Consider the following 131,965-nt stretch of genomic DNA (forward strand, 5'->3'; position numbering starts at 1 on the left):
GCATCTGGCATCCCGGCTGAATTCCGGTTTCTTGGTCCGCGACAAAGTGTGTGTATCTGGCAACGCATGAGGGGATCGCTTATACTTAGACCTTACTCCAAACACACGATCGCCGAACTTAACCTCCTCAGGTGTCGCTCCAAAATCTCTCATTTGTTTTTGCACTCCTTCCAATGACTTCCCTATCTCTTCAATCTCCTCAATCGATCGGTCTCTCTGCAGGATTTGTTTTCGGAGTTCCTCCGATAAACATCCTTCTACGATGGTATCCGTCAGCATAATAGTAGTGAGCACTTTGCGCACCTCTGGTCCATATTTCTCTACGCCGCATTCACTTATCTGCTGTCTGATTCTAATTACAAATTCCGCAAATCGTTCCCCTTCCCGTTGTTTCATGCGTCGCAGATGATGGCGCTCTAAAACATCCTGGCGTCCTGGTCGGAAAAACTCATCGAACGCTTGAACTGCCACGTCGTAATATTGCCTCTCTATTGCCACGCTAGCAAACTTTTCACTATCTGGCAAGGACTGAAATAATGCTTGCAGTTGTGGCCCTCCAAGATGCAAGAGTTTTGCTCGTTTCTTCTTCTGATCGATTATGTCCTCCGCTTCGAAATAATACTCCAGTGACCTTTTCCATACCTCCCATTCTTTGTGCAGCTTTGTTTTCTCAACGTCGTTGCATCTAAATGGTGGTATTACGCGAGATAAATCCATCTGAAAACATTGCAAGCGTAATTATTTATTCTTTATGCTATTATCATATGTGCATTAGGAGAAAAAAAACACTTTCCTTTAGTATTGTTTTTCACCTTAGGTACTTGTCAGATGGTAATTATGTATAGCTTGGATCTTCTTAACAATAACTACAATCAACAACTGAAAACCGAGTGACGAAAAATTTTTCATCAGGACACTAACACTCTCTTCTTACTTCCGTATGCTTTCGAACATAATTTTTCTCATACAGCAGTTCGTCAGCCATTTTGAAAGAAAATCAAAATTAAAACATATTTCCAGCCTGAGGGCATCCGTATACTAGCACATAGGATTTGACAGCGTCAAACATGTCCGGGTCGCAAATGCAATTTGCGACCACTGTCACTCGCGAGAACTGCCAAACTCTCAAGCTGTTGTAAAACAAGGCACTTAACATACTACCAGGTGGGTCAAAACGTGAAGTGGTTTTCTGCAGCCATTTAAAAAATACACAAAAGTAAATTAAGACGATTGAGCACAATTTGTGGAATATACTGATACTTTATGAAATACTCATTGCTATATTCATTATATTCATTACGTTTTACGCTGCAAGCGTTTCATTTATTGTCTTTGCGTTGAAGGCACCATAATGATTTGCGCCATTTGGAAAACGAAATTAAGGACGAAATTAACACACTTCTAGAACAAAAAATAATGAATGAAAATTTACTTTTCTGTATTCAATATGTATTCTATGTAATCATGATCATTACATTTCACATAAATTTTTTTTTCAAAAAACAATTCTTTTTTTAGTTAGCGAATGGGCGCACCTTGTTCCATAGATTTGCCTTGAGTTCGCCGAGTAATTTGATAGGTTTGGCAATGACAGCTAAATTTGTAGCACATCTTGACTCGCGGATCATATCCCCTTGCCCGGGGCTTGCATATTTCCTTTTTCTTCGGATATATTACATACCTTCGCTATTTTCACCTCGTCGCCAACTGTAGAGGGTCACTCCGGTCTGCGATTAATAAAACACCGTTTTGTTACACGTAATATAACCTCTTTTTATTTAAACACTCCGCAGCTGCATCTAACCATCTCTGCGTACTTTCACCGACTCCCCGTTTCTTTTCTCTCGCTTCCTAACCGGTACCGTTCTCTGTAGGTAATGTATCTCAAGATGTCGTAATTGTATTGTATCGCGAACCCTACAGCACAGCAGTGGAACTCCATACAATTCACTAACTAAAAAAACCACCACCACACTACCACCTACACAACTACATTTCATTTGAAAAAACAGGAAGTGGGTTATATCTATGGTATAACCGCAAGGGTGACGTAGGACTATCGTTGATTAAGAGATCATTTGTTTGAAGTTGAATCTGAATCCATTCTGAATGAATGAATATTTGGGGGACTTTGAAAACGAGAGCGTTACGTTGGAGGCACAAGGTTTTATGCATCCAATATTGGATACGGAAATATCCTACTGATGGGGAAGAATAATCTGCTATCCTGTTAATTGCGATTGATTGAAAAATCACAAAACCAAATGTATTTGGTCACAGTGTTACATGGATAGAAAACATTAAAATAAACTCTTTCACATGAATGTATTTTTAAATTCCCAGAGAAACTGGCAGATTATTTTCAGTAACGATTAGATATTTCCACATTTTCCTCGATACTGGAAGCCCACCAGTGGTTAATGCTAACTCGATAACCATCTTTAATAGCACTTGATTGAAACATATTTGGTCACAGTGTTACATGGATAGAAAACATTCAAATAAACTCTTTCACATGAATGTATTTTTAAATTCCCAGAGGAACTGGCAGATTATTTTCCGGATCTTTCTCGATGCTGAATGACACCCAAACCGAAAGAATTCCACGCGTGTATGTGTGTGTGTGTGTGTGTAGCGGCTGCTTCGAGATCTTCCCGGGGAACCGTTTGTGGCATCACTCTCCTCCTGATGGATTCCCTTCTGGCCTAAGGTGCACAAACAGGCTCTTGGTGACACCGTTCATCCGCGCTTTCATGATAAACGAAGAGCTTTACCACAACAGCGACAACATGCTCCAATCGCTGTTCAATTAGAACTGAGTGGATTTCCGAGCGGCGCTCGCTTATATACCGATTGGTGATTTCAATAGCCTGTTTTGAAAGCAATTTTAAGACTATTGAAACAAGTTTTTGGATCAAAAAGTAACAAGTATAGAACGCGTAGACATTTTATCTTTCGAATGAAGTGTTTATCATACCATTTCGTTCAGTTGTTTAGGAGCTATTAACGCACAAAATCTCGGTCTCCGGCGTAACGCTTTCGTTTTCGAAACTTTGATTTTACACCCCGGTATAGAAATGAAAGACGTAGTCCTACGTCAAAAGTGTCCACATTTTTATCGCTTGTTTACGTGAAGAATATAATTTTTTCAGACACACTTGATTTGAGTGTGTATGGATTTCTAGCTGTCTTGACGCAAGGTCTTTAATGAAGAATGATAAGATGGGAAGGTTGATATAAACATGTTTATAATTAAATTAGTTTATTCAAATATTAATATTGCCCTTCTTTAATTATTCAGTGCAATTTTATCGAAATTTGATAGAGAAATTAAAAAAGGAATGTTTTTTTCAATATTTTTCTGAGATGATTATTAAAATTATTTATTAAATTAGTATTTAATTTCTGAGTTTGTTTGAATGACCGACTGAAGTTGATCCATAGAAGAATAAGATTTCATTTGATATGTCGATTTTTGAAATCGACTCAATGGTTGAAAAGTAATGACGTTTTGGAAGAAATCTTACTTACTTGATCATCAATAGGCCCCAGTGACACGTGCTGTACACAAAAGTCGTCTCCATTCACATGAATTTTATATTTTTTTCCAATTCTCAACTTTCAAACTTTTTTTAAGGATCAACATATCATATCTTTCTATTAATCCGCAAACATGCCTAGTAGTTACTTAAAAAAAACCAAACTCATAAACGACAAAAAGAGTCTTCGATTGTATATTTTTTATATATTTTTTACAGTTTTACAGTACACATTCACTTATTGGCGCTTTTTTAGTTGGAGTGCTTTTTAATTGGCGGTTCTTTGCTAGTATTTGAGTGTTGAACTCAAAAAATTAAGGCACAGTATAAAAGTTTTTAGTTTTGCAGTTTGTTTGACAAATATTTTAGTTTAAAAATATATAGAAATATATATACAAATATAAAGTGAATTATATCACATCCACTATTCAAGAAAGTTGATGATACTTTTATTTTCTAGCATCAATCCAAATGCAGTAATACTAATTTTTATCATGACCGCACTAAAAGACATGAAAAACAACAAGAAAAACGCCAACTTTGAAATTTGTGAACAATTGCAGTATTACTTCAGCCATTCCATGCCAAACTGATATAGAGGTTTTCGCATTTTCGTGAAAATTGGTAGCTTGTTTTCGTTATGGTAAAACATTGAACCTGTATTTTTTTTTTTGTGATTCGATTTTTTTCACTTTTCCCAAAAATGACTTTTATTAAAAAGTCATAACATTCGAACCACTAAGCCGATTCAGATGATCGACACATCAAATTGAAGTTAATTAGCTAGTCTTTTATCAAACTTGCAAGAAATTTAAATATTGGTTACGGCACCAGCGGCGCTATAATTTTCTTTTTTTTTTTTTGAAAACTGAGGATTTTTTACACATTTACATTTTTGTCTCAGAATCAGATGTGTTCTTTTTTTCTTTTTTGAGTTATAATTTTAACCGAGATAATCGATTTATCAAATTAAAGTTAGAATTTTTAGGAAAAATGATGCACTTGCGAAAAAAATTAATTATGTTTTCGTGATTAATAATTGTATCGGTTTTTTTATAGTTTACATGGTTTAGGGACCAAGGGCGCTATATTTTTTATATTTTTTTCGTGAAACCTTCACTTAACACAGTAAAAAATCAGAGGTGTGTTCTTTTTCGTTTTTGAGTTATGATTTTTCAAAGTTAACATGTTTTTAAGCTTCGTTCGATCATCCTATGCGATAAGACTATTTATATGCGCAGAGAATTCCCCTTTTTGCAAGTGTGAAATTATTGACTTCATTTAACTATGTCGATTATCTGAATCGGTTCAGTAGACCAGAAGTCATGAATTTTTGAAAAACGTAATTTTTGGAAAAAAGGAGAAAAATGATTTATGTCGGTTAAATTTGAAAAATCATAATTTAAAAACGAAGAAGAACATATTTTGGATGTTATATAAAAAATCCTCAGCTTTCGAGAAAAAATATAAAAAAATATTGCGCCCTTAGACAATGAAAAAACAATTATATAAAAAACAAATACGATCAATAATTAAGGAAACAAAATTATTTTTTCTTGCAAGTATAGTATTTTTTTTAAAGAATAGCTAACTGGCCAATTTGATATGTCGATCATCTGAATCGATTTAGTAGTTCAAACGATGAGTTTTTGAAAAAAGGGGAAAAATTAGATTTTTCGAACCACCCTAAAATGGTATGGGATCTAACATTTTGCGATAAGGAACAAAACTACTAATTTACACGAAAATCTGAGAATGGAATATATAAAACACTAAAAAAATATAGTTTGGTGTTAATTTCCCCGGCAACTAAAAAGCTGATTATTAGAAACTAATTGATGTTAACTTTTCATTACCTTGTAAATTCTAGATACAATACCAACAGAGGGTATTGAAAAAAAATAAATTATTCAGAAATCATATTTTTATGTTGTTTTTTAAGCGTACATACGTTACCTAGTCGTATAATTATTGTATCATTCAATTTATTTCGCTGAGAATATTTTAAAATATTTCAACTGATGCTCTTGCCACATTTTAATTTTTTTATTCAATGTCCAGTTTCTATGGCGAAGCTTCATTCGTAAATTACACATTTGTCATTATTGGTGGAATACGACCATAAAGGTTGTTATGAACAGCAGAGCAAGTTATTATTACAATACATATGGGTTTATTTTGATAATGCAAATATTAACGACATTATACATAAACCAATAAAAATGCATTATAATATTTGTCCACAGGACTTTCAGCGTCTATATATATAAGTTATGTAGCTTCCGTTAAGGAAAGCATAAAAAATAAATTTATTCACGATTTCACTTATCGCTATAACATCATACTTAGAACTAACTTATATTTTAGCATCGAACCCATTATAAAGACTACAGACTGCTGAGTCTGCGTTCATCCCGGTGGCTTGGTATTTATGCAAGGTGATACCTTGTTTTCCTTTCTGGCGAATTCTCGCGCGCATCATCGTTAATCTGGCGCGCCAGGCTCGGTTGCATGTTGTTACTATGGGCTCAAATGAATGTGTGGGAGGGACTTTTCATAACGTCTCCCCCCTAAGAGTCAAGCGTCCTCGGTTGATTTTCTGGATCCCTTGTTAAGGACAAATCTGGGTGCCGGAAGGAAGGATTTCGTTAGGCAAGTTGGCTCGTCCTTCAGGATATCGGTTACTGTTCCTTTCTGATTGTTTTCCGGGGAGCTGATGTCGAACTTCTTGTTGGTAATCTGTGAGGTGACGATGTCCTCTTTTTTATCCTGTTGGGGTTGACTTCTAGTTTGGGATTTGTATCTGCGAATGCATAAGATGATTACTATTGACAGGATGGTAGAGGTTATCGCTAGTCCTCCGGGCGTTTGAGAGCTGATCATGTGAAGCTTAAGTCTCTAAATTTCCTCCAAATTTTCGATATTCATCTGGTGTATTTCTTCGATGTCTGGTTTTTGCTTAATGGTTTCTATCTCTTTTCCAAATATGGGTGTGAGATATTCAGATTTATTTATAGTTTTAGAGTTGCTTCTGAAGGTTACATTCTGCACTGTAACAGTGCAGTTACCTGTTTCAATAATAGTTGGAGCGGAAATGATTTGTGATTCTCCACATGAGTCTAAAATGTAGACTGCTTTATTTGTGTCGATGAGAATTGTTCCGACACTGATTTCCTTGATTATTGGACGTTCTGGTTGTTTATGCATCGGACACTTGGCTTTTTGATTTGTCAGGATATTGGAGATGCAACCGTCGTTCACTGGCAAGTTATTGTCGCAAATGAAACACCTCTCACTCTGCTCGTATAATGACTGCTGATACTTGGCCACATAGCGGTCGATTCTGGTTCCATTCACGTTGACAGGTTCTAACTGCATCAATGAGTACTCGTTCGGTTCAATGATGGGGAGTTTGACTATAATGATTATGTGATTATTTTGTAGCGATACAACAGATCTTACGAATTTATAAATTTCATCTTCAAATTTAATGACAATATGTTGGCTTTCTAAAAATTTCAAAATATAATCTTTTTCAGCCATACTGAGAATGTTTTTGTTCAAGCTATTAGATTTTGAAAAGGCAATCTGTTCTTCGAGGTCTTCTAAGGTTTTTATCAGGATATCAGTATTCAAAATAAGATTTATGAGTTCCAAGTCTTTTCTAATTATCGTGTCTTGAGATTGTACATGTTCCTTAATTGATATTATGGTTTTTGAGACTTTATTAATAGTAGCTTGAAGTACATTGTTGATTTTTACTTGTTTTATTTGATTATCTATGATTTTGTTGCTATTAGTTTCAAGCATCTCTAAATTTTGATTGATTATGTCGAGGTTTTCCTGGTCGGGGTTGCCTGCTATAAATTTTATCACGTTTCCTAAAGCATTAATAAGTCCTCTTTTTGCACGTTTTGGGTAATACTGTCAACTTTTCATAAGCCTTTTTAATTTTAAACTGGATTGTTTGTTGTAAGTGATCCGTTACATTAAGGTTATTTGCAAATTTTTCGATATAGTTTATATTTTGTCCTATTTCATCTAGGTTAATTTTATGTATTATACGGTCGTATCCTAATTTTATCTTAACCGAGTCTAATTTTAAGGTCAAAAGTCCGTTATTTGTCGATACGTCGTGGTAAAATGTCGCTGAAGTCAGTGGAATGATCCTGAAACAGACCGAAAAGAAAAAGAAAAAAAATCATTTTTTGATCCTATTTTTATGAATTTTTACTCCGTAAGTATCTTTAAATGTCAATTCGTTATCGTCCACGACTTTTGAAACCTTGAATGGGTCTTTGTCCTTTGTTATTCTCTGATTAACTTTTACGTATACATTTTCTCCTGGTTCTAAAGTTTTTGGCAAGGTTTTTACCTTGTTTTCATTTTCTATCTGCTTTCTGCGTTTTTCCATTAGGACCTTAATGGTAGACTGAAATTTACTGAAATTTTGAAAAATTTCTTGCGCGCTTGTTTCATTGAGGTGGTTAAAGACTACTTGCTTTGGCTTAAAGCCGGTCGCTGAGTGAATTGTGTTATTATAAATATCCACAAGAATGTTAATTTTGTCGAAGAATTCCATATCTTTGTATTTCGAATTTAAAGTTCTATATAGTTCAATGAGTGTAGAGTGGAATCGTTCCACTATTCCGTTTGAGTTACTTGAACTCGCAAAATTAATTTCAATATCCAAATCCTGCATGAATCCAATGAAGGCAAGCGATGTCAAGCTTGGTTCTTGATCGCAAGTTATCGATTTTGGTTTGCCGAAAATTCGGTTGTGCTCTGTGATTGCCCTTTTAAGGTCTACGATAGTCCTCGTTTCAAGAGCGATCACGTTTGCAAATTTGGAAAAAGCGTCTACTATAGTTAGCATTTTTCTTCCGCTCATAAAAAATATATCCATATGAATCCTTTCAAATGTATTTTCTGCGGGGTTAGTTTTTTTAACCAATTTCGGAGGTTTTCTGTCGTACTTACATTTTTTGCAAGTAGGACAGTTATTTATATAAACTTTCAATTTTTTATCAATTTCGGGGAAGAAAATTTCTAACAGGATTTGAGCTTTATTCTTTTTGATCCCTCTATGGGCATAGTCGTGAGTTTTGCGCACGATTTCGTCCTGTTCCTCTGGTAGCCTTATGTCCTGGAGTAATACCTGTGAAATAAGGAGCTTGAAGATTTTGTTATGAGAAAAATGTTTGCGATATGTTTCCTGAATTAATTGTGTTAGCATTAAAGGGCAATAGATGCAATTTATACCGTTTGTATTAAGTTTTTCTTTAAAAATAGTTACTATGTTTTGCTCTGTGTAGTTTGGTTTTGAGATTATAAATCTGTGGTATTTTGTGAAGATTTGTTCATGAGCTTCTATGTCTGTAGGAGAAATTTTAAATATGATCTGGTTTTGGAATGAATTTGTTGGTCTTTCTGTTGTCCAAATATAATGATCGTCGCTGGTGTCTGCTGAATGTACTGTCATGCCGTCGGTGTCGGGTTCGTCTTGATTTTCCTGTATGTCATTGGAGTTTATTTCTGCTGGTTTTATTCTAGACAGGGCGTCGGCTACGACGTTTTCTCTGCCAGGTTTATAAATTATTTCAAAGTCAAATTCAGTTAAAACTAGTTTCCATCTAATATTTTTTTGGTTTGCACTTGTCATCGAATATATTAATGGTTGATGATCTGTGACAAGCTTAAATCTTCTTCCATACAAGTATGGTCTGAAGTGTTTAACAGCCCATATAATAGCTAATAATTCTTTTACCGTTGTGCAATAATTTTCTTCCGATTTGTTTAAAGTTCTTGAAGCGTAGGCAATCGGGTGATCTTTCCCTATTTGTCCTTGTGATAATACAGCTCCCACTGCAAAGTCACTAGCATCTGTGGTAAGGATGAATTCTTTTGTAAAATCTGTCTGAAAAAATAGCATTTATCTAGTTGTATCTTCTAACAAGCTTCCTTCAGCTTGCGAAGAATTTTACATATGTCTTTGACGTGCTCTTCAAACGAACTCGAAAAAATGATGATGTCGTCCATATAAACAAGACAACAAACACCAATGTGATCTCTAAGAACGGCATCCATAACCCTCTGAAAGGTCGCAGGGGCGTTCTTGAGTCCAAAAGGCATCCTTGTGAATTCGTATTTACCCGAGCTCACAGAGAACGCTGTTTTTTCGACGTATTTTGCGTCTAGCTGAATCTGGTGAAATCCAGAAACTAGATCTAGTGTCGAGAAGTATGTCGCTCTTCCTAATTTATCCAAAATTTCTGTTATATCCGGTATAGGATATTTATCAGAGATGGTTTTCTCGTTAAGTTTTCTGTAATCTATAACGAGTCGAAACTTTTTCACACCTGATAGATCTGCTTTCTTAGGCACTATCCATACAGGTGATGTGTAGGGCGATATGGATTCTTGAATAATCCCGTCCTTCAACATTTTTCTTATTTGAGTTTGTACCTCTGTTTCAAATATTTGTGGATAACGATATGACATGGAATGAATCGGTATATTGTCCACAGTTCTAATTCGGTGTTTGATTTGATGTGTAAAGGTTAATTTCTGGTCATCGGAATATAGAATTTCAGAATATTCGCCGATAATGTCATCCAAAGCTTTTCTTTCTTGTTGATTCAACGAATCGTCTAAGATGCTGAATTTATTTCTAGGGCTTTCTATGGGTTTCTCGGCTGTGAAAAATTCATCGTTATCAGATTCAAATTCATTCATGTTTATTCCGATTTGCGATTCCTCATGATTTTTTACTGCAACAAAAGCGGTATTATTACTACTGTGGTAGATCCCTGGTAGAATTGAAAAATTTCCCATATTTCTTTCGCTGCTTATGATGAAATCTACGTCATTGGTGGTTCTGATTTTGATAAATTGTTCTTTTTTTTCAGTTAAATTTATTATTTGTTTTTCGGGAAATCATTTTTTCATTTGAAAAGTTTTCTTTCCTATTCTCAAGATATTTTTGCTTACATCAATTTTGGCATTTAGATCTCTCAACGACTCGTAACCGATGAGACCGTCAAAATAGCTATGAAATTTAAAAATGAAAAATTTTACTTTTTTGTTAATTCGAAACGGATCGAAGGATGCTGATTTGTCGATTGTGTGTGTTCCTTTTATGTTGGTTACCTTCGATAAGGGCTCTGATTTACAGTTTTCAACGTTTACGTGGGCTGGCGAAATGTAATTTTTGTTCGCTCCTGTGTCGATCAAAAATTTCATCTCTCCCTTTGAAGTTTGGATTGTAATATATGGCACGAAGTTGTTGTCGTTTTTCATACTTTTCTTTGTGCTTGTTCTACCACGTGAAAATTTAGCTCCTCGTCGACAAAATAATCGTCGTCCTCCGAGTTTAAGATTGACTCCTCGAGCTGTTGGGAGGTGTCGTGTTCATCCTCACAATTTTTGCCGTCGTCCCTTTTTTGTCTTTGCCCAGTTTCGTGGTTGTTAACCTCCGTCCGAGATTTTGCTGTTCTCATGGAAACATCGTCGTCTGGTAGCGGCTCTCTATTCTTAAATCTACCGGACCCATTTGACTTTGCAATTGGATAGGATGGTTTCGTATTCAAAGATCCACCGTTGTTGAAATTGTTTGGTTTTTGATTGAACGGGTTGAGGTTCAAGTTGGAATTTTTGTTGGTGCTATCGGATGGTCTAAAGTTGTTTGATTTGGTCGTCTTTTGATCTATTGTTTGTTTGTTGAGTCTTTGTCTATATGCTGCATTAGAATATTGCATAGTTATGGAGTAAGCGTCCTCAAGGGATTGCGGTCTATAACTCCTAACGTGCATTGATAGCTCGTCATTTAGCCCGTCGATGAATCTTGTTAAAGCCATAAGACTTATTAAACTATTTATAGCTTTAGTGGATGATTTGTAGTCGTCCATCAAAGCTGCTGTCGCCTTAATTGACGTATCAATTTTCTTAACTTGGTTGTAAGACTCAGTTAGAGTCTTCTTTCCCTGGTTAACATAGAAAAGAGATTGAATATGAGATGTAAGATCTCTTCTGTCCCCATAAGAATTTAGGATTATTTCTTTGATTTGTTCCCACTGATTTGGGTTGCCAGCCGCTATTAATATTTCTTTGGCATCGCCAATAATTTTATTTTTAACAGCTCTCACTAATTGGCTGTAAATGGGTTCATTTTTGTATGACTGGAAGAGTGCGAGTGTATTCTCCGCATCTTCTAACCAAGCATGTGTTTCTTTTTTGTTACCCGCAAAAGTGGCCAGATTTTTAATCGGGTCTGGTGTTCGGAACTGTAAGAAGGGATCTTCTGATTTCGATCGCAATCTATGGAGTTCGTCAATCAAAGCGTTTTGATTGCTCGTTAATGTTTTTATATGACCCAATAAACTTTCAACTGTGACTTGTTGTGGGTTCTCCTGAGGTTCTTGTTCAATAGTTATTCTCCCGTCCAGCTCTGGTGCTGGCATAAGGTCGGGTGAAATCATAAATTCGCGTTGATCCATTTTACCAATGATAATCTTGCTTATAATTTGCGCACACAAGAATGCACTGCTATGATATTCGCTCACACTGCACTGCACCTCGCGGTTTGTGGCTGTTAGTTTCGCTCGCTTTTAAAATTGCTGAACGTTGTATTTTGTGCCGCTTACCTCCGTGCTTTACTTTTGCTTGCGGGGCAGCTGATTTTTGTTGCGAGAGTTATGTTTCTTTTTTTTTTTTTTAGCGATACACTTTAACACTCACTTAGGAAGAAATAGAAAAAATTACTTACAAGAGGATGATGATGATCATCTCCTGGAGTTTCTAAGTTGATGATTAGGTTCGATGGTAGTTCCTCGCTTCTGGGCTACGCTAATCAGTGATATTCCCTCACCGGTGGTTTCCCGGTAGTCCAGATGTTTCCAATAAACGTTGCTCGGTCGTGCACTTTACTGCACTTTACTTCCACTTCACTATGACTGCGCCAGTTATGTAGCTTCCGTTAAGGAAAGCATAAAAAACAAATTTATTCACGATTTCACTTATCGCTATAACATCATACTTAGAACTAACTTATATTTTAGCATCGAACCCATTATAAAGACTACAGACTGCTGAGTCTGCGTTCATCCCGGTGGCTTGGTATTTATGCAAGGTGATACCTTGTTTTCCTTTCTGGCGAATTCTCGCGCGCATCATCGTTAATCTGGCGCGCCAGGCTCGGTTGCATGTTGTTACTATGGGCTCAAATGAATGTGTAAGAGGGACTTTTCATAACGTATATATATTTTATTCAATTTTCAGTTCGTAATTTCTATCCCATTCGCCGTATTTATCATGATGATGCTAACATTAATAACATTATATACGAACCTCCCACCTTATATACGACGTCTCCCACCGTTTTAGAAACATCTTAACATTATGTTCAATTTTTAGAGCGTAAACCATCTGTCAATTTTTTCACTGTTTACATTTTCTTGCCACAAATCGTTGCCACTTTTTTCTCTCATGTTCCACTTCTCTTCTCTGCCTACAGTTCGAACAAAACTGAATTACATTTTAAAATAATATGACACCAGTGTAGCCAGATTGGCGCAAATTCAGACTGTTGGTGCTGTCGAGCAAGGGACTCAACAACTATATGTTGAGGAACTCCAATAAACCTTTTCACTCTTGGAACAAAAATGTTCGTAAAATTGGGAATTCATCCGTACTTTAAACATATATTGGGCCTGATCACGACTGTCACTTCACGGAATGAAAACGGAATGAATTGTATACGGCTGCCACCGTGTGTGTAGAATCCGGAAGAGTTCATCCGTCGTGACAACTTTGATGAACTCGGTGTTATTATGAATACCACGTTACTGTCACGGAGAAAAAGAGGTATTTTTGTCACTTGTGTTTTAGATGGTGAAAGCTAGTCACGCGGAATGGAATAAGTTTAATTTCATATTTATTTAGCTTTCAACATTTTGAATCTAGTCTTGTGTTGTTTAGGAAAGAAAGGATAAACAAACAGTAATTTACCCTCTTGGTGGCATTTTTAGACGGAATCCTGACGTATCCAGAGGACGTAAATTTGTTTATTTGGACTCGGACGATTATTATGGTTGGTTATGTATAATATTGATTTGTTGATATTTTATGTATTGAATAATAACCTGAAGTTTTTCCTACATTTTAGAGCAGGTTTTTGTAATTAAAACATTCTTATGATAGTTATAACGGACGATAGTTGTAAAGAATAAGGCGATTATTTTTTTCATTTTTACGTTATAAATATTTTCAACGATATTGTTTTGAAGACATGCTTTGAATAAAAGAATATTAAAAAAGTGATAATAGATTTAAGAGCCAAATGAACTGCAAAGTTTAATGTTTCTTAAAAACAGAGGAACTGAACTGAACTGATAATAAGTTTCAAACAAGGATAAAATAAGCCTATCATTGCAAAGCGTTCACAAGATACTGTTTTGAAATTTGTTTTTTTCATAATTCTGATATCCGTCTAAAGAAAACTGTATCACTTTCTGCTTTTAGAAAATTACTTGAAATCCATCACATGTTATATGAAGATTATGTTTCTGACAAATGCTTTTAATCAGTTTCTGTTTAAATAATCAAATCAAACCTCGTGTCCCGTATATCAAATTACACGAGAATAGGAAGAATACAGGGTTGGAATTCAGAATCCCATATGGGAGTAGCTCAGATTATACTGTTCGTGAGGTGGATAAATTCAGGTTTTCTATGAGTTAAAGAAGGTACTATTATTCAACAAAATTGCAGAAATGGTTCTTACAAAATGATTCTAACCTAGACCTTTACTAAATGCTTCTCACTATTCAAACGAGTAAGACAGAGTTAAGAAAAAGAATATGCGAGAAATTCATTATCATACATAATAGTCATGTTTTATCTCTAGGGAAATTTATAGAAAGAGAAAATATAATAACATTCCCATATTTTCAACATCTACATTATTCACGATCAACCAAGTATTCTTCCTCATCTTTGAACTAGTACTTGATTCAGCAAATTAACGCACTCATGAATCATGGGATGAGCCCGAGTAGTTGACATTGAAATACCGAATCATCGAGGTATAATCGTCATTCTAAAACATACGCTTAATTAAATGGAATATTATCTCATACACTTATTAAATTTACCTTCATAATGTTTAAACGTCTAGATTATGCAACCGACTTAACAATCAAACGCCCGAAATTATGCAACTGACATGTATCTTATAAACGGGAATGAACTCTTTCACTTCACAGAGTTTATTTTTACACGCAACAGTCCGTGACAATGATGATAGACATAAAAAGATTGAGCGAAATTAAGCGAATTAAGCGAAAAAGCGCTGCGTGTTTCTCCCGCAGGGGAGAAAAGTGAACATAAAAGTGAAACGTTTCCGATCAGTGGCTGCAAATGTCGGGTGTGCTGAATCAAAATTACTAGTGTGATCACTTGCTCCGAGCGCCCGGTGAAAACATAATCGTAAAAATGGGCACAAAGGAATATTATTTGTATGAATTGTGCGTTTCCCATATTGAAGACACATACCAATCACTGTTGAAAAAGCCGAATCGCAGCCGCCAAGAAGGCGAGGTGATCAAGCATTTTGTGACGCGCCTCTTCGAGACGGCTGCCGGGGTGGCCGTCGAAGATCACTATCACAGCACGTATACACAGAGATTAATCGATACCGTAGATTCGATTCATGATGTACTGGACTGGAACGTAACCAGCGCATCTCATTAAAGGTAAAGTACACACATTCCCTAAGATCCCATTCACCACAGCTATGGAGGACGAAGAGCAGCTCAACGTTTGGAACAGGCAGTTAACTGCCTTGGAGGGCTCGATCAATGAGATGGCAAAATTATCTTCGACCAAGCTACGAGCGTACTGCTCAAGGTCGAAGGATTATCTGGCCCCTCACCAAGGAGAGGGCCATTGATAGCAAAGGTCATGATGACCCGAACCAAACTATTACAATGGAAACGCCAATACGAAACTCATTTTGAAGCAGGCCATTCCCGGCCACATACTGAGCACACCTTTGACCAAACCATGAGTCAAAGTACATCAAGAAATGATCATTTGCCGCGCCTGGAGTTGCCTCGATTCAGCGGGGCGGTTACAGAATGGATCGCGTTCAAAACGCGATTTGAAGGACGCATTGTCTCCCTCGTTGAGGATGCGGAAAGATATGCGTTTCTGAATAAATGTATGGAGCGGTTCGAGCCCGCTCGTAACATGTGTGAAGCGCTCGAAAACTCTGGCGTTTCTTTCGCGGAGGCATGGCAAAAGCTAGAAGAACGCTTCTACAAGAAGAGGATTGCATTCGAGGGACACATCCTCAAAACGCTAAAAATCAAGAAAGGGCAAAAACCCTCGTCAAAAGGGATTCTCTCCCTAATAGACACGATCGATACTATGATCACAACAACAAGACAAAAATAGCAGGTGAGGACAATGGATCCCTTGCCTGCATCGCTAATGGACTGCTAGTGTGTATTGCAAAGGAAAGACTAGATGAGGTCACATCAGCAAAGATGGAGGGGAAACTAGATCTCCACACAATATACACTTGGAAACAACTCAAAAGCGAACTAGAGAAACACGCAAATCACCTTGTGTGTCGCTCGTTAGGCGAAACGAGCAAATCAACAGTGCCGCCGAAAGCCATGTTGATTGCCGCGGCAAGCGCGAAATCGTCTGGAAACAATAAACCCACATTATATACCAATTGTACGATCTGCCAAAATTCAGAGCACAAGGCATACGCTTGCCCTGAATTTGCACCACTAACTCCGAAGCAACGGCAAGAAGTAGTGAAGCAAAGAAGCGTGTGTTTCAACTGTTTGCAGCGGGGACATGGCGTAGCGAATTGCAAGTCCGCTGCGCGCTGCAAGCAATGCCAAAAGAAACACCACACAATGATTCACCTAGATCGGGAACCAGAGCCCGATAAGCAATTGAAGGAACCTCAGCCTTCTACTAGTCGCGAATGACTAGCTACATCCTACGTGTTTTTGGCTACCGCAATGGTACGCCTTCAATCGAATGACCAACCCCCACAGCAATTAAGATGCTTATTAGACTCTGGGAGCCAGATTGAAGTAATAACAGAAGAAGCTTTCAAACGATTGAAAGCCCCATACACATATGAAGAAACCATTATAAATGGGGTTGGTGGTTTAATACAATCACACAAAAAGGTTAAAGTGTTGCTCACCTCTGAGAACACGAACTATGAGGAAGAGATAGAACTGATCGTGATTCCAGAAATACTGAGTGATTAGCCAACCACAAGTTTTCAAGCACGTGAGGTGGACACGCCAGCTAAAATAGAACTGGCAGATCCACAATTCTACAAAAAGGGCCCTATCGAGCTGCTCCTTGGAGCACGATTTTTCTATGATGTGATAGAGGCCAAGCAAGCAAGGATTGGAAGGGGACCTACCTTCCAAAAATCAAAACTAGGATGGTTAGCATGTGGAATGCTAGACCAAGTAGGCATCTTACAAGAGACGTGGATGCATACATCAACAAAGGTGAACGTCAAGCAACAAGATGAACTTTCGAGGCTATTCCAGAAATTCTGGCAGCTCGAAGACACAAACCAAGATGAAAATGAAGTTCCTCCACCACTCCATCGGGAGTTGGAGGAAGAATTCAGCTCAAGCACGCGGCTGAATACCGAAGGAAGATACATTGTCAAGATTCCATTCACGGAGGAATTCCGTGAGCTTGGCAACTCACGTGAATAAGCATACAGAAGATTAATGTCACTAGAAAGGCGGCTTCAAGCAAATGATACCCTGCGAGGTGAATATAACAAATTCATGCAGGAGTACATTAAACTGGGACACATGGTCCCCGTATGCAAGCATAAAGAGAAGAACGTGGTTTACTATATACCCCACTCATGCGTAGTTAAACCAGATTCAAGCACGACAAAATTGAGAGTAGTATTTGACGCCAGCGCCAAAACCACAACGGGAAAATCCCTCAACGACATTCAGGCAGTAGGGCCTGTAATCCAAAGAGATCAGTTCGATCTCGCCATTCCGAGTTCCGCGGAGACGACGTAGACTTAAGCGCGGATATAGCCAAAATGTATCGCCAAGTATTAATTGAGGAGAGTCAAACTTGGGCTCAATGCATATTGTACAGATTTAATACAAATAAAGAAGTACGCACTTACCGATTACTTACCGTGACATATGGAGAAGCATCCTCATCATATTTAGCCTGTAGAGCTCTACACGAAGTTGGTGAAGAAATCAAAAATAAAAATCCAAAGATATCAAGCGTAATACAGAGATGTTTCTATGTAGACAACCTGATGGTGGGAGCAGCTACCATAGATGAACTCAAGGAAATTAAAGAAGGCGTCACAAGCGCATTAACCAACCGAGGCTTCCCACTTCGCAAGTGGGCATCAAACCGAAAAGAGCTTTTAGAAGGAATTCCAATCGACGAGTTGGAACAAACCATTCAGATAGGTGACCGAGAGACGATCAAAACACTAGGCATCAATTGGGCGCCTAGAAACAATACATTTTCATTCAAGGTAGAGCAAAGCTTTGAAGAGCCTTACATTCATAGGGTGCCATCAAGGGCACAAGAAGGCCATCAGCCGCCTTCAACGCAACATAGGGTGCCACCAAGGGCACAAGAAGGCCATCAGCCGCCTTCAACGCAACATAGGGTGCCACCAAGGGCACAAGAAGGCCATCAGCAGCCTTCAACGCAATTCATGGGGAGCACATGGGTTCCCACGAACGATAAGTTCACATTCAAGACGGAAGAAAACCATCGGTTAACTTCAACACAAGCAATCACTAAGAGGATGCTAGCATCAGAGATACTAAAGTTATATGATCCTTTGGGCTTAATCCAGCCAATCATCATAGCAGCAAAGATCTTGTTTCAGCAATTGTGGAAATACAAATTGGACTGGGACGATCACATACCAGAAGAAATGTCAGTCGCATGACACAAATTGAAAAGAGACTTGCCAAAGTTAAGCATTGTAGAATTTCCCAGGCAAGCGCTCTAAATCCAGAGTGGCTCCCATAAAAGAAACGTCATTACCACGTCTGGAATTAAACGCAGCTGTGTTACTAGCCGAACTCGCTCAAAGAGTCAAGAACGTTTTCGAACACCGAATAAATTCAGAACACTATTGGAGTGATTCTACTGTGACATTAGCCTAGATTAAAGGCTCACCAGAACGATGGAAACAATATGTAAGAAACCGAGTCGTGAAGTTTTGTGAGTATACTAAGCCTAGCCAGTGGCAGCACGTTACATCAGAGGAAAATCCTGCAGACATGATTTCAAGAGGCGTATCTGTAAGAGCCTTCATCGATTCCAGGCAATGGTTTTGGATGCATGGTCCAAAATATCTAGAAGAAAGGCAAACCTGGCCTGATCTAGATCACAACTATAAAACAGAGGAAGAAGTCAAAAGAGTAAAAGTTATTAGTGTCATGCAGGCGACGCCAGCCGAAGATCATCTGTATCAATACAAGTATCATAACCACTTCATGAAGACACAAAAAAAAACTTCGCGTGGCTGAGCCGCACGCAATTTCGCAAGCAAATCAAAGACCCTCGCTGAAAGAGGAATTATACACCAAGCTAATGATGGCCCTCTCACTACTGAAGAGCTAGAACGAGGCACGTCGCTAATTGTGCTAACCATGCAACGATCCATGTACCCAAACGAATGGAACGCGTTAAGTAAAAATAGTACAGTGGATCAAAAAGGTTAATTTCAACATTTAGTTCTGACAATGAAAGATGGCATAATTCATGTAACAGGTCGCTTAAGTCAAGCCAATATATTGCCCAGCTGCAAGGAGCCAATGCTCATCCCGAGTAAACATCCATTTACAAGAACGTTGATACAGCATATACACGAGAAAAGATTTCATTTTGGTATTGAAATCGTCATAGCAGAATTCAAGCAAAGGTTTTGGATGAGAAACTTACGAAAAATCACACAAGGAGTTTTGAGTAAATGTATAATATGTGCCAAAAACAGACCGAGGCAGCTATCGCAACGATTGGTTAGTTGCCATCTACCAGAGTGAACCTCTCACCTACTTTCACATACACAGGAGTAGACCTATGTGGTCCATTTGAAGTTCTATTGAACAATAAATCTCGAATTCAAACGTCATCTTACGTCTGCATATTTGTGTGTTTTGCAACGAAGGCCGTTCATTTAGAAGTAGTAGAAAACCAATCCACGAGCGCGTTCATCGGAGCGCTATTGCGATTTGTGTCAGTAAGAGGTACGCCAAAAACTATATATTCAGACAATGGAAGGAACTGTATAGGAGCCGGAAAGGAGCTCACACAATTGAGAAGAAAATACAACAATAAGGCTGAGCAAGACAAAATCATAAATATAGCGGGAGAAAAGGGAATCAACTTTTCCTTTATTCCTCCCAGGAGTCCCAACTTCGGTGGATTATGGGAATCCAACATAAAAACAGCAAAGCGACTGTTCAAAGGAGCGGTTAGAGGAGCCTAATTCAATATCCTAGAACTACAAACAGTATTTTACCAAATAGCAGCCATTATGAATTCAAGACCGCTAACAGCAGTACTAACTGAACCAGGAACATTTGAAGCGCTAACGCCAGGTCATTTCCTCATAGGAAGACCCATGACAGCAATACCGATACTAACATTAGAAGACACAGATCCAACTCTTCAAACAAGATGGAAGAGAGTACAATACCAAACAGAACAGTTTTGGTACCGTTGGAGAACTGAGTATCTCCACACTCTACGTGACTACGCGAAGTGGACCAAAATCAATCCCAACGTTCAAGTGGGACAAGTAGTATTAATTGGCGATGATAATATACCAGTGGCCAAGTGGCCTATCGAAATCATAACAGATGTTTTCAAAGGTCCTGACGACATTGTCAGAGTGGCCACAGTCAGGACTTCGTCCAGCATATACAAGAGAAACGTAAGGCTTTCAGCCCCACTACCGATTACAAATAACGATGAATTGCAAACTCAAGACGATACGAATAAGGAAAAAGAACCATTACAACCTGCACCCGAGGAAAGCTTGAAGGACAATCACATCATACAAGAAGAAATTGAAGATGATCCCCCGCCACAAGCACCAAGAGAAATTTGGGACGGCAGACTACGCCCTCGTCCCAAAGGGGGGAGTAAATGGAAGTATACAAAATCGGAATGGGTAACGACCCTGTGAATCAATGGCCTACGTAGGCATTTTGCTGACAACTAAGAAATAATGTTCACACGATGGAGACCTGCAACAGCGATTATCGGCCCTCCGAGGCGTAATAAAACGCACTACAATGTATGGAACAGAGCGAGTTCCAAGAAATCATCCGTAATCTAAACACACAACAATGTTCGGCAGTGACAAAGTTGAAAATTCAATCACCATGCACGATGTCGCGTCCTATTCCGTGGACGGCGCATTTATCGTGGCGATAATAATCGCCATCATCATCTACCATTGGCGGAGGAACGCCAAGCGACTACAACAACTGGAAGGGGCGCAGCGGAGAAACCGCCTGGACCATGCGAGCGCTGTTTGAGCGGACGGCGCGGGCCACCCATGCAGAGGAGCACATTTTGTGCTTACCAAGCACCAAGCATCAAATGTGTAACGAACGTTCCCAGACCGCGACAAGCCACTAACGCCGAGGAAGGCTGTTACCAACAGAGGTCCGGCTAGAGACCTGCAGGGCAGACTGTCCACGGGTCTCAAACACCCTCTTCTCTGCGCGTTTTTTGTATAGGGGCGATCCTACCCACAATAAGGGAACTCAAAGGGGGGAAGGACGACATTTCGGGTTTATAGACCTTTTTCTTTTTTTTTTTGGTATCTATCACTCACGGCACAATGGTAGGAACTGCCAGTAACCGGATGTTGCGGATCCAACACGTTGTGGGGAATTCGGGGAAACATGCACTGCGTCCTGGAATTCCGTCAGAATTCATCGAGCGGGAAACTCTTTCACCATTCGCTCGGGTAACATTTCCCACTACTCACACACGCACGTCACACGGAAACGGATTCTCGCTTTTTTTCCACCACGTCGTTTTTTTTTTCAATTTTCCGCGCGCGTTTCGTATTTTCACCACTCACGGATCTCGCGGTCCCCACCAAAGTGCTCTCGTTTCCGATCTTTCTTTTCCGAGCTCCTCTATTTCTTTCCTCGAAACTTTTTCTCCATTTCCCACTTCTTTGTCAACCTCTCTCTCTTTTTTTTTTTTTGTTCAGTCGGATACGTACTTCCGATCCACTTAACATCGCAGGGAAGATTGAGTGGAGATTAACTGAGGAATGACTTGAAAACGGAGCATTCTCCGTCGACGTTAAGATGGCGCTAGTCGATGTAAGTTCTTGGGATTAACAGAACGTTACATCCGTCCACGCCAAAAAAATAAAAATTTTGAAATATGTCAACATATATGTGTTATATTTCAAAATTTTTAGAAGCATATATAAATATCAATTTCTTTAATTCTTCTATTCTACCTGTTTTTTTTCAATAATTATATTTTTTTTGTTGTTGTTCTGTTCCATCATACTTCCTAACAAATATTTCATAGTCATGTTCTCTTCCGAATCTCTAAAATTTTGTCTACAAAAAATTACCAATTTATTTCTTTTCAATGTTCGCAATAATTTCAGTATTAACTGACAAACTTTACGGTCTTCCCAAAAAACTTCAGTATTTACTGAAAAATTGATGCTGATTTTTAAAAAAAATTATAACTCATCACTGAAATTATTTTTTTCTTCACCTAGAATTTCAGTATTTGGCGAATAATGTTTTCTATATCCTTACTTAAGTAACTCCAGTAATTACTGTAAGACTAACTCTCATTTTCTCATTAAACTTCAGTAACAACTGAAAATATATTATTTTCCAGTATTTCCTAATCACAAGTGGTATTTACCGACTAAACAATTTGAATGAAACTACTTTCAGTCAATGCGTAATTTCATGACTGACTTGACACAGATACCGATTGTTCCAACTTTTATTGGACACGTTATTCATGACGTACCTTTTCTGACTCTTTTGCTGTGACAGCACAACCTGAAAATTTTTTCAGTAACGGGTAATACACAATAATGCAGGGGTACGACTAAAACGTCAAATCCCTCATATTGCCAATGTCCCCAATATTGCTGCGGTTCACTGACATTTTGGTTCTATCAATTACTGTTGTTTACAACTCGGTCCGGTTATATAGTCAAATAGTGGCTAACTTTAAACTCCATATTAAATGTGAACACCTCCATGTGAAACCGAAATATGAGAATCGCTCATGCTGTTAGAATGAAGCAGCGCATTTTTCGATTTCAATCCTCGTAAATGATATGTTGATAAACAAATGACGCCATATTGATTTTGATTTTGGGTAGCCTATATTCAATTGATGTCTAACCCCTGCAATAATGCAACAATAGTGTTCTTACCGAACACAGGTTTATCCTACACATCCGCCATTCCATTATTGGCTGTGAAGTAGGAATGAGTTACTCACGAGAAAGAAAAATAATTCAGACCTAAATGGTTAAAAAACGGTGGTAAGTTTGTTTTTTTTATAAACTAGTATCAAAACAAATTCGGATATAGAGTCCCATATCATGAAAAACCAATTTGTTTTGACATGGTTGAAGAAAATTCGTAAACATATTTTTTTGTTCTGGCAGGTAAGAAGATATACATTTATGTTTGATATATTTGTTTCACTTTTAAGGGTGATGTCAAGCCTCAACATATGGAGCATGCTTATGTTAGATCGCGCACCGCTAGTGTTTGCGGTATTTGCGTTGAATTAAAAATGAATCAACGGTAAACTGAACCGGGCCAGATGAGCATACGGAGTTCTAAGTGCTACTGACGAAGACCGACCATGAGCTTCTGGATCCTTGATATTCACGGTTCCCTCGGACAGAATTGGAAACGTTTACAGTTCCACGAGTACAATATATCTTGATGCAATTGATCCGAATTTATATGACATAACATATGATTACTCGACAACCGAGTTTGCTCGGGTCCAGTTCTAAATATTACGAAGATCAAAACTATAATTATCAAAACCCATTCATTTTTCCCATTTCGGTTCACCACTCTCAGATGAAACTAAATATGAATTAATTTTGAGCTATATCCATCTGACCTGCGCTTGCAAAATTTTCTATGTTTTGAAGGTTATGTAATATAATTTTTTTCCTATTTGTTTCCCTAGTTAAAAAATAAATAACACAAAAATTAAAATTTTTTTATGACCGGAACAGAACAACATGCAATTAGTATACCTAGAACGAAAACAAAACAATTTATCTGTGAGGTAACCTACAATTATCGTTCAGAATTCTACTCGTGAACAGGGCCCCACGTTGGGCGCCAAATGTAACGAACGTTCCCAGACCGCAACAAGCCACTAACGCCGAGGAAGGCTGTTACCAACAGAGGTCCGGCTAGAGACCTGCAGGGCAGACTGTCCACGGGTCTCAAACACCCTCTTCTCTGCGCGTTTTTTTGTATAGGGGCGATCCTACCCACAATAAGGGAACTCAAAGGGGGGAAGGACGACATTTCGGGTTTATAGACCTTTTTCTTTTTTTTTTTGGTATCTATCACTCACGGCACAATGGTAGGAACTGCCAGTAACCGGATGTTGCGGATCCAACACGTTGTGGGGAATTCGGGGGAACTTGCACTGCGTCCTGGAATTCCGTCAGGATTCATCGAGCGGGAAACTCTTTCACCATTCGCTCGGGTAACATTTCCCACTACTCACACTCGCACGTCACACGGAAACGGATTCTCGCTTTTTTTTCCACCACGTCGTTTTTTTTTCAATTTTCCGCGCGCGTTTCGTATTTTCACCACTCACGGATCTCGCGGTCCCCACCAAAGTGCTCTCGTTTCCGATCTTTCTTTTCCGAGCTCCTCTATTTCTTTCCTCGAACCTTTTTCTCCCTTTCCCACTTCTTTGTCAACCTCTCTCTCTTTTTTTTGTTCAGTCGGATACGTACTTCCGATCCACTTAACATCGCAGGGAAGATTGAGTGGAGATTGACTGAGGAATGACTTGAAAACGGAGCATTCTCCGTCGACGTTAAGATGGCGCCAGTCGATGTAAGTTCTTGGGATTAACAGAACGTTACAAATGCACACGAAGGCAAGAAAATCCAGACCATGCCAAACTCTGTAAATTTAAGAAATAAAATAGACCAGTCTAGATTCAACCTTGGAAGTATAAACTTCATTTATCCGAAATCCATGTTGGGCTCTTGCCCGACATTAGTGATTCAACAACATTTAGTTTTAATCAAAATCAACGTGAAAGCGTTTGTGGCAGTGGTGTTCGTGATCAGGCCCATTGTGAACTGGTTTTTCGACACTAAGTTGTTACCTAAGTTCTGATTAGATGACTTCGAATCAAATAACTATTAGAATTAGTAAGCTTATAATACATGTTACCTTTATTACCCAACAATAACTGTTATATTAATGTATTCTTTTGGAATCACACTGGTTTAAAAACGCGATTTAAAATTATTTGTGTCCAATGTTTGTAATCTTGTTCGAAGTGCTTGTGGTTTTTGGACTTTGTCGGGCCTATCATCATTTGATAGTCTGAAATTTCCTATTTTTTGTACATTTTTATCTTCCGTTATTCCAGCCACATCAATTATGTTGTTGACATTCCTGCGATATTTGTAGTACCAAAATTCGAAAATAAGTGTAATACATGCCATTCCGATGCCAACAAATATGACAATAAAAACGCCTCCAATATTTTGAATTGATATACCATCAGATTGATCATCTGGCTTCTCGCATTTGCTCTGGACATCATCGTTTTTCCACCATTGCTCCTTCAATTTCTCAAGCTGACGTTTATTCAGCAACATTAAAATTCTGTGGGGGAAATAATATTAAAAATTGTAACGATGTGCTGATAATATAAAAATATAATCAATAACTAGATTGAAGCAAAAAATCTTTTTCGGCAAACTGTGAAATATTCTCTTTAGTGATTTCATATGAATCTTGGAACCTACAATAAGTTCTTGCTAGTTTATTTAGGAAAGCAGTTCCAAATTTAAACAAAAAATCGTACCAAGTATTCTCCATCGACTTTTCTCGTTTTTGTCAGTACAACAATAATTATTTCCAAGGCGATTTCTGCGTGCTCCAGCTATATGTTTTATAAATAAGGTAGTGCGGGGAGTTCTGGTAGATCTATTGGATAACAGCAGTGTGCACTTATTAAAGGTTCCGAAAATATAGTGTATATAATTTCACTGACTTACGCGTTATTAAATTGATCTTTAAGGGGAGATCCCTGTTGTACGGCGATGGCGTATGGCTTCCGCGAAAACTCTTCTCCGACCATTTGTAAATCACAGCTAGTAAGCACTTTATATCTGATATCGGTAGCATCACCAAGAAACGCAAAACCAGATGCCGATGTAGAATTCCTGATCCGTTCAACGGCTTCATCCAAGCTGTTCGGCAGTCCGGCTTCCTGCATCGCCTGCCACATTTTCGTATATTTATCGCTCACTGGATAATCCCACACAGCTAACTTTGAACGTTCTACTGGCGTTAATGAATCGTTTAACGACATTTCTTTCCAGATTCTGTAAAAAGATACAATCAGAAGTATTATGTGGCATAATGTCATTCTATAAATGGTATCCATTTTATAGTTCGGCAAATATAGCCCTGCGTTTTAACAGCTGTCAAAACTAAATTTTATCAATCATTATTCCAATTTTTGGGGGAGTTTTCGCTGATAACAACATACGCAACAGTCATTGTAATAATATGAGATTTTATAACCCTATTCCTATTCCTCATCGATCACCGAATCCCCATTGTCGTAGATTTTTCATCCAGGAGAGTTCCATTCACAGCATCGCCCTCGGTTTCACGATCGTAAATTGCAGCTGCAGCTAAAGCAGAAGCCGGAGGGCTTACTAGCAAGGCAAGGAGTAACGGGCCAGACAGTTGAAAAATACCTAATGGAGATGAACATCATCATGCGGAAACATAAGTCAAGACCGGCAAACTGATCATTGATGAGGCAGTTGGTCGACAGAGCTTGTTCAAACACTAAATCGTTTACTTACGGACCCCGCTGTTACGTTCCTTCACGGCATACCGAGTCCGATCCCTGATGTGTATCATGTTGGTGGAAAACCGCCAAGGAATTATACTTTTCTTTCATTGTTTGCAACCAAACGATTCCTCCAAATAATCGTGCTACTAGCTTGGACTGATGTTCCACTAGCTCCAGCACTTCTTCCATCGTCATCATTCGGATTCGATACCTTGTTTCCCGAACTGCTTCCAATCCTTCATTATGGAATTTTTTCTGAGCAAGTAAAGCTTGATTCATTTAGAATCCGGAATCACAAAACCAGTTGTATCTCGGGATTGGTTGAAGGTACAAAAATGTTTTAATACAGGATCTTTTAGATTAAACGCTCACGCAAAAAAATCGAATAGCTCGTCATAAAATTTGCATTCCCTACTTCGAGACGATAATATTCGGCTACTCTTTGGCGATGTCGTAGTTCGAAAGTCCGGGATTGCCTTAATTGTTCTTAATACCTTCAACCTCAGCTTCCACTGTGACACGTCCTCTGATCCATCCGAACAACAGTTGAACGTTCATGAAAACTTTTCATATACGATCGATTTTAGTATCTGGCCAAAAATCAAATTTCTTATCTCGGATTCCATCTTGCACAGCTTTTTCAAAACAAAACGGATCAATGTGAAATTGTTACCACCGAAAGATACAGGTTTTTCAAACAATTTGTTGTCATAAGATTTCAGATACGCCTACTACGACTGCTGCCATAAAATAAAATGAGATTCCAGATTTTAACTGAATCAGATAGAATCAGAATTTTAACAGAGTAAGATAGAAATTCTATGATTTTTTTCTAACAAATTTGAACAAGTAGTAGTAATCAGACAGTGCTATGTCTAATGAATACGCTGGACGAGGGAGAATTTTATATTCGAGCAGTATCAGATGCCCGAGTATATCGTGAAAAAGAATAACTTTGCTACTTTGCTAGAACAACTTGCTACTAGTTCTTTTGAAACATACACATAACATTTGCGGGTGGGAACTCGTCGTCAGTAGCACATATATCAACAATGTAGGTTTCAGAAAAACGACAAAAAATATCGTGTTTAGATGATTCGACCTTCATAATAAATTATATCTGCACCACAAATGCGTGAAAGCATTGAAATCGTTTCAAATCATTAGTACATTACTTACTCATAGAATCGTGCTTCTATATCAGCCATTCGCTGGAAATATGTCATCGCTGATGATCCATTCAGTGGTGCATAAAGAGTTTTGTATTGTTTTGACAAGTCGTCCAACGATTCTACAGGTGTATCCAGTCGAGAAACAGTTAGGAATGCAGCTAAATTAGCAGTGTAAGATGCGATTATAATAAACCTGAGATACAAACACGATAGTGATGTCAGAGTATTGATTATGATACTAAATTTTACATATTCATAGGAATAATTTCTGTAGTTTACTCACCCAAACAACCACCATGTAGCTGCCACCAATCTGCCAGATAAATTTTTGGGAGCTTCTCCACCTCCTTGGGGCGTCAAAGAGGTCATGCAGAACCAAAGACATTCCTTTATGTTAAATTCCCGTTTCTCATCATCATTTTTATACTTTTCACGATTATTTTGGTAGCTGTATGGACTATATCGGTCGAAAACCCACATAAGAAAACTCGTGAAAAAATATGCAGCCAGAATGCACAACCACACATTTGTTTCCAGCACTGTCAGAAACTTGAACAGAGAGCTTGGTGTACTAGGTAACAGCATCATAATCGAAATCCCCACGAGATCATAGTATGGTACAGTGAAATCGATAACGGTTTCTCGTTCAGCCATTACCGACATAGATCCTAATCCAATGTCTGCTTGTTTGTCAATCAGTTTGCGCACAATTCCATTCCATTCGCCTTTGTCATTCATGTTTCCAAACTTTCCATCTTCCACCTCCTTTATTTCATAATCAAATTTTACTATTTTCGCAATCTCATCCAACAAATCGATGCAGTATCCTTTGAATCCTCTAGGTGAGCTGGGATCCCGAATGATGAACGGTTCTTGCTAGCGAATAATTAAATATATAATATAAAAAATCTTTTATTTTTTCTTAAATATAAGCTACATACAACAACAGTATAAACACGATAAACAATATCGGCTGTTAGATTTTTCATATCATCTTCATTCAGGACATGCAATGGACTGTCCAGACCAGTCTCCCATTTGCCTAATTTTTTCGTACTGACCGAAGCACCCCCCCGAATTGTAACCGCACTAATATCCATTTCAAACTTTATGAAACTATGTCCGTTAAAAGGAGTTTTTCCTTTTGGGAATACAAAAGGACCGTATGTTGTTGGCTCTGTTACTTCTACGAAAGCTGATTTGAGATCAATTGTATGGTTTAACGTATTGGTACCATCGTATTCATCACACGTCAAATATTTCATATTAGGCGGCCAGGCTCCAACTTGAAGAATATTCCTGCAACGTGTAATTAAATTTCAAACATATTTTTTCATATGTACACGATCATTTGTTTTACTTAATGGCCAAAAATGTACGCAGTGCCAGATCGAAATAAAACACGGTTGTTATTTGTGGCTCTTGTTTCATGTTATACGTGGTCCTTATAATACCCAAACGATCTTTACTCTTACTGTCTGAAACAGGCCGAAGTAACATGACCGTAGCATTATCAACATTACTCGAAAGTTCCCCTTGATGTTGAGTTATGGCATGCCACGCGAAATTTCTTTCAAAAAAATCTCGCTTAGTTGAATCTGTGGAAAGAAATAACTATCATTTACCCTCAATATTATTTAAAATATTAACTTACCTAGTACGTTTTTGATCGATGCAAAAGAACCCAATATGAAAAAATTGTTTATATCAAGATTCCGCAATTTTTCAATCTGTTCAGATCGATCTCTATCCGCTTCGATTGGTGTTATCACATGTCTCGTAGGAATGTTTTGCAACAAAGCTTTATATTTGTGATCCATTACAAATGACTCATCATAGAGAATAGCAGCATTTGTTATATTATTATAGATAATAATCGATCGTATAACCTCAGGTATCAAGTCGGCAGGAGGCATCACCTAAGAGGGTAAGGTAAACATTGGTGAACAGCATACAAAAAATTATAGGAGATTGTGTCCAACCACATTGTTGACGTAAAACTACGCTGTCATATTGTTCAAGTCCACCGCTTTGCGCTCTTTTCAACCGCAGCCCTTTCTATTAATATTTTCGGTCTCGATTAGCTTAGCTGTCATGCTTGGTAGAGATAGTTTTGTTACTGTCATGCGAAACCAAATCACAAACAAAATTCCTGAACAATTATGTTCTTTGTGAGTTGACGATTGCCTAGTTTCATGAATCCCCTCACAATTGTGTAGTTCAAAACATTAATGCAATGGCGCCAGTTTGATGTAATGATTGCAATGCCAGAGACATCAACGAGTAAGTAATTTAGTCGCGTTCACAGTTCAATCCGAAACATAGACATGTAATGACGCAAAACAAGTAAGAACAAGCGATGCGTATCTAGAACGATTCTGAACGTTTGCCTCAGCGAGATCCAATATTTATTCTCTAGGCAAGTATTCTCTTAGTTCTTCTTTTTCTTCTTCTTCTCTTCTTTTTTCACGGAGACTTTAAATCATTCCCCTTCGTGGATCGCCTATAAGTTGGTCGTTATTGACAGCATGGGCAGGGAAGCTCACAAATGACAAATGTATGGGGAAATGGAAATGTTTCTTGTTTTCATCAATTTAAACCGTTTACACATCAGGAGATTGTTATATATATATATATATATAGCATAAAAATCAAATCTTAGAGAATTTCCGATTCGTTAGTATGTGAATCGTCAGAATCCGTTCGCGGCAAAAATATTTATTGACGTTAATTTTATTTCATAAAAACGTGACCTGTTTTCTGATTTGACGTAGTTCCACGTCAAAAACATGCATCGCTTGATTATAATAAAACTGTGATGGACCGGCGTAATTGAGCATACTTATTAGATTATTGTACGTAAATTCCAGAAAGCAATTAAAGAAGCTATGCGAACCAATACAGAATCGTTCACCGTGTGTAGCTAGAAATATCCGTCGTAAGGGGCCAGAAGCCATTGGACACAATGCCAAGAACATGTGCTGCGGTCAAAACTTAAATCACCATTACAAGGTTCTATCATTACCAACACCAGAAACAACTGGTTTAATGAAGAATGTCAACAGTTGGCGAACGAGAAGATGGCATCATGGGAGAGTGTTGCAACACGGCATGAAAAGGTGAACAGTACGCGTAAAGTACCACGTTCCGATATGTGCAAGGACCTGAAAGGTTGTCTTCCTATAAACGAAAAAGAAGTGGTCAACAGATGGATGCAGTATTACGACGAAAACGACAATGGCGACGCAGCAGACACAGAGGGAAGAGAAGTTGGCCTAAAAATCCTATACCCAACGACACGATCCCAGCATCTGAAATGCGGTAGATTCAGGAAGCTGAAAAATAACCGACCAGCTTCCCAGGAGAGCTTTTTAAGTATGAAGGAGAGAAACTGGCGAGGGCGCTTCATTACATAGTTTCATTTATTCATTGCTATACTTGTAGAGTAAGAGTTTTCTCTTATAAATTCCTACAATCGGTTTCTAAATTGATCTTACCACATTATTTTTTTCTTAATACAACTAAACAAACTCAACAATTAAACATCTCTTAGAAGTTCAATCCATCCCTCCAAATTCCTTCTACCGATTCATTCCATACACTCACGATTGAATTTTGCAGCTGATTGTATAGCTTGAACGTAAGTTGGAAGCTGATTCCACAAAATAATTGCACGAACGAAAAAGGTATCATCGTAGTGAGAGGAGTTATGCTGTGGTACAATGTAATGTCTAACTCGGGCGCTTCTGAATGGTTGCAACTTTTCAGACAAGTAGTTTAGACCTTGATGTACACAACTTCTAAATTCAATTAATTCAAAAAAATAGCAACCCAACAGCTGCTTTCTCAAATTACTTACTCTGCCATATCTTGACATATTAAAAACCCAACGCACACAGTGGCTCAAGGCAACTCTTAAGCGGTTTAAAGCACCAGCAGCGGCATTCAAAATCAACTCTATTCGGTAGAGAAAGTGTGGCCTCAAGAGTGAACTGAAAAGCTTAACTTTTGTTGAGATCGATAATATACCAGCCGTAAGCCTCAAATGTCTTAGTCCGGCATAGAATTTCGCGCATTGGGCATTAAAATTGGAATCCCACTCTAAATCATGTTGATTAATTATACTGAGATTGGAAGCTTCATTTACATATTCAATTATGTCATTATTAATTATTAGGCATGGCAATTCAATACGTAAATGTCTTCTGGATATAAACATGGCTTTCGTTTTGGAAGAATTTATTGGAAGAAGATTCATTTGTGATCATAGCAAAAAACTTTTCAAATCATTGTTGATTGAACGAGCCATTTCGTCAATAGATGCATTGATTAAGCATAAATACAGCTGAACATCATCAGTAAACATGTGAATCATCCATGTTTGAAACACAGAAGGAAGATCATTAATGAACAGAAAGAATAGAATAGGACCCAATACAAACCCGACAATATATTGATGGGTGCAGAAAGGTTACCATCTACATCAACTACTTGAGAACGAGCACTCAAATACGAATTGATCAAACAAACAGCCTTACTACAGAATCCGAACTGGTGAGACAATTTATTCAAAAGTTTGACGTGCGAAACTCTGTCGGAGGCTTTGGCAAAGTCAATCATTATCAGAAAATCAGTTCTTTTTCTATCAATAAACTTGTGGATATCATCGTGAACTTTAAGCAGTGAAGAGGTTGTACTATTCCCTGATCGGAAACCTGATTGATATGGGCTGAGGAGATCAAGTCGATTTACATATTCTTGAATCTGGGTTTTAAGGATCTTTTCGAAGGCCTTAGACAACGAACAAAGGATGCTAAAAGGACGAAGGTTATTCAAATTTGTGCTTGTAGCTTTTTCCGAATTGGAATGACTTTTGCGGTCTACCACGCTCAAGGAAATTTACCGGTTAATATGATCGAATCAAACAGATAGTAAATTTGGGCTATCACGAATGGCAGGATTTGCTTGATAAATTTCAATGGGATTCCATCCACGCCAGTTACATTAGATGTTATCGATAGAATAGCCGACAGAATTCACAGGTAACTACAAGGAGAAAACTTAAAACCATCAGTATTCACAGGTGGAATCGCTGGTAATCCGGAGTCTAGAGTAAAGTTTTTTCCGGATAAAGCGTTTACTTCATCAGGAGTATTGCGAAGTTTTTCACCATTATTAGAGTTATTCAAAACATTCAAATGCTCTACGTTTTTCCACATCTCTTTACTAGAGTTAGTAGATTCCAAGAATGTACTTATGATTTGCATATGATCTTGTTCATTTTTTATAGTCACCCAAACAACTCTTTCAATAATCAATATGTCATTATTGAACCTCTTCGCAATTGTGTTGGTTTTCACAGGTCGTAAAGGAACAAAAAAATCGAAAAAAAACAACAATTTTCACATTGAAAAAGTCAAGAACTAAATCGGAGTCGTTTATACTAAACAATCGGGACCAATCATAATGTGTCAGCGTGGTTTGTAACGAAGAATAGTTAATGCGATTGTAATCTCTGTAGACTCTCTGATGACCTAAATTACTACGAGTTATGTTAAGGGATAAGAAAATAATATCGTGTTGAGAGAAACCAGGAGTAGCAACTTGATTGAAATTCAATACGAAATCAGTGTTATTTGTTATCATTAAATCAATTAATGAACTTCCACTAGAATGAAAGTGTGTTGGCTCATTCTTAAAGACGGTAAATCCATAGTTCTCTAAAACACTACAAAAACTTGAAGTTCTAATGCTAGAATCTACTAAATTAGTGTTGAAATCTCAGGTTATATTATATTAGAGTAATTGAGAGACAATTCAGTAAGTTTTTGGTCCAAAAACCTAGAGCAATCGAATCGCGGTGGAGAATAAATAACACCGAGAAGATATGTGTCGTTGTTCACTCGAACCTCAACGAATATATATTCAATTCGATTACGGTTCGCTATTTCCGCTAACAAATAAGAAACATCGATTGCTTTGCAATTTAGATCTGACTTGTAGTAAATACAATTCCCCCCCCCTCGTCTGTACCGTTGATCATTTCTCAAAAGTTGGTAACCATCCATAGCAATTATGTTATCATTGATACTCTCATTTAACCAGGTTTCAGACAAGAAAATAATATCAATTTTACTGTTAATAAAGCATTGCTTGAATTCATTGAACTTGCTTAATTGACGAGCACACAAGCTATATGACACACATTTAAACAATCATCACTTAATGTTACATTCATAACAGCTCGTGGAATATCAGCAATACCTGGATGCCCTGAAGGCAAACTGAATCAAAATCGGTGGGGTTGCGCCTGCAACGATAAGTGCTCGGGCCAAACGTTGTACACAAATGGAGCATCTGTATCACAATATCCCAGCGCCAGAGAAACTTTCTGAATCACCATATCAGTATTTTTCGTGGGTTTGTAAGGAACACCAGTGAGTATGAGGTCATTCGATTTTGTCAGTCTGGCAACGGCATCCCTGCTTTTGTGGAGATACAATTCCAGTTGGGCGTGAGACTCATTTAGCTTATTTAGATTATGGGCATCATCGGTTTTTAATTGATGCACCTCATCACGAAGAGTTGAAATCTCACAAACCACTGCATTATTGCTGGCCTCGATCTTCTGCTCGATATTCGTGTTCCCCTCGTCGATCATTTGCAGCAGTAAGCTGTCGAAGGTTTCAGCTTGTTCCTCAGTATTATCCAGATTTTCTCTTAATCGCTTTTTGTTTTGGTTCTCACTATTGGAACCAGTAGACAAAACAATAGTAGGTTTACCCATCTTGGCAGCAACAGCGCGAGTCAATGTTCTATTATGGTTCATCCAGTGAGTGGTCGATGGTATATGTGTTACACAATGCGGATGAACACAGTTTACAGAGTCAATGGAGCTATTAAATAGTCGCACTGTGATAAGCGTTTTAATTTCCCCAGCGTTGGCAATGCTCGTAAACTTCACACTGTTCAGTTACGTATTAACGGAACGAGTCAATAATTCGATGAAGCGCGTTGCTTGGGAATGTATAACCAGCCAAAAATTTCTTTGAATCGCGAACACGAACGACTTACATCCTGTTGCTATCAGTGATGCTAATTATCTTCGAGATCCGGAAAGAAGAGAGGGTGCCGCCAGCCTGGATGCAGGCTATTGTGTGCCCGATCTACGAAAAAAGATCATAAAGACTGCGGCATCAGGCTTATCAACGCTTCTCAAAGATATTCTCGCGCAGTCTATCACTATTGGATAAAAAGTGCATGGGATAAAAAAGGATAAAAAGTCCAAGTGAGATTCATGAGGAATCGCACCACGAGGTATGGCTATTAAATAACGAGACTGGTTACGAAAAAGGGTTATATTTTAAAAATTACGGTACAACGATATGCTCCCCTTCAATATACTCCCCTTGGCTCCTCACAAACCTTTCCATACGTTTTTTCCATTGTTCGAAGCAGTGCTGAAACTCTTTATTTGTGATGGCATTCAAAAGCTACGTCGCTTTTTCCTTCGCCTCTTCTACGGACTGAAATCGGGTACCTTTCAACGGATTTGATGTTGGGGAATAGAAAAATGTCGCATGGGGCTAGATCTGGCGAGTACGGGGCATGTTCGAGCACTGGAATGCCCTTATCGGCTAAAAATTGCTTCACCGACAGCGCGTTATGGGCATGTGCGTTGTTGTTCGTGTTTTTCGTCACACATGATTTCCGACGCGCACTACAAACCACGTTCCATTCAAACCACTGGTGCTCGCAAACTACTATAGTGACAAAAATGTGTTTTAGAACGTTTATAGCAGACACTTCAAGCTACCGAACGCACTAATCGCATGTACTGGGAAAAATCGCTACGGTTAAATGATACACTGGAGAAAAACTTTAGTAAATGCAGCTACCAAATCTTTAGTAGTCGAAACATTTGTAAAATGTACAAATTTTTTGTAAATATTACAAAAACTTTGTTAAACTGATGTCAGATGCAATGTTCACCCCTACCAATGATTCGTACATTTTACTTCATAGCATGTGTAACCTTGATTATTTTCATTTCTGGTAACTGTGTGTATGCAATCGCCATTTCTCTAATGGAAGCGAAGCGGTACGGAGGTAAACATTTGGTTGTTTTTTTTTTCCAAAATATATATTTTTATAAAGGCTCATATGGCGTTAGACTCACGGGGCCGGGAGTACAATACAATTTTTCTTATTATCTATGTTAGTAATATGTAACCGATTACTCGCGGTTGGCTCGAGGTTAGTATTACCCGTGTGTCTGTAAAGAGTGTGTGTATGTATTGCCGCGACTAAGTAAAAGTTTATCGATCGGATAGGAGGGATATGAAACGGGGACACAACGAAGGAAACATCATTAAACGTTGACATCGGCGTTTCTGAGGAACAGGTATAGATGAAGCAGAAGATCGGGATCACGGTTACCTAAGATATCCCGTACGGGGATATCCGATTGTCTGCCTTGTGCTCTTAGTGCTCTAGAGAGCTGAGAGCGAGCAGCATGGAACCGGATACACGACCAGACAATATGCTCGATGTCGTGGTAGCCATCGCCACAATCACAAAGATTGTTTGCTGCGAGCCCAATGCGATAGAGATGCGCGTTTAGGTTGTAGTGATTGGACATAAGCCGAGATATCACGCGAATGAAATCACGACCTACATTCAATCCCTTGAACCATGCCCTCGTCGAGACCTTAGGGATAATCGTGTGTAACCAACGACCGAACTCATCACCACTCCACATGCGCTGCCAACTTACGAGCGTATACTGACGAGGAATGTGGAAAAATTCATTATAAGCAATTTGCCTTTCAAAAAGAGTGCCTTCTAAAGCGCCCCCCTTAGCTAGCGAGTCCGCTTTCTCATTCCCCGGAATCGAGCAATGAGAGGGAACCCATGCTAAGGTAATCTTGAATAACTTTTCGACCAAAACACTCAATAGTTGTCTTATTCTTGTTAGAAAATAAGATGAGCGTTTATCAACCTTCACTGAGCGGATTGCCTCTAATGAGCTGAGACTGTCTGAAAAAATAAAATAGTGGTCGATGGGCAATGTTTCAATGATCCCCAGTGCGTAGTATATCGCACCCAGTTCAGCAACATACACGGAACAAGGATCTTTGAGTTTGAAAGAGGCACTGGAATTTTCATTGAAGATGCCAAAGCCAGTGGACCCGTTTATGAATGAACCGTCAGTAAAAAACATTTTATCAGATCTAACTATGCCCCCATATTCTGCCGAAAATATCGGCGGAATAGAATCTGAGCGTAGATGATCTGGGATTCCATGGATTTTTTGTCGCATGGACAGATCAAAAATGACAGAGGAATTGCAAAAGTATGGGAAGCAAACTTGGTTGGAGATGCCTGGTGAAGGGTACACGTCGTGGGTAAGGTACTCATGGTATAAAGACATAAAACTTGACTGAGGAGTCAGCTGGAGTAGATTTTCGAAGTAATCAATCACCAATGGATTCATGATCTTGCAACGGATGAGAAATCTGTAGGATAATTCTGTGAACCGAAGAGTAAGCGGGGGTACTCCTGCCAAAACTTCGAGACTCATCGTATGTGTCGAATGCAAACACCCCATTGCTATACGCAAGCAACGGATATTGTATTCTCTCCAGCTTGAGAATATGAATCCTGGCAGCTGATCGGAAGCAAAAACTGCCATATTCTAACACTGATAATATCGTTGTTTTGTATAACTGAATGAGGTCTCCTGGATGGGCACCCCACCATGTTCCGGTTATTGTTTGGAGAAAATTGATTCTTTGCTGGCATTTCTGTTTCAAATACGCAATGTGTATTCCCCAGGTACATTTAGAGTCAAAATATACTCCAAGGTATTTGAAAAACATCGAGTGCTTGATCGTTTTGCCGGATAAGTGAAGCTGGAATTGGGCGGGTTCGTGCTTCCTAGAAAAAACGACCATTTCGGTTTTCTCCGTAGAGAATTCGATACCCAGCTTGAGAGCCCACGTGAACAGATTGTTCAGGGTATCTTGCAAGGATTTTTGCAGAACGGCGGGATTAGTACCCGTGATGGAAATAACTCCATCGTCTGCAAGTTGTCTCAGCGTGCAGTCTCTAGTTAGACAATCATCTATATCATTGACGTAAAAACTGTACAAGAGGGGGCTTAGGCAGGAGCCTTGTGGTAGGCCCATAAAACTGTATCGAGAAGATTTCAAGCTGCCATGATTGAAAAACATGTGCTTTTCTGACATTAAATTGTACAGGAAATTATTCAGAATTGGTGAAAGTCCACGATTATGAAGTTTCTCTGAGAGAATTTCCATGGAAACTGAATCAAATGCCCCTTTGATATCGAGACAAACGGAAGCCATTTGTTCTTTGCGATGCGATTTGGATTTCAGAAGATAGCAGCGCGAGACAATCATTTGTCCCTCTACCTCGGCGGAAGCCAAACCGCGTATTTGACAGCAAATTGTTCGTTTCGACCCACTTGTCCAAACGAAGTAGAATCATTTTCTCTAACAATTTACGAATACAGGATAACATTGCAATCGGCCTATACGAGTTGTGATCGCTAGCCGGCTTGTTGGGTTTCCGTATGGCAATCACTCTCACTTGTCTCCAGTCATGCGGGACAATATTCAGCTCCAGAAACTTGTTGAACAAGTTCAGCAAACGCTGTTTTGCCAAGTCGGGAAGATTCTTCAACAAGTTGAATTTAATCTTGTCCGACCCCGGAGCTGAATTGTTACATGAGAGGAGGGTAATTGAGAATTCCACCATCGAAAAATTCTCATAGTCGCATTGGAGTGGAATGTCGCGTACGACGCTTTGTGCAGGAACGGAATCGGGACAAACCTTTCTTGCAAATTTGAAAATCCAACGGTCAGAGTATTCCTCACTTTCATTTGTATGGTTCCAGCCACGCATTCTCCTAGCCGTATTCCAAAGAGTGCTCATAGCGGTCTCCCTTGACAAACCATTGACGAACTTTCGTCAATATCCACGCTTTTTTGCTTTAATCAGACCTTTTAGTTTGGCTTCTAGAGCTTGGTACTTTAGAAACCATTCCACTAATCCAGTTTTCCTGAATTTTTTGAAAGCGGATGATTTTTCAAGGTAGACCTTTGAACACTCCTTGTCCCACCAAAGTGATGGAGGACGACGTCGTAAAGTGGTAGCAGGAACACGTTTCTTTTGAGCTTGAAGTGCGCTTTCGTAAATCAAACTCGATATAAAATTATACTTTTCGAGTGGAGGAAGTTCATGCTTTGAAACAAGTGCTTCATATATTATTTCTGCAAATTTTCCCCAGTCAATATTTTTCGTGAGGTCATAAGCAATATCGACTGACTCACGAGAACCTGATTCATTGGCGATCGATAAAATTATTGGCAGGTGGTCACTACCGTGGGGATCTTGGATTACCTTCCACGTGCAATCCAGGGATAACGAAGAAGAGCAAAGTGATATGTCTAGCATGCTTGCCTGTGCAGGAGGGTTGGCTATTCTAGTTGCTTCCCCAGTATTCAAAACTGTCAATTTGAAGTTGTCGCACAGATCATAAATCAAAGTGGCACGGTTGTCATCGTAGAGTGAACCCCATGCTGTTCCATGGGAGTTGAGGTCACCTAAGATTGCTTCAGATATTATTTCTGCAAATTTTCCCCAGTCAATATTTTTCGTGAGGTCATAAGCAATATCGACTGACTCACGAGAACCTGATTCATTGGCGATCGATAAAATTATTGGCAGGTGGTCACTACCGTGGGGATCTTGGATTACCTTCCACGTGCAATCCAGGGATAACGAAGAAGAGCAAAGTGATATGTCTAGCATACTTGCCCGTGCAGGAGGGTTGGCTATTCTAGTTGCTTCCCCAGTATTCAAAACTGTCAATTTGAAGTTGTCGCACAGATCATAAATCAAAGTGGCACGGTTGTCATCGTAGAGTGAACCCCATGCTGTTCCATGGGAGTTGAGGTCACCTAAGATTAGCCGCGGCTCCGGCAGTGCCTCGATGATATCAAAAAACTGATGGCGGCCAACCATAGTTCTTGGAGGAATATATATCGAGGCAATGCAGAGGTCTTTGCCATTGATTTGTGTCTGGCAAGCAACAACTTCAATGCCTGTCATCGATGGGAGAGTGACTCTATAGAAGGAGTGGCATTTTTTGATCCCCAATAGTACGCCACCAAACGAGTCATTTCGATCGAGGCGAATAATGTTGAAATCGTGGAAATTCAGTTCGTCGGCTGAAGAAAGCCATGTTTCACAGAGGGAAAATACATCACAGTTAGAACTATGAACTAAAAATTTAAATTGATCTACTTTAGGGATGATGCTTCTGCAATTCCACTGTATTACAGTGGTCAAATCCTTGACCTCTTGCACTGAATCAGGCATCGAGGGAAATGAACGCTGCTAAAAAACCACATTTTTCTTTCAAAAATGTTCTCACAATCGGAAGCAAACATAATACTATGCTTTTAAGAGGGTCATTTATATTTAAAGCATTTAAAATATTGTCCACCAGGTCAGGTGGCTGTTGCCTCGACCGCGAAAAAGGAACAAACGTGTTGGGCTCTGCTCCGGGAAGTGCTGAGGACCCCTGGTGCGTAGAAGAACCGCTTAAACCAGGAGGTACTTGCTTCGGTCTATTCTCAGCACGTTCGATACGAGGTTTCATTCCGACTTGGGAAGTTTCGGTCTTCTTTCTGGGGAGTGATGGAAAAGAAGTAATTTTTCTTTTCCTAATGGCACCCTGCGATGTACCGGAACTTCCTGCATTGGGAGCGTCTGCAACAGGCTCGTCGTTCTGCAGAATGGAGTAGGGATTGTCCTGAGTCGTTGAGGCGGAACTCTTAAGCATTTCTGCATAAGTCCGCTTGGAACGTTCCTTTAAGGAACGCTTGAGTTTTTCCCCTCGTTGTATGTACACCGGGCATTGAGAAAGATCATGGGAGGCCCCGTCGCAATGAAGACACTTGCGCTCTTTTGCGCAAGAAGTCCCATCATGACTCTCTCCACACTCTGCGCAACGTTGTTTATTGCAACAATAGGCGGCCGTGTGACCGAGTTGCATACATTTGTTGCATTTCATTACCCGGGGTACAAACAACCGAACAGGTAAACGAAGAGCACCTATTGCAACGTAGTTTGGAAGAGCGGAACCCTCAAATGTCACTCGAAAAGAGTTTGTCCGATTGAGAACTCGTTTGTCATTTTTAAGTGACACAGACTTCAGTCGATCGCATTCAAGAATCTTCACACTTTTAAGTGAGGAATTCTTGAAGCGACCGACACCATCGAGTATCTCTTTTCGAGTCAAACCCTTTTCGTTTATTACGCCGTCTATTTCAACGTTGCAACAGGGTACGTATACGCGATACTGAATCGCAAAGAGATCACAGCGCGTTATTGCATTCGCTCGGGTCCTGCAAGAGACGACAACTCGTAATTTGTCTGGCCCCATCCGAGTAATTTCAGTAACTTTGGAAAATTTCTGCGTTAGTTCTTTTGAGATGCGAATGACATTAAGAGGTTTTGATTTTCGTCTAAAGTATACAATGAATGGACCTTTGAATCCCTCCGGGTATTCCTTTAGACGAAAATCATGTTTTTCATCAATTTCCTCATCTTCAGAACTTTCTACTTCATACACAGAATTTTCCTCCTCAACGTCTGCTTCATCCTCCTGCTCTTCAGGAGGTGGGTCAGCATCAGAAACATTCAATGACGTGGATGGGGGATCCTCCCCACCCTCAGCCATAATAATGAATTAGTCACCTGTTCGATGTGAACAGTGTAGAATAATAATAAAAAATTGACAAAAATAAATGAGTAAATAAATTATATTTGTATTCAAGGTATATATAAATTATATTTATTTCAATTTTTTATTGTATAAAATTCAAAAATGAAAAAAAGTTTCAACAAAAGTTCAACGGTAATGTAAGAAAGATGTACACCCCTAATGCCAACGCTAGCCGATTTGGTAATACAATGTTGGACAATGGTGTAAATCGTACACAGGAGGTTGAAGGAATGATATATGGAACAATAGAAAAATAAACTTCTACTTGCCGCTGCTGTGTAGCGTGTGATGAATGTGTGTTGATCTGAACTGGATCCTCAGCGTCTCGATCGTGCACCACTTTTAATTGAGCTCGCTTCACTCGCAAGCACTGATGAAAAAAAGCACAATATAGATCTGCGTGAAAAAAAAAAACACCGTTATCGGATCGATTCTCAAACTTGTCCGATCAGCTCGCGAGTTCTCGAACGAAATGAATGTAAATGCGGTTGTATTATGATTCATTTTATCTAAATATTTTCCTTTTTCAGCTTAAAATCGTAGAAATCTATAGCAACGGTTTCACGCAGCCGTAAGTGTTCAGATACATCAGAGGCCAAAAACGGCGAATGTCGCCGTGCACAATTTATTGATGATCCGGTTATTGTTTAATTTTTCCCTTTATTCTATTATCCACAGATCGCAACCAACAGCAGCAATGGATCGCCTCTCGATCGATTCGTTGTTCCAGGAAACGATGGAGCAGCGAGGAAACCAACAACAACCGTTTTACATTGAGCAATCAACAGCTACTGATTCGGACAACATCGACTCGGATGGAAGCAGTAGCAACAGCGCAGATTGTCGGTGTTATTCCATATACTGTCTGCAGTGAAAACTCCACTAGCTGATGAACGATATGCTACGGCGAAAGTATCACTATTTCAAACACATCATCACGACAACATTAATTCTACAGCAGTACTTGGCGACGGCACCCAGTGAAAACCATCATCATCACACAGAGATCCAAATCCATCGTTGACATGGCAGAAAAAAAGCCTAGCGCCAAACCAAGTCAACTGCCCTACTGGCATGTTCCCCTCGGACAACAACATCAGCATAGGATCGGAAAACAACAGTTCACTGGAAAAAACTGCGATCTCTTCGAAGGTATTGCCCATGACAGATTCCACCGTGAAGAAGTATTTTTCTGACATCGAACTCTAGGGAGGAGGTATTGGAAAATCGAAAATAATCACATCTAATGTGCAGCGGTTCTAAGCTAACATGTGGCTGAGTGGAGAATTTCTTATCAAATTTAACAACAACAAGTACTACCAATTTTGATCCACAATGATCAATCCGCATGTGACTGAACTGAATGATTTTTTCACTATGCAGCTTCCATTGGGATTTCCAGTAAAAATAGGTAAATGCTCAATTATTTTTAAAATATTTGGCACTATGCTTCGCAATTCGTTCTATTTTATAGAAATGCCGCTGTTCCATGTGTTCAACGCGGTTATCATATTTGGCAACGTATTCGAATAAGAGATACCCTTGACCAGTGTGAGCCACATCAAAGAAAGCAAAGAGCGTACGGCATGCATTATCGAGGTTTACTGTTTCGATGTTCCGTTTGAGTACGTACGACGCGGTGTCGATTTCCGGCGTCAAATCATCTTCGAAGATGAGAACGAATTGATGCAATTTGCGATCCAGCAAAATTGGGCAAGTGTCCGAAAAAGCACACTTTTGAGTACTGTGATACCCAACTCGCTCGCTAAAAGCATGCAGGGAAAACTTTTCAATATTTTATAAAAAATAGGAAAGTATTAAGAATATTAATAAAAATAAAAATAACGGTCTCAGCTCAATAGAGGCAATTCGTTCAATGAAAGTTGATAAATGCTCATCTTATTTCCTAACAAGAATAAGACATCTATTGAGTGTTTTGGTCGAAAAATTATTCAAGATTACCTTAGCATGGGTTCCCTCTCATTGCTCGATTCCGGGGAATGAGAAAGCGGACTCGCTAGCTAAGGTGGGCGCTTCAGAAGGCACACTTTTTGAAAGGCAAATTGCTTATAACGAATTTTTTCACATTCCTCGTCAGGACACACTCATTAGTTGGCAGCGCATGTGGAGTGAAGGTGAGTTCGGTCGCTGGTTACACACGATTATCCCTAAGGTTTCGACGAAAGCTTGGTTTAAGGGATTGAATGTAGGTCGTGATTTCATTCGCGTGATATCTCGGCTTATGTCCAATCACTACAACCTAAACGCGCATCTCTATAGCATTTTGCTCGCAGCAAACAATCTTTGTGATTGTGGCGATGGCTACCACGACATCGAGCATATTGTCTGGTCGTGTATCAGGTTCCATGCTGCTCGCTCTCAGCTCTCTAGAGCACTGAGAGCAAAAGGCAGACAATCGGATATCCCCGTCCGGGATATCTTAGGTAGCCGTGATCCTGATCTTCTGCTTCATCTATACCTGTTCCTCAGAAACGCCGATGTCAACGTTTAATGATGTTTCCTTCGTTGTGTCCCCGTTTCATATCCCTCCTATCCGATCTATAAACTTTTACTTAGTCGCGGCAATACATACACACACTCTTTACAGATACACGGGCCAAAGGTTGTGCAGTCCACTGATCATTCAACAAGAGCCAAAGGTTGTACCGCTCATGACAACTCTACACGAGCTGTTGTTTGCGCCGGGTAGTGACCATTCTATCCTGGATTTCTCGAGTCGAGAAGACGCACCACGCTAGATATGGGGTACAGACTAGGGGACGTTGCTGATTAATGGTCAGCTGCATCCCAAAAGGAAGTATCCCGTGTCGGGCACAGGTACAGAGCATTGGAGACAGCAACATCACAATTACGAAAACACTTGTAATACTAACCTCGAGCCAACCGCGAGTAATCGGTTACATATTACTAACATAGTTATAAGGCAAACATTGTCGAAATATTGAACTCCCGGCCCCGTCAGGTTGACGCAATATGAGCCATATTTAATAAAAATATATATTTTGGATAAAAAAAAAAATATTTTAAATAAAAACTTTATTGAACCAATGGAGGGCCAACAAATTAGCCATTACTAAAGCCAAAATTGAGCCAACATTGGACTTACAAACCATAGTTTTGTTTGACATGTGTGTCTACATATTTTTTTTCGTAGGATGTACCAATGATTAGTAGGGTAGAAAATGACTAGAGAATTGGTAATATTTATCAAAAACTTGGTCATATATACTAAATTTTCCTCTCAGTGTACAGACGCTTTCTATTCTTCTCTGCGCGTTGTATCTCTCCAATAGGGCCGAAGTAAAAAGTTTTTTCTTTGTGTTTTTCGCGATAATCGTATTAAAATGCAAGGTGGAAGCGGTAGTGATGCTGTTGCAGCTGGAAGTGAGATAGTCCACAATATTTTTAATCTTCTGGGTATCGAGCGACTCAAAGGACGCGAAAACTGGCCGACGTGGAAGTTTGCGATGCAAACGTACCTGGAGCTGGAGGACCTGTGGGGAGTGGTGAAACCGGAGAGGAATGCGGACGGAACCTACAAAGCTGTCGATGCTGATGCGGATCGCCGAGCGAAAGCGAAAATAATTTTGCTGCTGGAGCCGGAAAATTACGTGCATGTTAAGAAGGCACAAACGGCTGAACTGTGTGGGAAAAGTTAGAGAATGCTTTCGAAGACACAGGATTGACACGGCGAGTCGGACTCTTGCACAGACTAGTGAAGACCGAGCTGTCTTCCTGCTCGTCGATGGATGGTTATGTGAATCGAACCATGTCTGCCGCGCATTAGTTAAATGGAATTAACTTCCCGATATCCGACGAATGGGTGGGACGTTATTGCTAGCGGGGTTACCGGAAGAATATCGCTCAATGATAATGGCGCTCGAAAATTCTGGAATTGCGATCACTGAGGACGCAATTAAGACTAAGTTGCTGCAGGAGGTAAAATTCTCTGCTGAAGATACCGCGCTTGCTGCGAATCGACGAACAAGAGCAGCGGTAAGTGAGGTTAATTAAATACGAGGAAAACGGACTGGTTTATCGATTCCGGTGCAGGCTGGCATATGACAAGCCGCCAGGAGTTGCTAGAAAATGTCAAATCTACGACTGGGACAGTCATTGCTGCCAATGGGAACAGCATGAGCGTGATTGGAACGGGTTCGGCTATCTTAAGGCTCGGGAGGAGGATAACATCCCTGTGCAGGACGTCAAGCTGATTCCGAAATTATTGCGACACATTCAACAGGGCATAACTTTTTTTACCATTGGGTAAAAATCAACCAAATTTTGCACACTTTCTCATTGATGTGTATTGTCTACATGCTGTCCAACTCGAAGTCGTGTTTTTCGATTCAACGAAAATGGAGGTTAACCAACGCGAGTCGACAGAACAAATTCTTCCCAAACACCTGGAATTTCCTGACCTGTCGCACCGGCAGTTGAGAAAAATGTTGAACAATCACCATTCAACCGTCTCCAGAGTGTTGAAGCGGTTTCAGGAGCGGTTGACGTTGGACCACGGCAAAGGAGCTGGAAGAAAACCGGAACCGGAGAACAAAAAGACGGAGGGAAAGGTGAAGCGGATAATTAAAGCAAATCCCAAAGTCTCAAGCCATGATTTGGCTAAAAAGATCGGCATGTCGCAGAGCTACGTCCAGAATGCAAAGAAGAGGACTGGACTACATACATACAAGGTACAGAACTTCCCAAACCGCGATGAGCGGCAACAATCGACGGATAAAACTCGGGCACGGAAGCTCTACGAGAAGATGCTGACAAAATGTGGCTGCTGTGTGATGGGCGACGAAACGTATATAAAAGCCGATTTTAAGTAAATTCCGGGGTTGGAGTTTTTCACCGGCAAGAGCAAGTTCGATGTGGACGACAAATTTAAGAAGAAGAAAATGTCGAAGTTCGCCTCCAAATATCTCGTTTGGCAGGCCATCTGCTCTTGCGGACTGAGGAGTGAGCCTTTCGTGGCGCCTTTTGCCGTTCTTGCAGCAGCACGACAAAGCTCCGCTATTTTGGCCAGATTTGGCATCATGCCACTATTCTAAAAGTGTCCTGGAGTGGTATGAGGCCATTTCTGTCCATTTTGTTCCAAAGGACATGAACCCGCCAAACTGTCCGGAGCTGCGCCCGGTGGAGCAGTACTGGACAATAATGAAGCGGGAACTTCGGAAGAGTAAGAAGACAGTCAAAGACGAGAAGGACATGTTAAGAAAATGGAAAAAAAACTGAGAAACTGGTACCGGATGACACTGTAAAGACTTTGATGACATCAAGCGAAAATGCGTTAAATTTTACACTCAAGGCTCCATCGATTAACTTTTCTTTTGATTTTTGAAGGAAATATATGTATAAAACTACCCTAAAATTTTGGTTTGATTCTAAACATTATAAGAAAATTGGCATGACACTTTCGGTGTCGCAATAATTTCGTGTTCGCACTTTACTCTCCGTGAATCAGATCGTTAAGAAGGGATACACAATCGTGTTTTCAAACGCCGGATACAAGGTGATCAATCCAAACGGTGACACTGTGGCTACGGGTAAGCATGAAGACGACTTGTTTGAGGTAGAACTGCGATAGCAGGATAGCGCTTTGGTATGTCCATCCGCAATCAGTATGATGATGTGGCACCAGAGGCTGGGCCATCTGAATTCAAATAGTATTCGCAAGCTAACGAACGGATTGGCTGATGGAATGACAGTCGTTGATACGAAGGCAGGAGACTGTAAAGTATGCCCAACAAGTATGGAAAAGTTCATTCGCTCATTTCTCCACACCTGATTATGAATCGTTCTTGGGGCTGATCACGAACGTCACTTCACGGTGAAAACGGAATGAAATGCATACAAATTGCTTCCAATTCATTTCGTTTTCACCGTGAAATTACGTTCGTGATCAGGCCCCTTGTATCTGCTTGGAATAATCCTGGTGAAAAGAATGCAGCAAACAATCGTGAGATTGCACTCCCCGACCATATTCATTCGGTACTGATAGAAAACATAGCAAAACAACATTCAATGAATGAATATTCCTTTGGAAGGATCGCACGAAACAAAATAACAAGTGACTCAAAATAGATTGAATCTGCGTGTATGTATGATTTTATTTTCCCTTGTACTCTATTCCTTGTCAGCGTTCAAGTGCACATGAATCTACCTACCCACTCATCAATAACTTGCGGTATTTTGCGTTGGCTTAGATTGTTTCATACTAGAAACAAAAACAGGAAGTGGGTTATATCTATGGTATAACCGCAAGGGTGACGTAGGACTATCGTTGATTTAGAGATCATTTGTTTGAAGTTGAATCAAAATCCATTCTGAATGAATGAATAAATGAATATTTGGGGGACTTCGAAAATGAGAGCGTTACGTTGGAGGCACAAGGTTTTATGCATCCAATATAGGATACGAAAAACCTTGTTCTGAAGAATAATCTTCAGAAGCTTTCCTGCTAACTGCACTTGATTGACAAATCACAAAACCAAATGTATTATATGGATAGAAAACATTAAAATAAACTCTTTCGCTTGAATGTAATTTTCAATTCCAAGGGGAACTGGCAGATTATTTTCCAGCAACGATTAGATATTTCCACATTTTCCTCGATACTGGAAGCCCACCAGTGGTTAATACTAACTCGATAACCACCTGTTAATAGCACTTGATTGAAAAATATTTAATCACAGTGTTGCATAGATAGAAAACATTAAAATAAACTCTTTCACATGAATGTATTTTTAAATTCCCAGAGGAACTGGCAGATTATTTTCCAGCAATGATTAGATCTTTCCGGAACTTTCTCGATGCTGAATGGCATCCAAACGGAAAGAATTCTGCGCGTGTATGTGTCGATCCTTCGCCGTCCACCTCCTCCAGCACGTTAGGCAACGATGTTGTCTTGTCGATGTCCTCACGAAAAATGAATGCGTCTCACCACCAGAATATCGCTTAAGTATGCTTTTTGTGTGTGATTGAATCGAGAGAAGGTGTGGTTTACGATGGCAATTTGGAAGGCAAACTAGAGGGGAATGAACTCTCTGAGCTCGAAACTTTCGGCGACTGAGCAATAATCGATTGCGTACGCATACAATATTGGATACGGAAATATCCTACTGATGGGGAAGAATAATCTTCAGAAGCTTTCCTGCTAATTACACTTGGTTGAAAAATTACAAAATCAAATGTATTTGATTGCTGTGTTACATGGTTAGAAAACATTAAAATAAACTCTTTCACATGAATGTATTTCTAAATTCCCAGAGGAACTGGCAGATTATTTTACAGAAATGATTAGATCTTTCCGGAACTTTCTCGATGCTGAATGGCATCCAAACGAAAATAATTCTGCGCGTGTATGTGTCGATCCTTCGCCGTCCACCTCCTCCAGCACGTTAGGCAACGATGTTGTCTTGTCGATGTCCTCACGAAAAATGAATGTGTCTCACCACCAGAATATCGCTTAAGTATGCTTTTTGTGTGTGATTGAATCTAGAGAAGATGTGGTTTACGATAGCAATTTGGAAGGTAAACTAGAGGGGAATGAACTCTCTGAGCTCGAAACTTTCGGCGACTGAGCAATAATCGATTGCGGGCGCATACAATATTGAATACGGAAATATCCTACTAATGGGGAAGAATAATCTTCAGAAGCCACCCTGTTAATTGCGATTGATTGAAAAGTCACAAAACCAAATGTATTTGGTCATAGTGTTACATGAATAGACAACATTAAAATAAACTCTTTCACATGAATGTATTTTTAAATTCCCAGAGGAACTGGCAGATTTTTTTCAGTAACGATTAGATATTTCCACATTTTCCTCGATACTGGAAGCCCACCAGTGGTTAATACTAACTCTATAACCACCTGTTAATAGTACTTGATTGAAAAATATTTGGTCACAGTGTTACATGGATAGAACACATTCAAATATACTCTTTCACATGAATGTATTTTTAAATTCCCAGAGGAACTGGCAGATTATTTTCCAGCAATGATTAGATCTTTCCGGAACTTTCTCGATGCTGAATGGTATCCAAACGGGAAGAATTCTGCGCGTGTATGTGTCGATCCTTCGCCGTCCACCTCCTCCAGCATGTTGTCTTGTCGATATCCTCACGAAAAATGAATGTGTCTCACCACCAGAATATCGCTTAAGTATGCTTTTTGTGTGTGATTGAATCGAGAGACGGTGTGGTTTACGATGGCAATTTGGAAGGCAAACTAGAGGGGAATGAACTCTTTGAGCTCGAAACTTTCGGCGACTGAGCAATAATCGATTGCGTGCGCATATAATATTGGATACGGAAATATCCTACTGATGGGGAAGAATAATCTTCAGAAGCTTTCCTGCTAATTACACTTGGTTGAAAAATTACAAAATCAAATGTATTTGATTGCTGTGTTACATGGTTAGAAAACATGAAAATAAACTCTTTCACATGAATGTATTTTTAAATTCCCAGAGGAACTGGCAGATTATTTTCCAGAAATGATTAGATTTTTCTGGAACTTTCTCGATGCTGAATGGCATCCAAACGGAAAGAATTCCGCGCGTGTATGTGTCGATCCTTCGCCGTCCACATCCTCCAGCACGTTAGGCAACGATGTTGTCTTGTCGATGTCCTCACGAAAAATGAATGTGTCTCACCACCAGAATATCGCTTAAGTATGCTTTTTGTGTGTGATTGAATCGAGAGAAGGTGTGGTTTACGATGGCAATTTGGAAGGCAAACTAGAGGGGAATGAACTCTTTGAGCTCGAAACTTTCGGCGACTGAGCAATAATCGATTGCGTGCGCATATAATATTGGATACGGAAATATCGTACTGATGGGGAAGAATAATTTTCAGAAGCTTTCCTGCTAATTATACTTGGTTGAAAAATTACAAAATCAAATGAATTTGATCGCTGTGTTATATGGTTAGAAAACATTAAAATAAACTCTTTCACATGAATGTATTTTTAAATTCCCAGAGGAACTGGCAGATTATTTTCCTGAAATGATTAGATCTTTCCGGAACTTTCTCGATGCTGAATGGCATCCAAACGGAAAGAATTTCACGCGTGTATGTGTGTGTGTAGCGATGTCTTCCCGGGGAACCGTTTGTGGCATCGCTCTCCTCCTGATGGATTCCCTTCTGGCTTAAGGTGCACAAACAGGCTCTTGGTGACACCGTTCATCCGCACTTTCATGATAAACGAAGAGCTTCACCACAACAGCGACAACATGCTCCAATCGCTGTTCAATTAGAACTGAGTGGATTTCCGAGCGGCGCTCGCTTATATACCGATTGGTGATTTCAATAGCCTGTTTCGAAAACAATTTTAAGGCTATTGAAACAAGTTTTTGGATCAAAAAGTAACAAGTATATAACGCGTAGACATTTTATCTTTCGAATGAAGTGTTTATCATACCATTTCGTTCAGTTGTTCGGGAGCTATTAACGCTCAAAATCTCGGTCTCCGGCGTGACGCTTTCGGTTTCGAAACTTTGATTTTACACCCCGGTATAGAAATGAAAGACGTAGTCCTACGTCAAAAAATGTCATTGCAACAGGAAACAACTCCATTTCAACTGTTTACCTATACTTAACGGCCGCGATCGAAGCTCAATGATTGCTATTTGAGTGAAAAACGAATGATTTTACAGAGACACTGGCTGGCTCAAGCAAAAGTTTCCAGTTTGATTATATCACCATCATTCCGAGAGGCAAATGAGGGAGTGCAAACATTTCTGAGAATAGAAGAGCGGAATCGAGACAGTATTTTTCCGTTCTAATCGAGAATGAACTTTGTGAAGAGGATAGGTGAATGTTTTCTGCCTCAAATAAAGTGAGGCATAATCGGAGAATAGAAGGGTGAGTTTTATCTGTGAATGAGTGTTGTTCAACGAATTTCGATGCGATTTTGCCCATACCTGATGCCCAATGGAAAAACATTCCCTTCAACAAGGAAGGTTCTCGCGCCGCAGAGGTTCTCGATGTAGTTCATACCGACATCTGCGGGCCCATGGAACATGCTTCCAGGAAAATTTGTATTTCCTAAAGACGAAATCGCAAGCAGAGGTATTGAGAAATTTCAAGGAGTCTCACGCAATGGTTGAAGCGACAATGGAATGGAGTACCTCAACAAAGGTTTTCAGGATTATTTAAGGTGAAGGTGGAAGCTAGCCATTGTAGTAGTATAGGTAAACCCTCGTGTAAAAATGGGGTAATAGTGTTTGTGAGAGAAGAGCAAAGCACACGTAAATAGATCAATTCACTTATCAGACTGTGTGGCGCTTCATTGACACGAGTCTTTGAATACATTTGAAAAAAAAAACAAATAACAATTCAATACTAAAGTAAAATGTATGAACGATATGTTCCGATGAACAATTGCAAATATAAATATATATAGAAGGTGCATTTGCATATGATTCTGATTATACGCGAGCGTAACATGAGCAAATTTATAACACATGCGAATTGGGGCACTTTTGGTATTAACAAGTTCTTCCGCATAAAGGGTGTGTCACATCAAATTGCATCACGGAAAAAAACGTTGTAGAAATTTAATTTTTAGGAATTATATCTTCAGCTTTCGCTTATAATCAGATAAGAGTGTATAGATCACGTTGGCCATGCTTCTCTGTCAATTTTTCGTTAATTTGGAAAAATGTCGTCGAACGAAAAAGAGCGTCGTGAATTAATCCTGTGCACTCATTTCGAGAATCCGGAGTTGTCACATCGGGACATCGGTAGATGCTGGGAATCGTCCAATCCACGGTCAGCAGAGTACTAAAACGATACTTCGAGAACCTAACCATCGACCGGAAGGTGAAGAACGGCAAAAATGGATCCTCCGTCAGTGAAAAAGATCACAAGCGCGTAGTTAAGCAGTTTAGACGTGATCCGAGAAGTTCGGTCCGGGATGTCGCCAATAAGCTGAATTTATCAAGTTCATTCGTCCAGCGGACCAAGCAGCGGGAGGGCCTGCGTACATACAAGGTTCAGAAGGCTCCTAACCGCGACGAAAGGCAAAACATGGTGGGGAAGACGCGAGCCCGGAAGCTGTACACCGAAATGCTGACGAAGCCGCATTGCCTGGTAATGGACGACGAAACCTACGTCAAGGCGGACTTTCGTCAGCTGCCGGGCCTGTTGTTCTTCTCCGCAGAGGACAAATTCAGCGTTCCGGAGGAGATTCGCAAGCAGAAACTATCCAAGTTTGCCAAAAAGTACATGGTGTGGCAAGCGATCTGCTCTTGCGGAAAGCGGAGCGCCCCCTTCGTGACGACCGGCACGGTAAACGGGCAGGTTTACCTTAAGGAGTGCCTACAGAAGCGCTTACTACCACTATTGAAGCAGCACGAGAGCCCGACCATCTTCTGGCCGGATCTCGCTTCGTGCCACTATTCAAAGGACGTGTTGGAGTGGTACGAAGCCAACGGGGTCACCTTCGTGCCAAAGGAAATGAACCCGCCCAACGCGCCGGAGCTTCGCCCAATAGGGAAATATTGGGCGATTATGAAGCAGGCCCTCCGGAAGAACCCAAAAGTTGGCAAATCGGAGGCGGACTTCAAGAGAAAATGGATTTCTGTTCAAAAAAAACTATAACCTGACGTTGTACAGAACCTTATGGACGGGGTAAAGAGGAAGGTACGAGCATACGGGCTTGAGCTCGAATTATGAATAAAAAGAAAATGCCAAAAGTTGTTTAATAGTTTTTATTTTACTGTCTAAAATTTTCAAAAGGATCGGTCTACTGGGCGAATTTTTACAGCGTTTTTTCCGTGATGCAATTTGATGTGACACACCCTTTAGTAACTCGATGTTGATAATTCCTTAATATTTTCCTTCGTTGATCGTATTGTTTTCACATATTCACGTTGGAAAGCCTTAACCCTTCTCTTCGTTGGCCGAGGCATTTAGATTGAATATCATACTTTTCCGTTTACTGTTTTTGAAAGCATAGGCAGCCGTGGCAGTGTTCCGAGCTCTGCAATACAATTTTCTTACCCAATGTTAAAGTTGCTAAAACTTACATTATAGACCCATTAAACGTAAAAATAATGATTGTATTGATATCAACACAATTTTATTCTATTGATTTTCATGACATGGAACGCTATGACTCCGGAATAACATTTTATTGAGTGGTTTTTATAGCTGTTTCGATGATGTTGTTTGGCATCAGTGTCGAAAAAATAACGATGCTTCCACCAATACAAACAAAACCATTGTAGAAGATTGAAAAACGAAAATTTAACTTTCAGAGCACTTGCTCGAGTTTTCCGACGTTCTTCACTATACGGTGCGACAGCAGATGAAAATTTAGTATCTTGTGAGTAATCGATTAGAGTTTGGTTGATATTACTTGATGGGAAGTGTGCGAAAACGATCATTTTCTTCACACTGTTTCGCAAAATTATTGATTTTCGGGCGAGGGGTGAGGGAGGGAGATGAAAGAAATGAGCGCCATTGTGGCAGCCATTTGTGGCTAGCTTCCACCTTCACCTTAAAACTGCACGGTATCCAACATCAGATGACAAATGCTTACACTCCACAGCAGAACGGAATGGCACAGCGCGCTAATCGTTCTATAGTTGAGAGAGTTCGATGCTTATTGTTTGAAGCTGGGTTAGCAAAGGCATTCTGGGCCGAAGCTGTTCATACTTCTGTTTATCTCCTCAACCGTTCTCCCACACAAGGTCACGATTGCACGCCGGAACAGGCGTGGACGGGAAGGAAACCGAATCTGTCTCATTTGCGAATTTTTGGTACAAAAGCGATGTGTAATACCGAAACAACGTCGACAAAAGTTAGATCCCAAGCCTCGAGAGTGCGTATTCGTTGGTTATGATGATAACACGAAAGGGTATCGGCTCTACGACAGAAGGTGTTCACTAGCCGGGATGTCTGCTTCATTAATGAAGGCGTACCAAGTCCAGTCGACTGTGCGAAACATCGGGCAACGCAACAGGAGGCCATGTCCCGTAAGGATGCAGTCCTGTGGGAGAAAGCGATGTGTGACGAATATGAGGCACTGATGGCAAATAATCCATGGACCTTGACAGAATTGCCGCCCGGTCGGAAGCCGATTAAATGCAAGTGGGTCCATAAAACCAAGCATGATGCGAATGGCAACGTAGATAGGCATAAAGCACGCCTAGTTACGAAAGGTTTTTCGCAACGAAAGGGGGACCACGACGGACCACGACGAAACTTATTCGCCCGTTGTACGTCATAGTTCACTGCGATACCTTTTTGCCGTGCCAGCCAAGCACGGACTTTCAATCGACCAAATGGACGCGATGACAGCCTTCCTCCAAGAAGATTTATCGGAGGAAATTTATATGGAACAGCTTCCCTGTTTTGAGAATTCGGGTCAACGAAATGTGGTGTGCCGATTGAATAAGGCACTTTACGGACTTAGACAGTCCAGTCGCGTTTGGAACGCCAAGCTTGATAAAGCGCTACAAAGCAACCAAGCTATATAAAGCACTACAAAGCGCGGACGAAGTTGAAAAGATGAAAAGGGTGCCTTATCAGGAAGCAGTGGGCAGTATTATGTATCTCGCCCAGTGTACTAAACCCGACGTAAACGCGGTAAATCAACTGAGCCGCTTCAACACAAATCCTGGAATGATGCATTGGGATGCTGTGAAGAATTTGCTTCGGTATATACGAGGCACGGCCAAACTTAAGCTACGCTATACGAAGGAAGGAGATTTCGATTTGAAGGGTTATTCCGATGCTAGTTGGGCTCCAGACCTGGATGACAGGAATCCACTAGTGGATACATCTTCATGCTACAAGGTGGTGCAGTATCTTGGTGCTGTAAAAGGCAACCAACGGTAGCTCTCTCTACATGTGAGGCAGAATACATGACGTTGTCAACTACTGTTCAGGAAGCCATGTGGTGGCGTGTGAGAGTGCAATTTGCATTGCGAAGAACGGTGGATACACTTTATCCGGGATGCCTTGGAACAAAAAGCCGTTACACTGAACTACGTGAGCACCGATCAACAAGTCGCTGATGGTCTGACGAAACTTTTGGACCGCATCAAGCTGGAACGCAACCGATCAGCGATGGGAATAAACGCATCAACTTAAGGGGGGGACGGGTGTTAGAATATAAATAAATAAGCTGTGGTTTATTTGGGATTATCTGTGTTCCCTTATGTAACTACTACCAGTATGTAGCTAAACGCAGTTAGCGTTACTTTTTCACTTTTCAATAAACGGTTAAACGATACAGACGCTTTTCTATTCTTCTCTGCGCGTTGTATCTCTCCAATAATTTGTCTGTCCAGCAACTGACATAGAACAAACAGAGAAAGCGAGTGAAACAAAGAATTGAATACTCGTTTGTGATGTGCAGGGGAGATGGGGATAAGACGGACATGTTAAGGAAAACTTCAATTGTATCTTTGGAAACTCATGTTTTCAAAAATTTAAAAGCAGTTTCTTACAGTTCAATATACTGGTTTTCGAAATAACTGGCCAAAAGTTTTATAAAAATGTGTTTTTCCATGACTTTTACTGAAATTAAAACAAGCCGAAAAGTACAACATTTTTATCGGTGCGGGTATAATGGACATGTAGTGGGGGGGGGATATGGACAGGTTCATAATATATGAAGCGTAGAGGTTTATCGCTCGCGAGAGGAATAATTTCACTCTCTCCCAGTTTTTGTGCGTCCAGTAACTGAAATAGAACAAAAAGAGACAGCAATATAAAAAAGAGTTCAATCTCTTCTTCCCTTCACGTTCCATCATGCATTGTATTTGATTATGGATATGACTGTCCATTGACCATCGCATCCTACTGAGAAAACTATCCCGTCTTGGTGCTTCCGACGAATTCATCAACTGGCTGAGATCATATCTGTCTGGAAGAACGCTCCGTGTCAAGCTCTTGTCTCACACTTCATCTCCGTTTGCTGATTCTTCGGGTGTTCCGCAAGGCAGCAATCTTGGAACACTGCTGTTCGCGATCTTCTATAATGATGTGTCGCTTATTTTAGCATCTGACTGTGTGTCGATATATGCAGACGACTTGAAAATCTATCTAGCCATCAAAACTCTCGAGGATTGCCGTCGGTTACAGAGCCTGCTTGACCAGTTCGTGAGTTGGTGTCGCCTGAACAAACTAACCATCAGCATAAATAAGTGTGTCATCATGAGTTTCCATCGAAAAAGACAGCCAACTATATTCGACTACACGATCGATGATTTCATCCTGGAGAGAGTCAGTCAGGTCAACGACTTGGGTGTAACGCTCACATTCGACGCACACCGATCTGCATTGATATCCAAGGCCAATCGTCAGCTTGGGTTTATTTCGAGAATCTCTAGGGACTTTACTGAACCCCACTGCCTGAAATCTTTCTTCTGTTCACTAGTTCGGCCAGTTCTTGAAACCGCATCTGTAGTATGGAGCCCTTACCAACACATGTGGATCGTCAGGATTGAACGGATTCAAAAATGGTTCATCCGTAGAGCGCTTAGGAATCTGCCTTGGCGTGACCCACGGAACCTACCGTCATATACAGCTAGATGTCGCTTACTGAACTTGAATACTCTTGAGCGTCGTAGACGTATTCAACAAGCCACCTTCTTTACCAAACTTCTTTGTGGTGAAATCGATGCGCCTAGCTCGCTCGAGAAGATGAACTTTCGCGCTCCCAGTAGAATTCTACGATCCTCGTTTTTGCTGCAACCGCTTGCACATCGTTCATCGTATGGTCAACATGAACCGGTCACGGAAATGTTCAGAACCTTTTCATCCGTAGAGCAGTTTTATGACTTTGGAGAATCATTACTACGCTTCAGAAACCGAAATGAGAATCCCGATGTGTTTAATGTTATGTTTTATTGTTATGTATCCATGTTTTTGTTTTACTATTTTTCAAGTTTTTATTCATTAAGACGATGTTGTCAGATGGATGTTATATCTAAACAAATAAACAAATAACCAGCAGTTAAATAAATTTCATAACTGAACCACTCAAAATGCTTAATTAAGCCGAAAAAAATATATTCACACGCAGAATCATTTCTGATTTTAGGTTTTTGTTCCCCTTTCATTGTCATGACTTTCATTCCTATGACATTCATTGTCATAGGGTGGTTTAAATATTATAGAATAACACATAGAAAGAGGGTCTCATTAACAGAAATTTAAAACTTACAAGGTAACTAAACAAATCAACCGCACGTCCATATTATCCTCACTTCCCCTACTTCCGCCACTAAAAATGAACAAGATTCATTTCAAGAGATTCATCTGTCACTAGTTTATGTGTGAAGTTTTCGTACCGTAGTTCCGTTTCCGTAGTTTCCGTGAATTGGCCGTTCAAACACCGCAGGTACACCTCATTCTGGAAGGCCAAAAGTGGCTAAGAATTCAGAAATCGTAAAATAAGTGCATCGGCTCGTTTTGAATGATCGTAAAGTGAAGTTACGCGAGTTAGCTGAGGCCGTAGGCATTTCAAATAACCAAGTGGGATACATTTTGCACGACATTTTGAACATCAAAAAGCTATTCGCACGATGGATGCCTCGTTTACTGACCGTTGACCAAAAACAGCGGCTTTTTGATGATTCAACAGCCGGTTTGTCGTTGTTGAAGCGAAATCGAGTGGACTTCTTTCGACGTTTTGTAACAATGGATGAAACGTGGATCCATTACCACACTCCTGAGTTCAATAGGCAGTCTGCAGAGTGGCTGACAAGCATATTTCGAAGACTTTGACGTTTTGTGCTACAGAAAGTTAAGCACTTGTTGGCAGGATAAGTTTATTTGCTTGAATCATGGCGTCACAGAAACAAGCAGCATGAGATAGATTGCCTTTTCCCGAATCGACAAGCTAACACTATTAGAACACGAGCGAACTGTGGTATAACGATAATGGCGTTATTATGGTCCCCAATACGTGGAAGTAGTCGCATACTCCGGAGTTAAGTTTGATTGAGGAATATTGGTCGGTTGTGAGTGGTAAACTGATAAAAAAAAGGTGGAACTGTAAGCGATGAGACGGAGTTCAAGCGAAGTAGAATGCTAGAATGCATCAGTATGATGCATTGCGTTGAAAGCATTAGATTGAACCATAGCCTTACCATAGTCGAAATAATAGTCTCACAATAAGCATAAGATACATTCCCGATACAAATAAAATAAATTAAACTCATAGTTTCACTTAAATAAGATTTTCACATTCGAAATTTTACACGTTCAAACTTCTCTGTTCCCCGCACACTGATATGATGACTTGCTATTTGTTAAATATTAGCTATCCGGTAATATCGAATATTTGCCCAGTTGAGTAATGTCACAATCCTTCAATCCAATTCACAAAATGTATTTTGCTTCAGATTGATACGACAATGATTGGATATAAATGAATATCAGCATCATACTTCGTTCGATAACTCGCAAGTAGATCGGATAGGTTTTCGAAACGATCCAACAAAGGTGTTTTTTTCCACATCGAATCAGACTGTGTTTTTTTTCATCAGTTGCGCTTGCGAGTAGAGCGAAGCTCAAAGTGGTGCGTGACCAGTTGAGTAATGTCACAATCCTTCAATCCAATTCACAAAATGTATTTTGCTTCAGATTGATACGACAATGATTGGATATAAATGAATATCAGCATCATACTTCGTTCGATAACTCGCAAGTAGATCGGATAGGTTTTCGAAACGATCCAACAAAGGTGTTTTTTTCCACATCGAATCAGACTGTGTTTTTTTTTCATCAGTTGCGCTTGCGAGTAGAGCGAAGCTCAAAGTGGTGCGTGACCGAGACGCAGAGGATACAATTCAGACAGATTTATCACACACGCCACACAGCAGCGGCAAGTATAAGTTTATTTTTCTTTTGTCCTCCTATCATTCCTTCTACCATCTGTGCTCGATTTACACCATTGTTCATCTGTGTGTTTACCAAATCGGCAAACGTTGGCATTAGGGGTGTCTATTTTTTCTTGGTTACATTACCGTTGAAATTTTATTGGAACTTTTTTTCATTTTAGAATTTTATATAAATAAAATAAATTAATATAAATATTATCCGCAGCATAACCTTATAATATTTTTTTTTACTTATTCATTTTGATAATTATTATATTCTGTTCATATCGAACAGTTGGCCGATTTTTCTAATATGGCTGAGGGCGGAAAGGACCCCCCGTTGACGCAATTGAATATTTCTGATACCGAACCTCCTCCTGAAGAGCAGGAGGATGAAGCAGAAATTGAGGTAGAAAATTCTGTTTACGAAGTTGATAGTTCCGAAGATGAGGAAATCGACGAGAAACAGGATTTTCGTCCTAAAGAATACCCTGAAGGCTCCAAAGGTCCATTCATTGTGTACTTTAGACGAAAATCCAAACCTCTCAATGTCATTCGTATCTCGAAGGAACTAACTCAACATTTTTCTGACGTTACCGAAATTACACGGATGGGGCCAGACAAACTACGAGTTGTCGTCTCAAGCAGGACCCAAGCGAACAAAATGACGCGCTGCGACCTCTTTGCGATTGAGTATCGTGTATACGTACCCTGTTGTAACGTCGAAATAGACGGCGTAATAACCGAAAAGGGTTTGACCCGAAAAGAGATAATCGATGGTGTCGGTCGCTTCAAGAACTCCACACTACAAACTGTGAAGATTCTTGCATGCGATCGACTGAAATCTGTGTCACATAAAAATGACAAAAGAATTCTCAATCGGACAAACTCTTTTCGTGTGACTTTTGAGGGTTCCGCCCTTCCAAATTACGTTGCAATAGGGGCACTTCGTTTACCTGTTCGATTGTTTGTACCCCGGGTAATGAAATGCAACAAATGTATGCAACTCGGTCACACGGCCGCCTATTGTTGCAATAAAAAACGTTGCGCAGATTGTGGAGAGAGCCATGATGAGAATCCTTGCGCGAAAGAGCACAAGTGTCTTCATTGCGGCGGGACTCCTCATGATCTTATTCAATGCCCGGTGTACAAACAACGAGGGGAAAAACTCAAGCGTTCCTTAAAGGAACGTTCCAAGCGGACTTTTGCAGAAATGCTTAAGAGTTCCGTGCCAACGACACAGGACAATCCCTACTCCATTCTGCAGAACGACGAGCCTGTTGCAGACGCTCCCAATGCCGGATGTTCCGGTACATCGCAGGGTGCCATCAGGAAAAGAAAAATTACTTCTTTTCCATCACTCCCCAGAAAGAATACCGAAACTTCCCAAGTTGGAATGAAGCCTCGAACTGAACGTGCTGAGAATAGGCCGAAGCAAGTACCTCCCGGTTTACGTGGTCATGCTACCAACCAGGGGTCCTTAGCACTTCCCGGAACAACAACGAACACGTCTGTTCCATTTTCGCGGTCGAAGCAACAGCCACTACCTGGCCTGCTTGCGCTTTCAGACCTTGTGGATAACATTTTAAATGCTTTAAATATAAATGATCCTCTTAAAAGCATAGTGTTATGTTTGCTTCCGGTTGTGAGAACATTTTTGAAAGAAAAATGTGGCTTTTTAGCAGCGTTCATTTCCATCGATGCCTAATTCAGCGCAAGAGGTCAAGGATTTGACCACTGTCATACAGTGGAATTGCAGAAGCATCATCCCTAAACTAGACCAATTTAAATTTTTAGTTCACAGTTCTAACTGTGATGTATTTTCTCTCTGTGAAACATGGCTTTGTTCAGCCGACGAGCTGAATTTTCACGATTTCAACATTATTCGCCTAGATCGTAACGACTCGTTTGGTGGCGTACTATTGGGGATCAAAAAACGTCACTCCTTCTATAGAGTCACTATCCCATCGATTACAGGCATTGAAGTTGTCGCTTGCCAGATACAAATCAATGCCAAAGAACTCTGCATTGCTTCGATATATATTCCTCCCAGGACTACGGTAGGCCGCCATCAGTTCTTTGATATTATCGAGGCATTGCCGGAGCCGCGGTTAATCTTAGGTGACTTCAACTCCCATGGAACAGCATGGGGGTCACTCTACGATGACAACCGTGCCACGTTGATTTATGATCTGTGCGACAACTTCAACATGACAGTTTTAAATACTGGGGAAGCAACTAGGATAGCCAACCCTCCTGCACGGGCAAGCATGCTAGACATATCTCTCTGCTCTTCTTCATTATCCCTGGATTGCACATGGAAGGTAATCCAAGATCCCCACGGTAGTGATCACCTACCAATAATTTTATCGATCGCCAATGAATCAAAATCTAGTGAGTCAGTCGATATTGCGTATGACCTCACGAAGAATATTGACTGGAGAAAATTTGCAGAATTAATATCTGAAGCAATCATTTCGATGCATGAACTTCCTCCCCTTGAAGAGTATAATTTTATATCAAGTTTGATTTACGATAGCGCACTTCAAGCTCAAAAGAAACGTGTACCGGCTACCACTTTCCGACGTCGTCCTCCATCACTTTGGTGGGACAGGGAGTGTTCAAAGGTCTACCTTGAAAAATCATCCGCTTTCAAAAAATTCGGGAAAACTGGATTAGTGGAATGGTTTCGAAAGTACCAAGCTCTAGAAGCCAAACTAATAGGTCTGATTAAAGCAAAAAAGCGTAGATATTGGTGGAAATTCGTCAATGGTTTGTCAAGGGAGACCGCAATGAGTACTCTTTGGAATACGGCTAGAAGAATGCGTGGCTGGAACCATACCAATGAAAGTGAGGAATACTCTGACCGTTGGATTTTCAAATTTGCAAGGAAGGTTTGTCCCGATTCTGTTCCTGCACAAAGCGTCGTACGCGATATTCCGCTCCAATGCGATTATGAGAATTTTTCGATGGTAGAATTCTCAATTGCCCTCCTCTCATGTAACAATTCAGCTCCGGGGTCGGACAAGATTAAATTCAACTTGTTGAAGAATCTTCCCGACTTGGCAAAACAGCGTTTGCTGAACTTGTTCAACAAGTTTCTGGAGCTGAATATTGTCCCGCATGACTGGAGACAAGTGAGAGTGATAGCCATACGAAAACCCAACAAGCCGGCTTGCGATCACAACTCGTATAGGCCGATTGCAATGTTATCCTGTATTCGCAAATTGTTAGAGAAAATGATTCTACTTCGTTTAGACAAGTGGGTCGAAACGAACAATTTGCTGTCAAATACGCAGTTTGGCTTCCGCCGAGGTAAAGGGACGAATGATTGTCTCGCGCTGCTATCTTCTGAAATCCAAATCGCATTTGCTCGCAAAGAACAAATGGCTTCCGTTTTTCTCGATATCAAAGGGGCATTTGATTCAGTTTCCATGGAAATTCTCTCAGAGAAGCTTCATAACCGTGGTCTTTCACCGATTCTGAATAATTTCCTGTACAATTTACTGTCAGAAAAGCACATGAATTTCTCTCATGGCAACTAAAAATCTTCTCGTTACAGTTTTATGGGCCTACCGCAAGGCTCCTGCCTAAGCCCCCTCTTGTACAGTTTTTACGTCAATGATATGGATGATTGTCTAACTAGAGACTGCACGCTGAGACAACTTGCAGACGATGGAGTTATTTCCATCACGGGTACTAATCCCGTCGCTCTGCCAAAGACGTTGCAAGATACCATGAACAATCTGTTCACGTGGGCTCTCAAGCTGGGTATCGAATTCTTTACGGAGAAAACTGAAATGGTCGTTTTTTCTAGGAAGCACGAACCCGCCCAATTCCAGCTTTACCTATCCGGCAAAATCCAACACTCTATGTTTTTCAAATACCTGGGTGTATATTTTGATTCTAAATGTACCTGGGGGAGACACATTGCGTATTTGAAACAGAAATGCCAGCAAAGAATCAATTTTCTCCAAACAATAACCGGAACATGGTGGGGTGCCCATCCAGGAGACCTCATTCAGTTATACAAAACAACGATATTGTCAGTGTTAGAATATGGCAGTTTTTGCTTCCGATCAGCTGCCAGGATTCATATTCTCAAGCTGGAGAGGATACAATATCGTTGCTTGCGTATAGCCATGGGGTGTTTGCATTCGACACATACGATGAGTCTCGAAGTTTTGGCAGGAGTACCCCCGCTTACTCTTCGGTTCACAGAATTATCCTACAGATTTCTCATCCGTTGCAAGATCATGAATCCATTGGTGATTGATAACTTCGAAAATCTACTCCAGCTGACTCCTCAGTCAAGTTTTATGTCTTTATACCATGAGTACCTTACCCACGACGTGCACCCTTCACCAGGCATCTCCAACCAAGTTTGCTTCCCATACTTTTGCAATTCCTCTGTCATTTTTGATCTGTCCATGCGACAAAAAATCCATGGAATACCAGATCACCTACGCTCCAATGTTATTCCGTCGATATTTTCGGAAAAATATGGGAAAGTTGGATCTGATAAAATGTTCTTTACTGACGGTTCATACATAAACGGGTCAACTGGCTTCGGCATCTTCAATGAAAATTCCAGTGCCTCTTTCAAACTCAAAGATCCTTGTTCCGTGTATGTCGCAGAAATGGGTGCGATATACTATGCTCTAGGGATCATTGAAACACTGCCCATCGACCATTATTTTATTTTTTCAGACAGTCTCAGCTCATTAGAGGCAATCCGCTCAATGAAAGTTGATAAACGCTCATCTTATTTCCTAACAAGAATAAGACATCTATTGAGTGTTTTGGTCGAAAAATTATTCAAGATTACCTTAGCATGGATTCCCTCTCATTGCTCGATTCCGGGGAATGAGAAAGCGGACTCGCTAGCTAAGGTGGGCGCTTCAGAAGGCACACTTTTTGAAAGGCAAATTGCTTATAACGAATTTTTTCACATTCCTCGTCAGGACACACTCGTTAGTTGGCAGCGCATGTGGAGTGAAGATGAGTTCGGTCGTTGGTTACACACGATTATCCCTAAGGTCTCGACGAGTGCATGGTTCAAGGGATTGAATGTAGGTCGTGATTTCATTCGCGTGATATCTCGGCTTATGTCCAATCACTACAACCTAAACGCGCATCTCTATCGCATTGGGCTCGCAGCAAACAATCTTTGTGATTGTGGCGATGGCTACCACGACATCGAGCATGTTGTCTGGTCGTGTATCCGGTTCCATGCTGCTCGCTCTCAGCTCTCTAGAGCACTGAGAGCAAAAGGCAGACAATCGGATATCCCCGTTCGGGATATCTTAGGTAGCCGGGATCCTGATCTTCTGCTTCATCTATACCTGTTCCTCAGAAACGCCGATGTCAACGTTTAATGATGTTTCCTTCGTTGTGTCCCCGTTTCATATCCCTCCTATCCGATCGATAAACTTTTACTTAGTCGCGGCAATACATACACACACTCTTTACAGACACACGGGCCAAAGGTTGTGCAGTCCACTGATCATTCAACAAGAGCCAAAGGTTGTACCGCTCATGACAACTCTACACGAACTGATGATTGCGCCGGCTAGTGACCATTCTATCCTGGATTCCTCGAGTCGAGAAAGACGCACCACGCTAGATATGGGGCACAGACTAGGGAGCGTTGCTGATTAATGGTCAGCTGCATCCCAATAGGAAGTAGCCCGTGTCGGACACACGTATAGAGCATCGAAGACTGCAACATACCAATTATGAGAACACTTGTAATACTAACCTCGAGCCAACCGCGAGTAATCGGTTACATATTACTAACATAGTTGTAAGACAAAAATTGTCAAAATATTGGACTCCCGGCCCCGTCAGGCTAACGCCACATGTGCCTTAATAAAAAATATATTTTGGAAAAAAAAATCATACTTCTACATACCTGTAATAGATAATTACTTTTAGTCACCGATAGAGACCGCCATTGTCTCAAATCGCCTTCTTGTCCAAAAGAAGCTGATACAGTTGGAATTCCTAGAGCAGCGCTGATTGATTTCACTGTCTCCGATGATGCACCCGTCAATGTTGTATCAAAAATAACATGAGGTGGCGTGTTCATACTTAATGCCTCTGAATATTTCGAACAAACTGAAATGGATTTTGTGTGCTACTGATTAGTCTATTATTACAATTGTGAAGATGCATATATATGATCCTTTTTTTCTAGTGATTAGAGGAAATCGGGGTAAAACCGCACCCTAAGGATTATCACATATTTGAATTCTATTCAAAGGCCAGACGACGGATATCGGTAATGAAGATCTCATAGATCTGGAGATCTCTCTCCTGCTCCTGGTCCGGAGTAAATAGTTTTGATCCCAGCTTGGGTGAGCATCCCTTGGCCGAGTGGTTAGCGTCATAACTAACATGCCGGGCGTTCGGGTTCGATTCCCGTTCTGGTCGGGGGAATTTTTCGTCAAAGAAATTTCCTCCGACTTGCACTGTGATCACGCGTATTCTAGAGCTTGCCACTCAAAATGCATTCAAGGCGTGTTATTTGGCATAGAAATCTCAACTAAGTACTAATAAAAATGACGCAAGTAATACTACGTTGAGACGGCGAAGTTCCTCTAGGAACGTTAGTGCCATTGAAGAAGAAGAAGTTGGGTGAGCATCCCCCGGAGATGTAATGGATGAGTTTTTTTTTGGTGACATGCCCTACTCAACGTTGGTTTTGGCACAAACACACAAACCAGATGTCGGTTTTACCCCGAATGAACTCGAATTTTCCAAAATGTTCCGACTAAAACACCTCAATTCCACTAGCGAAATTTTACACGGACTATTTCCTGTTTGTTGTCCGGTTTTGTTCTGTTATTTCTTTTGACAGCAAAGCGACTTCCGCAAAACGTAAGAAATAAGAAGTGTGTACAAGGGACATCGGAAAATTTGCAAAAAAATGGCTTCTAATTGGAAAAATCAAAGGGTGTCGGTCCTACCCACAGTGTCAGCTTTACCCTGATTTCCCTTATAGTTATCATGGACTGAATAATTAGTGAATGTGCCTATGTTGGTAGTCGTCTCACTTACTTGATTCTAAAAATCCTTTGCTATCTGTGCGGTTTCCCTCAACGGACATTAATTCCACTGAAAGACCAAGGCTAGGATTCTTCCTAATGTAGTTCAATGCAACATCTACAGCCACCTGCGCCATATCATTACCGACTTCGTTGACGAACACTGGAACAAAAATAAATACCAAGATTATACCGTGAAACAAGAAAAATAATATAGAGCCCTATTATAGAAATCGAGTCGATAAGAATTTTGCTGGTTAGCTCTATTTTACCACCGAGTAAAAGCTATCGGTTCAAATGTCAGATTTTTTTTTGAGTTGTTTGGTTTGCTTGTCACATATTTTCAGAGATTTTTTTTGTTTTGATTTGCTTCCCTGATAGTTTCCTTTGGGAAACTTTTGAGAAACGCTTAAATATATGCAATTTGCAACACATGTTTGAGCTCGGTAAGAGATTATCTCGTAAGCTCTATTTTTTTCCACCGAGTAAAAGCTATCGGTTCAAATGTCAGATTTTTTTTGAGTTGTTTGGTTTGCTTGTCACATATTTTCAGAGATTTTTTTTTGTTTTGATTTGCTTCCCTGATAGTTTCCTTTGGGAAACTTTTGAGAAACGCTTAAATATATGCAATTTGCAACACATGTTCGAGCTCGGTAAGAGATTATCTCGAATTACAAAATACGAAATTTTGTTCAGATTTATAGTGATAGTGATCGACTTCTCGATTCGATTTGCATAATAGGACCCATAATGTGTATAGTTTAGCTTAAGAGAGTATTCATATTTCATATTCATATTTTTTCATATTTCATATATGCCCACAAAAATTCCGATTCCGATTATTCCGATTATTTACCGAGTTATAGAAATGATACGGTATGTGCGGTATCAACTCTAGTACGAACTTGACACAAAACATCAAACCATTCCCCTCGAAAGTAGTTTCTTCAAGCTGGCGTACACAATATTTTCTTCAGAACCGATTTATCTCCATATATCTCTATCGCATGAACCAATAAAAAACCATATTTTTTTTACTTTTACTATAGTTTTTTCAACTGTTTAATGTTGCGCAATTTAATTTTTTTTTTAATGTCATCAATTTTCATATTTTTAATCATAAATGTGGTTTATTTCACCAAAATTCTTCATTACAAAAATCAAGTTTTATAGAAGACAAGATCTAAGCGGAGCCATAACATCTCCATTCGGAATGTCACAAACAAACTAGGAGTGTCGTCTACAACCGTGCACTGAAACGAGTATGACTGTCTACTTATTAGAAGGTAGTGATTCCAACTTGCAACGATAAAGCAAGATAGCGAAAAAGTTAACCCGGAAGCTGTTCACGATGATAGTCTTCAAGACCACATGCCCATGACTACTAATTAAATTACATAAACAAAAATAATTCGAATTTTTTTATAAAAAAAATAATTTACATTCTTGCATTCCGTTGCATGTTTTGTTCGTACCACCCTTCATATTACAAGTTCCATAGTTTCCCGTAGCTGCTGGAGGTTTTTTGGTCAAATAAAATTATTCAGGCTTGCACTGGTACACTGGTATTTTACTGGATCCACTAAAAAGTGTTTAGAATATTATAGTAAGAATTGATTGTCAGGATGAGTACATTTATTTACGTCATGGTTTTACCATAGCAAGTGAATTTTAATTCGATCCTGCACGCTCGAAACAAAATTTTATAGCAGCGGTCGTAGTAGGCGTATTTAAAATCTTTTGACAGCACATTTTTCGGAAAACCTGTAAAAATTTCGCGTGGATCCGTTTTGTTTTGAAAAAGTTGTGCAGAATGGGAACTAGGGATTGTTAACCGGTTTTATCGGTAATACCGGTTAATTTTCCATTAACGAATTACCGGTAATTTTACAATCAATAACCGATAATTTCGGTAATTTTTATTTTTACGTCATAAATAATATTTGCTTTTATGTCGCTTTGGGATATTTTTCGAGAATCAAATTAGATAAAAAACGGCAGTGTTGCGCCGATTCTACGACATCCGAACTTCAATTCACAAATCGCTGCTCGATCTAAACATGAAATAGAACAGCTATCGGAGCAACCATCAGAAATTTCGAAGTAGCTGCTTGAAGCCTTAATTGGAAGGATTGCAGAAAGACATTTCGTATATGCAGATTTGTTCTCGTCTATGAATAATCACGCTGCTCGTGGTCGTGACACAATTAATGATTACTTTGGGATTAGAAGACAACAGAATTAACATTCTCAGTGTCCTTAAGTATTACTTTAACCAACTAACTAAGTAGCAAAAACTTGCAAAATGTTTTTTGTAAACTAATCATTATAAATAAAAGTCGTTTCTTCAAGAACATTGTTTATTCTAAAGTATGTTTTTACCGGTAATTTACCGGTTTTACCGGTAATGAAATTTTCATAACAAAATAACCGGTCATTGAATTTTGGCACGGTAATGCAATCTCCAATGAGAACTGAAAGAAGAAGTATGATTTGGGACACCCACATTAAAATAAATAGTATGATGTGTTGAAACGTTTCCGTGAATGTACAATTGGTCGGTGTTAAATCAGACCGGACCATGTGACATTTTTCTGATTTCGAGAAAAACGAGCTTGAAGTTTGGTGCTATAAGGAGATTTCATTGAGCATTCAAAACAATTTCGAACGTTATTCCTGCTGTACGTGTGATTTTCAAAATCTGACAAATATGGTATGCAGCCTACGTAATGCTTAACCAAATGCAATCAATGAATCAAATTTTTAATTTTGCGACTTGGTCCCCTCTGACTTAACACCGACCAATTGTTGTTCAGATGGCTCAGATTACGCGTCGTAGTGGAACTTACGATCAGAAGCTGAGATTGACGGTATGGAGAACAATAAAGGCAAACCCGGAACTCTCGGACTACGAGTTAACAACAATATCCAAGGCCAGGATAATCCAGCAACATAAACAACGGACCACTCAACATCATCACTCCGTTCCATAATATAAACATGAAACCGCTTAGCCAGCCGATGGATAAACAACGCCGAAAATCAATTAGCCGGCTCAGCAAGATGATGGAGAGTTCCCGTTAAACGATTCCCGGTTCCGGTTAAATAATCTAACGGTCATCACGAAAGACTAAACAATCCCACGATCAGGATCAGACGCGAATATTGCGTCATTATAAATCTGTTATAAATATCACGGCAAATGAACTGTAAGAGTAGTATTCAGATAGAAGTGAATAAACGCACAGTGGTGCAGTGAAAAGTAGAATTTTTTTTTTAAAAACAATTTTAGAGTTTAAGTTTTAACTTACGACATCGCCAAAAACACAACTTCAAGCAAAGTATCATCGGGAAGATCCGTATGCGAGAAAATTATCGTGATTTCCGTGCCTGCAAGCAACCAAACAGGACGCTGAAGCAAAGTCTGATGGCCAAAACCAGTGCTGAAAATATTCACGTTCACGACATTCAAATTCGGCGAATTTCTGCCTTCCTTGTATTGATAACCTACTGCTCAAGCGAGAGTCGATAAATATGATACGACACTATCAATGAACCCCAGTGAAATGAACATCAACATCAGCTTACCATGAAATTCATTTTTCATTTGCATCTTCCTTTTCGTCATGGTATTCGTAAAGTCGAAAATGAAGTTCATTGCGTGTTAGTAAAAATCAAAGCATAAAATTCAACGTCACCAATTGAGAGTGAAATCGATTAATGGTAAAGGATGGCAATTCATCACACAAAATTCTTGTTTTTGGCGACTCCGGCAATGGAATGTATTGAATAACTCTTGCTACGTTTTATGAATCTACTCACGACTGTCCGGAAATGACATACACCACCATTTATATGTGCAATGGGTGACACGTTTTCAATAAAAATTCACTGCAAGCGATGAAGATCAACTTAACATTCGCGATAATCACCTGAAATTATTGACAGTAATGAAAGTGCCTGAATGCAGGCTTTTCGAAATTCGTTCATGCTGTTTTCGATCAATATACCAGACAAAGCTCACGCGTCTCGACTCTTGTGTTATACTCATTATTACAAATATGGTGTTGAGTTTCAACAGAAGAGAATTCATCCGATACTGGGAAAAATCTAATTCCTTCATTCGTGAATAAAATGCGATAATTTGTGGCACTGACCAAAACACGTGCTCGAGTTGTACAACAAGGTATTGACGAAGTACGAAGGATACATGCTGATGCATGACGGGACATACGTGAAAATGGATTCAAACTATGATAAAGTGAATCCTAAAAAAGTACTAAAATTCTACATAGACAGAACGACTGAAAACTGGTGCGCCATGTTGGTTGACAAGCCAGAGCACCGAAGATTCAGATTCTAGACAAGACTAGAGACACTAGATTAAAATTTAATCGAGCTTCTGGAAGATGATAGATTGACTACAGATATTACTGCTGCTTTTCATCGTCGACGCCTCCGCCCACGGCCCTAGAATCATTAAGAGCCCCCGCAGACTTTTGTTTTCGGCCGACAGTTTGAGCGGCCGACTTAATCAGTATGAAAATATATGCATATGCGCACATTACACCGATTCAGTTGGTTCGGTTTTTGCACTAACAGGCCAACTCGACCAAACTGTCTGCCGATAAAAAGTATGCAGTCTGCGGTGGTTCTAACGGTAGTTAGAAATACAGCCTGAAAGCGATTTTATGGAAGATCTGCTTCATTATGAGGCTGACAATCAAAATTTGTACTGAAGTAAACTAGGATTCACAAACTTCTTAAGAACGAAGAGAACCTATTGCAAGATTACATATTCGATATGAAAAACTTCATTTCCATTCATAATTTCTGTTATAAAATATGTGTTCATTCCACCTGTCAAACCGTTATCATTTTCGCCTCACAAATTGAACGAATGAAGCACAATGCCGTCAACGCGAATATACATCGTTTCGTTTCGGTACGACTTTTTTTGATCCGGACCAACCTGTTTCGGGGTTGGATTCGGCATGATTCGAGTCGATTTTCGGCACGTCAGCAAGCACGAGCGGCACGCCAACACTTATTCGACTTTACCGGGCGGCTTGAGGCCGAACGATGCCGATTGGGATAATGTGGACGCGTCTTAATATAGAAAAAAACTGTTGCTGAACAAATTTTTGAAGAAACGCTCCACCATTACCAATCTGATGACCTTCACTAACACTCTGGTTGGTGCCATCGAGAAGCGTCGACAAGTTGATGTCGTGTATATCGACTTTCTCCAAGGCATTCGACAAAGTTCCACATGGTCTAGCTATCACAAAACTGAGCCGCCTCGGTCTTCCTTCGTGGATTGTTCGCTGGATAGAATCGTACCTTTCGTCCAGGGAAGCTTTCGTGAAGGTCACATCGCCACATCGCCACATCGAATGCGCTTCACCTACCGTCCGGGGTTCCTCAGAGTAGTCACCTTGGTCCTCTCATCTTTATACTCTTTTTAAACGATGTATGCAACCACCTAAGCTGCTGCAAGCTCTTGTATGCAAATGACCTGAAACTCTACCGCATTATCGAGACGACGGTTGATTGCCTGGCTCTGCAAGCTGATATTGAACGCCTGTCATCGTGGTGTAAGATGAACGGAATGTTGGCAAACCCATCGAAATGCAAAATCATCACCTTCAGCCGAAGTCGAACACCGGTCACGTTTGACGATGAATGAATCACCGCTTGTGAGAGTAGGCTCTATCAAGGATCTTGGGCTACTTTTAGACAGGAAATTGAGATTCAACGAGCACATATCGATGACAGTCACTAAAGCAAACTCCATGCTTGGCTTCCCGAGAAGAAATACAGTGCAATTTGACGACGTACATGCCATGAAGTCACTGTACTGTTCTCTGGTTCGCAGCGTGCTAGAGTATGGAGTGCAAATCTGGGCCCCGTATCTTAGTGTGCACGTAACACGTATCGAAAAAATCCAGAAAGGTTTCATAAGAAATGCGTTACGGCGGCTCCCATGGACAAATCCCGACAATCTACCGCCTTACGAACATCGATGCGCGCTCATCGGACTTCAAGCTCTGTCGATGATTCTTGTTGTAAATATTCTTAATTGTGCTTTATTCATGAAAACGCAAAAAAGTGTTTGTAGTGAGTCAAAATGTTGTTACGTCACACTGGAATGGATCGCATACTTTTCGTGACGTGACAACAACTTCTGGAGACAGTTGATACTCCTCTATTTGTGAACTGATCTCAAATTTTGTGGGTTGTTGACCTTCATTGTTTGCTCAGAGAAACCCAAGTATAAAAATGTTTGAACCTATGTTCATCTGATAAACTAAAAAAATGCTCTATTTTTGTGACGTGACAACGCTTCAAAAAAAAAAACTTCCCCTCCTTGTAAATACATATTAGATGTAAGGATAGTTTTAAGAATTGAGTGTGAAGTGTCAGTGTGAATGAGAATGTGAATGTGAATGTGAGTGCGAGTGTAAACACACATCTCCTTACATCCCATCCTTTTCCTAATGAAAAAGTGTCACCCTTCTAAACTCGAGTCGACCGCGAGTAATCGGTTTCCTATTTCATTAACCATAGAATTAAGAAAACAACATGTTGATATATGCTAGTTGAAATATAGTTAAGAGTTTGGCTCCATTAAACTTATGTAACTGAGCCTGTAAAAATAAACGGATTAATAAAAAAAAAAAAAAAAACGCTTCAAAATACCTGTTTTTCAAATGCTTGTTTCTCATAAATTAAAAAATGAAATGTAGGTCTACCCACGGCAACAAGCATTCAATCACCCATTCGATGGTATATATACATTGAAGTTTGGTTAAGCATGTGCAGAGATATCTCAAGAAACATAAAAATAGTTAAAACCTAAAATATTTTAAATATAATTATTTAGTTTTTTAAACTCGCCTCTCTCAAAGGTTGGTGCATAAAAATTAAATTTGTTACAAAAAATTTATACTATAACTAATGCTTATTCAAATAACGTTTTCAATTCTTTCCTAAAACTAGATTTGAAATTTGGTTCTCTGGCGCACCTCATGGAATGGGCCAATAACTTATTTGCATTGTTCGAAGAAATTTAGAACATCTGTAGTGAAAACAATAGCCATTCATTGAAAATGCCTTTTTAAGCATACTTACAACTAAAGGTGACACAACAAAGATTAAGATCGGTTAAAAAACTGCATGAACTGCCATTTCATTGGCAGCATAACATCCCTTAATATCCATGATTTTATCCACCCAGTACAGGGGGCGAACCGCGTACCAGGAGAAGCACTCCAACACCATAATGTTCCCTCCACCACGCTTGAATGTTTTCGTGGCATACATGGATTGCAGCACTGGATTGGATTATTTTTTCTCAAATGTATGTCACTTTCTTTTCTTGCTTGAGCAGCGGTCTTAATGTTTTTTTCCGACACTTTATGTTGTTCAATTCGTCGAAAGAACTTGTCGTAAACAGTTTTTTCTATGGTAATATTCATTATAATAGGAGCACCGGTAAGTTTCTTCGTTTTTTTTCTAAAATTAATGCTTTATTCTGCAAAAATGGTTAAAAATGTAATATTCAAAGTATTGCCCATCGCTAGTCATAATTTTTTCCCATCTTTCTGGCAATTCACGGATCCCTTTGCGAAAATAATCGGCCGGTTTGTCGGCTAACTACGAATCGATCCAATTTCTATCTACTTTTATCTTCATCAAAATTAGGGAAGTGTTGGTCAACCAGGCTATGTTGCATCGATCGAAAAAGGTAGTAATCGGACGGAGCAATGTCTGGAGAATACGGCGGGTGGGATAGGACCTCCCATTTCAGCGTTTTCACCGGTTTTGATCGAAGTAGCTTTCCAATGAATGTCTGGAAATTTGATTCACTGGAATCATAATCGAGTTACGCCATCTGTTGTAAAACCGAAGAAATGTACACCTAATACAATTTTGTTGAAATTCAAACAAAGATTAACAATTAACCCATGTAGACGGCACGTTCTGATATTACAAGTAAGAGTTTCATTTCCTTTTGCAATAATGGCGAACTTGCATGAATTGTGTGAATTATTTCAAAGAAACAATCAAAAATAATTATTATTATGTATCACTAGTTTTCATGAAATATAATTGCATTACATTACATTACGGAAATCGGACAATACACAGTGCAAAATACTAATTAAATTTTTGTACTCACAAACATTTATATTCTGTGTTGTTTGCGCATCAGCGTAATAATTTAAAATGCATAAATTCAAGAACACTGCCAAGAATAAACACAATTTTGTACGGGAGATAACATTTATTAGAAATCTGAACATTTTACGACTTTTCTGATTCACTTTCGTTTTACAAATGCGAGAATTTTATGGGAAAAAATGCAATGTTACATATGTTTATGATCAATCACAACATTTCAACCATAGCAACGATATAACGCATCAATGGTGCGTGCTGACAACAAACTAAACTTTTACGAGGGTTGCTCGAAATATTTTGAGATACGTGATCACCGGTTACGATACATGAGTTTCGACAACGGCATTGGACAGTTTGATGTTTTAATGACACTCAAATGCTGCTGTGTTGACTCAATTGCTGTTAGCTCACAGTGATTTGTAAAAAAACATCACATTGGTTTCCCTTTTTTAATTGTGGTCATCGTGCGCTCCAAGATTAACTGCGTAAGGGACTCTCGAAATCGGATTCTGCATGAGCTGATGTTGTAAAATTCGTCATGTTAATGCATCATGAGGTTAAGATACTCTTGGACATTATAATTGCTCTTGCAGAATAGCCAATGATTGTTTTCAATGCATTTTGAAAAACTTGAAACTCGTTTTTGATAACACGTGCTAAGAATTACTCTATTCTCAAAACCTATCGGGCATCCCTCGTATGCAGTATACTCGTTCATATTTAATTACCATCAATAGGTTTAGATTTATATTCTTCAATTGATGTCTCTCTCGAAACAAACCAAAGTATGAGTTCATCTAAGGACACGAGGAGAGATTTTCAATTCAATATTATTACTAAAATATGAGTGCGATTATTTCCATTCCTATAAACGAATATCAATGTCCTTTTTGATATAAATTGTAAAGGATTGAATTAAAATATGTGCCTTGGATAGCAGCTAATCCGCCTTACTGACGAATAACCAAAGGAGAAGCTCGAGTTTTTCGTTCCTATGTTCAATGATGCCATTTACCGTTTCAAGAACTGCTGATTTGAGAACAGATCATTAGATTCTATCCTATTCTGTTTAAACGAAGAAGAATCATTTTACAAATACTAAAATGCATTCATGCTGAGCAATTTTGAGCTAAAAAAAGGGTTGCGTAATTTCAGCAAATATTTCCTCGCGTTATCAGGTAGGTTTATCAACAAATTTATTTTCATTTGAAATTGAAACCGTGTTACATGAAAAAATTTCAAAGTGTAATTTGATAGGTTCAAAAAGATTTAATGTATAGAGGCTATGATAATCATTTCCAAGAGGAAGGAAACGGAGTCGCTCCCTGCGTGGATGCACAAAAATTATCCACATTGTTGGTCTTCAACCCAAAGAAGGCGGGGTCCTCTTTGTCATCAATAAATCACTGACTTTTCAGCGATCGTATCGTTGAAGGACCAGCGATACACGTCGAAAATACATTACTGAAGTTTCTAACCGAAGCCAAGCTGGAAAATTAGTTAAGGTTGGTAAACTGACCTGAATACGTCTAGGGGTGGTTTTCTTTCATAACGCAACAGATATGAGTGAGGATGAAGTCAGTTCTCGTAAGAACATTCTCCAGTGGCCAATTGTGATAAATTGTTCTGTAAGAACTGCCGGACCAAAAGCCACTACCTAGATGCGGAAACACTAGTATTTACCCTCTTTTTCTAAAAATTGTCAGAATTTGAGCTAAAGATCAGGTAATGATCTCTCGTCAAACACTCGTAAGGTTTTTTAGCTGTACTAGCCTTAAAGCCATGAGAACTTTGAGGGATTACTTGAACGTGCTCAATGCAATTGAAGTAAAGATCAAAGGACAGAATTGTGTGCTTCACTGAGTCTTGGATGTATTGAAAGATCAGCGATCACATCATTAGCGTATCTGATTACACCGTTTTGAGGAATGACAGGACGTATGAGCACGACGGAGGTATTGCAGTTTAGTATAACCTAACATGCATGGGTGATTCAAATACTTGATCGAATGACAGTTTTCACTTTTTTTGCACCAAAAGAATATACGAAGCGAAGAAGAAATCCTGTTGATTGCAGCTGTAAACATCGCACATCACTCTCGATGCCTACATACAAGTTTGAACCGCATATATCGTCTCAGTCTACCTATAGTGAATAATGCTGTACAGACAAATCACGCTTAACTTTTCAATAGGACCTATATGTTTTGATCGATTCTCTTTATTGACATTCTCTTTCAATTACCACGGTCATGCATACAGACTTTGCGCCAGTTTTGCCACACAGTTTTATTAACGAGGTTACCTTCTACACTCCTGGCCATCGTACAGATCAGGAAACGCTTTTACCGTTAAGTTATTAATGGTAGAGAATGTCGATGGAGAGAATCGATCAAAACAGATAGGTCCTATTGAAAAGTTAAGCGTGAAATGCAGAGCGATAAATGATGCATGAAAAATTACGTCATCATTCGGACACTATTTGTGGGGAGAAGAGCCAAAACAAGAGAGTTTTTGTTTCTCACTGTAGCGATGTGCTAGCTAAAATTTTCGGTCTATATGAATATATAGAGATAGCAACGTTAAAAATGAAAAATATAATCTGACTACTCTTCTGTTCAAAGTTTAAAGCCTCTTAAAAACAAAGAACCAACCAACCATGACTACTCTTCTCTGAGTACCTAGCTAGCCAAATATTCACATAGTTTGCACTCTCTGACAATTATGGGCCAGGATCTGTTGCAGTAATTGAATATGAATGATTCTATTGCGAAGTCCATATGATTCTATGAAGCGCTACTTCATGTTGCATGAAAAAGTTCAACATGTAATAAGGCAAAGAAGAATATAAACTTTCCGCACTGAAACCGATCATGACGATCAGAGTTGTCTCGTTCTCTTTTGTGTCATGATTTGTAGCATGTAAAAGCAAAAGAATACAACTGGAGGGAAAGATTTCTGTAAGATCATATTTGAACAAACGAAAGCGAATAATTCAGTAAAATGGTCTATCGGAAAATACTATATAAGGGCCTTCTCAACAGCTGTAAAGTTTTTGACAAAAACATGAAAACATAACATTGAACACATCGGGATTTTCAATTCGGTTTCTGAAGCGTAGTGATGGTTCTCCAAAGTAAAAAAAAACCGCTCTACGGATGAAAAGGTTCTGATCATTTCCGTGATCGGCTCATGTTGACCGAACGATGAACGATGTGGAAGCGGTTGCAGCAAGAACTAGGATCGTAGAATTCTGCTGGGAGCGCGAGAGTTCACCCTCACAAGCAAGTTGGCAACCAAGGTGGTATGTTGAATACGACTACGACGCTCAAGAGTACCCAAATTCAGTAAGCAATATCTGACTGTAAAGGGTGGCAAAGGTTGCCTGTCAGTGTTTTTTATCACATCGTTTCTCTTGTACAGTTGTATTCACCGATATTTTCATGTTTTTAATCATCCTGTATTTGATGGATGCGATTTGTTTTGGAAGATTGTTTGTTTTGTTTACGCTATAATCATGGACGCGAAACGAAAGCTGGTAGTAGATTTATATTTGAAAAAAAAATTAGACCGTGTGAGATTATGAAACGGCTCAAACACATAGGTGTGATCGATAGATTCATCCTCCGTATCATAAAAAGATACAAGGAGATGGGTACGTATAAAGTCAACCAAAGGCATGGACCTCATCCAACGGTTAGGACCAAAATGATGGTGAAACGCGTAAGGGAACGAATTCGCTGGAATCCAACACAACCAAGGCGTGCGATGACCAAGGATACGAATATTTGCTATACATCGTTCCAGGACATCATCACACATGATTTGAACCTTAAAGCAAATAAAAAAACAGCGAGTTCACGGATTAACGGAGAAGCAAAAGAAGGCGAAGCAAGGAGTTGATTCGAAGCAAGGAGTTGCTGCAGCGGCACGATGATTGTGTTATTATCCTTCCCAAAGCAAAAATGTTTCTGATGCGAGATACTCACAATCAACAGAATGATATAGTATTTGCAGCGAACCTTGGTGATGTTCCCAAGAATAAATTGGCAGTGCAGCGGTTCCAAAATGTGTCGAGAGTGATGGTATGGGGTAGAATGTCACAAAATGTCAAGCTTCCACCGCTTTTTATCGAGTCAGGAGTAAAAATCAACACTGATTACCACATCGATCATGTTTTGAAGAACCATTTGCTACGCCATGCTTCGACATTGATTCCAGACGGAAATAACTGTTTTCAACAGGATTCTACCCCTTCTCATCAATCGAAAACAACGCAGGAGTGGTTTCTCCAGAATTTGCCCCATTTCATATCATCTCAAGGATGGCCTGCCTCATCACCGGATCTTTATCCCTTGAATTACTTCCGTGGGGATACATGCTCAGTAAAATTGGAAGTTCAAAAGGTCACACTATTGAAACTTTCAAGAAACTCTTGATCAATATTTGGGATATTTGTAGATTTTCAATCATTCGTTGTGTTTTTATGAATATATATATTTTACTGATAAGCAACCGTTGCACCCTGTATATGGCGGCAGGTTCAGCGCCTCACGCCAATGCAGATTCTTGAGCGCTCTACGGATGAACCATATTTGAATCAGTTCAATTCTGACGATCCACATGTGTTGGTAAGGGCTCCATGAAGTGTGAGACAGAAGCTTGACACGGAGCGTTCTTCCAGAACGGTATGACCTCAGCCAGTTGATGAATCTTTCGGAAGCACCAAGACGGCAAGACGGAATAGTTGTCTCAGTAGGATGCGGTGTCCAATTCGATCGAAAACGTCTTTTACGTCGGGGTAGATAGAATCAACTTGAGCACTTTCAGTATTATTGCTGTAATTTTTACTAATAATTATTAATTACACTTGATATTTACTGAAATTTATGTCTATTTATTGATGAAAAAACGGTGGCAAGGTTACTCACTTAAACAAACGGTAAAAACAAGTATTTTATAAAAATAAAATAAATATAATTTGTTTAAAGAATGTTGGCTATAGGGGATCGATGGTATCACTTCATTCTGGAAAAGAGGTCTTTTACCCAAATAGTTTGAGTATCCCTGCTCTAGACGGTTGACACAAAACAATGAGAACTCGAGAAGATTGGTACTAACCGAACGTCCTGGCATAAAGTCAGGACGCTAGGACGTTGTACTGCTGATAACATCGAAAAAGACAACATCGTTCACAATCAAATCAAAAAGCAAAAATCAGATAAGTTGGTTATGCCAAGATAGTGGACGATAGCCATGTTACACGTCTGGAAAGACCCCTTGACTTACCGAAGCTGTGTAGATATGGGAGAATGGTAAAGCCAAAGACGTAGCAGCGGCAAAAAACTATAGCTAGAACGCCATCTGGGCTAGGAACTTTAGAACGTTTTAATTTTTGTACGCCGTTTTCAAACATCTGTGGGCTAACGACGAAAGGTCGCAAGCCTGGAACGTCAGCTGTAGCTCTCTCGGCTCCCGACGGAGTGGCTGCATCACAAAACCGACAGCGACAAACACCGATGCAAAGTGTTTTGGAAATAATTAACACATTTCAGGAACAGATGACGACTCCTGAAACCTCGAGAACACCTTAGACCGAACATCTGCAGTTTTTCGCTTGGAATTGACAATCTTCCAAAACCTCCTTGGATTTCTACGCAAGTTTATCTGCACACGAAGCATATTTTATTAGTAGAGCACTGCTGCACTGTTAATGAGTTGGAAATTATGTATGGTTTCAACAGTTCGTCGACGGCGTAATTTACAGTGAAATGAATTTTTGTCGCGCCGTAGGACGCGGAGGAGTGGAGTGCTCCATGCTGGAAACATTGGCGGTTCCCTTCGTAGAGTATTCAAATAATTTCGCAAAAACGCGTCACCATGTCATTAACGTCCTGACCAAGGGCACTCCAATTGTAGCTACTCAGAAACTCGTTAAATGCAGCAAAATGAATTTTAGCGTATTTCAACGCTTGTTCGCCTCCGTTCCGGTCCTCAACAGCCAAGACTGTTCGGAATATTGTACTCCCGGCCCTGTCAGGCTAACGCTTATGAGTCTTAATAAAAATATATATTTTGGAAATAAAAAAGAAAAGACTGCTCCTCCTGTAGCCGATGATAGTACTAATGGAGGCGATACAGATTCGCTGATGGCTATGTTAATATCGGGAGCACAAAAACCAGATCCAATGTTCGGCCACGACAATTATTCTTCAAACAATTCTAAAACTTCCTGCTTTGACCCATTCTCACCCCAACGATTCCAATCTTGATGGCGGAGAGTTATCTTTGGGAAGCACGAGAAGGTCACAGGAAGAAATCAGAAATCAATCGGACCTGCGATATATTCCGTAAACCATCGAGCGTATTCTTTATCGAACTCCGATTGCGACGACGGGAAGAATTTCGAGAGTTAAGCAATTAATGAATTGAAAGATGAAACAATTATAGATTAAAAAAAATTGATTTAAAAATTCATGAATCATTTATGTCGAAGAAAGCACTATAACACAAAACCGAGCATGCGACGATTGAGATTGCAGCAAAAACAATCTCTTCATTACGAGTTTTAACTACCACAAAAGCAACATCAATTGTACACGAGTTCTTCCAATACTTCACCAATCCATCTCAAAAATATCTTCAAAGAATTTATTGAACTATATTAGTTTCGAAATCACAAGGGCAGGGTGAACTATTTTTTGCTCATTCAAAATATGATCAACAACGCAGCACAAAAGCACACATCAATGAGCAACATATGAAGTGGAGTAGTAGGCAGAGTGAATTTGTATTGGTAAACAAAATATGGTGTTGTCATTATTTGCATTCAATATGGAATGTATATGGAAGAGACGAAACAATATTTAAAAAACTTACTCACTCATGAGCCAAAATGCTCATACAATCTTGTAACTGATTGTTTTTTAATAGATGACAATTGTATTGTGACTTACTTCCATCATTTAAGGAGTAAAAACGTCCAGAGAACAGTCTTATTCTTAGTCCTCGGAAATAGCAGAGTTTCCAATGAATTGTTGCTTAATTGTACACGCGTTTTCTCAAATCACATACACCGATACTGAGAGCCTTCAAAATATCATCATGTCATCGCTACAAAAACGAAAATTAAAAAACATGCCGGAAAAATCGTTTTCACATGTATGTGGAAGGCAATTGAATGTGAACAAAAATATGGACGTCACAATGTGAAAAGTAGCTATGGCAGCGCATGCTATCACGCACACTACGCTTGTAAATTCTGCCATCTGCTCCACCTAATATATATATATATATATATATATATATATATATATATATATATATATAAGTTATAATCACCTAAGGTTCTGAAAGATGGTTGAACAAGAACATGTTGGATGGTTGAGCTCTAGGCTAGAACTACTTTATTTTGGCATTGCTCCATATTTTATATCCAGCGAGAACTTGTCTAATCTACCCGTTGACTACACTTTCAACTACCCTGCTTTAAATCATTACCCTCGTTCAATGAATACCCGCTAGACAACACGTGCTCTGTGCGGATGGTTTTGAAGCTTAAGGTTTCGCCTATAACTACTCCCCCTTCAAGCGAGGAACGTCTCGTTCCGATTTCTGATGTAAGCTGCAGATATTATTTCTGTGTGATTTGCCTCTACGCTAAATCCACAGTGTATCTAAACACAGATGCCGATTACCCTTCAGACAGATGTTCCCTCTGCTGTGTGATCTATAGTTTTTTTCCTGCTTCAATTGTGCTGTACAGATATTCCCTCTGTCGCACAAATCGTTGGGTTTGGAAGAAGGTGATGATTTCCGCCGGGTGCCAATCGTAAGTTTCTCCGGGTATGATAAGATCGATATTCTCGTAAACAGAATATTGGTCCCGTCGGTTGCTGCCCTCGGTGCCCGTGGGGAACTGCTTCAAATCGCTAATATTCCCTTAGCGACGCTTCCTTCCTTGAAGTTATGCACACACACACACACACACACACTTTTTTCCGGTCGCGAGCAGACTCCACTCACCAGCACTAGGAAACGACCAACGAGATCCTACCGACTGCGCCAGTTATAATCACCTAAGGTTCTGAAAGATGGCAAATAAAAAAAACAGATAAAAAGAATAAAAAAATAAAAAATTCTCAAATGGGGATCAACACTAGGGTAGGAGCCTGCCCGTTGGTCTCAAATGTTCCTATCTCACGCCTCCACGAAGATCATATGACGACATTTTTAGATCGGGCGTGAACTGGAAACACACACCTGGTCTTGGCTCCGAGAACGGGTGTCGAAAGTGGCTAAGTGAGGGGGTGCGAGCGAGTCAGAGCGCTATATTTCTCTCGGGGAAGGCCTCCCGGGTCATGGAGGCCTTGCCAACCCGCTGTCTCCCGGGCAAAGGAGATACACCCAGAAAATGGAGCTACGTTCACGAAGAATACTTAGAATGCGATCGCCCGAGGAGGGTCCCCGAACTGGAGCTGGTCCTGGAACGGGCGTAAGAGCGAGCGGCCAGCGGCTGGAGGGCGATGTGCAAGAGCGGGCCACCAGCCGGGTTCAACCCGAAGAGCTACCGCCACACGGAAACAGCAGCCATCGACATCACCAACGAAACGCTGCGCCTACGAGGCGTGTTGCGACTGTCAGACGACAGTCGTCCACACTTGTGGGTACTACTAGGCGACGGATCATGTGGACACACGAAATGAACGAATTCGTGATCCGCGCCTATTACATCTGCACTGCTTTGGAGACGGACATGAGCGGTCGCCCTCGAATACTCGCAATGTTCGAGGAAGCGTATCCAGAGTTCGTCGGGAGGCTTGACCAAAACGCGATGAACGCGAGGCGTAGAGCGATTGTACGCAACAATATGCTCTCCCAAACGCAAGTCGACGAGATCAAGCAGCAGGTGCAGAGAGAACTAAGCTCCAGAACAAGCAGAGCAAGCGATGTGTCGAGACGAAGTTCAGTACGGCTGAGCAATTCATTCGCGAGTGGGGCACGCGAATCAGCACCAGTGGAGGCCACAGTACAACAACCCTCTGAGCCGGAAGATCCACAGCCAGATCAACAACTACTACGCGATCTGGTCTTCCATTACGACGAGGCGATCTCACAGTTCCGCGACACGGACCCTTTGTCGCGCCCCAGGATCCCGAAGTTGCAGCATTCCCGCAGGCTGACAAGTGCAGTAAAGCTCATGAACGAGCACGTTCTTCCGCTGCACTTGGTTGATGCTGAGAACATGGAGGAGCTGCAACTGAAAGTTTACTGTGCTGCTGTGGCGACCGCCAAAAGTTTAGGATACCGTATTAGGCCAAGAGGCGGACTGCTCCAACATCTCCGTGAAAGGCGTGAGTCCCATGGCGAAGGAGATTGGAGCAACGGATCCTAAACAAGCGCGCCGCAATTGGAAGACTGATGGCGTACAAAAGAGGCAGCAGATCGGTGAAATTATGTCGCCAAGTTGCTGTGATCGTGCGGCCTACTGAACTTCGCCAGCTGGGAGCTCACCAGCTGACGGAAAAACTCGACACACTGGTACAGCAATTGAGCGTCCTTACAAAACGGCTGAAACGTTACTCTGACTCTGCAAAGCGCCAGGAACAAAATCGGATGTTCAGAGATAACGAGAAAGCGTTCTACGACCACATTAGCGACGAGAAGCCCGACTACCGCGAAGGTTTGCCAGATATTAGCGATGTGACGAACTTCTGGGCTGGTATTTGGGAGACCCCAGTAGAACATCGCGACGGGCAAATGTGGTTAAGACGGGAGGAGGAGAGTTGTGGTGAAATTGGAGAGATGCCAGCTATCATCGTCGGAGAGAACGATGTCCGCGAAGCCTCGCGGTACCTGAGGAACTGGGCAGCACCGGGCCCCGATGGTATCCAGAACTTTTGGCACAAGAAGCTGACCGTCGCACATCCAAAGATAGCTGAGTGCTTCAACAAGGTGCTACGTGACCCACACAACCTTCCTCAATTCGCCACCCGTGGCGTCACCTTCCTCCTCCCGAAAGACAGCAACACATTGAACCCATCAAAGTACAGACCGATAACGTGCCTATCGAGTCTGTACAAAATACTGAGCAGCATAATTACCGCCAAAGTTTCTGCTCACTGCGAACAGCATCACATCATCGCAGAAGAGCAGAAAGGATGCAGGAAAAATACGCATGGCTGCAAAGACCAGGCCATCATCGACGCAGCCATAGTCGGCCAGGCGGTATATAACCAGCGGAACCTAAGTATGGCCTACATCGATTACAGGAAGGCTTATGACTCCATACCTCACTCGTTTCTCGTCCGGGTATTGGAGCTCTACAAAATTGATCCCGTCGTCGTTAGGTTCCTGCAGCATGCGATGAGGCAGTGGAGTACGTCTCTGCACCTCAGTGATGGGGAAAATGTGTTGCAGTCTAGAACGCTGCAGATAAAGAGGGGGATATTCCAAGACGACTCTTTCAGCCCGCTTTGGTTTTGTCTGGCACTGAACCCCCTCAGTAGGACGCTCAATAGAAACGGTCATGGCTATAAAATAAGGTATGGCGACGGCGCCCACGAAGAAGTGACCCATACCTTCTACATGGATGATCTCAAGGTCTACGCTGATTCACGTCAGCGTCTAGGTGTAGCTATCCGGGTTGTCGAAGACATAAGCAGGGACATCTGCATGGAGTTCGGCCTCGACAAGTGCCGCTGTGTCCATATGCTGAAAGGGCAGCTTACCGAATCCGGAGGTTACGAGGTCTATGACGGCGAGTTCATAAGAGACATGGTTCGTGGCGAATCCTATAAATATCTTGGATTCCGACAGCTCACCGGGATTCGCCACTCCGACATCAAGACGGAGCTGCGAGACAAGTTCTTGAGTCGAGTGAACTGTGTCCTGAGGACTTTCCTCAACGCGGGGAACAAGGTACGCGCGATCAACACATTCGCGGTTCCCCTGCTGACCTTCAGTTTTGGTGTAGTCAAATGGAGCAAAACTGACCTAGAGGACCTTGAGAGGAGGATGAGGAAAGCATTTAAAGAGGCCGGAATGCACCATCCTCAATCGGCACTGGAGAGAGTTTCACTGCCACGCAAAGAAGGGGGACTTGGAATAGTCGACATATCTGCACTGTGTGTTGCCCAGGTACGACAACTGCGCGAGTACTTCGCAGAACGCGCCAACCAAAACGCGCTATACCGGGCTGTCTGCGCCGCCGACAGAGGATACAGCGCTCTGTACTTGGCGCAAGCGGAGTACCAACTCAACTGCAATCTGCAGACAGTGGAGGAGAAGATTGCAGCTTGGAAGCAGAAGGCAGTGCATGGTGCCCACCCCCATCAACTGGATCGGCCACACGTCGACAAGGCTGCATCTAATCTGTGGCTAACGCGTGGTGAACTCTCTTCAGTAGTAGAAGCCGACATGATAGCCATCCAGGACAGGATAATGCCGACGAGAAACTGCAGGCGGTACGTCTGGCATCAAGACGTTGATGACATTTGCCGGATGTGCCATCAACCAGGTGAAAACATAGAGCACATTATGGGAGGCTGTCCCGTTTTGGCCAACGCAGCCTACACCGAGCGCCACAACAACGTGGCCCGTATTGTTCATCGACAACTGGCGCTCCAATGTGCTCTACTGGAAGACAACGTACCAAACTACCGGTACCTGCCTGCACCTGTCCTGGAAAATGACCGTTTCAAGCTGTACTGGGATCGCACTGTTCTGACCGACCTCTCGATCCACCACAACCGGCCAGATATAATGGTTTACGACAAGAGCGACCGCAAAGTCACCATCATCGATGTCGCTATTCCACTGAACCAGAATCTGGAGGAGACCCACGGTCGCAAAATCTGCAAGTACCGACCATTGGCCGTGGAGCTCAAGGAACTGTGGGGGCTAAGGGAGGTCCCAAGAATTGTTCCAGTCGTTCTCTCTGAAACTGGAATTGTCCCGAAGACACTTCTGGAAGCGCTAAAGGTGTTGAATATGGAGAAGGAATTGGCCGGCATCCAAAAGTCGGTCATCCTTAGCACCTGCGCGATTGTCCGACAATTTCTCGGTCAGGACTGAAACAGCACGGGCATGCAGATACGTGCATTCCGCAGAGCCTAGTCCCCCTTTGGCATTCAGAAGCCCGGGGGCAGGTGAAAATTCTGGCTAGGTTCGCCTAGTTAAGAAGTGAGATAAGTCTGCCAAAAAAAATTAAAATTAACTGACCTAGAGGACCTTGAGAGGAGGATGAGGAAAGCATTCAAAGAGGCCGGAATGCACCATCCTCAATCGGCACTGGAGAGAGTTTCACTACCACACAAAGAAGGGGGACTTGGAATCGTCGACATTTCTGCACTGTGTGTTGCCCAGGTACGACAACTGCGCGAGTACTTCGCAGAACGCGCTAACCAAAACGCGCTATACAGGGCTGTCTGCGCCGCCGACAGAGGATACAGCACTCTGCACTTGGCGCAAGCGGAGTACCAACTAAACTGCAATCTGCAGACAGTGGAGGAGAAGATTGCAGCTTGGAAGCAGAAGGCAGTGCATGGTGCCCACCCCCATCAACTGGACCGGCCACACGTCGACAAGGCCGCATCTAATCTGTGGCTAACGCGTGGTGAACTCTCTTCAGTAGTAGAAGCCGACATGATAGCCATCCAGGACAAGATAATGCCGACGAGAAACTGCAGGCGGTACGTCTGGCATCAAGACGTTGATGACATTTGCCGGATGTGCCATCAACCAGGTGAAAACATAGAGCACATTATGGGAGGCTGTCCCGTTTTGGCCAACGCAGCCTACACCGAGCGCCACAACAACGTGGCCCGTATTGTTCATCGACAACTGGCGCTCCAATGTGCTCTACTGGAAGACAAACTACCGGTACCTGCCTGTACCTGTCCTGGAAAATGACCGTTTCAAGCTGTACTGGGATCGCACTCTTCTGACCGACCTCTAGATCCACCACAACCGCCCAGATATAATGGTTTACGACAAGAGCGACCGCAAAGTCACCATCATCGATGTCGCTATTCCACTGAACCAGAATCTGGAGGAGACCCACGGTCGCAAAATCTGCAAGTACCGACCATTGGCCGTGGAGCTCAAGGAACTGTGGGGGCTAAGGGAGGTCCCAAGAATTGTTCCAGTCGTTCTCTCTGGAACTGGAATTATCCCGAAGACACTTCTGGAAGCGCTAAAGGTGTTGAACATCGAGAAGGAATTGACCGGCATCCAAAAGTCGGTCATCCTTAGCACCTGCGCGATTGTCCGACAATTCCTCGGTCAGGACTAAAACAGCACGAGCATGCAGATATGTGCATTCCGCAGAGCCTAGTCCCCCTTTGGCATTTAGAAGCCCGGGGGCAGGTGAAAATTATGGCTAGGTTCGCCTAGTTAAGAAGTGAGATAAGTCTGCCAAAATAAAATGGTTCTCAAATGGGGATCAACACTAGGGTAGGAGCCTACCTGTTGGTCTCAAATGTTCCTATCTCACGCCTCCACGAAGATCATATGACGACATTTTTAGATCGGCGTGAACTGGAAACACACACCTGGTCTTGGCTCCGAAAACGGGTGTCGAAAGTGGCTAAGTGAGGGGGTGCGAGCGAGTCAGAGCGCTATATCTCTCCCGGGGAAGGCCTCCCGGGTCATGGAGGCCTTGCCAACCCGCTGTCTCCCGGGCAAAGAAGATACACCCAGACAATGGAGCTACGATCACGAAGAGTAATTAGAATGCGATCACCCGAGGAGGGTCCCCGAACTGGAGCTGGTCCTGGAACGGGCGTAAGAGCGAGCGGCCAGCGGCTGGAGGGCGAGGTGCAAGAGCGGGCCACCAGCCGGGTTCAACCCGAAGAGCTACCGCCACACGGAAACAGCAGCCATCGACATCACCAACGAAACGCTGCGCCTACGAGGCGTGTTGCGACTGTCAGACGACAGTCGTCCACACTTGTGGGTACTACTAGGCGACGGATCATGTGGACACACGAAATGAACGAATTCGTGATCCGCGCCTATTACATCTGCACTGCTTTGGAGACGGACATGAGCGGTCGCCCTCGAATACTCGCAATGTTCGAGGAAGCGTATCCAGAGTTCGTCGGGAGGCTTGACCAAAACGCGATGAACGCGAGGCGTAGAGCGATTGTACGCAACAATATGCTCTCCCAAACGCAAGTCGACGAGATCAAGCAGCAGGTGCAGAGAGAACTAAGCTCCAGAACAAGCAGAGCAAGCGTTGTGTCGAGACGAAGTTCAGTACGGCTGAGCAATTCATTCGCGAGTGGGGCACGCGAATCAGCACCAGTGGAGGCCACAGTACAACAACCCCCTGAGCCGGAAGATCCACAGCCAGATCAACAACTACTACGCGATCTGGTCTTCCATTACGACGAGGCGATCTCACAGTTCCGCGACACGGACCCTTTGTCGCGCCCCAGGATCCCGAAGTTGCAGCATTCCCGCAGGCTGACAAGTGCAATAAAGCTCATGAACGAGCACGTTCTTCCGCTGCACTTGGTTGATGCTGAGAACATGGAGGAGCTGCAACTGAAAGTTTACTGTGCTGCTGTGGCGACCGCCAAAAGTTTAGGATACCGTATTAGGCTAAGAGGCGGACTGCTCCAACATCTCCGTGAAAGGCGTGAGCCTCCATGGCGAAGGAGATTGGAGCAACGGATCCTAAACAAGCGCGCCGCAATTGGAGATCGCAGCAGATCGGTGAAATTATGTCGCCAAGTTGCTGTGATCGTGCGGCCTACTGAACTTCGCCAGCTGGGAGCTCACCAACTGACGGAAAAACTCGACACACTGGTACAGCAATTGAGCGTCCTTACAAAACGGCTGAAACGTTACTCTGACTCTGCAAAGCGCCAGGAACAAAATCGGATGTTCAGAGATAACGAGAAAGCGTTCTACGACCACATTAGCGACGAGAAGCCCGCGAAGGTTTGCCAGATATTAGCGATGTGACGAACTTCTGGGCTGGTATTTGGGAGACCCCAGTAGAACATCGCGACGGGCAAATGTGGTTAAGACGGGAGGAGGAGAGTTGTGGTGAAATTGGAGAGATGCCAGCTATCATCGTCGGAGAGAACGATGGCCGCGAAGCCTCGCGGTACCTGAGGAACTGGGCAGCACCGGGCCCCGATGGTGTCCAGAACTTTTGGCACAAGAAGCTGATCGTCGCACATCCAAAGATAGCTGAGTGCTTCAACAAGGTGCTACGTGACCCACACAACCTTCCTCAATTCGCCACCCGTGGCGTCACCTTCCTCCTCCCGAAAGACAGCAACACATTGAACCCATCAAAGTACAGACCGATAACGTGCCTATCGAGTCTGTACAAAATACTGAGCAGCATAATTACCGCCAAAGTTTCTGCTCACTGCGAACAGCATCACATCATCGCAGAAGAGCAGAAAGGATGCAGGAAAAATACGCATGGCTGCAAAGACCAGGCCATCATCGACGCAGCCATAGTCGGCCAGGCGGTATATAACCAGCGGAACCTAAGTATGGCCTACATCGATTACAGGAAGGCTTATGACTCCATACCTCACTCGTTTCTCGTCCGGGTATTGGAGCTCTACAAAATTGATCCCGTCGTCGTTAGGTTCCTGCAGCATGCGATGAGGCAGTGGAGTACGTCTCTGCACCTCAGTGATGGGGAAAATGTGTTGCAGTCTAGAACGCTGCAGATAAAGAGGGGGATATGCCAAGGCGACTCTTTCAGCCCGCTTTGGTTTTGTCTGGCACTGAACCCCCTCAGTAGGACGCTCAATAGAAACGGTCATGGCTATAAAATAAGGTATGGCGACGGCGCCCACGAAGAAGTGACCCATACCTTCTACATGGGTGATCTCAAGGTCTACGCTGATTCACGTCAGCGTCTAGGTGTAGCTATCCGGGTTGTCGAAGACATAAGCAGGGACATCTGCATGGAGTTCGGCCTCGACAAGTGCCGCTGTGTCCATCTGCTGAAAGGGCAGCTTACCGAATCCGGAGGTTACGAGGTCTATGACGGCGAGTTTATAAGAGACATGGTTCGTGGCGAATCCTATAAATATCTTGGATTCCGGCAGCTCAACGGGATTCGCCACTCCGACATCAAGACGGAGCTGCGAGACAAGTTCTTGAGTCGAGTGAACTGTGTCCTGAGGACTTTCCTCAACGCGGGGAACAAGGTACGCGCGATCAACACATTCGTGGTTCCCCTGCTGACCTTCAGTTTTGGTGTAGTCAAATGGAGCAAAACTGACCTAGAGGACCTTGAGAGGAGGATGAGGAAAGCATTCAAAGAGGCCGGAATGCACCATCCTCAATCGGCACTGGAGAGAGTTTCACTACCACGCAAAGAAGGGGGACTTGGAATCGTCGACATTTCTGCACTGTGTGTTGCCCAGGTACGACAACTGCGCGAGTACTTCGCAGAACGCGCTATACAGGGCTGTCTGCGCCGCCGACAGAGGATACAGCACTCTGCACTTGGCGCAAGCGGAGTACCAACTCAACTGCAATCTGCAGACAGTGGAGGAGAAGATTGCAGCTTGGAAGCAGAAGGCAGTGCATGGTGCCCACCCCCATCAACTAGACCGGCCACACGTCGACAAGGCCGCATCTAATCTGTGGCTAACGCGTGGTGAACTCTCTTCAGTAGTAGAAGCCGACATGATAGCCATCCAGGACAGGATAATGCCGACGAGAAACTGCAGGCGGTACGTCTGGCATCAAGACGTTGATGACATTTGCCGGATGTGCCATCAACCAGGTGAAAACATAGAGCACATTATGGGAGGCTGTCCCGTTTTGGCCAACGCAGCCTACACCGAGCGCCACAACAACGTGGCCCGTATTGTTCATCGACAACTGGCGCTCCAATGTGCTCTACTGGAAGACAACGTACCAAACTACCGGTACCTGCCTGCACCTGTCCTGGAAAATGACCGTTTCAAGCTGTACTGGGATCGCACTGTTCTGACCGACCTCTCGATCCACCACAACCGCCCAGATATAATGGTTTACGACAAGAGCGACCGCAAAGTCACCATCATCGATGTCGCTATTCCACTGAACCAGAATCTGGAGGAGACCCACGGTCGCAAAATCTGCAAGTACCGACCATTGGCCGTGGAGCTCAAGGAACTGTGGGGACTAAGAGAGGTCCCAAGAATTGTTCCAGTCGTTCTCTCTGGAACTGGAATTGTCCTGAAGACACTTCTGGAAGCGCTAAAGGTGTTGAATATGGAGAAGGAATTGGCCGGCATCCAAAAGTCGGTCATCCTTAGCACCTGCGCGATTGTCCGACAATTTCTCGGTCAGGACTGAAACAGCACGAGCATGCAGATACGTGCATTCCGCAGAGCCTAGTCCCCCTTTGGCATTCAGAAGCCCGGGGGCAGGTGAAAATTCTGGCTAGGTTCGCCTAGTTAAGAAGTGAGATAAGTCTGCCAAAAAAAGTCACAGAAGGTTGTGTCCGAGACACGACCGCATAGTTGACGTAGGATTACGTTAGGCTATCTGTCGCATGCTGATTTTGGATGTTTGAAAAAATAATTTGTTAAACTCTTTGATAATGATCTGATGGCCCTGAAAAGGGCCGTTTGATTTGGTTGTTGGGTATTTTTTGTTCATTTCACCAGTGTTACAATCGAGCTTTCGGTATCAGTGATAGAAAGATGTTTCAGCTCCGATGCACGTTTACGAGATTGGCGCTCATATTGCGTGAACATATATTCCAACTTATTTACTCGCGTAAAACTTTATGGGGCATCAAAAACAACAATTCACTTCTGTTGTTTTTTGGCAGCGGTAGCTTTTTCGGAGCCGCTGCTGCTTATTTCTGTTTTTATTTTGGTGGTTTTCGTTGACACCATCACGTCGAGCTAAACGGCGAATAGCGAATTTGACACACTGGATATTGTCATGTAGAACCTTGCGATACGCTTCGATCCTCCTTTGCCTTCCTTGCCGCATGAGGTCATGTTGGTTGATGTTGATCTGATGTGACAACACTTAAAACACTAAAAACATATATGTTTACCGATCTGAGCGTCGAACAAAATGAGAAATCTGACTGAGCAGCAGCATCAGCAGAAAGAGAGAACATGCCTGAAACTTTCTACTCATGATGTTTGCTGTTGCCATCAGTACTGGACCGATGCGGGACACAGCTCGATTTTTGATGTTAGGCCTCGATGTTTACCGCCGCTGCTGCTGCTACTGCCACTTAAGTTCGATATGAGACACAGCTCAATTGTTGGCCATTCAGATTCGATGCTTCGATGTCTTGAAGTTCAGTGCTGCACTTTCACGATTCCAAGAAGCGTGTGCTCGCACTTCTGATGGAGAGAGCGTGCCCGAAATGCTCCGCTCGCGATGCTTGCTGCTAGCCGCGTCCACTGCTGCTGCTCTCCACTGTTGTCCGTTCCACGTCCGTTGTAAAAATGAATAAAATCCACGAACGCTCCATCCTTTTATATCATTTGGTATGTGTGAAGTAGGCGCCTCCTACTCGATTGTCATGCAGCTTGCCGGTGAACGAACGAATCGGGCGCGAAAAAGAAATGACGTCAATTTCGATCAATCAGGCCTAGGTATCTTCTGTTTGGATAGTGGTTGAGATTTTTTAATTGTTCGATTGTTAGTTACATGATATATATTATTTTATTCAATGTGAAAAATTATTATGGAGCACCGACAACGTATGATGCAAACATCTCATCAATCCATCATGAAATTATTGAGCAATAAGCGTTTGAAATTGGACGGGTCGCTCATTTATTTTCTAACGATCATTTATTTTCTAACCGGGAAGCAGTTGACATACTACGCTGCGCTTTTATGTACATGAAAAACCACTTTTAATATGCGGGGAAAAAATCTTATATGAAAATTGCCAGATGTCAATGTTGCCAAGCGTAGTTATTGATGGTTAACCCATCCGTTACGAGCGTCGTCTATAGACGACATCCGCGCGACGTCCTGTGTGTACGAATGTCGTCTATAGACGACATCCACGCGACGAGCTGTGTGTACGAGCCTCGTCTTTAGACAACATGAAATTCATACTGCTCTTCGATCACACCAGCGCGATGTGCATACTTTTCGGCGCAGTGCTTCGTACAGGGGTAGCACTTCGGCGAAGCACACTGCCGTAATGAAAGGGTTAAACCGACGCCGAACCGAATAGCGATGAACGCACCCATATCACGAACTTCGACATTTGATTTGCTATTATTGTGCTACTCGCCTGTGTAGTTCGCGCAAAGGCATCGGCAAAATATTATTTTAGAAAATTCCTTGAGGCATTTGTCTGAAACGTGCTGTGTATGACCGGAGCCGTTTCGCTATATATATATATATATATATATATATATATATGCATACATATGTCATTCGCCTCCCTTACCGCATCCAGTCAGGTTGGTTGATGGAAAGTATGTTTCTGACGTGATAAGTTTCCTGTTAGTTGCACATGATCAAAGAAAATGTAAAAGTAAACAGTATTTTTTATCGTAGTTTTATATCATTTTTATGCTAAGTGGAAAACAATAAATTAAACTCTTTCGTTTCAAAGCAATATCGAAAGTCCTGAAAAGAACTGGAATGGTTAAATGGGTTGTATTGAATCTGCTGCGTGCTAATGTAATGAGGTTTCAGTCGGATGTAGTAGTTGTTAACTTTTTGGCAGTGGTAGTTTTTTCGGAGTCGCTGCTGCTTTCCTTGGCTTTGGCATCTTCGGCTTCTGTGCGTCGGTTTGCAAGGGTTTCCTTGACACCATCACGGTGAGCTAAACAACGGATAGCGGCTTTGATACACTGGATGTTGCCATGTGGAACCTTGCGATACACTATTCCTTAACAGGGTCCTTTGTCTCCTATACCTCCATAACCGCATCCAATTGTATTGGTTGATGTGAACAGGAGTACCAGCAATGCACACTAGAAACACATATGTTTATCGATCTGAGCGTCCAACAAGAATGAGAAATCTGACTGAGTAGCAGCAGCAGCAGCAGCAGTAGAGAAAGAGAGAATGCCTGAAACTCTCTACTCATGATATTTGTTGTTGCCAACAGTAGTGGACCGATGCGAGACACAGCTCGATTGTTGAGGTTCAGCCTCGATGTTTACCGCCGCTGCTGCTGCTACTGCCACTTATGTGAGACACAGCTCAATTGTTGGCCGCTCGGATTCGATGCTGCACTTTCACGATGCCAAGAAACGTTCTCGCACTTCTGACGGAGAGAGCGTGCCTGAAACGATCCGCTCGTGATGCTTGCTGCTGCCACTAGTAGTAGACCGGTTTCAACAACCGTTGCTACTGTTTGCCGCTGCTTATGCTGCCATAGAAGCTCGATGTGAGACACAGCTCGCATTTTGACCGCTCAACTTCTATGCTCGCCTATATATTAGCCGCTTTCACTGCTGCTGCTCTCCACTTGTTGTTGTCCGTTCCACGTCCGTTGTAAGAATGAATGAGATCCACGAATGCTCCTTGCTTTTATATTATTTGGTATGTGTGATGTAGGCGCCTCCTACTCGATTGTCATGCAGCTTGCCGGTGAGAGAACGAATCGGGCGCGAAAAAGAAATGACGTCAATTTCGACCAATCAGGACTGGGTATCACTGTTTGGATAGGGGTTGATTTTTTTCAATTGTTCGATAGTTATTTATATGATATATACTATTTTATTCAATGTGAAAAATTGTTATGGAGTGCCGTAATCGTTTGATGCAAAAATCTCATCAATCCATCATGAAATGAATGAGTAACAAGCGTTTGAAATTGGACATTTTTCACGATGCGATCGATTTTCATTTTTCAATTTGTACCCCAACATGTTCCCGAAAGACGTAATCCTACGTCAAAAAAAAAACATAAATAAATTTGTGTTGAACATCGAGAAGGAATTGGCCGGCATCCAAAAGTCGGTCATCCTTAGCACCTGCGCGATTGTCCGACAATTCCTCGGTCAGGACTAAAACAGCACGAGCATGCAGATACGTGCATTCCGCAGAGCCTAGTCCCCCTTTGGCATTCAGAAGCCCGGGGGCAGGTGAAAATTCTGGCTAGGTTCGCCTAGTTAAGAAGTGAGATAAGTCAGACGGCAGTCGTCCACACTCGTGGGTACCACTAGGCGCAGGATCATGTGGACACACGAAATGAACGAATTCGTGATCCGCGCCTATTACATCTGCACTGCTTTGGAGACGGACATGAGCGGTCGCCCTCGAATACTAACAATGTTCGAGGAAGCGTATCCAGAGTTCGTCGGGAGGCTTGATCAGAACGCGATGAACGCGAGGCGAAGAGCGATAGTACGCAACAACATGCTCTCCCAAATGCAAATCGACGAGATCAAGCAGTAGGTGCAGAGAGAAATAAGCTCCAGGAACAACAGAGCAAGCGATGTGTCGAGACGAAGTTCAGTACGGCTGAGCAATTCATTCTCGATTGGGGCACGCGAATCAGCACCAGTGGAGGCCACAGTACAACAACCCCCTGAGCCGGAAGACCCACAGCCAGATCAACAACTACTACGCGATCTGGTCTTCCACTACGACGAGGCGATCTCACAGTTCCGCGACACAGACCCATTGTCGCGCCCCAGGATCCCGAAGTTGCAGCATTCCCGCAGGCTGACAAGTGCAGTAAAGCTCATGAACGAGCACGTTCTTCCGCTGCACTTGGTTGATGCTGAGAACATGGAGGAGCTGCAACTGAAAGTTTACTGCGCTGCTGTGGCGACCGCCAAAAGTTTAGGATACCGTATTAGGCCAAGAGGCGGACTGCTCCAACATCTCCGTGAAAGGCGTGAGCCTCCATGGCGAAGGAGATTGGAGCAACGGATCCTAAACAAGCGCGCCGCAATTGGAAGACTGATGGCGTACAAAAGAGGCAGCAGATCGGCGAAATTATGTCGCCAAGTTGCTGTGATCGTGCGGCCTACTGAACTTCGCCAGCTGGGAGCTCACCAGCTGACGGAAAAACTCAACACACTGGTACAGCAATTGAGCGTCCTAACTAAACGGCTGAAACGTTACTCTGACTCTGCAAAGCGCCAGGAACAAAATCGGATGTTCAGAGATAACGAAAAGGCGTTCTACGATTAGCGACGAGAAGCCCGACTACCGCGAAGGTCTGCCAGATATTAGCGATGTGACGAACTTCTGGGCTGGTATTTGGGAGACCCCAGTACAACATCGCGACGGGCAAATGTGGTTAAGACGGGAGGAGGAGAGTTGTGGTGAAATTGGAGAGATGCCAGCTATCATCGTCGAAGAAAAAGATGTCCACGAAGCCTCGCGATACCTGAGGAACTGGACAGCACCGGGCCCCGATGGTGTTCAGAACTTCTGGCACAAGAAGCTAACCGTCGCACATCCAAAGATAGCTGAGTGCTTCAACAAGGTGCTACGTGACCCACACAACCTCCCTGAATTCGCCACCCGTGGCGTCACATTCCTCCCGAAAGACAGAAACACACATCACAGAACAGACCGATAACGTGCCTATCAAGTCTGTACAAGATATTAAGCAGCATCATAACCGCCAAAGTTTCTGCTCACTGCGAACAACATCACATCATCGCAGAAGAGCAGAAAGGATGCAGGAAGAATACGCATGGCTGCAAAGACCAGGCCATCATCGACGCAGCCATAGTCGGCCAGGCGGTTTATAACCAGCGGAACCTAAGCATGGCCTACATCGATTACAGGAAGGTTTTTTTTTTTTTTTTTTTTTTTATCTGTATTATAGTGATTTTCAACTCATTAGGCTGGTTCGTCACTTTTACTTCCATTTTTTTTTTTGGAAGAATGTCGGGAGTGAGAATTGAACTCGTGACCTTTAGCGTGAGAGGCATGGATGTTACCACTACGCCAGATCGCCTCCACGACAGGAAGGCATATGACTCCATACCTCACTCGTTTCTCGTCCGGGTATTGGAGCTCTACAAAATTGATCCCATCGTCGTTAGGTTCCTGCAGCATGCGATGAGGCAGTGGAGTACGTCTCTGCACCTTAGTGATGGGGAAAATGTGTTGCAGTCTAGAACGCTGCAGATAAAGAGGGGGATATTCCAAGGCGACTCTTTCAGCCCGCTTTGGTTTTGTCTGGCACTGAACCCCCTCAGTAGGACGCTCAATAGGAACGGTCATGGCTATAAGTTAAGGTATGGGGACGGAGCCAACGAAGAAGTGACCCATACCTTTTACATGGACGATCTCCGGGTCTACGCTGATTCACGTCAGCGTCTAGGTGTAGCTATCCGGGTTGTCGAAGATATAAGCAGGGACATCTGCATGGAGTTCGGCCTCGACAAGTGCCGCTGTGTCCACCTGCTGAAGGGACAACTTACCGAATCCGGAGGCTACGAGGTCTATGACGGCGAGTTTATACAAGACATGGTTCGTGGCGAATCCTACAAATACCTTGGATTCCGACAGCTCACCGGGATTCGCCACTCCGACATCAAGACGGAGCTGCGAGACAAGTTCTTGAGTTGAGTGAACTGTGTCCTGAGGACTTTCCTCAACGCGGGGAACAAGGTACGCGCGATCAACACATTCGTGGTTCCCCTGCTGACCTTCAGTTTTGGTGTAGTCAAATGGAGCAAAACTGACCTAGAGGACCTTGAGAGGAGGATGAGGAAAGCATTCAAAGAGGCCGGAATGCACCATCCTCAATCGGCACTGGAGAGAGTTTCACTACCACGCAAAGAAGGGGGACTTGGAATCGTCGACATTTCTGCACTGTGCGTTGCCCAGGTACGACAACTGCGCGAGTACTTCGCAGAACGTGCCAACCAAAACGCGCTATACCGGGCTGTCTGCGCCGCCGACAGAGGATACAGCACTCTGCACTTGGCGCAAGCGGAGTACCAACTCAACTGCAATCTGCAGACAGTGGAGGAGAATATTGCAGCTTGGAAGCAGAAAGCAGTGCATGGTGCCCACTCCCATCAACTGGACCGGCCACACGTCGACAAGGCCGCATCTAATCTGTGGCTAACGCGTGGTGAACTCTCTTCAGTAGTAGAAGCCGACATGATAGCCATCCAGGACAGGATAACGCCGACGAGAAACTGCAGGCGGTACGTCTGGCATCAAGACGTTGATGACATTTGCCGGATGTGCCATCAACCAGGTGAAAACATAGAGCACATTATGGGAGGCTGTCCCGTTTTGGCCAACGTAGCCTACACCGAGCGCCACAACAACGTGGCCCGTATTGTTCATCGACAACTGGCGCTCCAATGTGCTCTACTGGAAGACAACGTACCAAACTACCGGTACCTGCCTGCACCTGTCCTGGAAAATGACCGTTTCAAGCTGTACTGGGATCGCACTCTTCTGACCGACCTCTAGATCCACCACAACCGCCCAGATATAATGGTTTACGACAAGAGCGACCGCAAAGTCACCATCATCGATGTCGCTATTCCACTGAACCAGAATCTGGAGGAGACCCACGGTCGCAAAATCTGCAAGTACCGACCATTGGCCGTGGAGCTCAAGGAACTGTGGGGGCTAAGGGAGGTCCCAAGAATTGTTCCAGTCGTTCTCTCTGGAACTGGAATTATCCCGAAGACACTTCTGGAAGCGCTAAAGGTGTTGAACATCGAGAAGGAATTGACCGGCATCCAAAAGTCGGTCATCCTTAGCACCTGCGCGATTGTCCGACAATTCCTCGGTCAGGACTAAAACAGCACGAGCATGCAGATACGTGCATTCCGCAGAGCCTAGTCCCCCTTTGGCATTCAAAAGCCCGGGGGCAGGTGAAAATTATGGCTAGGTTCGCCTAGTTAAGAAGTGAGATAAGTCTGCCAAAATAAAATGGTTCTCAAATGGGGATCAACACTAGGGTAGGAGCCTACCTGTTGGTCTCAAATGTTCCTATCTCACGCCTCCACGAAGATCATATGACGACATTTTTAGATCGGGCGTGAACTGGAAACACACACCTGGTCTTGGCTCCGAGAACGGATGTCGAAAGTGGCTAATTGAGGGGGTGCGAGCGAGTCAGAGCGCTATATCTCTCCCGGGGAAGGCCTCCCGGGTCATGGAGGCCTTGCCAACCCGCTGTCTCCCGGGCAAAGAAGATACACCCAGACAATGGAGCTACGATCACGAAGAGTAATTAGAATGCGATCACCCGAGGAGGGTCCCCGAACTGGAGCTGGTCCTGGAACGGGCGTAAGAGCGAGCGGCCAGCGGCTGGAGGGCGAGGTGCAAGAGCGGGCCACCAGCCGGGTTCAACCCGAAGAGCTACCGCCACACGGAAACAGCAGCCATCGACATCACCAACGAAACGCTGCGCCTACGAGGCGTGTTGCGACTGTCAGACGACAGTCGTCCACACTTGTGGGTACTACTAGGCGACGGATCATGTGGACACACGAAATGAACGAATTCGTGATCCGCGCCTATTACATCTGCACTGCTTTGGAGACGGACATGAGCGGTCGCCCTCGAATACTCGCAATGTTCGAGGAAGCGTATCCAGAGTTCGTCGGGAGGCTTGACCAAAACGCGATGAACGCGAGGCGTAGAGCGATTGTACGCAACAATATGCTCTCCCAAACGCAAGTCGACGAGATCAAGCAGCAGGTGCAGAGAGAACTAAGCTCCAGAACAAGCAGAGCAAGCGTTGTGTCGAGACGAAGTTCAGTACGGCTGAGCAATTCATTCGCGAGTGGGGCACGCGAATCAGCACCAGTGGAGGCCACAGTACAACAACCCCCTGAGCCGGAAGATCCACAGCCAGATCAACAACTACTACGCGATCTGGTCTTCCATTACGACGAGGCGATCTCACAGTTCCGCGACACGGACCCTTTGTCGCGCCCCAGGATCCCGAAGTTGCAGCATTCCCGCAGGCTGACAAGTGCAATAAAGCTCATGAACGAGCACGTTCTTCCGCTGCACTTGGTTGATGCTGAGAACATGGAGGAGCTGCAACTGAAAGTTTACTGTGCTGCTGTGGCGACCGCCAAAAGTTTAGGATACCGTATTAGGCTAAGAGGCGGACTGCTCCAACATCTCCGTGAAAGGCGTGAGCCTCCATGGCGAAGGAGATTGGAGCAACGGATCCTAAACAAGCGCGCCGCAATTGGAGATCGCAGCAGATCGGTGAAATTATGTCGCCAAGTTGCTGTGATCGTGCGGCCTACTGAACTTCGCCAGCTGGGAGCTCACCAACTGACGGAAAAACTCGACACACTGGTACAGCAATTGAGCGTCCTTACAAAACGGCTGAAACGTTACTCTGACTCTGCAAAGCGCCAGGAACAAAATCGGATGTTCAGAGATAACGAGAAAGCGTTCTACGACCACATTAGCGACGAGAAGCCCGCGAAGGTTTGCCAGATATTAGCGATGTGACGAACTTCTGGGCTGGTATTTGGGAGACCCCAGTAGAACATCGCGACGGGCAAATGTGGTTAAGACGGGAGGAGGAGAGTTGTGGTGAAATTGGAGAGATGCCAGCTATCATCGTCGGAGAGAACGATGGCCGCGAAGCCTCGCGGTACCTGAGGAACTGGGCAGCACCGGGCCCCGATGGTGTCCAGAACTTTTGGCACAAGAAGCTGATCGTCGCACATCCAAAGATAGCTGAGTGCTTCAACAAGGTGCTACGTGACCCACACAACCTTCCTGAATTCGCCACCCGTGGCGTCACCTTCCTCCTCCCGAAAGACAGCAACACATTGAACCCATCAAAGTACAGACCGATAACGTGCCTATCGAGTCTGTACAAAATACTGAGCAGCATAATTACTGCCAAAGTTTCTGCTCACTGCGAACAGCATCACATCATCGCAGAAGAGCAGAAAGGATGCAGGAAAAATACGCATGGCTGCAAAGACCAGGCCATCATCGACGCAGCCATAGTCGGCCAGGCGGTATATAACCAGCGGAACCTAAGTATGGCCTACATCGATTACAGGAAGGCTTAGGACTCCATACCTCACTCGTTTCTCGTCCGGGTATTGGAGCTCTACAAAATTGATCCCGTCGTCGTTAGGTTCCTGCAGCATGCGATGAGGCAGTGGAGTACGTCTCTGCATCTCAGTGATGGGGAAAATGTGTTGCAGTCTAGAACGCTGCAGAAAAAGAGGGGGATATGCCAAGGCGACTCTTTCAGCCCGCTTTGGTTTTGTCTGGCACTGAACCCCCTCAGTAGGACGCTCAATAGAAACGGTCATGGCTATAAAATAAGGTATGGCGACGGCGCCCACGAAGAAGTGACCCATACCTTCTACATGGGTGATCTCAAGGTCTACGCTGATTCACGTCAGCGTCTAGGTGTAGCTATCCGGGTTGTCGAAGACATAAGCAGGGACATCTGCATGGAGTTCGGCCTCGACAAGTGCCGCTGTGTCCATCTGCTGAAAGGGCAGCTTACCGAATCCGGAGGTTACGAGGTCTATGACGGCGAGTTTATAAGAGACATGGTTCGTGGCGAATCCTATAAATATCTTGGATTCCGGCAGCTCAACGGGATTCGCCACTCCGACATCAAGACGGAGCTGCGAGACAAGTTCTTGAGTCGAGTGAACTGTGTCCTGAGGACTTTCCTCAACGCGGGGAACAAGGTACGCGCGATCAACACATTCGTGGTTCCCCTGCTGACCTTCAGTTTTGGTGTAGTCAAATGGAGCAAAACTGACCTAGAGGACCTTGAGAGGAGGATGAGGAAAGCATTCAAAGAGGCCGGAATGCACCATCCTCAATCGGCACTGGAGAGAGTTTCACTACCACGCAAAGAAGGGGGACTTGGAATCGTCGACATTTCTGCACTGTGCGTTGCCCAGGTACGACAACTGCGCGAGTACTTCGCAGAACGTGCCAACCAAAACGCGCTATACCGGGCTGTCTGCACCGCCGACAGAGGATACAGCACTCTGTACTTGGCGCAAGCGGAGTACCAACTCAACTGCAATCTGCAGACAGTGGAGGAGAAGATTGCAGCTTGGAAGCAGAAGGCAGTGCATGGTGCCCACTCCCATCAACTGGACCGGCCACACGTCGACAAGGCCGCATCTAATCTGTGGCTAACGCGTGGTGAACTCTCTTCAGTAGTAGAAGCCGACATGATAGCCATCCAGGACAGGATAATGCCGACGAGAAACTGCAGGCGGTACGTCTGGCATCAAGACGTTGATGACATTTGCCGGATGTGCCATCAACCAGGTGAAAACATAGAGCACATTATGGGAGGCTGTCCCGTTTTGGCCAACGCAGCCTACACCGAGCGCCACAACAACGTGGCCCGTATTGTTCATCGACAACTGGCGCTCCAATGTGCTCTACTGGAAGACAACGTACCAAACTACCGGTACCTGCCTGCACCTGTCCTGGAAAATGACCGTTTCAAGCTGTACTGGGATCGCACTGTTCTGACCGACCTCTCGATCCACCACAACCGGCCAGATATAATGGTTTACGACAAGAGCGACCGCAAAGTCACCATCATCGATGTCGCTATTCCACTGAACCAGAATCTGGAGGAGACCCACGGTCGCAAAATCTGCAAGTACCGACCATTGGCCGTGGAGCTCAAGGAACTGTGGGGGCTAAGGGAGGTCCCAAGAATTGTTCCAGTCGTTCTCTCTGGAACTGGAATTGTCCCGAAGACACTTCTGGAAGCGCTAAAGGTGTTGAATACGGAGAAGGAATTGGCCGGCATCCAAAAGTCGGGTTTCAGTCTCGGTCAGGACTGAAACAGCACGAGCATGCAGATACGTGCATTTCGCAGAGCCTAGTCCCCCTTTGGCATTCAGAAGCCCGGGGGCAGGTTCGCTAGGTTCGCCTAGTTAAGAAGTGAGATAAGTCTGCTAAAAAAAAAAAAAAAAAAAATATATATATATATATATATATATATATATATATATATATATATATATATATATATATATATATATATATATATATATATATATATATATATATATATATATACCACTTGAAACTTGAACGACTTGCACTTTTAATCCATGTAACCCGACACCTCCAACATGCGCCGCAACACACAGGACGGAATGATACACCCGACCGGCGAGGAATGTTGTCCATCAGCAGTTCCCACAGCTAGATAGGTGTAGAATTAAGTAGAGTCTAAGTGTTGAATTGTTTGTTGGATAAAATAAAGTTAGTCTTTTGGTGATCGTCGCGTGTAATAGTCGAGTCGAAACAAAATTAGTTTTTTCTAAAGAGGGTTCGAACGCCTATGAGCAACTAACTGGCGCAGTCGCAGTCGTATAAGTCCGTGAAAATATTCATGAAAGTTCAATACATGAAACCTTTGGTTAGGCAACTTACTACTCCTATCAAAGAAAAAGAAAGGGTTCCAATCAATGTATTCATTGGTACGATGGATTCCATTGATATTTTTCATAAAACTGTTATGAGTTATGAGTCACTCAGATCTTTGGGAGCCATCATAAATGCTTCTACAAATACATTAAAAACAAGAAACATCAAGATTCCAATGCGAAAAAAATTTCCGAACATTTCTGAGCTTCACTTCCAAGAAGGTGAATCGCTAACACGCACAATGCCAGTGCCTATTGAACCAAAGGATTTCTATCTCGATCATGATGTCGAAATAGCCCCTAATGTTTTCATATCTTCAGGAATTTATAAAGCAGATAACTACCATGCTCAAATGGCTCTAATAAACAACTTTTCTGAAACCAGAACAGTAAGTGTAAACAGTAATTACACATCACAAATTAATGCCGAAATTAATAATTTCGAAGAAATTTGTCTTTCTCATCGAAAAAATAACTCTCCTTATATAAACTTTTCAGACCAGTTACGTCTCGACCATTTGAATCAGGAAGAGAAAACCAAATTGATAAAATTGATCTCTCAACATAAAAACATTTTCTTCAAAGAAGGCGAAGATCTCTCTTTTACTAATGTGATAAAACACAATATAGTGACCCAAGATGATCTGCCTATTTTCTCAAAAAGTTATCGATATCCCTTCTGCCATAAAGCAGAAGTCAAAATGCAAATAAATGACATGCTCTCCCAAGGAATTATTCGTCCCAGTACATCCCCCTGGTGCTCACCCATATGGATTGTACCAAAGAAGGCGGACGCTTCTGGAAAACAAAAGTGGCGACTTGTTGTGGATTACAGGTCGGACTCGATTATATATAGTCGACCTTTTTTTTTCAACAATCATTTTCAAATCCTATACATAATCAAATCTCAAGAAAACAATTTTTTCATTAATGTATGAATGTCAAACATTAATAGAAACATAGCTTTTTTGTGATTCGATTATGTATTGGATTCGAAAATTAACGTTGAAAGTGAAATTGCGGATATATATAATCGAGTCCGACCTGTATCGGAAGCTGAATGAAAAGACAGTAGGCGACCGATGTCCGTTACCAAATATTACTGAAATCCTAGACAAACTAGGTCGTTGTCAATATTTCAGTACCCTCGATTTGGCCTCGGGCTTCCACCAAAGCGAGATCCACCCAAAGGACATTCCAAAAACCGCGTTTTCTGTTGAACATGGGCTATATGAATATGTGAGGATGCCATTCGGTCTGAAAAATGCGCCAGCAACTTTTCAGCGCGTAATGGATCACGTCCTTCGTGATTTGATAGGTGTATGTAATCTAATTTATATGGACGACATCATCGTATTTTCCACCTCTCTACAAGAGCATATCGAAAAGCTGAAAAAGATTTTCACTGCATTAGAGGATGTTAACCTTAAAATTCAACTTGATAAAAGTGAATTTTTGCGAAAGGAAGTGGCTTCCCTGGGCCACATAATAATTAATAAGGGGGTTTGCCATAATTCCGACAAAATTGAGGCTATTAAAAATTGGCCTTTACCTAAAAATCCAAACTTAAAGGCTTCCTAGGAATTTTAGGATATTATAGAAAATTTATTCGTGACTTTGCGAAAATCACGAACCCTCTTACGGCTCAGTTACGTAAGGGTGAAAAAATCGAATGTACCGCGGAATTTATTAAAACGTTCGAATTTTGTAAAACTTTGCTCGTACACAGTGATGTGTTACAGTATCCGGACTTTGAAAAGTCCTTCATTTTAACCACGGATGCCAGCAACTTCGCTATCGGCGCCGTACTTTCACAGGGTACTATCGGAAACGATAGACCAATAGCATACGTTTCGCGCACATTAACAAAGATGGAGGAAAACTATTCCGTCATCGAAAAGGAATTGCTAGCCATAGGGGGCTGTCCACATACCACGTGGACAGAAAAAGCACGATTTTAGACACCCCCCTCCCCCTCCGTGGACCAACGTGAACATTATCCATACCCCTCCCCCTGTTGTCCACGTGGACATTTCTCCGTTTTTTGACAACAAATTTGGAAAATCATTGAATTGCTTCTTCTTCTTCTTCAATGGCACTAACGTTCCTAGAGGAACTTCGCCGTCTCAACGTAGTATTACTTGCGTCATTTTTATTAGTACTTAGTTGAGATTTCTATGCCAAGTAACACGCCTTGAATGCATTCTGAGTGGCAAGCTCTAGAATACGCGTGATCACAGTGCAAGTCGGAGGAAATTTCTTTGACGAAAAATTCCCCCGACCAGAACGGGAATCGAACCCGAACACCCGGCATGTTAGTTGTGACGCTAACCACTCGGCCAAGGGAGCACTCATTGAATTGCTATTAAATTCCATTTCAAATGTGTTGTGAAATTATTGTATAGCTGTTAAGTTCTCCCAAATTCCATTAACGTTATTATTAAGTTATATTACGTTTTTTTCCTAATTTTTGTTCAGATTTTCAGCTATCCTCTCCTCTCTTGAAACTCCTAAGCTGGTTCGTCCCAGCAAGCACGACCTAATAAGTGCCGCGAGGTGTGTTTACAATGAACTTATTTCCAACATTATTGATTTTACATACAGATACGGATAAACATTTTAAAATATTTATATCATGATAATTTCTACACATTTACACATTGAGTTCTTTTCATTGGAAGTTTGGCAAAGATGTCCGATTACCAAGACCCCAGACCAATGGCGGGGAAAAAACAAGGATCTTTGGATCACAATTTCTTATTCAAATTTTCAAATACAAGTTGCCATATTTTAGATAATAAAGCCGTGTAACAGTTTATGAAGGTTTATCTTCAAGGATGACCACAAACGCTCCCGCTGATCCCGTCAAACTTCCGAAGGTTCTCGTATTCCAGGCAAACACAAACGATTTGTCCGACCGAATTGCGGATCTCGCACAGATCGCTAAGGGGATGAAAGAATATCATGTTGAGGTTATGTGATATTTTGCAGTGGCTGGTTCTTAGTCTGGACAGGATTCGCTGCTCCCTCATCGCTTTCACGTCTTCGATTCTGGTTATGGAGCCTTTGATTTTTCGGACCGCTTCAAGCCGCTTCAACAAACAATTTTCGTGAGATAAATTAACGAAAGTTCGTTTTAGTTCCACTGAGCTCGCCCCAGATCTGAAGTTGTTTCTGATGGTCACCTGGTCCACTCGGGTCACCAACATCCTGTCACCTGTTGTAAGATTTTTTTTTGTTAAGATAGTCAGATGTGTCTCCTCACATCCGCTGGTTTAGACAAGGAAACTCGCTGTTCTGGAGATTTTCGCCGCGTCGACGAAGATGGCAAACGGTGATTCCCCTACTTCAGCGCATACCGGACCTGTTGGTATGGATTGTAGCAAGCCAAAGATAATCCGCAGTGAAGTTTACCTCTGGCCAGGCACGTCAGTTCGAGACCATCTCTGGCCACCCATAAACGGATCATCAGTTATTACTCCGGTGAGGTTTGGTAATAGTTAAAAACCGAGATACGCAGTACATCCTCAGGTTGTCGTCGTATAGGTTGATGCGAACACTGGAATCTTGGAATCTGGACGGAATCTTTGAATCTTGAGTTTCTTCGTGGAGGCGCCTAAAAGTGGTTTACCCAACAGGAACCTCGAAGGTTCGATTTGACGCCAGGTTTTTCACAAAGTGCAGCAGATTGTCTTCTCAAGATTTAAGACTGCAATCTCCACGTGTTGTCGATTGTTTCTGAATTCATAAAATAGAATTTCCAATTCTACCAGACTCAATGAACGACTTCCTCCAAGTGAAGATCGGCTTTAGGGATAACTAATAGAGATGCATTTCGCTTGCCCTAAAGGTTTTTTCCGATCAACATTGTTATAAATAATTAAACTTTTCATCGTCCATCGCGATTTGTTTGAAAACTGCGAGTTTTTATTGCGTTTATAAAGCGAGTCGCTGATAGAGACACACCAGGGTTCACCAGGTTCCAGGTTCACTCATGAATATGAATATTTGTAATGCATTTGCTATTTCGTGTGACGTGTACTGAGGATCACTCTTGATCTGTATCTCGATTTGATTATCATCAGTGGTAATACAAACTTCCCGGACAAGCCAACAGGAGTGTTTTTGCGAACTTTTTTCCGCCAGCCAATCCGAATGAAGCGCGGGATCTCTTGAGAAAGAGTGAAAAAATATAGAACTTCCCAAACTTTTGCTTTGCTTTGACAGTTGCCTTTGCCCACATCAGAAAGTTTTAACCAGACAATCAAGATGGGTGCAGCAAGATATGAAAAATTTCGAATTTTTCGTTTCACATCGATTGAACGATGCAAGCAATATTCAAGCTTACTACAGGATAATACATAATTTTTCAAATTTCTATTTATATTCCACTGAATTTTCTAATATTGAATTGTATCGAGTCCGAGAAATACTTTAAATCACATTTGAGATTGATATGAATTTCTTTCACCAGACTCGTACAACTTGTTTTCATTGTAAGGACGATAGTTTGACCGATTCGTATGATTTCGTAATTCAATGTTCAACTTTAGCAAAAACATTTCGCAAGAACCAATTTCTCATCTGAAAAATTCGCTCATTCTTGAACAAACATTACTAGGGACACTTATCCAGAAACACGATCTGTGCATCCATGAAAGAAATTGTTTTTAGTGCTTCATTTTCGCAAAACTTGGGAGTTCTAAAAAAATAGAAACGTAGTTTTTACTTTGGTGGCGTCTTCATTTTTCATTTTCTTCAATGACTCTAAAACAAATGAAAGTAAATCGATCGCTTTCAGTTCATGTACGTCATTTTCAGAATACACATCTAGGAAAGCAGTTCAACGATATCAGAAACGACTACCAGACTATCAGAAAGCTCAACCTTTTATTGATCAATATGGCTTTTCTTGGAAATGCAGAATAGGTTTCACGTATTATTGAATACAGAAGTGATTGTTTTTTTTTCAAATTCATTTAACGCGTCCACGTGGACATTATCTAAACCCCCTCCCTCCTCACCGTGAACAAGCGTGGACATTTTCGTAACCACTACCCCCCCTAAAGTTGTCCACGTGGTATGTGGACAGCCCCTAGTTTGGGCAGCAAAACATTTTCGACCGTATTTGTTTGGGCGCAGGTTCACACTTTATACGGACCACCAACCACTCACGTATGCATTAAATTTGAAAACACCGAACTCAAGACTAGTAAAGTGGAGATTGCAACTAGCTGAGTTCGACTTCGAAATCAAACATCGGCCCGGTAAACAGAATGCCGTAGCTGATGCTTTGTCCCGCATTTCTTCACAAATTAATATGAACGAGGAATCAGAAGAAGAAGCCTCCGTCCATTCTGCAAATACCGATCATTCGGAATTTATTCCATGCACGGAGCTTCCTATTAATTTCTTTTCTTTGCTCTATGTACAACAAGGCAAGTGACTTTTAGCTGCTGAGAGAAAGCAGAAAGAGTCATATTCCAGAAAAGATAGGATAAAACAACTATTCTATCTATTCTGGAAAATAAAGCGTTATGAAATCTCCCGGATGAGCTCCCCACCACGTGCCGCAAATCGAGCGGAGAAAGTTGACCCTCTTTTGACATTTTTGCTTCAAATACGTAATGTGGGTATTCCAAGTACATTTTGAATTAAACCAGACACCAAGGTACTTGAAGGTCAATAATAAGGTTGTAACAGTTGCCACAACTGTTTTCATCATGTGATATTTTTGGATTATTTATTTACTTATTTATTATTGGTGTGCATATTTATTGAGTGTTGTTTATTTATTTATTCATTTATTTATTTATTTATTCATTTATTTATATACTTATTTATTTATTTATTGGTTAGGATAGTTAGTAATTATTCAAATATAAAAATTTAAATTCAAAAACTCACACTGAAACATTTGGAGTGTACCTGTACTAAGTCACAACCGAAAGTAAACTAAAAGATACTCCAGAAAGTATACTTAAGAGCTTAGATTTCCCATCCCACCTCCCTGGAGCTGGGCGAAAGCTCAATCGCCAAAGTTGTTCGGCCAATGAGTGTCTGTTCGCGCAGCGCTTACTTTCGTGGCCTTGAGTTTGGGGAGGGAAATGAGAAGGCTGTATCTAAGGACGGTTAGTTGAAGCAAGATGCACACAAGGGGATGCTTTGGGGAAATTGTCTTCGGCTGAGCTTGAGCTCTGAATCGAAAGATACCCTGCGGTTTATCTGAGGACTACCATGTTCTTCGACCATTTTGCCAAGAACTGTCCGACATCGCGGAACCATTGTGTGTTTTGTTCGCGATCGCTAATTGTAAGTTCTTTTTATATAACGTGAAGTCTTTGTGGTGATAAAGTTGAATTGTTTCAGTGCCATCATTTGTTCCTAGTTAGCAAACAAACGCTCAATAAAATTTAACGAGCAAAAAAGCGACTACAACAGGTACATATATTGTATAATTTAGGGACATTTTTCTAACTGTGAACAAATTACTAAAATAGGGAAATTCCTTTTGGCGAGACCCGACGAACCAAAACGCGTCGGAGAAAAGGCTGCGCCGTTACCATCGCGCCTTCAACAGACCCGCTGGAAGCTATCAACCGGCGGAGAATCCGCCGCAAAGAAGCAGAAGGGGTCGGTGAGGAAATTTGTGTCCTCACCGCACTCCCCAGGTACCCTGTATTGTATAGTTTTGTCCATGTGCACATGTGATGTCCCTTAGATTTAAGCAAAAGTAAATGTACAAATAAATTATATAAATGTAAATCGGTAGTCCATTTAGAAAGTTTTTCGTCATGTCGTTTGTTAGGAATAAAAGTCGTTAGTATAAATGTGAGCCTGTGATTGTTAATTTTTATTTCATAAAAATTTCACGTTATCCGTGTATCGAGGTTAATGTCTGGAATTCTTGTCGTCAACATTTTTGTTTCCCAGATGGCCGTGCCAGTCTGGTGGATTGTTGTTGAACATTGCCTATGATGAGAAAACCCTGTAGAGGTTTTCCGTCGATCTTAGGGTGATTCTCAGGTGTTTGGTAATTTTCTTGGAGCTTTCTGCGGATGTCTTCTGTCAGCCTTCGCTGACTGGAATTGATACAGCTCGACCGTTCTCCGATCCTTATAAAAGGACACAATTTAGGCCTGCGTGTCAGGTCTCTAGCTGGACAATCGAACACGGCGATTGGTCCTCGAAAGAGATGGCGCTTAAGCCAATCGCTTAAGAGAGGACGGGTGGGAACGCTAATATCTTAGCCTTCTTCGAGCTGGCCGTAGGTTCCGGGTTGTCTTTTGAAACCCGGTCCGCTACATTTGGCGCTCAACGACAAGTACGAACCAAGAATCCAAGTACGAACCTGGAAAAAAATAAATTCAAATTTAGTATTTTTTCGTTGTGACTTAGGTTTTTTTTGAGGAGAGAATTTTTTCTTTTTCGTGATATTTCTAGTGATATTTATACATTTTTTGGGTTAATTTTGGTAATATAGTTATACATAAAATTATTTATTATATAGTTAATAGTCTCTGGAGTGTTGGAATATTTTTGAAGTATTTTCTGAAAGTATTTGTGCTGTATTTGTTCTAGAGTTGCATGTTCAAAATATTGTGCTGAATTATTTATATTTTTGCATATTTACAAATTATATATTCCCTATTTATTTATAAATTATATTTACAATTATTTGTTATTTATTACTATTTATACTATATTGTTGTTGCTTATTGTGTGTTATTCAAAAATTAAAGAAAATGTCTTCTAAATTTCCTTATGCGTCACATTTACTTGACGATGAAGTAAACTATGAATTAAAATTAAGAAATTATAGTGACGAATTGGACAAAGATTTGAATGACAAGCAGAGATTATTACGGAGACTTTTCCATAAAGATGCAAAAGAAAATCGACAATATCGTTCTCCTTATACGATAGAGCAGGAATTTGATTTGATTACAGCGCGTGTCGAGTGCATTAAAAATGCATTAGATAAAGCTCCGGATGCACGGTTCGTTTCGCGTCTCAAGCATTATTACTTGAGAGCAGAACGTAGCAATGCTCCGGATGAAGGATCAATCAGTCTGAAAGAATCATTATGCAATAATATCAAAGATATCCTATTAGCGCAAAATCATAAAGAGACACATTTCATAGTCGAGGATCCGGAACAAATCGGATCACCTGGAAGGGAGGATAGCGAGGCAAGAGCTCTGAGTCCTAGAATAATAAATACAAACTTTAAAGAGAATGTTTCCACAAAAACACATGATAATTTAGGTGCTATTCATAAGCATAATTCATTGGAAAAAATTGATGGTGTAACTGTGACTAGAGAAGGTGACAATGGTCCCTCGAACGAAGATTTGAAGTTGAAGGTACAGAATTTAGAAACTCAAGTGCAACAACTGATAGGGATGGTGCAACAGTTGACCACCAGTATGATAGGCACGACGAAAAACGAAATACAACGAGAAATAACTGAAGTAAATTGCTTGAAACTAATTCGTCCTTCAAATGCTGGACCGACACTAGAAACTGCCTGGATCACTAATTCGAATCAACATAGAATATAGATCAATCATCAATTTCGTCCATTCATTCCGAATGCACACCAAAATAGTCTAAATAGGGAACAAGAAGAAATGAATAGGGAAATGCCACCTAGACCAATGCAACACGGTTACAGGGAAGATCGAAATAATTACGACAGAAGAATTGAAAAATGGAATCTTTCGTTTTCGGGGGATACACGTTCGACAACACTGGAAGACTTTATTTATAAAGCTAAAGTTCTCGCCAGCATGAATGGGAATTCAAGGGATAATCTTTTCAGCCATATCCACTTGTTGTTACGTGGTGAAGCATCTAACTGGTTCTTCACTTATTACGAAGCATTTTGGAACTGGGATATTTTCGAAACGAATATTCGGTACAGGTTTGGAAATCCCAATCAGGATCAGGGAAATAGGCAGAAAATCTACGATAGGAAACAGCAAAAAGGTGAATCGTTTATCGCATTCGTTACGGATATCGAACGACTGAACAAACTTTTGACGAAACCCATGTCACCAAGAAGGAAATTCGAAGTGATCTGGGAAAACATGCGTCAACATTACCGGTCGAAATTGGCATGTTTCGCTGTGAATACGTTAGAAGAACTAATGCAATACAATTACCGAATCGATGCCAGTGATCCATCATTACATCCCATAGGAACAAGGCATGCGATTCACCATATTGTAGCAGAATCGGGTGATGAGGGGTCTATTGAAGAAGAATTGAATGTTCTAACGAGTAGGCAGCGAAGAAACCTGATAACAAACCAAGAAATGCCACCACAGCAAGAACAGAGGAATAGTCAAGTTGAAATGATCAGATTACCGCTATGTTGGAATTGTAGAGGTCAAGGGCATTTTTGGAGACAGTGTAGGGAAGCGAAGGTGATTTTTTGTTACATCTGCGGAAACCAAGGGAAAACAACAATGAATTGCGATGCTCATCCAAGAAGGCCTACGACTGAACGGCATTCTACATTTCCGACCTCGGGAAACTGAAATCGGGATGCATAAATGGGAAGTCTAGCAGCCCTGTTATGAAAGAGATTCCCAGAAAATCAGATTTTTTTTTTGACGTAGGACTACGTCTAACCGGAAGATATAGGGGGTGAAATGGAAATCTAGGCACTGAACAAGTAGGAAAAAATGCAAGATTTGGAACGCTTATAACTCGAGCATCTCTCAATAGATCGCAAAGGTTTTTGCATCAATTGATAGGAAATATATCTACGCATCTATCATAACGAATAACATTTCATTTTTCTTGAGATATATAATTGAATAATTGTGAAATATCAAGCATTTTAAAAAGGCACTATATGCCCATTTTTGATTGGTCCATTTTGTGCTCCTCAAATCGTACCGACCAAAACGGGCAACCGGAGCAGCAGCGAAATAGAATGAAGCGTGATTGGAAAGGAAAAAGAAAAAAATGAACGAAACATTGGTACGCAGACATTGCGTAATTCTCGAGGCAGCCAGTCAGCTTAAAAATCCCCGCTCCGCTGCCGTAACGATCATTCTCATTCAAACCGTACACCACATCGGTTCGCATCACAACACATCAACAAACCAACCCAAGCAGCCATGTCTGGATATGGTAAAGGAGGAAAAATGGAGGGAAAGGCAAAATCCCGCTCGAACCGTGTTGATCTGGAGTTTCCCGCAAGAGTAGCTAGGCCGAGCGCGTTAGTACCAGTGCACCAGTCCACCTAGCCGGCGTTATATAGTTTCGGCCGCCGAAGTGATCGAGTTAGCTGGCAAAGCTGCTCGCGACGATAAGAAAACCCGCATTCGGAACAGAACACATTCGGTTCGGTGCACATCAAGACAACAGGCAGTTGCAGCGAGTGGCGAGTGGCAAACGCAATCGCAAAACGGCAGCTGGTAGCAGAAGAAAAAAGTTTGTTCTTTATACAATCTGCTTTGGTGGCAAATCCAGAACAAGGCGGCATCGAGGGCGTTCGAAATGGTTTTTTTCAAAACCACGAGTACTAAGTTTTCTAAATTGGAACCATTCCATAAAACAAGGCGCTTTTCAGGGGCATTAAACCTTCCAAAAAAGAGTTTAGGAAATACAGTTCAATGCTTTCTAAAACAATATCCAAAATAATAATAAAACACAAATTGATTTTTTCATAATTTGTTTGCCAGAATATGATGAGTATGTGAATTTGGCAGTTGTTCTGAGCTTATTGACTTTCACCAATTCTTAAATTGCTTCTAGATTGAATGTACAGTAATTTACACTTATCTCGACATTTAGCTAATTGGACGGACCTGTAATGCGACATATTTAGTTGGACATTTTTGTGAACATAGAGTTCGGGGTCCAAATTATGACCCCACATTGAAAGTTGACACTGTACCACTGTCATCGCAAATGTTCAATTACAGGTTAAAATTACCTCCAATCCGATACTGAGTGGTGGTAATGCGACGTGCCATTGAATGTAATTTACTGTAAAATATGTCACAAGCTGGATGGGAAGAAATTTTCCAACTGTGAAAGCTGTGGCGAGTGGCAAACGCAATAGCTAAACAGGAAGGTTTAACCGAACAAGATGGGAATATCGAGTGATAACAAAACAATAAACTCTTTAGATTGAAGATAATTTTGTGATCCTGAAAAGGACCCTTTTTAGCCTGCATGTGAATCCAACGAGCGAACAAATCGTAATAAATGTATTTTTTTGCCATCGCTCCCTTTTAACGCTCATTCGTTCGTCTCGTTGGACTCGCCCCTCTGGCTGAGTATGCCGATTTGTCTCTATCCTGTGAGTGTGTACCGCTAGAGTATAAAACACGCGGACCCCAAAAAAATATCTTATTTTCTTTCAAACCGTAAACCCGTGTGGTTGTACGGCATCGGCATCGTGGACGCAACAAAGGAGGACAAGTTAAGGGAAAGGCAAAGTCCCACTCGAACCGTGCAGGTCTCCAGTTCCCTGTTGGTCGCATTCACTGATTGTTCCTAGGGTAACTAGGCCGAACGGATTGGTGCCGGAGCACCAGTATACCTAAGAGCGATTATAGAGTTTCGGCCGTCGGAGTGCTCGAGTTGGCTTGCAAAGCTGCTCACGACAATCAGAAAACCCGCATCAAGAACAGAGCAGCTTCGGTTCGGCGCTCATCAAGGCAACAATTAGTTTCAGTGAGTGGCAAAGTGTTTCTCCGGCACGTCGCATTAAATATAATTTACTGAACAACATGTCACAAGCTGGATGGGAAGATATTTTCCAACTGTGAAAGCTGTGGCGAGTGGCAAACGCAATAGCTAAACAGGAAGGTTTAACCGAACAAGATGGGAATATCGAGTGATAACAAAAACACAACACCAAAAGTTCTTTTCAGAACCATCAACATATTCATAAAGAGTAAACAGTAAACTAATCCATTTTTCAGGTAGATAGGTAGGTATTCACGTAGGAGAAGAAAATAAAACAATATATTTAAAATGTATATTTAACAAAAGCTGTCCCCTTTATATAGTCCTACGTCACTCCGGTTATGTCCCCGACATTACCCACCCGTCTTTTTTTTAATCCTTTTGGAACCATACACGAGATTCACATTCAACCAAGCCAATGTCCTCATGTTAAAATTAAAATTTTTGAAACGGAAATAGAAGCATTATTGGATTCTGGTGCGAGCATAAGCGTCACAAATTCCAAATATTTAATCGAGCAATATGGTCTCAAAATTTTACCGTCTCCGATTCGCATTTGCACTGCTGATGAAACGCAATATTCATGCGAAGGCTACGCGAACATTCCTGTTACTTTCCGGGGAGTAACCAAAGTAATCCCAATAGCAATTGTTCCAGAAATTAGTCGCAATTTCATCTTGGGCATAAATTTTTGGAAAGCATTTGGAATAGAGCCAAGGATACGAGGAATAGATGGCATAGAGGAAATAAACGAAATAGGAATGGAAAACAGTTCAACTATTGAGTCTCACCATTTCTATATCCATCCGATTGAAACTATACCGGTTATTCCTAAACAAGAACCTGATGAAACGCTTGATATTACTGACTTAGATCTGCCGGAAGCTTCAGAAGTAAACCCAGAGACTATTGAAACAGAACATGATTTAACTAATGAAGAAAAACTTGCATTAACAGAGGTCATTAAGCAATTTCCGTGTACATCAAAGAACCATTTAGGACGCACGTCATTGATCGAGCATGAAATTATTCTCCAGGAAGGCGCAAAGCCTAGACGACAGCCACTTTATCGATGTTCTCCGAAAATACAAGCAGAGATGAACGAAGAAATTGAACGGTACAAGCAACTAGACGCTATTGAAGAGTGCACAAGTGAATGGGCCAACCCCCTTGTCCCGGTTCGGAAATCGAACGGTAAACTAAGGGTATGCTTGGACTCAAGACGCATAAATGCAATAACCAAAAAGGATTCATACCCAATGCGCGACATGAGAGGTATTTTCCATAGACTTGGTAGCGCTAGGTTTTTCTCCGTGATAGATTTGAAGGATGCGTACTTTCAAATTCCTCTGAAAGAGGAGTGCCGAGACTACACAGCCTTTAGAACATCGAAAGGTCTTTTTAGATTTAAGGTGTATCCGTTTGGACTGACGAATGCCCCTTTTACAATGTGTCGTCTTATGGACAGGGTAATTGGGTTTGACCTTGAACCACAGGTGTTTGTGTACCTGGATGACATTGTGATAGCAACAATGACATTGGATGAACATCTTAAGCTACTTGGAATAGTAGCCAAGAAATTAGCCAAAGCAAATTTAACTATCTCATTAGATAAATCTCGTTTTTGCAGAAAGCAGGTTAACTACTTGGGTTATCTGCTAACCAGTGAGGGTGTTGCCATTGATAACACGAGAATAGAACCAATATTGAATTATAACAGACCGAAAAATGTGAAGGACATACGACGACTTCTTGGACTCACGGGGTTTTACCAGCGATTTATACACGAGTATAGCGATATTGTGTCTCCTATTTCAGATCTACTGAAAAAAGGACAAAAGAGATTTACTTGGACTGAAGCAGCAGAACAAGGATTTCAAAAATTAAAAACCGCCCTTGTTTCTGCCCCAATACTAGCCAACCCAAATTTTAGCCTACCGTTTGTGATTGAGTCTGACGCTTCCGATAACGCTGTTGGAGCTGCACTCATTCAACATATTGAAGGAGAACCTCGAATCATTGGCTATTTCAGCAAAAAACTGAATAGCACACAAAGGAAATATGCTAGCGTAGAAAAGGAGTGTTTGGGTGTATTATTAGCAATTGAACACTTCAGACATTTCGTTGAAGGCACAAAATTCAAGGTAATCACGGATGCGAGGAGCTTATTGTGGCTTTTCACCATTGGAGTCGAATCAGGGAATTCGAAGCTGATGAGATGGGCACTGAAGATACAGGCATATGACATCGAGCTGGAATACAGAAAAGGGAAGCAAAACATTACGGCCGATTGCTTATCACGTTCATTACAAACGATTTCCACAATACAGATTGATCCAGAATATCAGGATCTTATGAAGAAAATTACTAGTGATCCTCAATGTTTTCCTGACTTTCGCGTGATTGAAAACCAAGTCTACAAACTGGTAAAACATGGGAATAAACTAGAAGACCCAAGGTTCCAGTGGAAGCAATATCCTCCCAAACCTCAAAGGAGAGAAATTATGAAAAGCATACACGAGAGAGCGCATTTAGGTTTCGAGAAAACCCTAAATGCAATCAGGGAAAAATATTACTGGCCATCAATGAACTCGGAAATAAAAAAATATTGTAAGCAATGTCTAACTTGTCAAACTAGCAAAGCGACCAATGTCAATACAACAACTCCTCTAGTAACGCAGAAAAAAATAGCTGACCATCCATGGCAGTTCCTAACGATGGATTATGTTGGGCCCCTACCCGCTTCGGGGAAGGGTAAAAACACTTGTTTACTGGTTGTCACGGATGTGTTCAGCAAATTCGTGTTAATCCAGCCATTCAGGCAAGCAACAGCAGAGTCTCTTGTTCCATTCGTGGAAAACATGATTTTTCTGTTATTTGGGGTTCCGGAAGTGATCCTGACCGACAATGGGACTCAATTTACGTCAAAATTGTTTGAAGATCTTTTGAACCGATACCATGTTATGCACTGGAAATCTCCCAGTTACCACCCCCAAATTAATGACTCGGAAAGAGTCAATAGAGTGATGACTACAGCGATTAGAGCCACAATTAAAAATAAGCATAAAGATTGGGCTAATAACATCCAAACAATTGCGAGTGCCATGAGAAATTCAGTCCATGAGGCGACCCAATATTCACCATATTTTGTGATGTTCGGAAGGAATATGATCTCCGACGGAAGAGAGTATCGTCACATGAGAGACACTTCTTCTGAAACTATCGGTTTAGATAAACTAGAAAGAAATGATCTTTACCAACAAATTCGGGAAAATATCAAGAAAGCATTCTCGTTATTACAATCTGAGATCGAATTCTAACTGTCCAACATATTCTGTGGGCTAAAAAGACCTTAAAAAGAACACGGAGTTATCGGACAAAGGGAAAGGATACTGTGCGAAATTGGCACCGAAATATGTTCTGGCGCAAATCAAAAGCCGCATGGGTGATCATTGCTACGAAGTAGATGATGAAAATGGGAAAAGACTTGGAGTATTTCATTGCAAATATCTCAAGAAACTTACACTTCCAAATTCTTAACAGAAATAAATATTCAGCTATGTAGACTTTTTTATAGTTGACCACGCAGCAATTAGTTTGCTCAAAAATATAAATAGCCATTCAAAGTCTCCTCAGCTATTGAGTCGAGCCGTCCCACAAAATAAGCAATCTACTGGTGACGTTAAGAATGAGCATTTAGTATCAAACCCAAACGACTTGGGAGAAAAAGGATTAAATAAATCCTTCCAGGACAATGTCTAAGAATGAAAGAATAGGAGAAAAATAGCCATGCCTCAAAATATTTCAGCTATGTATACTTTTAGTGGACCACGCAGCAAACAGCTTGCACAAAAATCTAAATAGCCATTCCAAGTCTCCTCAATTACTGAGTCGAGCGGTCCCACAAAATCTACAATCTACTGGTGACGTTATGAATGAGCATTTTACCCCAACGACATGGGATAGAAAGGATCAAAGAAATCCTGACAGGACTATGTCAGGGAATGAAGAAATAGAAAAATAAACATCCCAAACTCGACACATTTCCACGAATAGTAACCATAACTGTAGAATAAGATAGTATTTAGATTAGCAATATCTGAATTGTATACCGTACTATTCCTTTTTTCTTCACGGTATTTCCCACGTGTATACGTATTATAGTTCTTCCAATTTCAATGTCATGTCCTCTGTCCAGATTAGATGGATGTCCTTTTAGGTATGTAGGTATTTCCGTTCATCCTTCAAATCCAATGAATGTCCTTCAGTAGTTCTTCCATCATCAATTCCAGAATATTTAGTTAAGTAATTGTCTCCATTATCCTTGAAAAATTTCGTCCATCTTTGAAATGTGATCCTTGTGGTCCACATTGTCCTCATTGTTCGTCATTCATCATTCCATATCCGTCGAAATTTAGAATAAATTCGAAAGTTTATCTGGGAAAAAGGAAAGGAAAAACACACAAAGCACAACAATTCAAGATATTAAAGAAATATATTAATACTCCCCCCGTTTATTTTCCGGCCAAGGAAAATTTCCAACGGATGATCCAGCTTCTGATCTCTTTGATTCAGCGTGCACAATAGAACTGCAGATCACACTTACTTTGTTTCGAGATTCGATATTTAACCCAGTGTTAAAGCACAGGCACAATTAACTCTTCGATGTAAAAATATACTGTGAATGTTGTATAACAGTTTCGGTATATCATTGTGAATGTATGGTGACCAGTTTTTCTGGTGTAAACATTCAGTACAGTGGGTTGGGGTGCATTGTGGGTGGGAAATGGTTGAGTGCTCGAGTAAAACTCGGGGTATCCAAATCTATTCACAATAGTTTAGTTTGCGGTGAGTTCGGGAATATTCTCTTGTCCAATGATTTTGGAATTAGTATTATGACTGAATGAACCTGTTTTGGGAAATGGGGAATTGGGATATTTAGGCTCGTCATTCACACAATATTGAAAAAAATATTGAGTTGGGAATGGACGTTTTGTTGAGGAGCTTCATTAAGCAGTTGTCGAAGAGTTGATAGTGCTACACATAATGGGATGGAACGAAGATCAGATTTATTTTCGTAAAGATTACACATAGTCGAATCAAATTTAATATGCATTCGCTGGAGACCTGAGTCTTACGACGGTCAAGGTCAGTGGCAGATACGACCTATGATGGGACATAGACTGTAAACAGAGGAGGAGTCAGCTTGCTGATGATGAACACATATGACCCCGAATCGCATCAATATTTGTGATGACAATAGTTAATCTATAATTCGGTTTTGTTTCTTACAATATTTTGGAAGTAAGGAATCCCCTTACGAAAATTTAGTTGAATCAATTCAACTAAATTTTCGTAACTAAAGCATGGAGTGATGTAACAGTTGCCACAACTGTTTTCATCATGTGATATTTTTGGATTATTTATTTACTTATTTATTATTGGTGTGCATATTTATTGAGTGTTGTTTATTTATTTATTTATTTATTTATTTATTTATTTATTTATTCATTTATTTATATACTTATTTATTTATTTATTGGTTAGGATAGTTAGTAATTATTCAAATATAAAAATTTAAATTCAAAAACTCACACTGAAACATTTGGAGTGTACCTGTACTAAGTCACAACCGAAAGTAAACTAAAAGATACTCCAGAATGTATACTTAAGAGCTTAGATTTCCCATCCCACCTCCCTGGAGCTGGGCGAAAGCTCAATCGCTAAAGTTGTTCGGCCAATGAGTGTCTGTTCGCGCAGCGCTTACTTTCGTGGCCTTGAGTTTGGGGAGGGAAATGAGAAGGCTGTATCTAAGGACGGTTAGTTGAAGCAAGATGCACACAAGGGGATGCTTTGGGGAAATTGTCTTCGGCTGAGCTTGAGCTCTGAATCGAAAGATACCCTGCGGTTTATCTGAGGACTACCATGTTCTTCGACCATTTTGCCAAGAACTGTCCGACATCGCGGAACCATTGTGTGTTTTGTTCGCGATCGCTAATTGTAAGTTCTTTTTATATAACGTGAAGTCTTTGTGGTGATAAAGTTGAATTGTTTCAGTGCCATCATTTGTTCCTAGTTAGCAAACAAACGCTCAATAAAATTTAACGAGCAAAAAAAGCGACTACAACAGGTACATATATTGTATAATTTAGGGACATTTTTCTAACTGTGAACAAATTACTAAAATAGGGAAATTCCTTTTGGCGAGACCCGACGAACCAAAACGCGTCGGAGAAAAGGCTGCGCCATTACCATCGCGCCTTCAACAGACCCGCTGGAAGCTATCAACCGGCGGAGAATCCGCCGCAAAGAAGCAGAAGGGGTCGGTGAGGAAATTTGTGTCCTCACCGCACTCCCCAGGTACCCTGTATTGTATAGTTTTGTCCATGTGCACATGTGATGTCCCTTAGATTTAAGCAAAAGTAAATGTAAAAATAAATTATATAAATGTAAATCGGTAGTCCATTTAGAAAGTTTTTCGTCATGTCGTTTGTTAGGAATAAAAGTCGTTAGTATAAATGTGAGCCTGTGATTGTTAATTTTTATTTCATAAAAATTTCACGTTATCCGTGTATCGAGGTCTGGAATGTCTGGAATTCTTGTCGTCAACATTTTTGTTTCCCAGATGGCCGTGCCAGTCTGGTGGATTGTTGTTGAACATTGCCTATGATGAGAAAACCCTGTAGAGGTTTTCCGTCGATCTTAGGGTGATTCTCAGGTGTTTGGTAATTTTCTTGGAGCTTTCTGCGGGTGTCTTCTGTCAGCCTTCGCTGACTGGAATTGATACAGCTCGACCGTTCTCCGATCCTTATAAAAGGACACAATTTAGGCCTGCGTGTCAGGTCTCTAGCTGGGCAATCGAACACGGCGATTGGTCCTCGAAAGAGGTGGCGCTTAAGCCAATCGCTTAAGAGAGGACGGGTGGGAACGCTAATATCTTAGCCTTCTTCGAGCTGGCCGTAGGTTCCGGGTTGTCTTTTGAAACCCGGTCCGCTACAAGGTAATGCTTCTGCCCGAAAGCTTAAATTGTAATTGGGCTGGGAACCGCTTTTGAGTAAACACTACCAGTTCAGTTTTCTGCCCAGAAAGACAAGTTATTTAGGGAATTTTGCAATGGTCTTTGCAAGTGTGCGGCATGGGGACCACACCATCATCTGCAAGCGGTCTTAGCGTGCATTGTTTTGCCAAGCAACTGTCAATACCTTCCACATACAAATTATAAAGAAGGGAGCTGAGACATGAGAACTGACCAAACGTCCCGCGTTACGCGGGATAGTCCCGCATTTCAACAAAGTGTCCCGCGTAAGATTCCGTCCCGCGAAACGTCCCGCATTTGGCAAAAGAAACGAAAAAGTCCCGCGATATCAATATATTTCAATCACAATTTCATGTCGATTTTCTTAAATGGATGAACCTCAAAAAAAACTTTTATTTGGCAGACTGTTCAAGAGCGCTTCTAATGCATCCAAAGATTAATACGTTGAGCTGGTTTCATCGCACCGACATTGCGCTTTTTGTTTAAAGAGTGTCAACTGGAAGCGACAGCAACAAAATTAGAAAATGATTTTTATAAAAGTCCCCTATTGATCCACAGGGACCAACGTGAGTCAGACGAAAAGTTCATCTTTGGCCCCCTAGCTCGGTCAGGGCATGACGTTTTGAATAAGCCGAAAGAAATAGTGTATACTCGACAGGAAGAGGCTGTGTTGTTTGATGAAGAATCGTAAATGAAGCACTGGGTCTTACGAAATTGCCGGAACCTGAACCATGGCCGATGAAAAGATGTATATCGGCGTGTTATTTTACCTTTTCGTGGCTTTGATGGTCGTCTGTCTCTCTATTTTGGCCATTCGCCCAAAAGTTTTCTATCGGGCGCAACTGGGGAATGTTGGTGGTCTTCGTGGCAATGTTTATCTCCAGCCGATCCATCTCCCAGTGATCTTTTGGCATAATGGGCTGATCCCAGGTTCGACATAAAGACCAAATCACCTTCCCAACTCCGGCAAGCACTTCGTACTATATATCTCCCCGTTCACCATATGACTCTAAAGAAGAGCAGCTTGGACATTCCCTTCACGTCTGTCAGAGAAGGTCCTTCTTCGAGAACTTGATGTGAATGATATATTCGACGTCATCGCTTACCTTGGGAACGTAACGAACCCGATCCCCTGCCATTCGTTGAATTCTAGCATTAAGTACGACTCGTCTTTTCAGTTAGTCAATTTTTTTAAATGCATACGTTAACACTAAAATCGATGAAAAATGAATTGGAATTTTCGAGCATTCCATTCGGTAATTTGAAGAAAATTGTAGAATTTGAATCGTGTTTGCCTGGCGTAAATGCTCTGATTGAGCGAGTGATTTTCGGGCGTAAACAAAATTTAAACCACCGAAAAATCACAACTGAGTGCCGATACTCAGAAAGAAATAATACTGATCAGTTTAGACTCGCTAAACTATGGTTTATGTCCACATAACGTATATACATAACATTTTGTTATGGTCAACGATCATACCATGTTGAAAACACCGGTTCTCGTCCGATCACCGAAGTTAAGCAACATCGGGCGCGATCAGTACTTAGATGGGTGACCGCTTGGGAACGTCGCGTGTCGTTGGCATTATTTTTGTTGAGATTCGTTCGCTCACTTGCAAGCTTATCGGACGCATTCTTCAGTCGATCCGAAAGAGGTGTTTTTTTTCACATCGATTCTATTGTGTTTTTTTTCATCCGGCGCGCTTGCAAGCATGGTGAATCTCAACCAAATAAGTGGTGTACGATCGAGACACTGAGGATCCATTCAACAGATCACATACGTCACACCGCAGCGGCAAGTAGAAGTTTATTTCTTTTTTTCTCCTTTCTATCATTTCTTCCACTTTCTGTGCATAACAAATACCATTGTTTCGCTGGGTGTTTACGTAATCATCAAGCGTTGGCATTAGGGTGACCATCTTCATATACATATATTGCACTTGAACATTTGTCGGAACTTTTTTCATTCTTGAATTTAATTTAATAAAAATTAGTTTGAATAACTATAATTTTCTACTGTAACTAAAATAGAAGTTTATCTTATTATATTTATTTTTTAATTTTTTTTATTACCAATAAATTCTGTTCATATCGAACAGTTGACGAAATTTATTACTATGGCTGAAGGCGGGGAGGATCCCGCAACGACGCCAACGTATAACTCTAATACGGAACCCCCTGAAGAACCGGAAGGTTAAGTAGAAATTGGAATAGAAAACGTAATTTCTGATGATGAGGAGGATGAAGAAAAACTGGATTTTCGTCAAAAAGTATACCCTGAGGGCTCCAAAGGCCCATTCTATGTGTACTTTAGGCGAAAATCCAAACCCCTCAATGTTATTCGCATATCTAAAGAGCTGACAAAAAACTTCTCAGATGTTACCGAGATTACTCGGATGGGGCCAGACAAATTACGAGTTGTCGTCTCCAGCCGGACCCAAGCAAATGATATAACCCGTTGCGATCTCTTTGCGATTGAGTATCGCGTATACGTGCCCTGTCGTAACGTAGAAATCGACGGCGTAATCACCGAAAAGGGTTTGACCCGAAATGATATACTCAAGGATGGAGTCGGTCGCTTCAAGAACTCTTCGCTTAAAACTGTGAAGATTCTTGCATGCGACCAACTGAAATCCGTATCTATTATAAATAATAAGAGAGTTCTCAGTTCGACAAATTCTTTTCGAGTAGCCTTTGAGGGGTCCGCCCTTCCAAACTTCGTTTCGATAGATGCGCTTCGTTTACCTGTTCGATTGTTTGTACCCCGGGTAATGAGTTGCAACAACTGCAAGCAACTTGGTCACACGGCCGTCTACTGTTGCAACAAAAAGCGTTGCGCAGATTGTGGAGAGAGTCATGATGGGACTTCTTGCGCAAAAGAGCGCAAGTGTCTTCATTGCGACGGGGCCCCCCATGGTCTTTCTCAATGCCCGGTGTACATATAAAGAGGGGAAAAAATCAAGCGTTCCTTAAAGGAATTTTCAAAACGGACTTATGCAGAAATGCTTAAGAATTCCGTGCCAACGACGCAGGACAATCCTTACTCCCTCCTGCAGAACGACGAGCCTGTCGCTGACGCTCCCAATGCGGGAAGTTCTGGTACATCGCAGGGTGCCATCAGGAAAAGGAAAATTACTACTTTTCCATCACTTCCCAGTAAGAAGTCCGAAATTTCCCAAGTTGGATTGAAACTTCGAACCGAACGTGCTGAAAATAGACCGAAGCAAGTACCTCCTGGTTTACACGGTTCTTCTACTAACCAGGGGTCCTCAGCACGTTCCGGAAACACACCCAATACGTCTGTTCCTTTTTCGCGGTCAAAGCAACAGTCACAACCTGGCTTGTTTGCGCTTTCTGACCTGGTGGACAACATTTTGAATGCTTTGAATATTAATGACTCTCTTAAAAGCATAGTATTATGTTTGCTTCCGGTAGTGAGAACATTCTTGAAAGAAAAATGTGCCTTTTTAGCAGCGTTCATTTCCCTCGATGCCTGATTCAGTGCAAGAGGTCAAGGAATTGACCACTGTCATACAGTGGAATTGCAGAAGCATCATCCCTAAACTAGATCAATTTAAATTTTTAGTTCATAACTCTAACTGTGATGTATTTTCCCTCTGTGAAACATGGCTTTCTTCAGCCGACAAGCTGAATTTCCACGATTTCAACATTATTCGCCTCGATCGAAATGACTCGTTTGGTGGCGTACTATTGGGGATTAAAAAATGTCACTCCTTCTATAGAGTCACTCTCCCATCGATGACAGGCATTGAAGTTGTTGCTTGCCAGACACAAATCAATGGCAAAGACCTCTGCATTGCTTCGATATATATCCCTCCCAGAACTACTGTAGGCCGCCATCAGTTCTTTGATACTATCGAGGCAATGCCGGAGCCGCGGTTAATCTTAGGTGATTTCAACTCCCATGGAACAGCATGGGGATCACTTTACGATGACAACCGTGCCACTTTGATTTATGATCTGTGCGACAACTTCAAATTGAATATAGTAAATATAGTTTTGAATACTGGGGAAGCAACCAGAATAGCCAATCCTCATGCACGGGCAAGCATGCTAGACATATCTTTATGCTCTTCTTCGTTATCCCTGGATTGCATGTGGAAGGTAATCCAAGATCCCCACGGTAGTGATCACCTACCAATAATTTTATCGATCGCTAATGAATCAAGCTCTCGTGAGTCAGTCAATATTCCGTATGACCTCACGAAGAATATTGACTGGAGAACATTTGCGGAAATAATATCTGAAGCAATTGTTTCAATGCATGAACTTCCTCCACTCGAAGAGTATAACTTTATATCGAGTTTGATTTACGAAAGCGCACTTCAAGCTCAAAAGGCTACCACTTTCCGACGTCGTCCTCCATCACTTTGGTGGGACAAGGAATGTTCAAAGGTCTACCTTGAAAAATCATCCGCTTTCAAAAAATTCAGGAAAACTGGATTAGTGGAATGGTTTCTAAAGTACCAAGCTCTAGAAGCCAAACTAAAAGGTCTGATTAAAGCAAAAAAAGCGTGGATATTGGCGGAAGTTCGTCAATGGTTTGTCAAGGCAGACCGCTATGAGCACTCTTTGGAATACGGCTAGGAAAATGCGTGGCTGGAACCATACAAACGAAAGTGAGGAATACTCTGACCGTTGGATTTTTAACTTTGCAAGGAAGGTTTGCCCCGACACCGTTCCTGCACAAAACGTCGTACGCGACATTCCACTTCAAAGCGATTATGAGAATTTTTCGGTGGTGGAATTCTCAATTGCACTTCTCTCATGTAACAATTCAGCTCCGGGGTCGGACAAGATTAAATTCAACTTGTTAAAGAATCTTCCCGACTTGGCAAAACAGCGTTTGCTGAACTTATTCAACAAGTTTCTGGAGCTGAATATTGTCCCGCATGACTGGAGACAAGTGAGAGTGATAGCCATACGGAAACCCAACAAGCCGGCTAGCGATCACAACTCGTATAGGCCGATTTCAATGTTATCCTGTATTCGTAAATTGTTAGAGAAAATGATTCTACTTCGTTTGGACAAGTGGGTCGAAACGAACAATTTGCTGTCAAATACGCAGTTTGGCTTCCGCCGAGGTAAAGGGACAAATGATTGTCTCGCGCTGCTATCTGAAATCCAAATCGCATTTGCTCGCAAAGAACAAATGGCTTCCGTTTTTCTCGATATCAAAGGGGCATTTGATTCAGTTTCCATGGAAATTCTCTCAGAGAAGCTTCATAATCGTGGACTTTCACCGATTCTCAACATTTTCCCGACAATTTACTGTCGGAAAAGCACATGATTTTCTCTCATAGCAGCTCGAAATCTTCTCGTTACAGTTTCATGGGCCTACCACAAGGCTCCTGCCTAAGCCCCCTCTTGTACAGTTTTTACGTCAATGATATGGATGATTGTTTAACTAGAGACTGCACGCTGAGACAACTTGCAGACGATGGAGTTATTTCCATCACGGGTACTAATCCCGTCGTTCTGCAAAAGTCGTTGCAAGATACCCTGAACAATCTGTTCACGTGGGCCCTCAAGCTGGGTATCGAATTCTCTACGGAGAAAACCGAAATGGTCGTTTTTTCTAGGAAGCACAAACCCGCCCAAATCCAGCTTCACCTATCCGGCAAAACGATCCAAAACTCTATGTTTTTTAAATACCTGGGTGTATATTTTGATTCTAAGTGTACCTGGGGGAGACACATTGCGTATTTGAAACAGAAATGCCAGCAAAGAATCAATTTTCTCCAAAGAATTACCGGAACATGGTGGGGTGCCCATCCAGGAGACCTCATTCAGTTGTACAAAACAACGATATTATCAGTGTTAGAATGTGGCAGTTTTTGCTTCCGATCAGCTGCCAGGATTCATATTCTCAAGTTGGAGAGAATACAATATCGTTGCTTGCGTATAGCCATGGGGTGTTTGCATTCGACACATACGATGAGTCTCGAAGTTTTGGCAGGAGTACCCCCGCTTACTCTTCGGTTCACAGAATTATCCTACAGATTTCTCATCCGTTGCAAGATCATGAATCCATTGGTGATTGATAACTTCGAAAATCTACTCCAACTGACTCCTCAGTCAAGTTTTATGTCTTTATACCATGAGTACCTTACCCACGACGTGCACCCTTCACCAAGCATCTCCAACCAAGTTTGCTTCCCATACTTCTGCAATTCCTCTGTCATTTTTGATCTGTCCAAAAAATCCATGGAATCCCAGATCACCTACGCTCCGATTCTATTCCGCCGATATTTTCGGCAGAATATGGGAAAGTTGGATCTGATAAAATGTTCTTTACTGACGGTTCATTCATAAACGGGTCCACTGGCTTCGGCATTTTCAATGCCTCTTTCAAACTCAAAGATCTTGTTCCGTGTATGTCGCTGAACTGGGTGCGATATATTACGCATTAGGGATCATTGAAACATTGCCCATCGACCACTATTTAATTTTTTCAGACAGTCTCAGCTCAATAGAGGCAATCCGCTCAATGAAAGTTGATAAACGCTCATCTCATTTTCTAACAAGAATAAGACAACTATTGAGTGTTTTGGTCGAAAAATTATTCAAGATTACCTTAGCATGGGTTCCCTCTCATTGCTCGATTCCGGGGAATGAGAAAGCGCACTCGCTAGCTAAGGTGGGCGCTTTAGAAGGCACACTTTTTGAAAGGCAAATTGCTTATAATGAATTTTTCCACATTCCTCGTCAGTATACGCTCGTAAGTTGGCAGCGCATGTGGAGTGGTGATGAGTTCGGTCGTTGGTTACACACGATTATCCCTAAGGTCTCGACGAGTGCATGGTTCAACGGATTGAATGTAGGTCGTGATTTCATTCGCGTGATATCTCGGCTTATGTCCAATCACTACAACCTAAACGCGCATCTCTATCGCATTGGGCTCGCAGCAAACAATCTTTGTGATTGTGGCGATGGCTACCACGACATCGAGCATGCTGTCTGGTCGTGTATCCGGTTCCATGCTGCTCGCTCTCAGCTCTCTAGACACAAGGCAGACAATCGGATATCCCCGTCCGGGATATCTTAGGTAGCCGGGATCCTGATCTTCTGCTTCATCTATACATGTTCCTCAGAAACGCCGATGTCAACGTTTAATGATGTTTCCTTCGTTGTGCCCCCGTTTCATATCCCTCCTATCCGATCGATAAACTTTTACTTAGTCGCGGCAATACATACACACACTCTTTACAGATGCACGGGCCGAAGGTTGTGCAGTCCACTGATCATTCAACAAGAGCCAAAGGTTGTACCGCTCATGACAACTCTACACGAGCTGATGATTGCGCCGGCTAGTGACCATTCTATCCTGGATTCCTCGAGTCGAGAAAGACGCACCACGCTAGATATGGGGTACAGACTAGGGGGGCGTTGCTGATTAATGGTCAGCTGCATCCCAATAGGAAGTATCCCGTGTCGGGCACACGTACAGAGCATCGAAGACTGCAACATACCAATTATGAGAACACAGTGGCAGTGGAACGAAGTTTTCCAAGATTACGACGCTAACCTCGCTGCTTCTACTATTTCTGGTATCCTGCTTTATGCTATCGACCAATTTGTCCCTTTGAAGTCCAAACGCGAGCCGTTGAAACCAGCTTGGACAAATGCCGATCTCAAATTTCTTAAGAAGATGAAACGAGCTGCACTCAGACGGTTCACCAAATACCGTACGGATTCTACGAGGAATAGATACTTGAAGTTAAATAACGAATACAAACAGCTTAACAATCGTCTGTACAACGCTTATCAGGACAATTTGCAAAGACGCATCAAGAATAACCCCAAAACTTTCTGGCGCTACGTAAATGAACAACGAAAGGAAACTGGACTGCCTTCAACGATGTCCAACGGTTTGATTGAAGCTGATACGATCTCTGACATTGCCGATATGTTTCGCTCTCAATTCAGCAACGTCTTTACTGACGAACAACTCGATCCGGCGGATGTGGCAGCTGCCACTCTAAACGTTCCTCGGTTTTCTACTTCTTTGCTACAGTTTTTAATCACCGATGATATGGTTAGCACAGCAGGAAAGAAATTGAAGTCCTCCACGGGATGTGGCCCTGACGGTATTCCATCACTTGTGCTCAAACGTTGCATGCATTCGCTGGCTAAACCACTCGCAACAGTGTTTAATCTTTCACTGAACTCTTGCGTATTTCCGAACTGTTGGAAACAGTCATTTGTTTTTCCCTGTGTTCAAGAAAGGATGCAAAAGGGTCGTTTCGAATTACCGCGGTATAGCTGCGTTAAGTGCCACGTCCAAGCTATTTGAATTGATCATTCTTAACGAGTTAGTGCACAGATACGCGCATTATATATCGGAGGACCAACACGGATTCATGCCGCGGTATAGCTGCGTTAAGTGCCACGTCCAAGCTATTTGAATTGATCATTCTTAACGAGTTAGTGCACAGATACGCGCATTATATATCGGAGGACCAACACGGATTCATGCCAAAACGTTCAACGACGACTAACCTAACTTGCTTCACTTCCTATGTAGTTCGTCAAATAGAAAATCGTCAGCAAGTGGATGCTATATACACGGATTTATCTGCAGCATTCGATAAAATGAACCATCAAATCGCAATAGCTAAACTTGACAAACTAGGCATGGATGGCGATCTGTTACTCTGGCTGGAATCTTACCTATGTGGTCGTAACATGTCTGTCAAGATTGGAGACCATGTTTCGAAACCCTTTCCAGCTTGCTCTGGTTTCCCCAAGGAAGTCACCTCGGACCGTTCCTATTCCTGCTCTATCAGAAAATAATAGTACTAAACATATTCATCACGGCGAAGATTTGGTACGTGGCCTCAATTCTTGCGCCGTATTGCGTTCACACGGCGAAAATAACGTCGCTTATGGGGTCATTCCTGTGGCGTGGACTTCCGGCGCGAGTTCCAAAGGAGCAACTAGCGCGTGATACCGAATATGGTGGACTGAAACTGCAGCTACCAGTCTTCAAATGCAAAGCGTTGCTCTTGAATCGTCACATACAGGCAAGTGGCTCCCTCCCCTATTACCAATCCCTTCTGAA

The 131,965-nt window shown here is 41.7% G+C and overlaps 2 protein-coding genes, 1 long non-coding RNA gene and 1 other non-coding gene across 5 annotated transcripts; 3 read left to right on the forward strand and 1 right to left on the reverse strand.

Moving 5' to 3' along the window:
• The first annotated feature begins 15,599 nt into the window (after positions 1 to 15,599).
• LOC129766349 (uncharacterized) lies at positions 15,600 to 15,992 on the forward strand. Its single transcript, XM_055766869.1, has one exon. The coding sequence runs from the start codon at positions 15,600 to 15,602 to the stop codon at positions 15,990 to 15,992; it is 393 nt and encodes a 130-aa protein (XP_055622844.1).
• A 6,841-nt stretch (positions 15,993 to 22,833) lies between these two features.
• Positions 22,834 to 24,822, forward strand: LOC129769013 (uncharacterized). Its single transcript, XR_008741781.1, has 2 exons — positions 22,834 to 23,148; positions 23,322 to 24,822. It is a non-coding gene; the product is annotated as an uncharacterized LOC129769013 (long non-coding RNA).
• A 235-nt stretch (positions 24,823 to 25,057) lies between these two features.
• LOC129768999 (ionotropic receptor 25a) lies at positions 25,058 to 74,993 on the reverse strand. Of its 2 annotated transcripts, XM_055770984.1 has the most exons (11): positions 74,804 to 74,993; positions 66,632 to 66,781; positions 65,484 to 65,689; positions 29,532 to 29,796; positions 29,238 to 29,475; positions 28,819 to 29,176; positions 28,161 to 28,753; positions 27,885 to 28,070; positions 25,894 to 26,223; positions 25,701 to 25,822; positions 25,360 to 25,498 (listed from the first exon to the last, which is right to left on the reverse strand). In XM_055770984.1, the coding sequence occupies exons 1-11, from the start codon at positions 74,925 to 74,927 to the stop codon at positions 25,491 to 25,493; spliced, it is 2,580 nt and encodes an 859-aa protein (XP_055626959.1). In that variant the 5' UTR covers positions 74,928 to 74,993; the 3' UTR covers positions 25,360 to 25,490. The 2 variants fall into 2 exon arrangements, with proteins under 2 accessions (XP_055626958.1, XP_055626959.1); XM_055770983.1 differs by lacking the exon at positions 25,701 to 25,822 and having other exon boundaries at positions 25,058 to 25,498; positions 74,804 to 74,992.
• Positions 74,994 to 124,346: 49,353 nt separating this feature from the next.
• On the forward strand, positions 124,347 to 124,465 carry LOC129772227 (5S ribosomal RNA). Its single transcript, XR_008742588.1, has one exon. It is a non-coding gene; the product is annotated as a 5S ribosomal RNA (ribosomal RNA).
• Positions 124,466 to 131,965: the final 7,500 nt, after the last annotated feature.

This window comes from Toxorhynchites rutilus, chromosome 2, assembly GCF_029784135.1.
Source record: "Toxorhynchites rutilus septentrionalis strain SRP chromosome 2, ASM2978413v1, whole genome shotgun sequence".
Taxonomy (NCBI): domain Eukaryota; kingdom Metazoa; phylum Arthropoda; class Insecta; order Diptera; family Culicidae; genus Toxorhynchites; species Toxorhynchites rutilus.

Coding starts and splice junctions, on each gene's coding strand:
- LOC129768999 (XM_055770983.1), bottom strand. CDS start 74,927: ATGTTCAGATTTCTAATAAATGTTATCTCCCGTACAAAATTGTGTTTA. Junction 29,797..65,483: donor AAAGTAATTATCTATTACAG/GTATGTAGAAGT, acceptor TTACCCTCTTAG/GTGATGCCTCCTGCCGACTT. Junction 26,224..27,884: donor ATAGAAGCACGATTCTATGA/GTAAGTAATGTA, acceptor ATCTTTTTACAG/AATCTGGAAAGAAATGTCGT.
- LOC129766349 (XM_055766869.1), top strand. CDS start 15,600: ATGAGTCAAAGTACATCAAGAAATGATCATTTGCCGCGCCTGGAGTTG.